This window comes from Engystomops pustulosus, chromosome 6 (assembly GCF_040894005.1).
Source record: "Engystomops pustulosus chromosome 6, aEngPut4.maternal, whole genome shotgun sequence".
In the NCBI taxonomy this organism is placed as follows: domain Eukaryota; kingdom Metazoa; phylum Chordata; class Amphibia; order Anura; family Leptodactylidae; genus Engystomops; species Engystomops pustulosus.
The window spans coordinates 94,841,086-94,985,264 of NC_092416.1; the positions used below are offsets into that span (position 1 = coordinate 94,841,086).

At 43.4% G+C, this 144,179-nt stretch overlaps 1 protein-coding gene and 1 long non-coding RNA gene across 4 annotated transcripts; both read left to right on the forward strand.

Annotated features, from left to right (window-relative positions):
• The first annotated feature begins 38,466 nt into the window (after positions 1 to 38,466).
• Positions 38,467 to 47,079, forward strand: LOC140065814 (uncharacterized). Its single transcript, XR_011848064.1, has 2 exons — positions 38,467 to 38,723; positions 46,639 to 47,079. It is a non-coding gene; the product is annotated as an uncharacterized lncRNA (long non-coding RNA).
• Positions 47,080 to 50,027: 2,948 nt separating this feature from the next.
• KCNJ14 (potassium inwardly rectifying channel subfamily J member 14) lies at positions 50,028 to 93,641 on the forward strand. 3 transcript variants are annotated; one of them, XM_072110426.1, is made up of 4 exons: positions 50,028 to 50,488; positions 56,489 to 56,523; positions 64,582 to 65,444; positions 87,350 to 93,641. In XM_072110426.1, exons 3-4 carry the CDS (start codon positions 64,674 to 64,676, stop codon positions 87,917 to 87,919), a joined length of 1,341 nt encoding a protein of 446 aa, XP_071966527.1. In that variant the 5' UTR covers positions 50,028 to 50,488; positions 56,489 to 56,523; positions 64,582 to 64,673; the 3' UTR covers positions 87,920 to 93,641. The 3 variants fall into 3 exon arrangements, with proteins under 3 accessions (XP_071966527.1, XP_071966526.1, XP_071966528.1); XM_072110425.1 differs by lacking the exon at positions 56,489 to 56,523 and having other exon boundaries at positions 50,030 to 50,488; XM_072110427.1 differs by lacking the exons at positions 50,028 to 50,488; positions 56,489 to 56,523 and adding an exon at positions 56,532 to 56,645.
• Positions 93,642 to 144,179: the final 50,538 nt, after the last annotated feature.

A 144,179-nucleotide genomic window follows, 5' to 3' on the forward strand; every position in this document is an offset into this window, starting at 1 on the left:
TTGACTAACCTCCATTTGTAATGTGTTTATATAGGCAGCCAGCCTGACTCAGCTTTCCCAAGGTCCTGAAGGTTTTTTCAGAAAAACCACTCAGCTCAGGGATTAACCAAGATGTGATCCTGCATCAGTGTAGCTACAGCATTTTCAAGGTATGTTTAGTTCATAATGCATCAAATCAAATGGTAGGTTTCCTTTAAGTCTGAATTTAGAAGTGTTACAAAGCAAGTCCACTAGATGTCACTAGAATCCTAACACTGCCCACTTACTGAAACACTATGCAGAAGGATGCTTGCTTCATTTTCTTTATATTAATTGTCTTCAATCTTTTCAGGAGTTTTCTATCAGTAAAGTTTAAAAGTAAAAAAATCCACTATATCTTTGTATTTAGAGAATTTTAAAGGGGTGGAATGCTTGAGGGTGCGGTCACACGTACCGCTAGAACTGCGTTTAAATTCTTGTGTTTTGCTGTAGGTGCAGTTTTAAAAAAAGAATATTACATAACAAGACAGTGAATAATAAGACAGTAAATGCCTGCCTTCCTGCAGTTACTCACCAGACATCAAGACCTATTACTTAAAAGGTGGATGGTGAAGCCCCATTCTGCCTTGCAGCTTTATATTCCACCATTATTGATGCATCCTAAAAGCTTGTACTTGTCATTAGTAATCACATAGTTCCAGGAGTGTTCTAAAAGTGTCAATAGTCAGCAGAACGGCTATATGATCACAGATGACAAATGGAGTTTACTAGGTCTTGCAATAAAAAGCAGAAATGTGTGGTGGACACTTCTCGGTACTTAGCAACCAAGGCTAAATATTTGGGGGTGATATAGAAGTTACATTTGGGTCCTGTTCTTTAATAGATCCTAAAGACTCCTAAGACAAAAGAATTTTGAAGATCAAGTGGAAGGTGGGAGGCAAGGCAAATTCTAGATGTTTTAAAACATCTACAACCTATTTAGAATATTCTGACAACAATAAAAACAATTGCTAAAATTCTCACACAGTGTCATAGCTCACTGACACTATACATGTGAAGAGCTGCCTCACTCATACAGTGGTGCACACTGGTGAGTCTGTACTGCACTGCACTGCCTGTCAATTACTTTGGTGTCTTAAAGACACATATGTCATTGATTTTTTTTGATAGTATGGACTTGACAGCATTTGGTAAGTCTGTACTACTAGCAATCTGCTTTTCCACTTAGGGGTCCAAAATTTGCCTCATTCTGCCTCATGGCAGATTTGGCACTAGTGGGAGACCATGTAAAATGAAATCCCAAGCAACAGGTGTAAGTATCCAATTTTAAATTACTAGCAAAAATCTATAACTTTTTTATTTTTCCTTGTACAGAGCTAAAGGAGGACTTATTTAATGTGTCGCAAATTGTAATTCCTAGCCTTTTATATTCCATGGCGAGCACGAGGAAGCTAAAAAAAGTCCAAATGTGGTAAAATGGTCAAAAACGTACTTGTGTCATTTTCTTTTGCGCTTCTTTTTACTGTGTGCTCTGAATGACACCTCTACTTTGTACTTTGGGTCAGTATAATCACAAAGATACAAAATTTATGTAGGTTTTATAAGGTTTTAATACAATTTTAAAAAATGTAAAATTGTAAAGAAAAAATATTCGTTTTGCCCCCTACTCTGACGCCAGTACCTTTTTCATACTCTGTACAGATCTCTGAAATGTGTCATTTTTTTGTGGGAGGAGCTGATGTCTTCATTGCTACTACGGTATTTTTGGGACTGTATGATGTTTGATCACTTTTAATTCAAATTATAATTAAAATATGTGTTGCGATATGGAAAAAAGTGTTGATTCAAACATTTGGGCGCTATTTTCTGTTATGGGGTTCAGCACTGAGAATAACCACTTTTATATTTTGATAGATCGAGCATTTTGGGATGTGGAGATACTTAAAGAGGACTTGTCACCCCCAAAAAGATTCCCACCAAACATGTCCCCCATAATCCTCTAACAAGCCCCTTTCTATATATACTAAATTTATTTACATTTATGTTGGGAAAGTTGTTCCTAAAAGATCTGACCTCTTACCAAATAAGAGGTTGGATCCACGTATCTCCTGCGCTGGCAGTCGGGTTTATTCATGAGGGGGGCGGCACTCCGCTTATACGGCGGACCGCAGTGTAAACAGCTGGCAGCGTGGTAGGGAAGACTAGGAAACGCTTCTAAGCCCATCCCATCCTATTCCACTTCAATACAAAGCAGGATTAGTCAGTGGCTAAATAAATAGGAAAATTAAAGTATAACGGCCACTCATAACAACCGATTAGGGTACAGAGTAGGCTGTATGTCATTGTAATGTCAGTGTATTAGCAACTACGGTGCAAAAAGGGGACTATTATTGACATTCAAGGAAGTGTTATACAACCTATCATTACAGTGATGTACATGTATGACAAGGGGGAACAAGAGTGATCGAGTAGTATAAATACAACACTCATGGGGGTATCCATATTGAATTATAAATTAAATCAGGGACAAGTGTTACAATAGAGCTGTTTCGGGGGACAGTACAGGCAAATACTGAATAAGTTAAGGATTAAAGCATGAATTGTGGTGCATGTGTAATTTGGAATCTTGTGAAGACAAGCTGGTCATTCAGACCATTAAAGGAGATGGCATCTAGTATATAAATCCATTTTGTGGTGCATATGTAATTTAAATGAATGGTGCAAAGACAAGTTGGTTATTCGGACCATTAGGGGAGATGGTATCTAGTGTATAGATCCATCTTGCCTCCTTCTGCAGGATCAGTATGTCCCAATTCCTACCACGTTCGGGGTATGGGACAAAGTCGATCTCCATAAACCACAGAACTGCAGCATTCCCTTTGTGAAACATGGATAGATGCTTGGGAAGGGGGTTGCCTCTTCCATGTGTTGTATCACCTAGATGGTCCCCCACCCCAGTGAGGACGGATTTGAGTTTTTAACCCTGGCCACTCCGGTCATGGCAACTTTTTACTACATAAGGGGTTGACACCTCTGAATACCAATAGTGTCAAGGGTTAAATCTATCTGTCAAAATGTAGGTATATACATTGATATAGTACTATGTCCGTTTGTCCTTTCATTACCATCTTATTTGAGGGACAACACAGATCTCCTTTGTTATATTGAAGATAAAAATACCCTTCTAGGAAGTATTGATGTAAAGACACTCTACTCCTCCATTCTCCATGATAAGGGTTTGGAGGTAGTGGAGTTCTTTTTATCAACTAGGGGGATACAGTTCCAGACACATATTGGGCTAATTCAAGACCTATTAGGCTTTTCTCTGACCGAGATTGCCTTCTTTATTTGATGGCCAGATCTACCACCAACTCATGAGCATGGCAATGAGGAGTACTTGCACTCCCTCATATGCCAATTTGCTCCTGGGATGGTAGGAGGCCACCTTTATTTTCGGAGATGACCCACCTCTGGGGATGAAACACATAGAACTCTTTTTGAGCTATATTGATGATATATTAATCCTGTGGAAGGGGGGACCGCGTGAGTATAGGGAGTTTGTTAATTCCCTATACCACAACCATATATGCTTACGCTTTACATTGGAAATTCATGAAAAAATCTCCCCTTCCTTGATCTCTTGATCACGAAGTCACAAAATTGCACACTTTATACATCAACGCAAACCAACAGCGACAAATAGTCATCATCCACCCCACTTGCGTAAAGGGATCTCCAAAGGACAATACTTGCAGGTACGGGGAACTGCAGTTTGGATAAGGAGTTTCAGCTGCAAGCCAAGGTCCTTAGGCAACGGTTCTTGGAATGTGGTTATCCGGATAAGATTCTTAAGCAGGCATATCAATACTGCTTACAGAAAAATCATACGGATCTCCTACATGGCTTACCTAATAAGTGTAGAGAACCAGATAACAAGCTTAGGGCCATAGCACATTGTAATGAATGAGGAGGAAAATCCCCACATACTGCCATACTGTAGTTATATTCAGGGCGCGTCTTACTTTCTGGGAAACAGGGTAATAATGATGCCCTCCAGAGTAACCAATATAGTAATGGTGCCTCCACAGTTGCTAACAGTGACAGGGCACAAGGCACCTGGAGTAGTCGATCACATTACGGTTGCATGTACAGGAAAAATACCTGTGCATACTGCCATAGTACTCAGCTATACTGGTGGCTTAATAAAATACCAGTGCAATTGATCAGGGGATTAATACTGAGACTCCGGGACCTGGGTCCAACTTTATGGCAAGACCCTGGTTGTACTTTCAAGGATCACCTGTTGATAACTTATCCTATGCTTAAGCCATTAAAAATGTAACCCCTAAAAGATTATTTGATTTCCTCTCCTAAGTATTACACAATAAAAAAATAAACAATGTAAGTACCATTACATACATTTAAATAAAAAACATTTACTAGTAAATATATATAACATTTATAAAATAAATACAGTTAATAACATAATGAAATCTCATCCCAGGCACCTGAAGCTAAGCTCTATTGACCCTGTTCTTTGTGCAAATTCCAGCATTGGACCCTAAAAATTCTGATTTTTATGACCTTTCTTTTGGATATGAATAAGCAGGAACCCCCTGTAACTGAAAACACTTATTTTTAATGCAGAAGGACCCTTAAATCAACCTATTTAGTAAAAGCATGACCTTATTACCTAAACCTTTATTGATTTAAATGTAAATAGTGTTTAAATCTTTGCTTGCCAGGATAGTACAGAGATATATGTTGCTGAGCAAAGGGGGCCCAAGCATATGGGGTATTGGGTGTGAATACGCTCTATGTACGTATTTGTGATGTGTAATGTATATGCTCTATGTCTGTGTATATGATGCATGGGTGTATATGGTACTGTATGTATGTGTGTATAAGCTGTATGTATACATGGTGTGTTTATACTGTATGTATATTTTTAAGGGGTAAGTTGGGTCCCATTAAGAAGTTCGCTATGGGGCCCTGCCACTCCTATGATTACGCCACTGCAATGGGGGAAAGTAGTAGTGCCTTTGCAGCTGTTATTTAGCAGGTTTTTTTCTTTGTACCTGCGTTGGCAAATATACTGACTGTTGGCACCGCAATAAATTTTCCCAAGCCTCAACCTTTTTCTTGCTACTTATATTGTCACGACTTTTGGATTCTGACATGTTCACTGCATTGATTTATATGACAGACCTATTACCATGTATACTCGAGTATAAGCCGACCCGAGTATAAGCCGAGGCCCCTAATTTTACCACCAAAAACTGGGAAAACCTATTGACTCGAGTATAAGCCGAGGGTGGGAAATGCATTGGTCACAGACCCCCCCAGTATACAGCCAACCAGCCCCCTATAGTATACAGCCTGCCCCCAGTAGTATACAGCCAGCCCAGCCTGACCCCAGTAGTATACAGCCAGCCCAGCCTGCCCCCAGTAGTATACAGCCAGCCCAGCTTGCCCCCAGTAGTATACAGCCAGCCCAGCTTGCCCCCAGTAGTATACAGCTAGCCCAGCTTGCCCCGAGTAGTATACAGTCAACCCAGCCTGCCCCCAGTAGTAAACAGCCAGCCCCATGTAGTATACAGCTAGCCCCATGTAGTATACAGCTTGCCCCCAGTAGTATACAGCTTGCCCCCGGTAGTATACAGCCTGCCCCCAGTAGTATACAGCCACCTCAGCCTGCCCCCAGTAGTATACAGCTTGCCCCCAGTAGTATACAGCTTGCCCCCAGTAGTATACAGCCTGCCCCGTGTAGTATACAGCCCAGCCCAACCTGCCCCCAGTAGTATACAGCCTGCCCCGTTTAGTATACAGCCACCTCAGCATAAAAAAAAAAAACTTATATACTCACCCTCCGGTGGCCCCGATGTGCAGCGCTGCTCCCCCGATTGTCTTTAGGCTTCTGCGCCCGTCTTCCTTCTTCTGCGGGGCGCTGCCATTGCTCTCTCCCGGGCCGGCGCCTAGTATGATGCGCCGCTGCTGACGTCATGCTAGGCGCCGCCCAGGGGAAAAACAATCGCGGTGCCCTGCAGAAGACAGAGGACGGGCGCGGATGCCTGAAGACGAGCGCGGATGCCTGAAGACGAGCCGCACGGACATCGGGGGAGCAGCGCTGCGCATCGGGGCCACCGGAGGGTGAGTATATAAGTTTATTTTTTTTTAAAGTAATTTTGACTGACTGACTGACTCGTGTATAAGCCGAGGGGACGTTTTTCAGCACATTTTTTTCTGCTGAAAAACTCGGCTTATACACGAGTATATACGGTAATTTCTGGTGCAGCTTCTTGATGCACACATTGACCTGCCAAAAGCAGATTTATAAACTCCTACACCTCTTCCTGGATGTGAACTTTTATTATCGTGGGCCAAAATAATTATGTCCATGTGAGTCATAATAAAAAATTACAATTAAAAACCACACTTAAGTCAGGTTCCAGAAAACAGAAGTTGCACCACAAATTGATACATTCCTCCAATGTAATATAGAAATGAAACCAGGTACATATAGGTTGCTGAGCAATGGAAGAAGTTAAGGTGTTATACTGATTAGAAACTAGAGCTGTCAAAACAATAAGTGTTTTCAGGAAAAATTCGATTCGCCACGAAGCCGAAGTTTATGCTGATTCGTGGGAACGAAGTTGGTTTTTTCCCCTCATGTTTCTGCTAAATGGGCACGAGAACAACGCGTTACATGGGGCAGAGAACTCTGGGAAGGAGAAAGGAACACCCCCGATGACATCTGCAGACCTGTAAGCCAATCAGCGTCTGGCAGGCTTATGTGATGTCACACAGCCCTATAAAACCAGCCATTTTCTATCTCAGCACTTCACACTTCATGTTGTAGCGTCCAGCTGCTGCTATTGTGCTGTGCGATTCTTGCTGCAATCCCTCGCTGTTCTCTAAGGGGGTTCTATATACCCCAAATAGCATTTCTATTTAGTGACAAAATCGAATAGGAAGAAATCTATTTGACTTTCATGCATCTGCAGTAGAGATTGGTGGACTAATCCCTGGTTGTTCTCTAAGGGGGATCTGTATACCCCAAATAGCAGTTCTAATTAGTGACAAAATCGAATAGGAAGAAATCTGTTTGACATTCATGTATCTGCAGTAGTGAGCTGTCAGTTGTGGGTTATCTGTATAACGCACATTGCCATACCTTTTAGGGGCTCTAGTTTACAGCCAGATTTACGTTTGAAATCCACATAGTTTATACAGTGATTTTCGCTGAAATTACACTGTCAGTTGTGGGGTATCTGTATAACGCACATTGCAATACCTTTTGGGGGCTCTAGTTTACAGCCAGATTTACGTGTGAAATCCACATAGTTTATAAACCACTATGTCAGACAGAAAGGTGGCAGGTGGAGCAGGCAGAGGTGGAAGCACAGTATGTCGCAGCAGGGGTGACTCTGTGAGGCCAGAACTGCCGTTGTCATCTAGTGGCAGTGTGTTGATCAACAACCCAAAGGTTGTTGAATGGTTGCCGAAGAGAGTGTTAGCTTGCGGAGCAGGCAGCAAGTTGCTACTGTGGCTGTTAGTCAGCAGGGTGGCAGCAGTGCGGGGACGGGCAGGGCCGGCGCAAGTGCCGGGGCCCCCAGCTGCTGGGAGGGCCCACTCATTGCCAAACCCCGTCCCAAGCAGCCTGGCCGTGCCGGGTGCTGGCGCCGTAAAGAGGCGCTCTGTGTGCTGCAGGACGCTGCGTCTCTGCATGGTTGCGGTCACAGGCTCCGCTAGCGTCGCGTTCATAACGCGACGCTAGCGCACAGGAGACAGCCCTCGGCCTGATCGCATATGTGATCGGGCCGAGGGCCGCCCCCTGTGCGCCAGCGTCGCATTATGAACGTGACGCTAGCGGAACCTGTGACCGCGGGCTGAAGCGCTGTGAGGCTGCCGGAAGGAGAAAGAAGACAGAGAGGAGGAAGCTCCGGACCTGAGCAGAAGGCTGAGGTAAGTATTATTCTTTTATTTTGAATGGTCATATTTACTAGTGTAGGGGCTGTTAGTAATGAATGGGACATGAGGAGAGGGCTGTATGTAATCCATGTGGGGAAGGGGGCTTGATTATAATGTGAAATCTGATGAGGGGGCTGCATATAATGTATTGGGGGTCAGGAGGGGGCTGCATATAATATATTGGGGGTCAGGATGGGGCTGCATATAATGTATTGGGGGTCATGAGGGGGCTGCATGTAATGAATTGGGGGCTGCATATAATGTATTGGGGGTCTGGAGGGGGCTGCATATAATGTACTGGGGGCAAGGAGGGGCCTGCATATAATGTATTGGGGGGTGCATATAATGTATTGGGGGGGAGGTGGGGGCAGCATATACTGTGTTGGGGGTCAGGATGGGGCTGCATATAATGTATTGGGGGCGAAGAGGGGGCTGCATATAATGTATTGGGGGCTGCATATAATGTATTGGGGGCGAGGAGGGGGCTGCATATAATGTATTGGGGGCGAGGAGGGGGGCTGGTCTGTATATAATAAATCCATGCCGTTATGCGAGTTGACTGCAAAGGGGCCCACTGTGGCTCTGTCGCCCAAGGGCCCACTGAAGCCTGGAGCCCGCCCTGAGGACGGGAGCCAAACGTCTGCGGGGTACAAATCCTGATTCACAGGCCCAAATAAGCAGTGGCAAAGGGGCTCACCGAGGCAGCGGCGGTAGTAGTCGCTCAGTGCAGAATGTTGGCGGTAAAATTACCACCTCAGCAGTGTGGCAGTTTTTTGTAAAGAGACCAGAGGAGCTGAGCGTGGGTATATGTCGTATCTGCGGGCAGAAAGTGAAGCGTGCCCAGGGAGCTAACCTTGGCACCACGGCCCTGCTTCAACACATGCAGCGTCACCATCCAATCGCCAGGGAGAAACGGGTATCAGATGCGGTCCATCCTGCAGGTGCAGCAACAGCAGCAGCACCTACTGACATACATGCTGTTTCAGCAAGTCAAGGCTCCAGTACCTCTGCCGAAGGGAGCTGTTTGTCTTTGACATCATCTCCCGGTCCAGATGCTCCTGCTCCTCGCTACGCATGGCGCCAGCAGTCGTTGAGCGAGGCAATTACAAAAAGAAAACTCTATGCGTCCAGCCATCCTAAGGTGCTGAAGCTGACCGTGCTCTTGTCGAAGTTGTTGGTTCTGCAGTCTCTCCATTTCCAAGTCGTGGACTCTGCACCCTTCAGAGAACTAATGGTTTGTGCCGAACCGAGATGGAGAGTTCCAAGCCGCAATTTTTTTTCCAAAAAGGCTGTGCCAGCCCTTCACCAATATGTACAACAGAAGGTGGGCCAGTCCTTGAGCTTATCAGTTTCTTCCAAGGTGCACGGCAGCGCAGACGTGTGGAGCTGTAATTATGGTCAGGGCCAGTATATGTCCTTTACGGCCCACTGGGTGAATGTGCTTCCCGCCCAGCCACACCAACAACTTCAACAAGAGATGGCGCTTTCTCCTCCACGTTGTCAAACTGCTGCTCCTGCGCCAGTGTCCGCCTCCTCCTTCTCCACCACCACCTCAGCCTCCACAAGTGCTGCTCCATCATTACACATGTGCAGGGCACAGCAGTGTCACACAGTTCTACACCTGGTTTGCTTGGGCGAGTGAAGTCACACAGGGGAGGAAGAGCTCCACGTCATGCAAGAAGAAATCAATGTGTGGCTTTCTCCTCGACAACTAAAAATCGGAACCATGGTGACAGGCAATGGGAGGAACATGGTGTCCGCGCTGCACCGAGGAGGGATGGTCCGTGCGCCATGCACGGTAGTCAACAAGTTCCTGAAGTCTTACACCCATCTGCAAGACATTCTAAAAATGGCCAGGACACTGTGCACGCACTTCAGCCACTCTTACAAAGCTAAGCACACCCTCCTCGGGTTGCAGCGCTAGAACGGCCTTCCCCAACATAGTCTGATATGCGATGTTTCCACCCGTTGGAATTCCAGCCTCCATATGTTAGACCACCTGTATGAGCAGAGAAAAGCCATTAATGACTTAACTTTGAAGACGAGGCAGATGACCCAGAAGCACCGTGGCAGTATACTGTGGATATGGAGACCGGGAGTCCCTCAGAGTCACTTGTGCAGATGGCCCGAAGCATGCTGCTTTGCCTAACTAGTGACAGTCAAATAGTCAACATCCGGCATAGGGATGACTTTTGGCTCTTCACCCTATTGGACCGTCGCTACCGGTCCAAAATGGGTGACTTTTTTTTCTGCGGCTGAGAGGAAGGAACAACAGGCATACTATAGAGAAATACTGAGCACACAGTTGGCCGCTGCCTATGTGCGCCATTGTCCGTCCTCAGGTCTGACCGGGAGATTCCTGGCAGTCATTTCTCACGTACTACTACCACGGCTGCTGTGGGTAGCTGGGGGGGTAGGAGCAGTAGCAGTTCCATCAACAGTCGCTTAAGTCTGGATTCCTTAATGAGCAATTTCCTTCACCCGCCTAGTGAGGAAGGTAGCCGCCACTGGCAGCAGCAGGACATGAAGCAGACCCTGCACCAGCAGGTGGTGGCCTACTTGGACAGCACTTTACCACCTGAGGTAGAGGATCCCATGGACTACTGGGCAGCCAAACTTGATGCGTGGCCGCAACTTTCGGAGTTTGCAGTAGAGAAGCTGTCCTGCCCGGCCAGAAGTGTGGCATCAGAGCGGGTGTTCAGTGCAGCGGGGGCCATCGTTACCCCCAGGAGAACCCGCTTGTCCACCCGTAATGTGGAGAGACTGACCTTTGTCAAGATGAATCAGGCTTGGATTGGCCAGGATTTCAACTCACCAATGCCTAATGCATCAGATTAGATCAGCCATGACGCCTACTCCAAACGTTGAGAAATGAGTCAGGGTTCTAACTACCTGCCTCAGCTACTGTTCTGATGCTGCCACCCGCCTGATGCCACACATCTGCTGCTAGTTGCACCATCTGCCTCCTACCATCTTTACCAGGGACTGGAATTGTCCGCCACCTCCACACTATATCATGGTGCCACTCTGCAGGCTCCTGCTGCTTCTGATGCCACCTTCACACTATATCATTGTGCCACTCTGCGGGCTCCTGCTGCTGCTGCTTCTGATGCCGCCTTCACACTATATCATTGTGCCACTCTGCGGGCTCCTGCTGCTGCTGCTTATGATGCCGCCTTCACACTATATCATTGTGCCATTTTGCGGGCTCCTGCTGCTGCTGCTTCTGATGCCGCCTTCACACTACATCATTGTGCCACTCTGTGGGCTCCTGCTGCTTCTGATGCCGCCTTCACACTATATCATTGTGCCACTTTGCGGGCTCCTGCTGCTGCTTCTGATGCCACCAACACACTATATCATTGTGCCACTCTGCCGCTCTTGCTGCTTTTGATGCCACCTTCACACTATATCATTGTGCCACTCTGCGGGCTCCTGCTGCTACTGATGCCACCTTCACACTATATCATTGTGCCACTCTGCGGGCTCCTGCTGCTGCTACTGATGCCACTAACGCACTATATCATTGTGCCACTCTGCCGCTCTTGCTGCTTCTGATGCCACCTTCACACTATATCATTGTGCCACTCAGTGTAAAAAGAGTGCATTCTTTGTTGTTATAGTGGGATCTTGGACTTCAGCTCAGTCCTTTTGAGCTGGCAAAGACGTTACCTTGTCAGGCTGCGTTCCTGCTTCGCTTATTTGGGGAAGTTGGCCTATGTAAGTGCACATGGAAGTGAAGAGTGAAGCAATTCTAAGAGCCGCGGCTGTCATGTGCGTGTCATACTAAAATACAGCATTGTTTGAAGACCAAACCATGCTCCCTATGCATATTTAAGCATGGCACAACATTCTACAACACCCTGCAGGCTCTCTGCAGCCAGGAAATGCCTGTTTTTGAACGTGATTCGTTTTGATTCGATTCGGGTCGAATCAAATTTTTTCGAAAAATTCGGGACGAATCGGGACGAAACGAATTTTAACAAATTCGCCCATCTTTAATCATAACCCTAATCTGCTGCTAATGTATTGATGTCAAATACTACACAATACATTCAGAGATCTTGTGAAGTGTGTGTTTCTACAAAGATATCTATGGAGAAGGACTTGGGGTATGCCATCACAAGAAGAGCCAGATAAGTGGGGAATTCTCTGAAGTAAATTCAGTTTTCCTTCCTCTGCATTAAAAGGACTGTTAAATCATATGCACATTTGTAATATGTTTATATGATTCTGTAATACCTCACATCAGGATGTAGTAATTCCTTGGACTATGGTTATAATAAAATGGAATGATTCTAACTCATTTCCATGACGTACAATAACGACCTGGCGATGGACAGATCGTGCTCCATGCCATAATAGAATGTGAAGAAGTGTCTGTGCCACTATTGCGTCGCACATGACGCTTTTGTGGCACAGCTGCGCTGGCTTCCATGCAACAGAAATTAGGGGGCATGCCGTCAGTCGGTCCGACTGATTTGGACCGTACGCAGTATTTAACTTGTAAATTGTGTCGCACGCAATTCCCATACTGTGACAAGTACCAAAGTAAAATAAAAGTTAAAAAAACCCAAAAAAACTAAGCAATTAATCGAAATACACTTAAAGCTCCATTACATATATAATCTGAAGGTTCACACATCCAAAGGAATATATCAAATTTTAAACAAAAGTGAATGTGTAAAAAAATGCATTTTATTTAATGCATGAAGTCACAGGGGCTCATTTACTAAGGGTCCGAACGCTGCACTTTTGTCGGGTTTCCAGAATATTTCCGTTTTGCGGCGAATTGCCCCGGGAGTTTGGCGCACGCGATCAGATTTTGGCAGACAGAAATCCAGGGGCATGGCCGTCAGACAACCCGACGGATTCGGCCAAACCGCTGAATTTAAAAAGGGTTTTGTGTCGCAAGATCAGCACTCACATGCACCGGGAGGAAGCACATGCAGGAATTTGGACGCACGACCTTAGTGAATTGGGACTATTGGTCTTAGTGAACGGGACTGGGTAAGTAAATCTGCCCCACAAAGTTAAAAACATCTAAAAACAAAAACAATTAAACAAATCCTTCTAAACAATCGGATAGCAGGGCACACTTTTTTTTTATATAATTGTGTTTTTATTATTATTTTTCAAAAATATTTAATAAACAAGTTATCATGTACAAATATCACATAAAAATTTTCCAATAATAAAATAATTAAAAGACAAAAGAGAAGGGATCTATTTCCCCGTGGGGTATCAACAGTGTAAATATCCTGTTTGCGTATCATAATGCAAAATCCAGCAGTAACATATGCCTACTATAATAAAACAAATACCAAAGATGGCATCATATCAATGCTTAACCATTCTGAAGTGGTTGGGAAAAAGGGTACGAACAAAGACAAAGTCATTCATACTCACTACGACAACAATTACCACTTGGGAAGACACTAAAAGGATGGCCCTGTCACTCTCCTCCTCTTGCTCGTTCCTCAATCCAGTAGCGGTCCCATCGATCCCAGGTTTTGTCAAACTGTGGAATACGATTGTTCAGGGAAGCGGTCAGATATTCCATACTGCGAGTTTCTCTAACCCTAGAGAGAAGATCCATTCGGGAGGGGGGGGGCTTGTCTCTTCCAAAACTGCGCTATCAGACATCTCGCAGCTGTGAGAATGTGTAGGCTCAGTTTTGTGGTCGCCTTGGCCATGGGGTGTGGAGAGACGTTCAGCAAGTGAAATAATGGGGAGAGTGGGATATCCACCTCTACGACCTCCCGAAGGAGAGTCTTTACTTCCTGCCAAAAAGGCTGCAACAATGGGCACGTCCAGAAGATGTGTTGAAGAGTACCTCCAACTGAGCCACATCGCCAGCAAGTATCTGGTGTGTCTGGGAATAATCTGTGCAGCAAGGATGGGGTATGGTACCACTGCATCAACAGTTTGTACTGGTTCTCCTTATGTGTAGCACACAGGGAGGTCTTAGCCGCCCTATGCCAAATCAGTCGCCAAGTGTCCTGAGATATCGGCCCCCCCACTATGCTCTCCCACTTGGCCATATACGGGTGTGCAATGAGCTCGTCTGGGCTGGGATGGAGTAGTATCATGTAGATATCTGATATGAGTCCAGATGTTTGAGTCGCAGTTTTGCAAATGTGTTCAAACGTAGTGGGTGCCGAGACTGTCTCAGCACTGTCCAGGGATTGTAAAAAGTGTCTAATTCGAATGTAGTGAAAATTGGCCGCCTGTGGGAGATGGAATTTATCCTGTAGGGCTGCAAAGGGCAAGATCTTCCTATCGCGGTAATCCACAATATCTGCAAATCTAAATAAACCCTTCTCATGCCAGGGTTTAATTTCCTGCCCAGCCCCAGCTTGTTGCATGAGGGGAGTGTGTAAAAAGGATTGCATAGGGGAGCACTTGGACACCAATGGGAACCTGGCCAAACAGGCCCTCCATAACTTAATCGTGAATGAGATAGGGCCTAGTTGGGAATCAGGCAGCGCAGGCGCCTCTTTGGGCCAAAGGTAGGAGTTAGGATGAAAGGGGGCCAGCCACAGTTTCTCTATCTCCATCCACTTAGAGAATGCCAGTAGGGTGGACCATGCAGGAATGCGTCTCAAGTGTGTTGCCCAGTAGTATTTGGTTATGTCCGGCACCGATAAGCCGCCCCTGGATTTGTGAGAGAGTAGAACAGACCTGGAAACTCTGTGTCTCTTTTTCGCCCAGATAAAGTGCAATATTGATGCCTGCAGGGACCTCAGAGCGCCCAACGGCACCGCCACTGGCAAGGTTTCAAAAAGGTACAGCAGCTTAGGCAGAATAGTCATTTTGACCGCTGCTATCCTGCCAAAAAGAGAGAGGGGGAGACTGTTCCAGTTATTAAGGAGAGTCCTTATTTCCTGAAAACTACCAGGAAAATTCTGCCCATACAGTGTATTGTAAGAGGGGGTCAGGAGTATCCCCAGGTACTTGATAGTGTCTGCTTTCCAGTTGTATCTGAATGTGCCCTTCAATTGGTCTACCAGCGGTTGGGTAAAATTAAGGGGCAATGCCTCCGTCTTTGAGGTGTTCACTTTATAGCCCGAGAGACGGCCATATTGTTGTATCCTCGCTTGTAGGTTGGGTAGGGAGATTAGGGGCTGAGTGATGGTGAGCAGGATATCATCTGCGAACAACGACAATTTAAATTCCTTGTCTCTAACCATAACGCCATGGATATTGGGGTCTAGACGGATAATGGAGGCCAAGGGTTCAATGCAAAGAATAAAGAGGAGGGGAGAGAGTGGGCAACCCTGACGTGTACCATTCTTGATCCGCAGAGGTGGGGAGGACGCGTGTGGGAGCTTAATTTCTGCTGTGGGATTTGAATATAACTCCCTCAGAGCCTGGAGAAAGGGACCCTTTATTCCTATGTGTTCCAGGACTTGAAACATAAAGGGCCAGCTGAGGCGATCAAACGCCTTCTCTGCGTCTAAACTGAGAATTAGGGCCTGATCTTTTTGCTTATTAATTACATCGATAAGATCAATTGTTCTCCTCATGTTGTCGCCACCTTGTCGTCCAGGTACAAAGCCCACCTGGTCCTTATGGATTACCTGAGGAATCCACTGAATCAGGCGATTGGCCAGTAGTTTTGTGAATATTTTTAGGTCTGCGTTTAGAAGTGCAATCGGCCTATAATTAGCACAATCGGTTGCATCTTTCCCAGGCTTGGGGATAAGGGTGATATAGGAATGGGTGAAAGTTGTAGGCATGGGTTCACCTTGTAAGAACGCGTTAAACACTTTTGTCATATGTGGCAGCACCACAGGGGAGAAGGTCTGATAGTAAAAATATGTGAGCCCATCTGGGCCCGGGGATTTCCCATTTGGCATTTCTTTGATCACCTCCTCTATCTCATCCGACGTTAACTCTGAGTTTAGCGTCTCGATGGCCTCTGAGGGGAGTCCCGGTAGGGAGCAGGAGCTCAAGAAGTCCGAGAGCAGCGTTTTTCTAAGGCCCTCATCCAGGGGTAGAGTATTTGGCAGGGAATAGAGTTTGGCATAAAATTCTTGGAAGCGAGAGGCAATCGCTCTCGGGTCATGTAATAAATTTCCCCGGGGATCCCGTATAACATGGGGAGTTTGGTGCTCTCTCTTCTCTCTCAATTGTCTCGCTAGGAGAGAATGGTGCTTATTGGCCTGTTCGTAATACCGTTGCCTAGTAAACACTAGTAATTTCTCTACCTCTTGAGTCTGAACCTCTCGCAACTGCTCCCTAACCTCAATTAACTGTTGGAGTCTCCTCCTAGTGGGTTTGGCTAAAAGGGCTGCCTCTTGCTTACCAATCTCCTTTCTCAATTCCTTTTCCAGATGGACCCTGTTTCTTTTCAATCTGGTTCCCTGTTCTATACAATGGCCTCTGAAGACCGCCTTGTGAGCTTCCCATATCATAGGGATAGAGGGGATTGAATCCTCATTAAGCTGAAAATATTCCCGTAGTGCTCCATTTAACTCCTCCTTGATCAGGGGTTTCTTAAGAAGGGATTCATTTAAACGCCAATGACATGCCCTCGTTGTGGTATGGCCCTCACTAAGCTGTAATAGGACTGGCGCATGGTCTGACCACGATATGTCTCCCACCTCTGCGGAATGCATCATTCGCAAGAATTGGATGTCTCCAAACCAGTAATCTATACGGGTATGGGTGCCATGTGGTGCAGAGTAGAAAGTAAATGAGCGGTCGCCCGGGTTGCCCACTCTCCACAAATCATATAAAGCAAACCTCCTGATGACTCTACGGAAAGCCGCTGAAATAGTGCTCTGTGATCTAGTGGCGGGATTGGGGTCGATAGCCAGCCGGTCCATATTTTCTGAGAAGATTACATTGAAGTCCCCTCCTATCAGTAGGGGTGCTGCTGGGAGTCTGGCTATTTTATTCAGGACCTTGGTAATGAAGCGGACCTGCGATGAATTAGGGGCGTAAATATTGCATAAAATCACAGGCGAGCCGAACATTTTGCCCTGAATAATGAGAAAGCGGCCCATGGGATCCGCAGTTACTGTCTCAGGCACTATGGGGCACGAGGTGGAGAACAGGATCGCCACTCCTGCTTTTTTGTTCTCTGTAGATGCCATATAAGATACCGGGTAAAGGTGCTTAGCAAAATTAAAGTTCCCCGTCGTATCATAGTGTGTCTCCTGCAAGAACACCACATCTGCTCTACTCCTCTTTAGCTCATTAAGCGTGAGACGTCGCTTGCGAGCTGAGTTGAGCCCCTTTACATTGAGTGTCAAAAGCTGAACCATGGTGAGTTAGCTAACCAATACTCTTGGGCAAGATACGCTGTCTCCCCTGAATAGGATGTAACTGGACAAGTTCTGTGTTAGGAGGGGGGGGAGGGAGGTAGGAGAGGCTAAGTGTGGCCTTTTCTCCCTAAAGCCCTAGAGTGGCTGTACTAAAGGGTGTCAGTGTACAGAAGCCTAGAGCGTCAGAGAAACCCGCAGAGGCAACAGGGGGGGGCGACAGGGGAAAGGACAAACCCCCCCGAGGGAGAAAAAAAAGGGGGGGGGGGTAATAAGAAAACAAGGATAAATTCCTTATACTATAACCAGGGAGAGGAGAATCTCCTGGCCCTAGTGCAGGTCTATTCAGCTGGTCTACCCCTAAGATGGGGGAGTATAGTCAGCTGAACCGGTTTCACCACCTCCTGTATCAACCCTATGCCAGGGTCAGAGGGCGGGATCCGGAGTAGACCCACTCGGTGGGGAAAAACGTGGCAATAGAACCTAATAGAGGAAAAAAGAAAAAAGCATCAAGTGTAGTTCTACACCAAAATAGAAACTGAGATATATCTCTAACTATCGAGACACTAACCCCGGTGCCCTTGTGCAAATTACATCTGAATTCACAAAGGAGGGGAAGGGTACCCAAATCAATGCAAATATGGGCAAACATAAGACCCCCTTCAAACAAGTATAATAACTATAAAGGATATATGTTCAGCAGATGTTCCTCTCTAATCATAAGAGTCCTGGGATGGAGCTCTGGTTCGCGGCCTTCGTCTCTTCTGTTGCAGCTGGGTCTTATTCTGCGTTTGTCGCATCTGGGGGGGAAGGTCCCCCAATCGTCCAGTCGTGGAGTCGGGATGTTCCAGATGTCGCAGAATTCCTGCAGCTCCTCCATTGTTGAGAGCGTCGCCGTTATTCCATCTTTAGTGGCCGACAGGGCAAAAGGAAAGTTCCAGCGATAGGAAATGTCATGTTGACGTAAAATGTCCAGCAACGGCCGTAAAATCCGTCTCTTCTGAAGGGTGATTCCAGAGAGATCCTGATAAAGCTGTATGGTATCCCCATTGAAAGCAAAATTCTTTTTCTTCCGCGCCGCAAACATGAGGCGCTCCTTTAATTCAAAGTCATGTACACAGCAGACCACGTCCCTCGGATTTCCTCCCATTACTTTAGGCCTCAATGCTCTATGAGCTCTGTCAAGCTTTACTTGCGTTTCCGGCTCCCCCAATAGTGTCGAGAAAAGCGCTTGAAGTGTGGCACGGACATCTTCTTTACCTTCCACCTCCGACAGGCCCCTCACCCTTATATTATTACGCCTTCCTCTATTGTCGAGGTCTTCCAGGTGTCTGGCCATGTCTTGTAGTGTGACAGAATGAGAGTGCAGGGTATGTTGCGTATGTGCAATCTGGCGCCTTGAGTCCGCCTGTCCAGCTTCTAGGTGGTCAATTTTCTGCGTCATGCCCTGTATGTCACGCCGTATCTCCGAAATTTCAGATCTGAAAGCCTCCTTCACTTCAGCAATTAAAGATTTAAAGTCCTCTTTGGTAGGGAGATTCTGAAGATGAGCGTGCCAGAGTGGTTCTGATACCGGTGGTCTCTTGACCGCCATTTCGTCTGTGCCGAAGTGCTCAGGCGATGACGCCCATTCTGGGGAAGGTGCAGCGTAGCGGGCAAGAGTAGGGGTTGCACTTAGCTCATCTTCCGTAGCTTGGGACCGGAGGATAAACGGGATTCCAGGAACAAATTCCCCAGGCTGTGGGAGTTGGGGGGATCTCAGTGGGATGTCCTCAAGATGCCGCCCCTGTCCTTCGCTTTCAAACTGACCCTCATCCATAGGGTCGTGTTCTTCTTCAGAGGTCTGCAGGTGTTGCAGGTTAGGCTTTTTTAGATGGAGGGGCGACCCCCCCTCAGTGTGGGGTGGGCTGCCTTTCTGGTCAGGATTCTGCGGAGGTGCCCCTTTAGTCTGGTGCTGCTGCGCTGCTGCGCCGCTTCATTCCGGCGCTGCTGCGCCTCTTCATTCTGGCGCTGCTGCGCCGCTTCATTCTGGCGCTGCTGCGCTGTTTCATTCTGGCGCTGCTGCGCCGCTTCATTCTGGCGCTGCTGCGCCGCTTTATTCTGGCGCTGCTGCACCTCAGGAGATCCGCGCTGTCTGTCTGGCTGCGTGCCAAGATGGCGGCTCGGCGCGGCCTGAGAGGCCCGGACTGGATCGCCGCGGGCCACGTGTGGAGGCGGCGCGGCGGTGGATACCGCGGATCCCCGCTTACCCGCTGCAGGCGTGGGTGCCATGGTGAGGGCGTCTGTCGGCTGTGGCTGGTTCCTCAGCAGGCCGTCGGTTCTCTGGGCAGCACGTGGTCCTGTGCTGGCTGCTTCAGAAGAGCGGAGGAAAAAGCGGGTGAGTGGTATTTCGCCCACCCGTTTCGCGTTCTGGGGTCTTGAGGTCTTTACTCCCCTTCTGGGGGTCTTTTTAGCTTTAGGGGCCAGGGTAGGTCCCCTCCTTTAGGGTAAAATAGGCACCGGGGCTGCAGAGCTGTCTCAATGTGCTGCCATCAGGCTCAGGGTCTAGCCACGCCCCCCAGCAGGGCACACTTAAATAAATAGCTGCATAAATATTTACAAATTGGAAAAAGCGAGCAGCACTCCAAAGGTAGAATTCAAAAGGTGGTGATCTTTATTGAGGCAAGTGGCAACGTTTCGGTGTTGGACACCTTTTTCAAGCAATTTGACAAGTGAACCACACAGGGTATATAAAGGAAACATGGTGTGCAATGCATAAAAGGGAGTGTGTCCTTAAAGTGCAAGTGCAGTTGAGATTGTGAACATACATTATTATTTCATCAAAAATTCATATACGATAAAGTGCATAAGTAATACAGATGTATATAAACATCCCCATATGTTATACATACAATAATAAAGTGCATCATAATTAGAACAAAGTGCAAGTATTGTGTTACTAAGTGTACACAAAAGGGATAAAAATACCCTGTATACTTGTGGGAGAGTTCACCAAGGGTGGAAGTGTTGATTTCACCTATGATTGGGTATCCACATCAAGATCACACTGCGCATGCGTCAAAAAAGTAGCGCATGTGCATAAGTGACTGTGCACGAGCCAAAAAGTGGCACATGCATGTTAATGTTCGGTGAGTGCTGAGTGGCAAACACAAAATGTTTACAATGTTTACAAATGTTTAAAACCGTGTTTGTTTTTTTTACAAAAACAAAAATGTAAGCAAAAAATGAACAAAAGAACATCTGTGACAATATTTTCAGGAGTAATTGTATTAAGAGTGACGTACCACGGTGTTGGTCCTCTGGCAGTCTGTACAACTGCTAGTGATATCGTCGCCTCCCCATCAACACGGAGTAAAGGTGGTCAATAGAAATGCATCCAAAAGGTGTCCGAAAAATATCTCAGCACCAAAATGCAGAATATATATACACTGGGTCTGAAATACATTGTGCATATAGCACTAGTGAAAGTAAATGTCAGGGGGACTCTATATAAGTATATCCCCTAATAGTGGCAGTGCTCACCCCATGAGTGATGGAGCACATATAATGACCACAGCACCCACAGAGGAGCACTAACGCCACGCTTCTTACAATAAGTATCAGAAATGGGCCCAGAAGAATATAAATTGGACGCTTAAAGTTATAATAGCCATATGATATGACATTCAAACACTTGTCACCGGATCTCTGTATAGGAGTAAAGAAATCATTACATATGGGCGGAAACATGGTGAGAAAAAAGGCTTCCACGCGGAGAAATGTCCTCCATTAAAAATTTTTTCAGAATGTTCACGGATACTGGGAATCCGCGTAAAATCTAAAATAATGAAAAATAATGAAAAACAGACACAAATTAGTACAATATCTTTGTACAATATCTTTGTCATAATCACTTTATCAAAAACAGTTAAGGATTGTCATAACAGGAACAGTCAACATGACTCAAACGCAAAGGCCTATTTCTCACATAATGCTACCCAGATTAAACTCAACATTGAAACCGTTTTGTTTTAACGTATTGAGGCAAAAAATCCATTCAAGTTCCTTTTTCCTTAAAATCTGTGCCCTATTACTACCTCCTCTGAGGGAGGGGGGGGGGGGGGTACATGATCGATAAATACACATTTAAATTGATTCTCAGTATGTCCCTTTTCTGAAAAATGTCTTGAGACAAGGTCGAGCTTGGTTAGCTCTAATTCAGTCCTTAATTGTGTGGCTGATGTTTTACATGATTCAAAGAATAATTTTTGATCATCAGCTGAGAGTGTCTCTTTGACAGATGATTCAATATTTAGAATTTTTTGTTGTAGTTTGGTGACTTCTTGTTGTAAATTGTCATTGTTCAGCAACAATAACTGAAGTCCATATTGATTGGATATATGAATAAATTTGGTGCAAAAATTGGGATCCTGTGAGAAAAGAGTGGGTTGTACATTTGATCTCATACCTCTTGGGATCCTTTGCATTTTGTAGCATTCACCTAATGTGATCATATGTAGTTTGAATGTGATCATCCTCTTTGAAAGTAACTCAAATTGTCGTTTAAGTTCAGTGTCTCCAGGTTTGCTGAGAAAAGTTGCATCGCCTTGTAGTCCATGCATGATCCTGTCACGGTCCTCATCTGTGTTGTGTAAATACGTTCAATAAGTCACCTGGATTGGATGCCATGTTGTGGTATTGTAGAAAAAACGTGCTGGAAATCTTGACGCCAACAAAATACAAGAAGTAAAGTTCAAGTCAGCACAGCTTTGTGGAACCCCTGCATAAATATTTAGATATATGGCAAAAAGATGGACACTAATAAATAAATGATGATAGCAGCAGAGACATAAATGATAATTTAACATATACATACACTCACCAGCCACTTTATTAGGTACAGCATGCTAGTAACGGGTTGGACCCCCTTTTGCCTTCAGAACTGCCTCAATTCTTCGTGGCATAGATTCAACAAGGTGCTGGAAGCATTCCTCAGAGATTTTGGTCCATATTGACATGATGGCATCACAAAGTTGCTGCAGATTTGTCGGCTGCACATCCATGATGCGAATCTCCCGTTCCACCACATCCCAAAGATGCTCTATTGGATTGAGATCTGGTGACTGTGGAGGCCATTTGAGTACAGTGAACTCATTGTCATGTTCAAGAAACCAGTCTGAGAGGATTCCAGCTTTATGACATGGCGCATTATCCTGCTGAAAGTAGCCATCAGATGTTGCGTACATTGTGGTCATAAAGGGATGGACATGGTCAGCAACAATACTCAGGTAGGCTGTGGCGTTGCAACGATGCTCAATTGGTACCAAGGGGCCCAAAGAGTGCCAAGAAAATATTCCCCACACCATGACACCACCACCACCAGCCTGAACCGTTGATACAAGGCAGGATGGATCCATGCTTTCAAGTTGTTGACTCCAAATTCTGACCCTACCATCCGAATGTCGCAGCAGAAATCGAGACTCGTCAGACTAGGCAACGTTTTTCCAATCTTCTACTGTCCAATTTCGATGAGCTTGTGCAAATTGCAGCCTCAGTTTCCTGTTCTTAGCTGAAAGGAGTGGCACCCAGTGTGGTTTTTCTGCTGCTGTAGCCCATCTGCCTCAAAGTTCGACGTACTGTGCGTTCAGAGATGCTCTTCTGCCTACCTTGGTTGTAACGGGTGGCGATTTGAGTCACTGTTGCCTTTCTATCAGCTCGAACCAGTCTGCCCATTCTCCTCTGACCTCTGGCATCAACAAGGCATTTCCGCCCACAGAACTGCCGCTCACTGGATGTTTTTTCTTTTTTGGACCATTCTCTGTAAACCCTAGAGATGGTTGTGCATGAAAATCCCAGTAGATCAGCAGTTTCTGAAATACTCAGACCAGCCCTTCTGGCACCTACAACCATGCCACGTTCAAAGGCACTCAAATCACCTTTCTTCCCCATACTGATGCTTGGTTTGAACTGCAGGAGATTGTCTTGACCATGTCTACATGCCTAAATGCACTGAGTTGCTGCCATGTGATTGGCTGATTAGAAATTAAGTGTTAACGAGCAGTTGGACAGGTGTACCTAATAAAGTGGCCGGTGAGTGTATATAGTAACACCAAATTGATCTCTGTCACGGGTGCCCCCGCGACCCATGTCACAGATCGTAGGCACACCCATGCCCCTCTCTGTGATGGCGCACCACCCCTTGCCCCTCACTTACCTTACCACAAGCCTGCTCCCATCCAGACTAGGCCGTGCACGCGTTCCCGCTCCCAAGGGTGTGCGTGGCGGCACTCGAAAATTTAAAGGGCCAGAGCACCGCTGATTGGCGCTGGCCACTTCCGGATTTCCATAAATTTCGGTGGCTCCTATCATTCCCCGCTGAATCTTCAAGCCATTCTTGTGAAGTGAAAACCCTCTGTGTTCCTGCATTCCTGTTCCTGCTGTATGTTCCAGTGTTCCTTCCTACGCTGTACTCCTGCTGTCACCCTGGGCTTGGATTGTGTCCTGCACTACTACCTTGACTGCCATTGTGGGCTAGTCGCACCTGTGGAATGACCTGGTGGCACTCCGCCGCAGCAAGACCATCCCACTTTGCGGCGGTCTCTGGTGAAGACCAGGTGCCACTTAGACTCTGGCTAGTACAATCTCCCATGGTGGTCCAGAGGGTCCACTGAACCAGAACACTGACAGTAAGATTCGGCTATGGACCCCGCCAAGGAGCCACGTCGGTTACTGGCTGATCTTTCCAGCGTTGTCGCCCAGCAGTCCCAACAGATGGCCTCTCACGGAGAAAAGCTTGGTCAAGTTGACTCCACTCTGCAACAGCTGCTTTCCTCCAAGCACCAGCATCAGGCTCCTGTGACTACTCCTGTGGCAGTTCTCGCGACTTCTTCTTTAGTCTTCCTGGCTTGTCCACCATCAGTAGAACCAAGGCTCAGACTTTCTATGTCACATAAGTATGATGCCGACCCCAAATTGTTCAGGGGCTTTATTACCCAGTGCTCGCTGCACATAGAACTGATGCCATCACAGTTTGTCACTGAACGCTCCAAGATGGCATTCATTGTCAGTTTATTTTCCGGGAAGACCCTGGCCTGGGCTACTCCTCTATGGGACAGAGGCCATCCATGTCACGGCCACCCATACTGCATTCCTGGCTGAATTCCGGTCCGTGTTTGAGGAACCTGCACGAGCGTCCTCAGCTGAAACTGCATCACGTTCTGCACCCTGGCTTCCGAGCTGTACTGGAACGACGCGGCCTTGTCAGCAACTTTTAAGAAAGGACTGTCTTCACAGGTCAAAGATGCATTGGCCGCCCATGACCTGACGTCTACTCATGTAGCATGTTGAAGAGTTGCGTCCACCACACAGTCCGGCTTCCACATATGCCTCCCTTGGCTCCGGTTTTCCAAAAGCCGCTTCAGCCTCCGGCTGCACATTCTGCATTGGAGCCAATGCAAGTTGACAGAGCCTGACTCACGGCTAAGGAACATTCCAGACCTTGTCAGGAAAACCTCTGCCTGTACTGTGGCAGTCTCAAGCACTTCATCAGGGCTTGTCGAGCCTGTCCCCAACATCCGGGAAATGCCAGCACCTAAGGCTTCTGGGAGAAGCGTCCTTACATGTGAATTCAGCTTCTCCATGCCTAACGGTTCCAGTGCTCCTCAGTGTCCGTACCAGTACTCCAGTGCAAGTCTCAGCATTCTTGGGCTCTGGTTTATGGATGCCGCTCTTGTCTCCCAGCATCACATTCCGGTGGTTCCCTTCAAGAAAACTCTTGTGTCTCCCAAGTCTCTGGAGGGTCTGCCAGCTTGTTACCAGGACTTTGCAGATGTTTTCTCCCAAAAACAAGCAAAGACTTTGCCAGCACACCGTCCCTATGATTGCCCTTTGGATCTCATGCCAGGTGCCTCTCCTCGTGTTTACCCTCTTTCTGTTCCTGAGACAGCTGCCATGTCCGAGTACATCAAGGAGAACCTGCAAAGAGTCTCATACACTGGTGCAGGGTTCTTCTTTGTCACCAAGAAGGACAGCTCCCTACATTCTTGCATTGACTATCGCGGGCTGTACAAGGTCACGGTTAAAAACTGCTTCCCCCTGCAGTTGCTTACTGAACTCTTTGATCACCTGTGCGGTTCCAGGGTGTTCTCCAAGCTGAATCTCCGTGGTTCTTATAATCTCATCTAGATCTGAGTGGTGACGAGTGGAAGACGGCGTTTAACACCTGTGATGGCCACTTTGAATATTTGGTCATGCCTTTTGGACTGTGTAGTGCTCCAGCTGTCTTTCAGGAGTTTGTGAATGACATTTTCCGAGACCTTCTCTATACTTGTGTTGTGGTCTACCTAGATGACATCTTGGTGTATTTTCCAGACTTTGAGTCCCATCAGGCACACATACGTCAAGTTCTTGGCTGCCTCCGTACCAACTGTCTCTATGCCATGCTGGAAAAATGTCAGTTTTACCAACACAGCCTTCCATTCCTCGCCTACAAAATTTCTGACGGAGGCATCCAGATGGATCCTGCAAAACTATCTGCAGTTCTACAGTGGCCAAGCCCAGAAGGTCTACGAGTCATACAGAGGTTCTTGGGTTTTGCGAACTATTATCAGCAGTTTATTCAGCATTGCCAATCCACATGCCTGGCCTCCTGTAGCTGAAGAGGCCTTCTCCAGGCTGAAGTCCGCTTTTGCCTCGACTCCTGTGCTCACTAGGCCTTACACAGACAAACCCTTTCATCTTGAGGTGGATGCATCCTCCGTAGGAGCTGGAGCGGTGCTTACCCAGAAAGGGCCGAACTTTTACATGCAGCTTTCTTTCAAAAACCTTTTCTCATGCAGAGAGAAATTATTTGATTTGTGACAGAGAACTGTTGTCCATTAAACTTGCTCTGGAAGAATGGCGGTGTATACTGGAGGGAGCCCTCCATCCCGTTTCTGTGTACACTGACCACAAGAACTTACTGTACCTCCAGACAGCCCAACGCTTGAATCCAAGGCAAGCCTGTTGGTCATTGTTTTTCTCTCCCTTCAACCTGCTGATTAATTTCCATCCTGCAGACAAGAATTTCAAGGCTGCTGCACTGTCCCGTGCTTAGGATGTTGTTGGAAAAGAGACAGTTCCTTGGCATATTATCTCTCCTGAACAGCTTGTTGTTGCAGCTCCAGTGGATCTCCGGCAGCTACCTCCTGGCAAGACGTATGTCAGACTTGCTCTCTGGAAGAGGATTCTGTCTTGGGGACATTCTTCACATGTGGCTTGGCACACAGGGGTGCAACGTTCCGTGGCCCTCATCTCCTGCTACTACTACTGGCCACAGCTGGTCAAAGATGTTCAGGATTTTGTGGGATCCTGCTTCTCCGGCAACAAAGCCTATCGTCTCAAACAGGCTGGACTGTTACTTCCATTGCCGATATTGGTCTCAGGGCCGATTCTGCTGCCTGAGGCGAAAATTTAAATTTAAATTTCTCAGCAGCCTACCCATCTAATCCATTTCTTACTGAAATTGCAGGGAAATCTTTAAAAATATCTACAAGGTGATCTGAATATGCTGACAGCATTAATAACAACGTATAACATACTCACATAGCGCCACCAGATAACTGACACTACACACGCTAATGCTGTTTCGCACACTAGTAGTCAATTAGTGGCACAGACATTAGTGACATCTAGTATCTTACATTTGACTGCCTATTCCATTAGGAAAAGGACTGCATTGAAATTTCTCCTCGCCATGGTTTAATTTCTTTAATTTAATTATACACAGCCCCCATAGATAGTATATACAACCAGAGTATATACAGCCAAACCCTCCTATACATAGTATATACAACCACTATCCTGCAGTAGATAGTATATACAATGACTACCCAGCCAGTACCCTCATTAGATAGTATATACAGCCAGTAACCCCCATTAGATAGTATATACAGCCAGTTCCCTGCAGTAGTTTATATAGCCAGTACCCCGCAGTAGATAGTATATACAGCCAGTACCCTGCAGTAGATAGTATATTCAGCCAGTAGCCCGCAGTAGATAGTATATCCAGCCAGTAACCCCCATTAGATAGTATATACAGCCAGTTCCCTGCAGTAGTTTATACAGCCGGTACCCCGCAGTAGATAGTATATACAGCCAGTACCCCACAGTAGATAGTAAATACAGCCAGTAACCCGCAGTAGATAGTATATACTGCCAGACCAGTAGAAGCAGGTAAGCAGTGAAGTCTTAGTGCTATAAGGGTTAACAAAGCAGAAGTGGCTATGTCTGCCCTTACTAAAGTTGCCTACTTTGTTAACCCTTAGAGCACCAGGGCTTCATTGCTCACTGGAGCCTGGGGCCCTCAGAAAAGTATACTGGGGTGTACATAGGTGGACTGTGCTGACTCACTCATTTCGCTCCTCTCTGCTCCGGTCCTCTTGTCTCCGCTCCTCTCAGGTCCTCTCTGCTCCGCTCCTTTCATCTCCGTTCATCTCCGCTCCTCTCTGCTTGTCTCCTCTCTGGGCCTCTCTGGTCCGCTCCTCTCTGCTCGTCTCTACTCCACTCGCCTCCGGCCCTCTTTGCTCCGCTCATCACTGCTCTCCACCTCTCATCTCTGCTCCGCTCTTTCCCATTTGTCTCTCTCCGCTCATCACCGCACTGCTTCTAAGTGCTTCACAACCCTTCCAGGTTTTCCGTCTTCTCCACGGCTTGCCAGTTTGTTATTCAAACATATCTTCCGGCTGCATGCTCTTCCGCTGCACATCGTGTCTGACCGAGGGGTCCAGTTTGTGTCCAAGTTCTGGTGTTCTTTGTGTTATCATCCAATAATAAGATTAGGTTGCACTCAAATTCCTCAGTAAGAGATGTCCAAACAGTCAAGGACCAATCCCAAATTCCACACAATTTAAACAGAAATAAAAATACACTGACCGGAGCTCTTTAGGTGTGTTCTTTGTCTTTGTATCTACAAATTTTTTTCTACTCCAATCATAAAAAGTCCTTCAAATGTGTTCCCACAATGAAAGATCCTCTGATGAGAATAGACCACTATTCAGACATAACCGCTGCATTTTCTCATCCTTCGATCCCACTACAATTTGTGGCAGGTGGAAACATAAGTTTAAAAATGTGCAACTTTGGGCTGCTACCTCCACCATTTTGTCTCAGCCCGTCAAGATAACTGCGCTGACCTGCTACCATGGGGTGAGTTCTCCTATAATTCCCTGGACTCTGGGTCTGCTGGCGCAGCTCCGTTCTTTGTGGTCTACGGACGAATCCCTCGTCCTACTCTCCCGCTGTCTACTCCCTCTGATATCCCTGCTGTAGAGGATCTGGTGCAGGACCTTAAATCTATTTGGGATCAGACGCGCCAGTCCCTTCTCCAAGCCACAGACCGCACCAAGACCCAAGATGAAAAGAAGAACCCGAGCTGCCCCTGGCCTCTCTCCGGGTGACAAAGTGTGGTTATCCTCCAGATACGTCCGGCTGAAGATACCCAGCCACAAGCTTGGTCCCCGATTCCTTGGTTCCTTTGAGGTAATCAACCCAGTGGCCTACAATCTCCGCCTTTCTCCATCAATGCACATCCCAAACTCCTTCCATGTCTCCCTCCTGAAGCCAGTCATCTTGAACCGCTTTTCTCAGCAATCTCCTCCTCCTGCTCCTGAGGCTGACTCCCCTGATGTCTTCCTTGTAGACTGGAAGGGGATCAGGCCTGAGAAAAGATCCTGGGAGCCTGAAGAGAATATTTTGGATCGGACTCCTCTCCAGAGTTTTCTTGGGACCAAGAAGAGGGGGAGACCAAGGGAGGAGTACTGACACAGGTGCCCCCGCGAAGCATTTCACGGATCGCAGGCACACCTGTGCCCTTCTCCGTGGTGGTGCGGAACCCCCGGGCCCTCACTTACCTTATCACGAGCTTGCTCCTGTCCGGACTAGGTAAAGGGTGGCGAAATTCGCCACTCTAAAGTGGGCGATTCGGGGCCCGTTAACGCCCGAATCGCCCACCAGCTAAATAAATCGCACCTGTCTCTTTAAGACACAGGCGCGATTTATATGCGGAGCAACGCAGCGCCTTTCTGGCAGCTGTGTCGCTCCGTTCTAATCAGCGACACAGGCTTCATGACGTCACGCCGCCTGTGTCACTGTCACAGGTGAGTAGGATTTTTATTATTTTTCCTGTACTGTCATTTATTTTATGTGGCTAATAAGGGGGAGTGGGGAGGTGTCATTATCGTGGGAGGGGGCGGGGGGTACTGTATATATTTTATGGGGCCAGAATTGTCTTATACTGGCGGGGGGTACTGTATATATTTTATGGGGCCAGAATTGTTTTATACTGGGGGGGGGGGGTACTGTATATATTTTATGGGGCCAGAATTTTTTATACTGGGGGGCGGGGGTACTGTATATATTTTATGGGGCCAGAATTGTTTTATCCTGGGGGGGGGGGGTACTGTATATATTTTATGGGGCCAGAATTGTTTTATACTGGGAGGGGGGGGGGGTGCTGTATATATTTTATGGGGCCAGAATTGTTTTATACTGGGGGGGGGGGGGGTACTGTATATATTTTATGGGGCCAGAATTGTTTTATACTGGGGGGGGGGGGTACTGTATATATTTTATGGGGCCAGAATTGTTTTATATTGGCAAGGTACTGTATATATTTTATGGGGCCAGAATTGTTTTATACTGGGGGGGGGGGGTACTGTATATATTTTATGGGGCCAGAATTGTTTTATACTGGGGGGGGGGCACTGTATATATTTTATGGGGCCAGAATTGTTTTATACTGGGGGGGGGGGGGTACTGTATATATTTTATGGGGCCAGAATTGTTTAATACTGGGGGGGATGCAGTATATATTATATGGGGCCAGATTCATTTATATTGGGGCGGGGGGTGCTCTATATATTATATGGGGCCAGAATAATTTTATACTGGGGGGCTGTATATATTATATGAGGCCAGATTCTTATTTTCCTTGGGGGTTATATATTTATATGGGGCTAGATTTCAGCTAGGGGGCTGTATATGGGATACAGAATATTACTAAGCTGGGGGGCTGTATATGGGATACAGTATATTATTAAGCTGGGGGGCTGTATATTAGGGGGTGCTATATATTCACATTGGTCAGAGCACTGTATGTAAAATCATGTAACATAATAACAGGGTGGGATATATTAGTTATAGAATACCATAGATTACTTTTCATCGTTGAAACCAAATGTTGGGGAGTCTGTATTAATAAATTAGGGGTGATGTATATTGATTGGTGTGCAGTACATGCTATAATTCCAGTACCAAAACCTGTAGTCAGTCACACAGTGTCAGGGAGCTGCCTGTGGCGATGTTAATTGTTAGTAAAGTTTTCAGCATTTCAGCATTGCCAATCCACATGCCTGGCCTCCTGTAGCTGAAGAGGCCTTCTCCAGGCTGAAGTCCGCTTTTGCCTCGACTCCTGTGCTCACTAGGCCTTACACAGACAAACCCTTTCATCTTGAGGTGGATGCATCCTCCGTAGGAGCTGGAGCGGTGCTTACCCAGAAAGGGCCGAACTTTTACATGCAGCTTTCTTTCAAAAACCTTTTCTCATGCAGAGAGAAATTATTTGATTTGTGACAGAGAACTGTTGTCCATTAAACTTGCTCTGGAAGAATGGCGGTGTATACTGGAGGGAGCCCTCCATCCCGTTTCTGTGTACACTGACCACAAGAACTTACTGTACCTCCAGACAGCCCAACGCTTGAATCCAAGGCAAGCCTGTTGGTCATTGTTTTTCTCTCCCTTCAACCTGCTGATTAATTTCCATCCTGCAGACAAGAATTTCAAGGCTGCTGCACTGTCCCGTGCTTAGGATGTTGTTGGAAAAGAGACAGTTCCTTGGCATATTATCTCTCCTGAACAGCTTGTTGTTGCAGCTCCAGTGGATCTCCGGCAGCTACCTCCTGGCAAGACGTATGTCAGACTTGCTCTCTGGAAGAGGATTCTGTCTTGGGGACATTCTTCACATGTGGCTTGGCACACAGGGGTGCAACGTTCCGTGGCCCTCATCTCCTGCTACTACTACTGGCCACAGCTGGTCAAAGATGTTCAGGATTTTGTGGGATCCTGCTTCTCCGGCAACAAAGCCTATCGTCTCAAACAGGCTGGACTGTTACTTCCATTGCCGATATTGGTCTCAGGGCCGATTCTGCTGCCTGAGGCGAAAATTTAAATTTAAATTTCTCAGCAGCCTACCCATCTAATCCATTTCTTACTGAAATTGCAGGGAAATCTTTAAAAATATCTACAAGGTGATCTGAATATGCTGACAGCATTAATAACAACGTATAACATACTCACATAGCGCCACCAGATAACTGACACTACACACGCTAATGCTGTTTCGCACACTAGTAGTCAATTAGTGGCACAGACATTAGTGACATCTAGTATCTTACATTTGACTGCCTATTCCATTAGGAAAAGGACTGCATTGAAATTTCTCCTCGCCATGGTTTAATTTCTTTAATTTAATTATACACAGCCCCCATAGATAGTATATACAACCAGAGTATATACAGCCAAACCCTCCTATACATAGTATATACAACCACTATCCTGCAGTAGATAGTATATACAATGACTACCCAGCCAGTACCCTCATTAGATAGTATATACAGCCAGTAACCCCCATTAGATAGTATATACAGCCAGTTCCCTGCAGTAGTTTATATAGCCAGTACCCCGCAGTAGATAGTATATACAGCCAGTACCCTGCAGTAGATAGTATATTCAGCCAGTAGCCCGCAGTAGATAGTATATCCAGCCAGTAACCCCCATTAGATAGTATATACAGCCAGTTCCCTGCAGTAGTTTATACAGCCGGTACCCCGCAGTAGATAGTATATACAGCCAGTACCCCACAGTAGATAGTAAATACAGCCAGTAACCCGCAGTAGATAGTATATACTGCCAGACCAGTAGAAGCAGGTAAGCAGTGAAGTCTTAGTGCTATAAGGGTTAACAAAGCAGAAGTGGCTATGTCTGCCCTTACTAAAGTTGCCTACTTTGTTAACCCTTAGAGCACCAGGGCTTCATTGCTCACTGGAGCCTGGGGCCCTCAGAAAAGTATACTGGGGTGTACATAGGTGGACTGTGCTGACTCACTCATTTCGCTCCTCTCTGCTCCGGTCCTCTTGTCTCCGCTCCTCTCAGGTCCTCTCTGCTCCGCTCCTTTCATCTCCGTTCATCTCCGCTCCTCTCTGCTTGTCTCCTCTCTGGGCCTCTCTGGTCCGCTCCTCTCTGCTCGTCTCTACTCCACTCGCCTCCGGCCCTCTTTGCTCCGCTCATCACTGCTCTCCACCTCTCATCTCTGCTCCGCTCTTTCCCATTTGTCTCTCTCCGCTCATCACCGCACTGCTTCTAAGTGCTTCACAACCTTCTGGTCCTCTCGTTATGGCTCCTTTTTGTACAGCTCCACTCCGCTCCCAAGTCACAGCACTTCCGCAGCTGATAGGAAGTGTGGATGGGAGTGGGTGATACCGCATAGGCGCGCACTCCAGGTGTGCATCAGTGAGTGTAGTGCCGCCATCAGGCCGGCAGCAGCACTTACAGCAGTGCAACAAGGTGAATATTAGATCACATTTTTGCCGCCTTCTTCAGGGTCAACATCTGCGGCCCTGCTTGGTCTCACGTGGCAATGGACTTTATTACTGATCTGCCTGTCTCCTCTGGCAATACTCTCATCTGGGTGGTGACGGACTGGTTTTCCAAGATCTCCCATCTTGATCCCCTTCCAGGTTTTCCGTCTTCTCCACGGCTTGCCAGTTTGTTATTCAAACATATCTTCCGGCTGCATGCTCTTCCGCTGCACATCGTGTCTGACCGAGGGGTCCAGTTTGTGTCCAAGTTCTGGTGTTCTTTGTGTTATCATCCAATAATAAGATTAGGTTGCACTCAAATTCCTCAGTAAGAGATGTCCAAACAGTCAAGGACCAATCCCAAATTCCACACAATTTAAACAGAAATAAAAATACACTGACCGGAGCTCTTTAGGTGTGTTCTTTGTCTTTGTATCTACAAATTTTTTTCTACTCCAATCATAAAAAGTCCTTCAAATGTGTTCCCACAATGAAAGATCCTCTGATGAGAATAGACCACTATTCAGACATAACCGCTGCATTTTCTCATCCTTCGATCCCACTACAATTTGTGGCAGGTGGAAACATAAGTTTAAAAATGTGCAACTTTGGGCTGCTACCTCCACCATTTTGTCTCAGCCCGTCAAGATAACTGCGCTGACCTGCTACCATGGGGTGAGTTCTCCTATAATTCCCTGGACTCTGGGTCTGCTGGCGCAGCTCCGTTCTTTGTGGTCTACGGACGAATCCCTCGTCCTACTCTCCCGCTGTCTACTCCCTCTGATATCCCTGCTGTAGAGGATCTGGTGCAGGACCTTAAATCTATTTGGGATCAGACGCGCCAGTCCCTTCTCCAAGCCACAGACCGCACCAAGACCCAAGATGAAAAGAAGAACCCGAGCTGCCCCTGGCCTCTCTCCGGGTGACAAAGTGTGGTTATCCTCCAGATACGTCCGGCTGAAGATACCCAGCCACAAGCTTGGTCCCCGATTCCTTGGTTCCTTTGAGGTAATCAACCCAGTGGCCTACAATCTCCGCCTTTCTCCATCAATGCACATCCCAAACTCCTTCCATGTCTCCCTCCTGAAGCCAGTCATCTTGAACCGCTTTTCTCAGCAATCTCCTCCTCCTGCTCCTGAGGCTGACTCCCCTGATGTCTTCCTTGTAGACTGGAAGGGGATCAGGCCTGAGAAAAGATCCTGGGAGCCTGAAGAGAATATTTTGGATCGGACTCCTCTCCAGAGTTTTCTTGGGACCAAGAAGAGGGGGAGACCAAGGGAGGAGTACTGACACAGGTGCCCCCGCGAAGCATTTCACGGATCGCAGGCACACCTGTGCCCTTCTCCGTGGTGGTGCGGAACCCCCGGGCCCTCACTTACCTTATCACGAGCTTGCTCCTGTCCGGACTAGGTAAAGGGTGGCGAAATTCGCCACTCTAAAGTGGGCGATTCGGGGCCCGTTAACGCCCGAATCGCCCACCAGCTAAATAAATCGCACCTGTCTCTTTAAGACACAGGCGCGATTTATATGCGGAGCAACGCAGCGCCTTTCTGGCAGCTGTGTCGCTCCGTTCTAATCAGCGACACAGGCTTCATGACGTCACGCCGCCTGTGTCACTGTCACAGGTGAGTAGGATTTTTATTATTTTTCCTGTACTGTCATTTATTTTATGTGGCTAATAAGGGGGAGTGGGGAGGTGTCATTATCGTGGGAGGGGGCGGGGGGTACTGTATATATTTTATGGGGCCAGAATTGTCTTATACTGGCGGGGGGTACTGTATATATTTTATGGGGCCAGAATTGTTTTATACTGGGGGGGGGGGGTACTGTATATATTTTATGGGGCCAGAATTTTTTATACTGGGGGGCGGGGGTACTGTATATATTTTATGGGGCCAGAATTGTTTTATCCTGGGGGGGGGGGGTACTGTATATATTTTATGGGGCCAGAATTGTTTTATACTGGGAGGGGGGGGGGGTGCTGTATATATTTTATGGGGCCAGAATTGTTTTATACTGGGGGGGGGGGGGTACTGTATATATTTTATGGGGCCAGAATTGTTTTATACTGGGGGGGGGGGTACTGTATATATTTTATGGGGCCAGAATTGTTTTATATTGGCAAGGTACTGTATATATTTTATGGGGCCAGAATTGTTTTATACTGGGGGGGGGGGGGTACTGTATATATTTTATGGGGCCAGAATTGTTTTATACTGGGGGGGGGGGCACTGTATATATTTTATGGGGCCAGAATTGTTTTATACTGGGGGGGGGGGGGGTACTGTATATATTTTATGGGGCCAGAATTGTTTAATACTGGGGGGGATGCAGTATATATTATATGGGGCCAGATTCATTTATATTGGGGCGGGGGGTGCTCTATATATTATATGGGGCCAGAATAATTTTATACTGGGGGGCTGTATATATTATATGAGGCCAGATTCTTATTTTCCTTGGGGGTTATATATTTATATGGGGCTAGATTTCAGCTAGGGGGCTGTATATGGGATACAGAATATTACTAAGCTGGGGGGCTGTATATGGGATACAGTATATTATTAAGCTGGGGGGCTGTATATTAGGGGGTGCTATATATTCACATTGGTCAGAGCACTGTATGTAAAATCATGTAACATAATAACAGGGTGGGATATATTAGTTATAGAATACCATAGATTACTTTTCATCGTTGAAACCAAATGTTGGGGAGTCTGTATTAATAAATTAGGGGTGATGTATATTGATTGGTGTGCAGTACATGCTATAATTCCAGTACCAAAACCTGTAGTCAGTCACACAGTGTCAGGGAGCTGCCTGTGGCGATGTTAATTGTTAGTAAAGTTTTCAGCATTTACTTAACAGGGGGGGGGGGCAGCATTTTAATATTCGCCTCAGGCAGCAAATATGCTAGAATCGGCCCTGACTAGGCCAGCAATTTATCAACATATAATTCATATATATTACAAAATAAAAGTGCTTAATCTAGATCACGAAGTGCATGTAGAATACCTTACACCACTATAGCTGCAAATCCCTGTCCCTCTACATGGCTGTAAAATTAAGCAATCAGATACTAAATATGCAAATGACCTGAGAGAGGTACAATGAGTCATTATCATATTCAGCTGTCCAGCGTATTCATGAATTTGTCATTCGTATTGCACAGTGAAAGTTGTAAAAACATATGCAGCTGAATAATTGGTGGGCATCTTTCCATAGTTCACCTTGAATAGCAGAAAGGCTAGGTTCACCTCTAGTTGAGGTCAGTGACTTTTCTCCAGTGCATACAACTGGTATAAGGCCATATGCAGGTAACCTACTGGTCAGAGATGCTTGTGATTGTTAGGTGGAACTCATCCCCAACCCTCCCCACCATTAAGCACTGAAATTGCTTTTGGTATGGTTTTGTCTATGACACGTACTGTTTCATTGAAATGCTGCTGGAACATTTTTTTCTTTCTGTATTATTATTAAAACCCTAATGTGAGGTTCGGAGGTGGTGGATCCACTGAACCAGCACAAGCGATTATGTAAGCTGACACTTGGGAGTGGAGTCTAAGTGTCACCCCGTATTTACCAGAGACCGTCGCAAAGCAGGATTGGCTTCCGGCCGCGGGATATCACGAGGTCGTTCCACAGGTGTGACTTGCTCACAGTAGTGGCCAAGGCGAGGTGCAGCAACGGCAGGCAGAATCAGAGTCGTAGGCAGGCAGGAATTCAGGACAGGTTGCAGAGGTCACAATGGATAGATCACAATAGTCTCAATATACGCTTTCTCTCAGGCAACAGGGCACAAAGATCCGTCCGGAAACAAAAAGAAGAGGCAGGCTATATATCAGAGCAGCCCCTGACCAGCGCCAATTAGTGGCACGCTGGCCATTTAAGTTTCACAAAGCTATTGCACACACACACTTGGGGGGTGGATGTGTGCGCTGGACCACAGGAACCATTGCTGTAGCGTGGAGAGGTGAGTGACCTGCAGCTGCCACAGTGAAGGATCTGGGGATACATGTGTGCACCTGTGACCCCAGACATTGGTTGCAGGAGCACCCTTAACAGCTTAAACCTTCCCTACCCTTTAAACGCTTACCCCTGCCACACAGTAACAAACATTTTTTTTTATAGAAAGTGATTTTTTACTATTAAATGAAAATACACATTTAGTCCAGGGTTGCAAAGTTTTGTATTGTTATGATTTTTAAGCACCTTTCTGCCTCAAAATGCATTTCTAAAATCCATTCCTGCATGTTTCTTACAGTAATTCAGCATTCAGATCATCCTAATATAATATAATGAGGGGCTTATTTATCTTTTATCGTTTCAGGATTTCCCCTGAAATCATAACAAAACAGGTCATGTTGCTTTTTCCAATAATACAGGCTTACAACCATTTACAGCAATACAAAAAAAATGGTTCTCAAATTAAAAATGCTTTTAAGCTGGTGGGATGCCAACCAGATCAGGATGTACAATCCATTAAACACACTTATAAAGTGGCTATAAGTTAACTCAGTGAAACTCATCACAAAATAAGAAGATGATTTTGTTTTCTTTACTCACAGCATTGGAGGTAATGACATCAGCAGCAGTCAATGAAGTATGATCTGTGAGTACATAGAAAACCACTCTGCTCTGTTCCCTAGTGGGGCTTTCACATATGTTACCATGTACATTATTGAACAGACTAGATCAGATTTCTCCTTGGTGAAGAGGGCCACACAGAGAAAGCAGAAAAATGAAGGAGCTATATTATTTATCAATGTTAGTGTGTGTCTGAGATCATTAGTAAAAGCAGACTCCTGATGGGAGGGAGCGGGAAAGAGGCCTTGGGGATTTTTCCATTCATTGATTTCTCTTCCTCTCAGACTTCATTATACAGTAAAGCAATATAGTGCTGAAACAAGGTATGGTACATTGGTGATAAATACAATGATCTCATAATTGTACTAGGCAAATTACTGTACATCTTCAACAATTCCCTGGTAAATGATGAGTATGCAAATATTTAAAGCAGGAATGTTGTAGTTCTAGAGCATGATTAGATTGTGAGCCCCATTGGGGACAGGGACTGATTTGTCAAGCTTTGTGCAGTGCTGCTCAATCTGTGTGTGTGCATCTACCAAATACCAGACAAAACATAAGTAAGTGTACAGTTCAATGACTTACACGAGGTGTCTTCTCTGACTCTAATTGTCCACATTATCTATTCTTCTACAATTGTCCCAGTGCTTCATTGGAACTTCTTCCAGCTTGTTTTTGCAACTTTTTCACAACAACAACAAATACTAAACCTATGTTATTATGTTGTGAAACAGGTTCCTCTTCCTACCTATAATATTAGTCATTCTTTATATAATAACTTTGCAATGGACCAATAAATACATCTAGAATTCTCTGCACTCTTCCGATCATGCTACTGTCAATATTACCGCACAATATTCACTCAGTTAATACTCCAAAACATATAAATAGTATATTTATATAGATTGCTCTGTGTACTATATTAACAGGGCCGCATCTGCCATGAGGCAAGATGAAAATCTTGCGTCAGGCGGCAGATGGCAGCTTCCTGTAGGGGGCGGCATTGCAGAGCCCAGTAACCTCAGGGACCCACAGCCTGCACTTCTGGAGCCAGTGCTGCCGCCTCACAAGAAGAAGAGTCCTTGCTGGAGAGTAGGGGAGCGTCACCACAGAGGTGACAATGCTAAGAAGATCAATCTCCTCCCTGCCAAACCCAGAGCAGTAGAAGGCGATACAGTATGTGGGAGTGTGAGTTCCGTGCAGGACAGTGAGAGATCATCCGTTCCTGCCTCACTACATTGTTTGCCTCCTCCCCCGAAGTCCTTACCCTCTTGCTGAACAAGCTGATGACTGGCCCTGGAGACATTATACTAGGTGCTGGAAGGTATGTGAGGACTAGAGGATTAAACTGTCCATAACATGCAGGTCCCCAGCATACATATATATCTCCCCCTCCCTGGTCTACTGGCAGACATGTTTTTTCACGGTTTTAAACAGACTGTCTGCCCTAATTCCATATGCACTACACACATGTACATGCTGAGATGTAGCAGTGCTGAAATTGTTATGTAGCTGCATTAATTCCATATGCACTATACACATGCTGAGATGTAGCAGTGCTGAAATTGTTATGTAGCTGCATTAATTCCATATGCACTATACACATGCTGAGATGTAGCAGTGCTGAAATTGTTGTTATTAAAAGAAATAAATAAAACCCTGCGGCACATTTACTAAGGGCTTTGCGCCAGTTTCCTGTCAGACTTTGAGCTTTCTTTTAGGTGGAAACTTCCTGCACAGGTGCTTAAGAAGTGTCTGCGCCACATTTCTGTTGCACGCAACTCTTTTGTGTCGCGGCTGCACTATTCTTCATGCAAAAAACACTTCGTCATTGAAAGGGGCGTTCCAGTGCTCATTCAGACCGTCACATTTATCATGCAAAGTCAGACAGAATTGTGTCGCACGCCTCATATTATAGGTGCACCAAAAAAAGTGGTGTCCTCTGTCAGAGCTGTGCAGGGAGCACCAGATTCATGAAGAACGTGCACCAGAAATCTTGCACTATAGACAGGTAACTGCACATAGTACACCCTGCACTGTTCTAAGTAAATGTACCGCAGTGTATCAGTGGTCAATATAAGCTTCTACACTATGGGACATAAATTATTGACCGTTTATATATACGGAGGAGCAGTGGTGTTTCTTTGAGCCAGAGATGCAGATATTCAGGGTTATAGTTTCATATGCAGTTCTCATTAACAACTATCACTTAAACAGTTAAAAATGTTGCTTCTATAGCACACGTCTCCATAACCTTTTCATGGGTTCATACACAGCTCTGGTTTTCATAGGCAGATTATGAGCAGACTGCCCGGGCCGTCTATTGTATTGTCATCTGCACTCATCACTTTTATGTGCCCCAAGTCCTGCGCACGTTCATGTGAAGGTCCCCGAAAGGTGTAAAAGGATGATCTTTGCCTTATTTTATCACATATTCACACCTGCCATCCAGAACTTGTCCAAACAGTTGCAAAGAACATGTAACATTCACATTAATGAGTAATTTCTTTTATTTTACCCCGTCCCTCCCCTATTTCTACCTATGTTATGGTGTTCTAACTCAAGTTCCTATGAACTATAGGAGGTTCAGTAATCATACTGCTAATATAAAGCACACATATTACACCCATCTAAACGTTACATTAGTTGTCTCATTAGTTATTCTTAGGGATATAAAGTTATTTATTTTGGTTAGGATTTCTTATGATTGTTGTAGGTGTTAGCGAGGGGGGGGGGGCAGCATTTTAATTCTCGCCTCAGGCAGCACAATTGCTAGAATCGGCCCTGTATATTAATATATACATTCTCTCTTTATCAGGTTCCCTAGGACCACATATAGGCAAATGTTAACATGTCTTAAGGTAAATAGTTTGCCCATTTATAATGTCTTCCCTGAGGACAGCAAAACCTAGTGAAAGACACTATGGGGGATTTATCACCAGGGGATTGTACAGCTTTTTGAGACTTTTTTTGTTGCAGTTAAACAGTGGTATAAAAAACAGACAACATGGTAATAAATCTACCTTCTGATTTCAGCATGTAACTTAAGTATTTTTAAGGTTTCGAGTGCTTTTAGTAATAAGAAATTCATTAGATGCAGAATCCATTTTCCCTCCAGCTGTTGTTTGACAGCCTTCTCTCTATTACTGTGCATAAGAAGAATACTGTATCAGAATCAGAAGCAGAAACCTAACAATGTGCAAAGGGAACTTGCATCTCATGGATAATTCAGACCTATGTCTTTACAACATTGTTCAATTAATATACTGTCTATTCTACAAAACTAAAACATCTTCTAACATTTGTGACGCAAAAATGAAATATGTGGGTCTGTCAGTACTTTATGCGACCCAATGAGAAGGCAGTATGAGCAGGCTAAAAATAATTCTGTATCCCGTTTTGAGATACATAGAACAGGAGGTTCTGACAAGTGTACAGCATATTGGGACAAGTAATAATAAACTAATATGAAAACAGTATCAACGTTGCTCAGAAACTGAACCTAGACTTTTAACAGTATCAGACCCCAGGCTTCTGCGTCTAATAAGCAGTTCATGAATTTCCCAATAATGTTACAGGATCACAGCTCATGAGATGCGTACTGAAACATTAGCCTGAGGGTTTACATTGGTGTTTATGGGTGAGGGAGGAAGAGATTACATAATTACGTAATTCTTGAAATAATGGTGCTACCCTAGCCCTTGAGGGAACTTTGATTCACTGCACAATCCATCATCAGGCCATTTCTATGAAACTTAAGTTATAGCTGTAAGGACTCTGATGAAGTGTTTGGCACAAGCGCGAAACGCGTTATTATGTTTTAAAACTTTTTATATGGAACTCGATTGTTTTATGGAAAAATAAAAATACGCTTTTTATCACGCCAACATGAGGAATCCAGCGCCATTTTTAGCTTTCTGAACCAGGGGAGAAAAACCGCACCCATTTATCGGATGCAAAAAAACGCAAAAACGACTTCTCCAACAAGAAAGGGGATACCAGTGGAACGCGGCAGCGGCACCGAGTTTACAGATAAGTTCTACAAGGAGTTGTGCCCTTCTTGTACAACTCCATCAGGTGAGTTGAATACTACACCATTCAAAATTAATATTTCTACTCAGGGTATTACACCATAGGAGCGCTTTTTTTCTTTTGTCTCCCCATCTATTCTCCATCTCCGGAATCTGACCTGACACACCAAAGAATGGAGAATGTGCACCTGTGGTTTAGTGTCCCAAATCAACCTGTCTTAGATCTCTACTTGGCCACAATGTAATTTATACTTGCCTAGATGCTAGTCCTATGAGGCACATTGGACTCACATCTTGTCAGGTTTGCGGGTAGTGGATCCTCCAGGAGAGAAGATGGGAGGAGATCTGCGTCTTTTATCTGCCTGAGTCTTAGTGCGGGCAGACGCCTGAAGCAAAGACCGTCGAGTCTGTTTCCAGATGGATTTAAGGTCCACTACCAACTCTTCTACAGCAGGAACATCAGCAGACACGGAGAGAGGTAGGGGTGGACGTGGAAGTCTCCCATACACAATAAAAAATGGGGCGGAGCCGGCAGACTCCGAATCCAGGGAATTATAGGAAAATTCTGCACATGGGAGCAGAGCGGACCAGTCGTCCTGTCGGGCGGAAACAAAATGGCGAAGATAGCAGCCCAGGGTTTGATTAACCCTCTCAACTTGTCCGTTGGACTGAGGATGGTAAGCAGACGAGAAGTCCAGTTTCACTTGTAGTTGATGGCACAGGGACCGCCAGAAACGGGAAACAAACTGGACCCCTCGGTCCGAGACTATGTGCAGAGGTAGTCCATGTAGACGGAAGATGTGCTGAAAGAACAGGCTGGCAAGACGTGGGGCTGACGGCAGGCCTGGCAGGGGAACAAAATGGGCCATCTTGGAGAAGCGGTCGGTCACCACCCAGATAACGGTATTACCCACAGAGCATGGAAGATCGGTAATAAAGTCCATTGCCACGTGAGTCCACGGGCAGCTGGGTATCGGCAACGGCAAGAGAAGACCAGCTGGTTTAAGACGAGATGGCTTGTTTCGAGCACAGGAGGTGCAGGCGCCCACAAAGTCTCGTACATCCTTGACCATATCTGGCCACCAGTAGTGTCGGGTAATGAAGGCGAGAGAGCGCTGCACCCCAGGATGCCCAGCCACACGGGAGCAATGTCCCCAAGTCAGTATCCTCCTCCGAAGGGCAGGTCGGACATATATCTTGCCTGGAGGAAGTTGCCGAAGATCCACAGGAGCAGCAAGAACCAAGCGTTCAGGAGGAACAATATGTCTCGGAGCAGGATCCTCCCCAATCACATCCGAGGCACGGGAGAGAGCATCGACCCTCACATTCTTCTCTGCAGGACGAAAATGTATGAGAAAATTGAAACGGGAGAAGAAGAGAGACCAACGAGCCTGTCTTGGATTGAGACGCTGGGCAGTCTGGAGGTACAGAAGGTTTTTATGATCGGTGTAGATATTAACTGGAAAACGAGCACCCTCCAGAAGATAACGCCATTCGTCCAAGGCCAGTTTTATTGCCAGAAGCTCACGATCACTAATAGAGTAATTCCGTTCTGCAGCTGAAAAGGTCTTGGAGAAGAACCCACAAGTGAGAGTTCTGCCCTTGGGGCCCTTCTGTGTGAGTACGGCTCCAGCACCAACAGATGAGGCGTCAACCTCAAGCAGGAACGGCTTCTCAGAGTGAAAAAGCAGATTTTAACTTAGAGAAGGCGCCTTCTGCTGCCGAAGACCAGTGTATAGGGTTGGCGTTCTTCTTCGTCAGGGCCACAATGGGAGACACCACGGAGGAAAAATGTGGGATGAACTGCCGGTAATAATTGGCAAATCCCAGGAATCTCTGGATAGCTCACAGCCCCACTGGACGTGGCCAGTGAAGTACTGCAGACACTTTAGCAGGGTCCATCTGAAGTCCCTTGTCCGAAACAATATATCCAAGGAACGGAAGACTCTTCTGATTAAATAGACACTTCTCCAGCTTAGCGTAGAGGCGATTGGTCCTTAGGCGCCTGAGAACCTGCCGTACGTGGGTCTGATGGGATGCAATGTCCGCAGAGAACACCAGAATGTCGTCCAAGTATACCATGACACAGGTATAGAGCAAGTCTCTGGAAATGTCATTGACAAAGTCCTGAAATACCGCTGGAGCATTACAGAAACCGAAAGGCATAACAAGGTACTCGAAGTGCCCATCTCGAGTATTGAAGGCGGTCTTCCACTCATCACCTTCACGTATGCGTATGAGATTATATGCCCCTCGCAGATCTAACTTGGTGAAGATCTTGGCACCCCGTAGACGGTCAAAAAGTTCGGTGATGAGAGGCAAAGGGTAACGGTTTTTCACCGTGACTTTGTTGAGTCCGCGGTAATCTATGCACGGACGAAGGGAACCATCCTTCTTGGCCACAAAGAAGAAGCCAGCACCGGCAGGTGAAGAAGACTTCCGGATGAATCCCTTCTGCAAATTTTCCTTAATATAGGCCAACATGGCCGCAGTTTCAGGCACGGACAGCGGGTAAACTCGACCTCGTGGCGGGGATGTTCCTGGCAGCAGTTCAATAGGACAATCGTACGGACGATGCGGTGGCAAGGTCTCCGCTTGCTTTTCAGAGAAGACATCAGCAAAGTCCAGGTAAGCAGCGGGAAGACCCTTCAAAGACTTGGGAGACAAGGTGGAAGGTATAGTAGAGGCTGGACGAAGAGCCCTGAGACAGCGGGACTGGCATCCAGGACCCCAGCGAAGAACCTCCCCAGTCTGCCAGTCAAGAACAGGTGCATGTCTCTGCAGCCACGGAAGTCCCAACAGAATGGAGGAAGTGGAACGGGGAAGTACGTAGAAAGACAGTCTCTCCATATGCAGGGCACCAACTTGCAGAAACAGAGGTTCAGTGCGATACTGGACTGGATCAGAGAGGATCTGACCACTGACCGAAGATATGACCAGGGGCTTGTCGAGGCGGCTCACTGGAATGTGATGCTGCGAGACCAGTGCAGCATTCACCAAATTCCCCGCGGATCTGGAGTCCAAGAAGGCACACACTTGGAACTGGCTGCTCGTACCAACGCTGAGGAGCACAGGAATGGTCAAACGTGGAGAAGCTTCGCACACACCTAGGGACGCTTCTCCCAAGAACCCTAGGTGGTGGCATTTCCCGAACGTTGAGGACGGACAGGACACTTCCTGATGAAATGTTCAGGACTCGCACAATAGAGGCAGAGGTCTCCCTGTCGTCTTCTGTTGCGTTCCTGGGAAGAGAGTCTGGCTCTGTCCACCTCCATAGGCTCTTCGGCAGGCGGTGACTGGAGCGGCCTCTGGAAGACAGGAGCCAGGCGAGAGAGACGTCTTGGACGAGCTTGCGGCTGCTCGAGAAGAGACTCTTCGGCACGCTCTCTAAATCGCACGTCTATCCGGGTGGCCAGAGAGATTAGACCACTCAGAGTGGACGGCAGATCACGAGCGTCCAGAGCGTCTTTAACATGGGAGGAGAGTCCTTTTTTGAAGGCTGCGGACAGGGCTGCGTCGTTCCAAGTGAGCTCCGAGGCCAGGGTACAAAACTGCACGGCGTACTCTCCAATTGATGAAACTCCCTGACACAGATTCAACAATGCAGTCTCAGCAGAGGAGGCCCGTGCTGTTTCTTCGAAAACAGACCGGAATTCTGCCAGAAATGCCGAAAGTGTAGCAGTGACCGGGTCGTCTCTGTCCCAAAGCGGAGTAGCCCAGGCCAGAGCTTTCCCGGAGAGGAGGCTGAGGATAAATGCCACCTTAGAACGCTCCGTGACGAACTGGGACGGCATGAGCTCTATGTGTAGAGAACACTGGGTGATGAAGCCCCTGCATAACTTGGGATCCCCGTCATACTTGCCGGGCATAGAAAGACGTAGCCTGGGTTCGGTAGCAGGAAGTACAGCCGGAGTTGCAGGAGTTGCAGGAACAGCTTCAGGGACCTGTTGCTGATGCTGGGTAGATAGCAACTGTTGCAGCATGGCGGTGACTTGCTCCAACTGCTCGCGCTGTGCAGCAATCTGCCGAGATTGATGCATCACAATCGTAGCAAGATCGGGCCGACTGGGAGACGGAACCTCAGCGGGATCCATGGCCGGATCTTACTGTCAGGTTTGCGGGTAGTGGATCCACTGGACCACTGCAGACGATGACTCAAGTCACTACCTGGGACCGGAGTCTAAGTGGTACCCGGTTTTCACCAGAGCCCGCCGCAAAGCGGGTTAGACAAGCTGCGGCGTGGTACCACCAGGTCGTTCCTCAGGCGTGACTTGTCTGCAGTGGCGGCTAAGGTTGAGGTACAAGAACGGCAGTCAATCTCGTGGTCAAAGTCCAGGCACAGAGTCAGGGCAGGCGGCAGAGATGCAACGTCAGGGTTCAATCCGGGGTCAGCAACAGGAGGTCCAAGCAGAGGGGTACGGGAACACAGAACAGCAGCACGGAGGAACACAGGAACACGGAAACACAGAGGAGCTCAGGTAACACAGGAACACGGAGGGACACAGGAGACGCAGGAACGCAGGATACACAGGAACGCAGGCAAATCGCAGTAAAGCTTTCTCTCAGGCTGTGAGGCACAAAGATCCGGTAAGAGATACAGGAAGAGGCAGGCTTAAGTAGATTTGGTGAAAATGGCCAGCGCCAATTAGTGGCGCACTGGCCCTTTAAATTTGCTAAAGGTGGCGCGCGCGCGTCCCCGCCTCCTAGGGCGCGCGCGCGCCACCTTTAGCAAATTTAAAGGGCCAGTGCGCCACTAATTGGCGCTGTGCTGCCGGAGTCGGCGTGGGAACGGGACGGGGTAAGTAAGATGCCGGGGGACTGGGGCAGCCACGGACCGCGGCACGGGTGCCCCTGCGACCCGGGAGGGGGGTCACAGAGGCACCCGTGACAAATCTGCAGCTGTGTTGCTCTGTGAAGCCAGGATTAGTCCCAGGCTTTATTGTGAAAGCTCTGTACCACATAGGAGGGCGATTTGGGGCACTAAACTATTGGTCCATAAGGACCTGTAGGTTGTTTAGTGTCCCAAATCAACCTGACAGGTTCTCTTCAATGTGGCCAAGTGAGGTTTCATTTTTTTGGGGATAAGATGCATTTTTCATTGATACTCTTTTAGTGTGGTGATGCATTAATGATAAAAATGTATTAACTTTTTGGTAGGGGAGCAAAAACACCAGTTCTGTAATAGTTTTTTCATGTTTTCTATTTTAGTGTTCGCTGTATAGCCTAAGTTACATGTTGGGGCACATTTACTTACCCGGTCCCTGCGAGATTCCCGAGGTGCGTTTTCCGACAAGAATGAAGTCTGCCACGATTCAACAAGATCGTGCTCCCGAGATCCTGCATGTGACGCTTCACAGCTCAGGTCCACCGGAGTTCACCTTCTTGTTCCAGATGTGCATGTCTTGCGACACAATTTGAATTTTAAATCCCGCACTTAGTCCGAATCAGTCAAGTTGTCCAATGGCCACACCCAGTGTCGCATGAAAGTCGGCGCCAAAATTCGATCGCGTGCGCCAAAAACCCCTGTTAAATGCAGAGCAAAATGGAAATAGTTGAAAACCCGATGGAAATACGGTCCGCGGACCCTTAGTAACTGTGCCCTGTTATTTTTAGTATAATAAAACCTAATGTGCGCGGCACATCCACTTACTTGTCCTTGCTCCTGCTTCCAGGTCTTTCAGAGTGTGCACACGTCCCCACGTCCTATGCCATATATACAGTATGTGTGTGTATATATGATGTATCTCTGTATATGGCACGGTATGTATGTGTGTATATGGTGTAAGGTGTGTATATACTATATGCGTGTATATGCTTGTATTTTAATACTGTATACATGTGTATGTATGGTGGTTATATACTGTATGTGTAATATGATGAACAGTATATATACTATATGTGTGTGCTGGGGCGTAACTTGAGGGGGTGCAGAGGTTGCGGTCGCACCCGGGCCCAAGAGGTTTAGGGGGGCCTTATTATGTCACTTTCCCATATGAGAAGACTATTACTATAAATCATACATTATAGTCGGGGGCCTGGCACAGACTTTGCACTGGGGCCCATCAGCTTCTAGTTACGCCATTGTGTGTGTGTATTTGATGCGTATATGTGATGTGTTTTCACTCTCATTCAGTATGATACATTTTTGCTAAAAGCAGATGTGAAAAGAATTCTGCACTGCTAAATGTGTAGAGGAAAGTTTGACATGTGATATGTTGAAAGCACAGATATATTATATAATTGTAAAACAATAAATCACAACATGTGGATATTGTGAATGCATTGAGTAGTCAGGTTTACAGTTTGAAAGCTCTAAATTGTGATACTAGATTCCAATCTTACAATGAAATCTGTTCTTGAGTACATTGCCCATTTTAGAATCCATTTGTACTGAAACAGATAAACGGATATTATAGTAATGGTGGAAAGTACTATAACAGTACTGGAGATTTGGGCATCTCAGATAGAAAGTGAATGTAGATCTATTTGAGGAAACAAAAATAGTAGTTATATTTGAAAATACTTAAAGGCAACCTGTAATCAGAAATAATACCTGTTTGTTGTAAAGCAGATTAACACAGTCCAGCTCATATTTCTTTCATGGCACAGAATGGTAGCATACCAGGTCCAATCTAGATTTTAGTAAATTTAGTGGAAAAGGACAAAAAGTTGTACATACATTTTTTTTAAAGTTTTTTTTTTATTTTACAATTTACATTTCCAAAAATCAAATTACTTAATCTTTTACTATTTTATATTAATTTGAGCTATTTTATACAGTCTTAATTAGTCCCACAGTAGTGTGGCGTACATTGTGAGTATTACTGCCAGGGCAAATGTTCAGCACGGACCCTATAGATAAATGGAGTGGCAGATTGCATATATGACCTACCATACTGAGATCACAGGGCTCCTAATGATTAGAGACACCTGTTCATATAAGGTCAAGACTTGTTGCAAGCCCTTTTAGTTATTATAGTCAAAACCAGACTAGAAGAGGAAGCAGTCTGTTGGTAGTAGGCTGTACAGGTGCATTTAAGTTAGGTGTGGAGAGTAAGGCCCCTTCCACACTAGCGTTTTTCAGCGCGAGTTCTGCGCATGCTTTTGACGCGCAGAACTTGCATTGCACTCTGTCCCATTGTTTCCAATGGGCCTTTCCTCATTTGCGTTGTTTTTCACGAGCGTGCTCTACTTTTGCGTTTCACGCACGTTTTTCCCGCCCCATTCAAGTCTATGGAGACGCATCAAAAATGCATTGCATTTGCAAGCATTGCAAGTGCAATGCGAGTGCAATCCGTTTTAATTGGATGGGTTGCTAGGTGACATGAATAATTCCCCTGCTCGAGATCGAGCATTTAATTAAAAAAACACAGTGAAGAACAGTGAATAATAGAATAAAAACAGTGAACACAGTGAACACAGGATCATTTAAGTGAAAAACACAGTAAAGAACACAGTGCAGAATAGATTACAGACGTTCGGCACATCTGCTTACTTGTCGGGAGATACGCGCGGAATGGTGCTAACAAAATAGCATGTGAAGAACAATATATATGTGTGAAGAAGACATTGCAGATGTATAGAAACATTTGCAATGTCTTCTTTACACACATATTTATATATATTGTTCTTCACATGCTATTTTGTTCGCACCGTTCCGCGCGTATCTCCCGACAAGTAAGCAGATGTGCCGAACATCTGTAATCTATTCTTCACTGTGTTCTGCACTGTGTTTTTCTCTTAAATGATCCTGTGTTCACTGTGTTCACTGTTTTTATTCTATTCTTCACTGTTCTTCACATCTGCTAACTTGTCGGGAGATAATATACGCACGGAACAGTTAAGAATAGATTGCAGATGTTTGCATACATCCGCTAACTTATCAGAAGACATTCTTTTTCAATTAAATAAAACATTTGAAAAATTCTCGAGTCTCCCATTGACTTAAAAAAAGGCGAGTGAAAAACGCACCGAAAACCCCAAAAAAACGCGAACAACACGCGCGTGAAAAACGCAAAAACGCTGATGACTCCAAGGAAAAATGGAACAAAAACACAGCCAAAAACGTCAGTTTTTCACACATTGCACCCTGACGTGAAATGCAACGCTAGTGTGGAAGGGGCCTAACTTATATATTCCCTCAATCTTTGAAATGGTAAAACAAAGAAAAAAATCCATTACAGAAGCAGAAACATGGAACAGTAATATTCAGTTGTGAACATTCGCTTCATAAAAGTCATTTTTTCCATGTTTACTACTATTTAATAATAAAATCTGTATTTGATACTGACTGCTTATTTCTAACATAAATAAAATTGAAGTTTTACATCGTGGACACGCTGTGCTGGAGGATCTTTTCCTTTCTTCATTACTACTATTTAATATATCCATTAGATAAGGGTTAAAAAGGAAGGATGGTCTTTAGTGTGCCTGTGCTAGCTGTTCAGATCAATATGCACATTGACCTTTCTGTTGAATAAAACAAGCTTTAGTCCATGCACCAACAAATTCATTAATGAGCCTTCAGTAATGCAAGCTAATGTCCGTCACCATTATTCAGACTAGTTCCTACATTGTTCAGTATTTATTTCAAATAGATGAGGACGACTGCAGCCCTGCACTTCAAGTTAGCCTATTAGTAGACAGTGGGAAGGACCTCCAGTCACTTCCAAGCCTGCTTAAGAAAGGCTGATCCTCATAGGGGACAGAGTTGGAAAGGTGATTGGCTGCAGGCCTAGGGCAGTGCACTGATTGGATCAAAGGATTGAGTCACCTCAGTGGTGATTTAATTTTATTCTCTGAAATTCCCACATGTGAAGCTGGAGAAGTGAAGCAAAGAGACTGACAGTCATCCAACTGCAGCCTGACAAGACAAGAACTACTTATAAAAAACAAGGGTGCTGTTTTTTTACATCCAATGTGGCCAAACAAGTGAGGAACTTTCCTAAGAATTTATCAAGCTGTGCATCAACATAGAACTAAAGAAATCATCTCAGTTCTCAAGTAAGACATTCTATCAGAAAGAAGTCAAAAATGTTAAGGTCCCCAGTAACCCCAGGTAAGCTCTGCTGTTTATCTAACACCAAGATTTTTTAAAATGCTGAATATTTATGGCTGGTGATAGTGATGATGATGATTTCACTGGGCTCAAACACTCACACAGAGGCAAGGTAAGGAGAACCCAGGACACAGGGATTAGAAGAATGAGAGACAGGCTTAAGAGAAACAGACAAAATCACTTGATCCTTATTGAAGAGGTGAGAATAAAAACACAACAGAGACAGGATGTGAAGTTAGAAATGGAATAACCTTTGGTAGACAGTGTGATCCCTTTAATAAACACCTCTGTGCTGTATGCTGTATTGGCTCAGTAGAATTCAGGGAGTGCACATGTACATTGTAAAAAGCTTCTTAGCTTATGCAAACTTGTTACCATCAGTCAATCCTTTATACTACTGCAGTTATACCACCTGCAAGCTATATTGTTATGCATGCTGTCCTGTTTTACAAAGGACTAATAATATTAACCTTAAATGTGCCAGGGTCTTGCTTACTGCCTAGAATTAGCAACCATATCTAATATGACTTAGTACTTACTTTAATTACTTTGCATAATCGGGCATCCACTAAATTAATATATATTGGGGCATTCACTAAATGAATATATATATATATATATATATATATATATATATATATATATATATATATATATATATATAACAGTATATATAACCACTGTGCAGACATATATAAGCATATAGAAGTTGACTACATCAATTTTTACTGCATAGTACTTTGCAAAAGAATAAAAAGATTAGGCTGTCACCTGAAGGTTGCAATGGTCATCCCTGACTGAAAAAGTGGTGAATATAGCTGTGGAAGCGAGACCATACTTCAGCTAATGACAGGAGACACACAATGAATAAATACGGTGACCTTTTTTCTTCTTCACTGCAGTGATGATGGGGTTATATATAATTTTTGGTATTAAATTATTTGGTAAAAAATGTTTTTTTCTGTGCACTTTGAAAGCCCAACATATGGTGCTTACATTGGAATCAAGAAATTTTGATGTGGACATTTAGGCATCAAAGTATCTTGGTCACAAAAGGTCAACCAGTATTTCACATAAATTCCCTTAAGGTTAGGTTTTATAATCCATTCCCCATTTAAAATATCTTCATAACACATTAACAGTTTCTATTAAGAAGCTTGCAATATGTGTATATCATGTTTGTGTGTCACAGTGAAAATAAAATAGAGAAAACTATGCAATGTATCAGATTTTACAGTAAATGGTTAACAAGCATGAAAATAATACTAAATTCTCTCAATGAATTCCTACAATGTTCCAGTTAATCTGTAATTCTCCCTTTGTAGCCAAAATGAAAACATATCAATGAATTAATATCAGTATTTGGGAACATCTAATTTGTAATTAGCATCAAATCCAGAAGCTAGACAGTCCAGATAAATCATTATTATGAAAATCAAAATAAGCAAATGTATAATATTAGTAATAAGATAACACCAACATATTTTGCTGTATGGTACAAAAACAATCATTTTTTTCACTCCATTTTGCACAGCCCATGATGTTGCATTCAACTTTGTAGTGTGTATTGTTGGTGTGTTATGATAAAATAATATAGCAATATAATAAAAGCAAAATAGAGAAACTTTGGAGTCAAATAAAAAATAGCAAATCAATTTTAGTTGATATACATAGAAATCACATTATAACACATTTTTTCTAAAATGTATGCAATAACTACACATTGGCACATTATTTTGGACTTGAGTGAGTTTTAATGGGATGGCAGATAAACCTACTACATTTTCTTAACATCTATATTTTGCCCAAAGGACCTATCTTAAGTTGTAATAATGAGCTTAGATAACTATGGAACATGGTTAAAAGTGCTCAAGGTCCTGTGACTGTATTATGGCCGTCAGGATAATGGCCCTATTCAGAAAATTACTATTATAGAGTCTAAAGAAGGTGAATGACAAACATAACGGCTACATATGTATTAACTCATTTTTAGCACTTTCCCTAAACTGTTCCCATACAGGGTAATGGAAGTACACAGATGGCATTTCTATAGACAGAGGGCCATCACGTCCAAAGTAAAATTCTACAGTGTTGATCTAGAAGAAGGCAAACCAAACACTCCAGTCAAAGATGATTCATTGCATTGTATCTTTTGCGGGGCAAAGGGAAGAACATGACTCTAAGTTCTAGCAAGGTTCTATGAATACAATGAAAATGAGTCCGGCTCCTCCCTTTGGGCCCTGCACCATGCATTAAAGGAAATCAACCAGTTAAAAAAAAAAAAAACTTACATATACTCACCTCCGCTCCTCTTCATCTTGATCCCGGAGCTGTTCTTTACTAATCTTGACATGCATCACCTAGAAAAGAAAGTTATAATTAGCAGCACAGAGAGCTGGGACAAGATGTCCGTCACTTCAGGATGCTCATTATGCACATTCTTGCCACCACCTCTCCCATGCTAGGAGCATGGTAAAGCGAGGTGATGTCATGCAAAAGCCGTGCATAATTAGCAGCCCGGAGCTGCTAATTATAACTTTCTTTTCCAAGTGATTCCGATGTGTCAAGACTAGCGACAGACAGCTCCAGGATTAAGATGAAGAGGAGCGGGGGCGATTATTTTGTTTATGTTATGTTTTTTTTTTAACTGGTTTTTAACTTTACATTTCCTTTAATGAATTAGCTTTGACTGGAGTGTTCCTTTAATAAACATCCCATTCCAAGTACTTACTCATTTAGCCCTAAGCACTGAGTCTGGACATGCCTCCATTAAGAGCTCATATATACTTGATAAGGCCTATAGACAATTTTTGTCTCTAGTTTTAGTGCATGCGCAGGCATGGGGCAAAAATGCCCTGCAAAGGTCCAATCTGCTGCCAGCCGTGTCCCCCCTTTACAACCATCCACACCTACCTGGTATAGAGATGGCTTGAAGTGGGAAATTGTTTTTATCAGGACTTCACCAAAAAAGTGGCCTGATAAATGTCTCGCAAAGTCTGTATGATCATATGAATGCTATAAATGATGTATACAGGAAATATAATAGGTATGTTATACTGACTTACAACACTATAGGATACACAACTAGAAACTTTTGAGAAATTATATTTTAATAAAGACAATAGCTGATCAATCTGCCATAAACTCTCTATGTACATTAATAAATTATTAGCTTTGTCTGAAGAGAAAACAAAAATGTAAAAGTGGAGGGTCAGATATGCAGTAAGGATAAATAATATGAATAATTGATAAGTAAGTTCCATGTATATGTCCCCCCTGTGTCACTATGGTATGGGTCTATACTCTTTAATGGATGTTAGGGAAATACAGGAAAGATCCTCCTAAGGGATATGGAAAATGTATACGTTGAAACAAAGCATCAATAATGTAGCTGTATCGGGAAATGCAGTGTGACCTTTTTCACTTAGTCCTATCAGGATGAATATATTCCTTGTTACAAAGAGTACTTCATCATCACTTTCTGGTGTGGCAATGTTAAGGCATCAGGTATCCACTGTGCACATATGCAATGGAAAAAATGTTCCAATAATAAACTTAGGTCATACTGATTAGAATTACACAGTCAATAGGAAAGATAGAATGTGTCAAATCCATACATATAAACTAAATATCATTAATTCCACTTTAATTGTGAAAGATCTAAAATAATTGCTCCATAAAAAGTCCTTGGGTGGTTTAATAAAATACATTGCAGGGGATTTATTACCTGTGTTGTAGGATATGAATATGGTGTTCCAGACTAGCTGCTTCTACACTTTAATAGAGTTCACAGAAAGTGCATTGTCCGTCGATAATGCACTGTGCCGCGATTCACTAAGATCATGCGCCCGTTATCCTGCATGAGTCCCTTCCCCGCTCTGGTCTGCCGGAGTTCACCATCTCCTTCCTGATGCATGTAAGTGCTTGATCTTACGACACAATTTGAAAGTTTGAAAGTTAAATCCCACTCTCAGTCTGAATCCGTCAGATTGCTGACGGATCCCCCCCCGTAATTCCTGTTGCATGAAAGCTGTAATAAAAATCGGATGGCATGCAACACAATCCACTGTTAAATATCTGTCACAGCCGCACAAAACCTAAAAATGTCATGAAGTCCGACGAAAGTGCGTCCGCGGACCCTTAGTAAATAAGCCAGAATATATTTGGCGCACAGCTGTATTAGAAATATAGGCAGACATTTATCAGGACTTGTAAGTCAGTTTTCTGGCCCTGAAATACTGACACACTACTCATAATTGTGATTATTTCCCTCTTTACGATACCCTTACTCCGAGGGGGCATGAAGATGGGCGCGGCCGGGAGTGGGGAGGGCCAGTGTAGGGTGTTCCTTGCTCACACCTGCACACTTGCTACATTTAACAAATTTTCATAAGGGAAATTTTGCTGGTTGCAGTGTAATTCTACCCTTCCTGGTGTAGAATGGTACACCGGCAGTGCCACTTTGCCAAATTCATCAAGAGGTCGGAGACTGATGATGTATCCATCAGAACCTGATGAATGGGGCATTCATGAAAAGATTTTAGTGGTGGGCCCACATATTCCATGTTTCTGAGGATAGTAGATCATTTTTAATTAATAGAAAATCCCTTAGTGGTGGGCTCTAGGCATTCTTATCCAACATTGTATATTTATGGTCTATCCTTAAAGGAAACCTACCACTTGTAGTGGCAGGTTTCCGATAGCAATACCGGGCACCAGCTCAGGGTGAGCGGTTTAAAACACTTCTTAAACGTTATAGCCGGCGCAGGCAGGTACGCGCTCGGCGCTTACCGTGCACGCGGCTCTCATTCACTTCCTATGTAGCCGCGTGCACGGTAAGCGCCGAGCGCGTACCTCCCTGCGCCGGCTATAACGTTTAAAAAGTGTTTTAAACCGCGATACCGCGGTTTAAAACACTAACTAAAATAAGCTCCGGCACCAGCTCACCCTGAGCTGGTGCCCGGTATTGCTATTGGAAACCTGCCACTACAAGTGGTAGGTTTCCTTTAAAGGAGGCCCACAATGTTTTCTTCTGGGAAATCGTGTAGAACTCATAATTCTACTAATAAGTATTAAACATATTTTAAAATTAAACACAAAACAAATAAAGATTATGCTAAGGGGTTTTCTAATAATTAAAAATTATCTACTATCCTTAGAAACATGGAATATGTGTCTTATCAGTGTGGTCTGACTGCTTTGACACTACAATTGGAGTAACTGTAAACAGAAGGTTATACAGTACAATACAACCAAAAACGGTAATAATACAATTTTCATTGCTATCTGCAGCGTCTTCTTGTGTCCAAAGGTACACAGTTGGTAAACTAAAAAATACCATGTAGGCAGATATGCTGTTCAGTTGTCAGTAAGAATAACATGTTTATTGGGCATGTATAACTGACTATGCGTTTCGGGAACACACCGCTCCCTTCATCATGTCCAAATAGCTGCACAGGAATGAACAGCTCTCCTAAATCCGGAGTTATGTAGGGTAGAAATTTATTGATAATGTGGGCCAGTTTAAAATGCTGCCAGCGGTCCGGTGAGAGGAGTTCACAGTGCTCATAAGGGGAGCTCCAGCAGCATTATCGATCAATCTCTACCCTGCATAACACCGGAGTGCTGTTCATTCCTGTGGAGCTATTTGAACTTGATGAATGAGTAGTCCGTTGTATGTACCCAATAAACATGTTATTCTGACTCAGAACTGAACACTGCACCTGACCTACCAGTTTTTTTTTATCTTTTATCCTACTATTGGACTGTTGGGTCTCACTTTCCCATTGCAACTTCTGTAAGTCCTATGTGATGGCCAGAGATAGCGCTTGGCTTCCTTTAGTAGTCTAATAGAGATAAACTGAGTGAAAACATGAATATTTGACCTGCTGCTCACGATTTTGATTGTTGGGGCCTATCATTCATAAAAATGGAAGAATATCCTAATGAATGTATGTCCACACAAATTCACTAAATTTTAACCTGTATCTATTGTTTCAGATTTCTTTTCAGGATTAGCTATACCATAGAGAAAGGTAGAGTCAGCTCACCTGAGGATCATTTAACAGTGTCTGGCATGGTTGGAGCACGGACAACCCAGTTCCACGACCACAATAGAAGAAAGTACGTTTAGTCCAGCTTCATACAACAATCCAGGGTAAGTAAAACGCAAAGATTTATTTCATACTTTTTATTAATGATGCCATGATGAAGGACTTTTCCGAAACGCCTAGGCAATAACGCTGTGCATGTCTGTGTTCTCATATGTGTTCATTTGCTATTATGAACTTTTAAAAGTATGAAATAAATCTTTGTGTTTTACTTTCCCTGGATTGTTGTATGAAGCTGGACTAAACGTACTTTCTAGCTATCACATATGTGTAATTTTTCAATAACAATGTTTCACATTTCACTTGTATTCTATATGTTCACCTGTTTTTCATGTATAGCCTCCATATCTACTTGACAAGTCTCACAGAGCTTGGCTCTTGGCTGTTGTTGGAAAATAACTGCACACAAAGGAAACAGTTAACAGTAGTTCCTGCTCCCATTTCTCACTTCCTTATCCTCAGAAGCAGCATGAAGTATACCATACATCAGTATTGTGAAGTGTGGCTGTGAATCCTGTTTTTTGTCAAGAATAGAATAATAAACACATGCAAGCAGTTGCATAATTAAAGTCCAATGGGCCCCAGGGCAAATTCCTAACAGGGCCCCCTTTGCCACGAACCATGCTCCTCACTACTGACCCCTCATGTTTAATGCTACATTTTTAGTAAGCACCCCCTTATTTTAGTAAAAGTTCTAATTTGTAGCCCCATTATAAGTGTCACTTTTTGTCACATTTTTAATAAGTGCCCCCTTACTGTCCCCCTTCTTAGTGAATGCCCCCTTTTTTGCCCTATTAAGTAATATTAATCACCATTAATTAATAGTAATCACCCTTACTTGCGAACATTATTAATAAATGCCCTCTTATGGTCCCCCTTCTTTTTGATCCCCGATCCTTCCATGCGCCCCTGCACTCCTGTATATAGTGGGAGAGAAGGGACTGTATTATGCCCTGCTCTGCCAATGCTTCATAGTGAGCCCAACAATCATTGGAGTTCCTGGGCAGGTGGCCATTTATTGAGTCCTGAGTCAGCCGTGGCCCTCCTGTCACCAAGCACGAGCCAGGTGTACACTATTCCTGTCTTGCCTCCAGGGACTACTGTTCAAAGCACTGTGACATCCATGGGCCCTGCTCTCCCAGCAGGCCCGGTCTAAGACGCAACCACGAAACCGTGATTACCCATAATACAAGAAACAACATCTGTGTGTTTATGTACCTCTTTCTCTCCATCTGCAGCTGCTTACTTTACCTCATCGTTCACAGACTATGGATGTCAGCTCTAATTTGGTTTCCCAGTGAAGGATAAGATCTGTCAGGCTATATAAAAATCCATTTTAGAAAATACAGTATGTGATCAAATGAAGAGGCAGTAAGAGATGAAGATGCATTTTTCTTGCATAAGGGAAATAACGGTCCTGGTCCCCAGTACAAAGCTTATCACCTACAGGAAACACAGCAATGAAATGCCTAGAGACAATGCCATCAGTGATAGATGCTTTTAGATAATTGTTTGGACATGCAAAATTCCAGGCCATTGGATCATTGGATAATTATATTATAAAAATAACTTTTAACTCAGTTATTCTATTCTAAAAATAACTTTTAACTCAGTGATTTAAAGGTATGGTAGACCAGTAGGTACTCCTGGATATTGCGTGCCATATTGTACAATATGCTGTACTACTCATCATGGTTGATGCGTAACATTTAGATCTCCTCAGATTCCTCAACTAACCTTTGGTGAGCTATTGTTACTGTCCAAATCCTGGTGCTTTCGTATAAGTCTTGCCATTGTTGTAAGTGGGCATCTGTAATGCTTTCATGTAATTATTAGAACTGTTGACTTTGCATGTGCATTGTGATCTTTCTAGTAATAGATTTGGAACATAACAGTTGTGGAAAGCTATTTAGTCGCGTGCAAGACAAAGTAAACTGCCCCCAAATCTGGGACTAAAGGATTTGGAACCTTTAACAATTACATGCTATATTTGCTATTAGTTTGTCTGCACGCTACTGTCTGGGTGATTGGGGATCACAAGATTGGTTTCCTCATTGCATTACCAGCAAAAACATTTGTGTTATTCCACAGCAGAAACTCAGATGACCTTTTCATGGAACATCTCTCGTTGACCCCATCACCATGAGTTATATATGGACATATATATATATATATATATATATATATATATATATATATATATTACACTGATTATGACACAGTGGATGCCCCTTTTCACAGACTTCTTTTAACACACTCTTGTAGGGGCTTTCACACTGGCAATGCCCATTTGTTAATTTATTGAGAAATATTCTAGAGGAAGAGTGAACAATTTTAAGAAAGTGATGGATAGATAAGGATAATACAAGTATTTACTAAGACAAACATGTTAGTATTGATAAGAGGTCTTCTTTAACCCCTTAAGGACCAGGCCCTTTTTCGTTTTTGCTTTTTTATTTTTCACTCCCCACCTTCAAAAATCTATAACTTTTTTATTTTTCCATGTACAGAGCTGTGTGATGTCTTATTTTCTGCGTAACAAATTGCACTTCGTAGTGATGGTATTAAATATTCCATGCCATGTACTGGGAAGCGGAAAAAAAATTCTAAATGCAGTGAAAATGATGAAAAAACACATTTGCGCCATTTCTTGTAGGCTTGGTTTGTACAGCTTTCACTGTGCGCCCCAAATGACATGTCTTCTTCATTCATTGGGTCAATACGATCACGGGGATACCAAATTTGTATAGGTTTTATAATGTTTTCATACATTTACAAAAATTAAAACCTCCTGTACAGAAAATTCTTCATTTTACAGTGTTCTTGCGCTAATAACTTTTTCATACTTTAGTGTACAGAGCTATGGGTGGTGTCATTTTTTGCGACTTCTGATGACATTTTCAACGCTTTTAATTTTAGGACTGTGCGACCTTTTGATCACTTTTTATAGAATTTTTTCTATTTTTCAAAATGGCAAAAAAATGCAATTTGCAACTTCGGGCGCTATTTTCCGCTACGGGGTAAAACGCAGTGAAAAACGGTTATTATATTTTGATAGATCGGGCATTTTCGGACGCGGCGATACCTAATGTGTTTAGGATTTTTACTGTTTATTCATATTTATATCAGTTCTAGGGGAAGGGGGGTGATTTGAATTTTTATGTTTTTTTAATATAATTTTTTTTTTTTTACTTTTTTTAATTTTTTTTTTTTACTATTTTTCAGACTCCCTAGGGTACTTTAACCCTAGGTTGTCTGATTGATCCTATCATATACTGCCATACTGCAGTATGGCAGTATATGGGGATTTTGCATACCATCTATTACAATGTGCAGATCACACATTGTAATAGATAGCCGAGATCATGATAGCCTCGGATCTTTATGTGATCCGAGGCTGTCATGACAACGGATCGTCACTCCCCGGTGACGTCACGGGGAGTGACGATCGGAGCCAAGATGGCGGCGCCCACGCGCCGCCGGCTCTTTAATGCCGCCGGCAGCTTTGCCGGCGGCAATCAAAGGGTTAACACCCGCGATCGGTGCAAGCACCGATCGCGGGTGTTAGCGACGGGCATTTGCTTCATCATGAAGCAAATGCCCGGTGAGTATGAAGAGGGCTCAGCCCGTGAGCCCTCTTCATACTCCCCCATGCGCAGCAAGACGTAAGGGTACGTCTTATTGCGCTATGGGGTTAAGGGGTGTATGGTGGTAGGTACACCCTACATAAGAAAACATAAAACAATGATTAAAAAAAATAACAATTGTTTTCAATTGTTTCTTTAACATTACCTGGCTCCCTGAAAGCAGTGTGTGTTGAGTCCCAGGGGAGGGGGGAAACAAAATTATGGCTCCTAGAATCCAAGACATATCTCATACATCCTTGGCCATAGAGGTGCCACTCTGTAAGGATAAATGAGAAACATCCTTGGCAGGGAAAGAGTTCAATGCCCCCATCATGGGCACTGCCATCTTGAGCTGGGACATCACCCACCAACTTATTGGTCTTATAATATGGAAAAATGAAAAGGGGATGTGTCATTTGGAGCACACAGTGAAATTGGTATAAACAGAACCTAAAAGAAAATGAAGCAAGTGTGTTTTTAATTTTAATACATTGACATTACACATTTATTATAACACATTTTGTTTTTTTTTTTCAGCTTCCAAGCGCATAGCATGGAATATTAAATACCATGATGGTTATTTAGTCACTGGAAGAAGTTTGTAATCTCTCAAATTAGGATGCTTTCTACTTCTTTAGCCTATGTTTAATGTCTTATGTCAGAGATCCAGGATAATAACAGCACTTAGATTTATTGATGTATTTCGCATAGCATGTTAATAATTTATATTTGTATTATGAATGGACTTTTATCACTTTATTTATGATTTTGATCAAAATCTATTGTATGCACTTGGCTCATGGAGTGAATATGTCATGTGATATTTCTTATGGGACCAATAAAGAAGTATCTTGCATTTACTAGACTTTGGAAGGCTCAACTCCTTTCTAAAATTGTGACTCACCAACTCTCTTAGAAGGGAATTGTGGCTTCTGACATCCAGATAAGTACTTTTATATTTGGCGTTCTTTGGGATTTTATCCTAAGGACAGTAACTCCACCAGGGGATGGCATAAATTAATAGCTCAGACGTTTTTATACCCACGTGGAAGCGGTTTCTTCGCTTCGGTTCGGTTTCTTCGCTTCACAACTGAAACTAAAACATAGCTAGGAATGTGAGCTGCAGATAAAATCCATTCCTGTCTTTATTTAACTGCATGAATCAAAGGTCCTGTAGCTCACAGGACAAGAAATATAAGATGATATTCTAATATTTAATGTGATACCAGGTATCATAGGGCCAATAATAAAGACATCTGAAGTGCGTCTCCCTCTAAAGCCTCTCAAAGTAACTCATTGCAACCAAATAGTATTTCTCTACCTAAGTGAGCTGGTAGTTTAGTGGTGAAAAGCTGACAGAAGGTTCCCTTTAATTATACCTTTAATCGGGATATAAAAATGAATCTAGCATATATACTCACCGGCCACTTCATTAGGTACACCATGCTAGTAACGGGTTGAACCCCCTTTTGCCTTCAGAACTGCCTCAATTCTTCGTGGCATAGATTCAACAAGGTGCTGGAAGCATTCCTCAGAGATTTTGGTCCGTATTGACATGATGGCATCACACAGTTGCCGCAGATTTGTCGGCTGCACATCCATGATGCGAATCTCCCGTTCCACCACATCCCAAAGATGCTCTATTGGATTGAGATCTGGTGACTGTGGAGGCCATTTGAGTACAGTGAACTCATTGTCATGTTCAAGAAACCAGTCTGAGATGATTCCAGCTTTATGACATGGTGCATTATCCTGCTGAAAGTAGCCATCAGATGTTGGGTACATTGTGGTCATAAAGGGATGGACATGGTCAGCAACAATATCTAGGTAGGCTGTTGCGTTGCAACGATGCTCAATTGGTACCAAGGGGTCCAAAGAGTTCCAAGAAAATATTCCCCACACCATGACACCACCACCACCAGCCTGAACCGTTGATACAAGGCAGGATGGATCCATGCTTTCATGTTGTTGATGCCAAATTCTGACCCTACCATCCGAATGTCGCAGCAGAAATCGAGACCCATCAGACCAGGAAACGTTTTTCCAATCTTCTACTGTCCAATTTCGATGAGCTTGTGCAAATTGTAGCCTCAGTTTCCTGTTCTTAGCAGAAAGGAGTGGCACCCGGTGTGGTCTTCTGCTGCTGTAGCCCATCTGCCTCAAAGTTTGACGTACTGTGCGTTCAGAGATGCTCTTCTGCCTACCTTGTTGTAACGGGTGGCGATTTGAGTCACTTTTGCCTTTCTATCAGCTCGAACCAGTCTGCCTATTCTCCTCTGACCTCTAGCATCAACAAGGCATTTCCGCCCACAGAACTGCCGCTCACTGGATATTTTTTCTTTTCCGGACCATTCTCTGTAAACCCTAGAGATGGTTGTGCGTGAAATACTCAGACCAGCCCTTCTGGCACCAACAACCATGCCACGTTCAATGGCACTCAAATCACCTTTCTTCCCCATACTGATGCTCGGTTTGAACTGCAGGAGATTGTCTTGACCATGTCTACATGCCTAAATGCACTGAGTTGCCGTCATGTGATTGGCTGATTAGAAATTAAGTGTTAACGAGCAGTTGTACAGGTGTACCTAATAAAGTGGCCGGTGAGTGTAGAAGTAATCTGATTCTTAATTGACAGGAGTGAAGCAAAAGTAAATTTAAGAGATGGATGGTATCTATTAAGGTATGGGTATTGCTGGACCAATTTAAACCTTCCCTTCGTTTAGGTTCTCAGCTTCCTGGTATTTATTATTCTTGGCAATATAAATATAAGTTAATGTAGTGTCAGCTTTGTCACCGTATTAAAAATTTAATTCACAGGATTCTCTGCCTCAATATGTCATCTCCAGAAATAAACAGAAAATAGTCTTGCCTCTCAAATGCTACCCTTGGGTTGCTTACTTCAAGGCAAGCATTGTACCCCATTTACTCTCAGAATTGTAGAGGTCCCAGAGATGAGAGACGGACCATCTTTGGGTTATGGCAGATTCTAGCAATATGTCATTACTATCTATTGTGGCAAAAAGCTTTTAATACTAAGTTAATAAAGAACATTTGAGTACAAGCAAGAATATTCACAATAGGGTCATTTGTATACGTGTTTATCAATAAGTCTGGGATAATTTCCAGAGATAATTGTAACAAGGAAAATCAGTATGTGTATTACATCAGCATCACCAAATGTGGCACGTAGATAGAGACTGCCAACAATTTTCATTGTTGTCAATATGGGAAGCACAGCATAGATTTTTTTCTTGCTGCATCATTGACCTTACATGCAAATTGGATACCTTGCCTGAGATTAGATATGACATTGTCATGAAATTCCGAGTCTGCTGCCACTAAGCTTCACATCTGCTTTATATGGAAACATAAGCAGCTCTTGTTCGGAGAGAGAGTACAAGTGAGTGTGTGAGGTGTCTAGCTGTCACAAGGGCCAGAGCCAAAAGAAGTACTTGACCCATATAGATCCGAGGACATATTTTTATGTAACAAATTGATTTTAGTGAATGATCATTTCATTTTTTTTTACAATGGGTTCATCTTCATTTTAATATTTCATTTAATATTTCCCTGTATTTTTATGTAAAAGCTGTACAAGCTCCATATGGTTTTGGAGTGTACCAGGGTGGTCCTAGAAGAACAGCAAATATGTTATTATACATATGTATATAGTAAAAAGTAAGTCAGTTTAGTGTGAGAGCATGATGCATGAAGGGACAAGGGTAAAGTCGTAAAATTTGCTAGGTACCTAGAGAAAGTCTGAACACACCCCTATTAAAGGCCCATATGCTTCTTTCAATATACAGTACAGTAAACATTATAGTTGTTCAATGTAAAAAAATTTATATACTATATATAAAATGTGTAATAAGGGTGGATTTCAGGATTTCATGTTGCCCATGGACTTGTTCACATTAATCTCCCCTTAAATGGAACCTGTCACCAGAAATGTAATTTTTAGCTGGTGACAGGTTCCAATAGCCTCTGCAATAATGAGTTCAAAAATGACTTTGTCGACATTCTGAAATGTTTCAGTACTTTATAAAAGTATATGAGACTTTACCAAAGGCGTTTTTGATTTCATCATTGCAGAGGCTATTGGAACCTTTCACCAGCAAAAAATGTCATTCCTGGTGATAGGTTCCATTTAAATAGGTTTCTACTTTATATAAAAGATATAACTTTGTTTGCAGTCTAGGCCCAATTTAATGATTCACATTAAAATAACTAAAAAAAATTGTGCTGAATGTGGATCATACATACACCATATACAATATTCAGATAAAATCTCTTTTTATGTATGTATACCTGTATATGTTCTAGCCGAGCATTTACTGTTTCTTTTTTTTTATTTTAGGATTGGTTAAAAGTCCATCATAATGAACATTTTGTGCCTTTAAAAATCTTGGGACCTGATTTAGAAACACCTTTACTTTCTCAACCGTAAGGATGGGTAGCACCACCATCCTCCCTCGTGGTGCCATAGCCATGGGCGTAGCACGTGCCATTCGTCGATTTAGCACAGAAATTCCTGACCCACTCCGTGAGGAAGAGGAATCAGAACTGACTCAGGGTATAAGGCCGACTGCCTACCGCAATGGAAAAGTACACACTCGGCCTGTCCGCCAACGTAGCCGCTTTGTACAGAAAGATGGCCATTGTAATGTAGAGTTTATCAATCTTAGTGAGAAGAGCCAACGTTACTTGACGGACCTTTTTACAACATGTGTGGACATTCGCTGGAGGTGGATGTTTCTAATTTTTTCCTTTACTTTTGTAGTTTCCTGGCTCATTTTTGGTTTCTCTTTCTGGCTTATTGCCTCAATGCATGGGGACTTGGCTCCACCACCTGAACCAGGTTCAGAAGAGACCCCACCCCCTCCATGCTTTTTACAAGTTACCAGCTTTATGGCAGCCTTCCTTTTTTCCTTAGAAACTCAAACTTCCATTGGCTATGGCTTTCGAAGTGTTACAGAGGAATGCCCGTTAGCAGTATTGACTGTGGTACTGCAGTGCATTGTGGGATGCATTATTGATGCCTTCATTATTGGAGCCATCATGGCAAAAATTGCTAAGCCTAAAAAGAGAAATGAGACTCTTGTGTTCACTGAAAATGCAGTTATTGCACTGAGAGATGGAAAATTGTGTCTCATGTGGAGAGTTGCAAATCTTCGGAAAAGCCATTTAGTAGAAGCACATGTACGAGCACAGCTACTACAGGTAAGCAGTATTGCCACAAATGGCTTCTTTTGACATCAATCAGCATTCTCACCACCTTCTCTCAGGTTAAAAATGGAAGATCTCCTAGGTTACTTGCTCCTCTCTCCGTTCCCCACCACTGGATCCGAATGTAATCCTTGTGTCACCTCTGTGTCCGTGGTACACTGCTAGTCCTACGTTGGGAATTACGAATAGATAGTGCAGATTGCCAAGCATTAAAAATGGCAAACATCTCGCCCGACCTAGGTTTTGCCTCTTCAGGCTTCTTCCGGGGCAAAAGAGGTAAAACCTCTCGGCCGGGCGAGGTGTTTTAATGCTTTTAATACACACGTTTTTACCATGTTCTTGTCAGTATACACTCAGTGTAAAATTGCCTACTTTGAGACACTGGTATTCTGTATATGAAGTGAGAATCCTAAAATCTATAGAAAAAAGGCCTGGCGGCTTTATGAAGCTGCCATGGAGGGCTAAGTCATAGAAGAAGAAGAAAGTAAGATTTAGAGCAAGTTCTGGTATTACCACTAAACTCACAATTTTGCAAGATCTTTCATGTGCTGTGACTCTCTGTTATTTCTCCTATGAAAATAAGACTTTTACTTAACCCCCTAACGACTTGCCTCTTTTTGGTTATTTTGGTTCAGTTTTTTGCTCTCCACTTTCAAAAATCTATAAATTCTTTATTTTTACGCGTAAAGAGCTCTGTGATGGCTTATTTTCTGCGTAACAAATTACACTTCATAGTGATGGTATTTAATATTCCATGCTGTGTACTGGGAAGTGGGGAAAAAAATTACAAATGCAGTGAAATTGGTGAAGAAATACATTTACACCTGTTTCTTGTAGGCTTGGATTTTACGGCCTTCATTGTGCCTAAATGTCTTCTAAAATTATTGGATCGGTATGATCAACGATACCAAATTTATATAGGTTTTATAATGTTTTCATACATTTACAAAAATTAACGCCTCCTGGTGCTAATAACTTTTTCATACTTCAGTGTACGGAGCTGTGGGTGTGATCACTTTTTATAGAATTTTTTATCTTTTGGAAAATGGCAAAAAAGAGGTATTTTTAACTTTGGCACTATTTTCAGTAACAGGGTTAAACTCTGGAAATAACTGTTATTATATATATGGGAATTTTGCACATCATTCATTACAATGTGCAAATTGCGTATTGTAATGAATTGGTTAAAACATGGCAACGAGCTTTGCTGGCGCCATTTAACTTGTTAACACCCATGACCACTGGTGTTACCGGAGGGTGTTTGCTGCAATATGCAGTAAACACCCACCTGGTACAGAGAGGGCTCACAGGCTTTCCTCCCGCTCCTGGCGTGTGCCATACTGTTACACAGTACAGAGCATTACATGGACTGACAGACAGGCATGTCGGGAGTGATGTCAGATCTGTATTGTTCTGTGACTATTGCCGCACAGTGCTTTATCCAGTGTGATAATACTCTGCAGAACCCCTTTGTAGACATAGAGGCTCATTTACTTAGCCGTCTGCTGGAGTTTACCAGCCCAATATCCTGCACGTGTTGCTTCCCCACTCAGGTCCGACAGAGTTTATCATCTTTTTTGTGGTACATCTAAGGCCCCTTCCACACTTGCGTTGCAGAGTTTGATCACGTCAGAGTTCGATCAGTGAAAAACGCACATTTTGCATCAGAGTGCAATCAGTTTTCAGTCAGTTTGTTCAGTGTCTCAGTTTTTCACGCGCGTCTCCAATGCAATTTCGATGCAATTTCAATGTGTTTTTCACGCGCAGAAAATGCACGTGAAATGGACTCAGGACCAAGCTCTATCTTTTCTATGGCAATGGATGCGTGAAAAACGCATTGCACTTGCATTGCACTTGCAAGTGTCTCAGAGTGCAATGCGTTTTTGATGCATCTCCATAGACTTGTATGGTGCGTTTTTCACGCGCGTGACTTGCAAAAGTAGAGCATGTCGAGATTTAAATGAGCATTAAAAAAAACGCGCGTGTGTGCGTGAAAAATAATGCAAGTCTGAAAAGACCCATTGATTACAATGGGTCAGAGTGTAATGCAAGTTCTGCGCGTTAAAAGTATGCACAGAAAACGTGCTTAAAAAACGCAAGTGTGAAAGGGGCCTAATTGCTTGTGCTTGCAACACAATTTGAATGTTAAATCTCGCACTCAATTCGAATCAGTTGGATCGTCCGATGGCAAGCCCCCAATTTGTGTCGCAGCGCCAAAAAAACAATCACGTGCGCCAAAATCCGAGCGCTGAAAAAGGTGCACAGTCCGACGAAAGTACGCTCTGTGACCCTTAGTAAATGAGCCCCATAGTCTTTGACTGTTATATAGTCATGGTTTGCTGCTGTGCACATCTTTTTTTTAAGCATCCTTTAGATTTTGTTCTTAGGTCTGATACATTTTAACAAGTTAGTGGATTTATAGCCACCTGTTCCCTACCTAGGGATCGTAGTACCGGTACGTCATAGGTGTTGTTCCAACTACGCTTTTTCTGTTTGTATGGAGCATATATTGGTGCTGTATTTCTGTGGATCTGTGCTCTTTCCCAGTGATCAGGTTTCCCCCCCATAAACTTACCCCAATGGAGAGGCTAGTTCGGAGATACACTACAGCACAAGGTGCACTGCAGCTAGTCAGCAAGTATCTGTGACCTCATAGCTACTTTCTGCTTCTAAGGCTGTGTTAACCCCTTAACTCCGCAGCCCTTTTTCGTTTTTGCGTTTTCATTTTTCACTCCCCACCTTCAAAAATCTGTAACTTTTTTATTTTTCCATGCACAGAGCTGAGTGACGGCTTATTTTCTGCGTAACAAATTACACTTCAAAATGTTGGTATTTAATATTCCATGCCATGTACTGTGAAGCGGGACAAAAATCCAAATGCAGTGAAATTGGTAAAAAACCGCTTTTGTGCCGTATTCTTGTGGGCTTGGATTTTACGGATTTCACTGTATGGCCCAAATGACATGTCTACTTTATTCTTTGGGTTGGTACGATTACGGGGATAACAAATTTATTAGGTTTTTTTATTATATTTTTTTTTTAAACTTTTTTACATTTTTATTTTTACTATATTTCAGACTCCCAAGGGTACATTAACCCTAGGTTGTCTGTAAGATCCTACCATATACTGTATTTTACTCCTCATACATTACAATGTTCTGATAGCACATTGTAATGAATGAGTTAAAACGAAGTATCCTCGGGTCTTCGTGAGACCCGAGGCTACCATGGCGACGGATCGCTGCTCCCCGATGATGTCACGTGGAGCGACGATCCTCAGAAAGATGGAGGCGCCATCTCTTTGAAGCCGCCGGCAGCTTTGTTGGCGGCGATCAGCCCAAAAACACCCACGATCGGTGCTGGCACCGATCGCGGGTGTTACCGGTAAGCCTTTGCTGCAATATGCAGCAAAGACTTACCGGATATGGAGAGGGCTCGGCCCGTGCACCGGGACCCGGCATGTGACGTAATACTACGTCACATGTCGGTAAGGGGTTAAAGGGGTATTCCCAAGACAAGTTTCTTAACCCCTACGGTACTATTTTGGCCTTTAGGATGCGGCCCCATTTTTTCAAATCTGCCCTGTGTCACTATAAGTGCTTATAGCTTTGGAACGCTATAAGATATCCAGAGGATTTTTAGATTGTTTTCTCGTGACACATGGTATTTAGCTTTTTAGTTTAAAAATTTGGATGAAATCTTTTGTGTTTAGATATGAAAAAAACTAAATTAGCCAAAAATTTTGAAAAATTCTTTATTTTCAAAGTTCTAAATTCTCTTCTTTTGATGCAGTAAACCACCGGAAGGGGTCTGACTGCTCAGGACATCGGGCAGCCCCGGGGCACTCGGCAGTCCCGGGGGACTTGGCAGACCTTGGGGCTGCCCAGAAGAGGATCGGATCCCCCGGTAAGCGGCACAGGGGATCCAATCCATAGGGGGAAGACCCTTACACACCGTGTTCATGCTTGATCGCGGCATGTAAGGGGTTAACACTCACCATTGGCTTCAATCGTGGGTGTTACAGCGCGGTGTCAGCTGTAATAGTCAGGTGACAGCCGCTGCTTCTGGTGCCAGCTCCGTTCGTGAGATGGTGCCAGACGTGGGATGTAATAGAACATCCCGGCGCGGGAAGTATATACCCGCAGGGACATACTATAATGTCCTGGTGTGTGCAGGGTTTAAATTTACTCAGGATAATAAAATAACACATTCTCTCAGTGTAACAACTTAGTGTTATTAACAAAAATACTGCATTTCACAAGTATAAGTTCAACCAGTCTCTATCAGTCCTAGTGTACACAATTTCAATTGCCCCAGGTTTCTGACCCTGGATCTTCTGACTTTAGGGTCAGCAGACATCTTGTCTGACTCTGTGGAGCTGAGATTCTCTATGCTCCCTGCCTCTAGCCTTGCATTCCAGGAGGAGCTTCCTGCCGGCAACCAACACATCACAGCCTGAGGAGACCTACAAGCTACAGGCAGATAAGTTCTTTATCCAGGGGAGGAAGGCACATCAGATCTGACAGTGTGTATGTAATTGTAGCAGTGTTGAAAATGTTATATACATCTTGTGAATCTCATCATCTCTGTTTCTATGTTACAGATTTTAGTACAATATTCAGAAGGTAAATGAAAGTGTATATAAAACTTGTACCATGACAATCTAACCACATTTTCAGCATACTGTATCCCACAGCACTACAGTCATGGCCATAAGTTTTGAGAATGACACAAATATTCTATTTTCACATGATCTGTTGCCCTCTGGTTTTTATGTGTGTTTGTCATATGATGTTTTTATCACATACAGAAATACAAGTGCAATCATATTATGAGTAACATAAGCTTTTATTGACAGGTAGAATGAGTTAATACAGCAAGTCAATATTTGCAGTGTTGACCCTTCTTACTCAGGACCTCTGCAATTCTCCCTGGCATGCTCTCAATCAACTTCTGGACCAAATCCTGACTGATAGCAGTCCATTTTTGCTTGCATTTTGTCACAATTTGTTGGTTTTTGTTTATCCGCCCGTCTCTTCATGATTGACCACAAGTTCTCAATGGGATTAAGATCTGTGGAGTTTCCAGGCCATGGATCCAAAATCTCTATGTTTTGTTCCCTGAGCCATTTAGTTATCACCTTTGCTTTATGGCAAGGTGCTCCATCATGCTGGAAAAGGCATTGTTGATCACCAAACTGCTCTTGGACGGTTGGGAGAAGCTGCTCTTGGAGGACATTCTGGTTCCATTCTTTATTCATGGATGTGTTTTTAGGCAAGACTGTGAGAGAGCCGATTACCTTGGCTGAAAAGCAACCCCACACATGAATGGTTGGAGGATGCTTTACATGAGACAAGACTGGTGGTATCGCTCACCTTGTCTTCTCCAAACAAGCTGTTTTCCAGATGTTCCAAACAATCGGAAAGGGGATTCATCAGAGAAAATGACTTTACCCAAGTCCTCAGCAGTCCACTCCCTGTATCTTTTGTAGGATATCAGTCTGTCCCTGATGTTTTTTTCTGGAGAGAAGTGGCTTCTTTGCTGCCCACCTTGACACCAGGCCTTGCTCCAAGATTCTCCGCCTCACAGTGCATACAGATGCACTTACACCTGCCTTCTGCCATTCCTGAGCAAGCTCTGCACTGCTGGTAGCCCGATCCCGAAGCTGAAACACTTTTAAGAGACAGTCCTGGCGCTTGCTGGTCCTTCTTGGGCGCCCTGGAGCCTTTTTGGCAACAATGGAACCTCTCTCCTTGAATTCCTTGATGATGCGATATATTGTTGACTGAGCTGCGATACTCTTCCCTGTTGGGCCCAGTTTTGTGCAGTGCAATAATGACTGCACGTGTTTCTTTAGAGATAACTATGGTAAACAGAAGAGAAACAATGATGCCAAGCACCAGCCTCCTTTTAAAGTGTCCAGTGGTGTGATTCTTACTTAATCAGGACAGATTGATCTCCAGCCCTGTCCTCATCAACACCCACACCTGTTTTAATGGAACAATCACTGAAACTATGTTAGATGCTCCTTTTAAGGCAGGCCTGCAATGAAGTTGAAATGTGTTTTGAGGGAAAAAGTTCATTTTCTAGGCAAATAGTGACTTTGGAATTAATTGCTATTATGCAAATTGCCATTCTAAAACCTGATGCAGTAGACTTTTTTTTAAAATTAACATTTCTCAAAACTTTTGGCCATGACTGCACAGGGATCATAATGTGTTTGTTTAGAGCTTTGATGATGAGGTGACACTCACCAGTAGTGAGGGGGCAGGAGGGGAACCCAACTGGACCAATAATGTGGACAAAGCGAGCTAGACACTTTCACCTCTGTTAGGGTCTGTTAATGGAAATCAGCTGCCATTTTAAATGATCATTTTTTATTAAAGGGGAGAATATGAACGCCTAAAACAAAAACTCATAATGCTATAAAAAATGAATACAACAAAACTCAATATGATAAATCACACAATTTTTGATTTTATGATATACAAAATTGTATGGGCTTTCTAAAGTAGGTGGAGTTATTTATAAGATGGCCACCACAGGATACTACAACTCCCATGAGCTCTCATCACTCAGTAACAGCTACTTCCTCTCATGTTCTGCTCTGAGTAATGATCTAACAGACTGTCCTGTCATCATAATAATGATGTGTGTGTAACTGCCATCCCTGCACTTTGCCCCACTGAGATGATGTCTCACCACAACACTGGACATACTGGATCTATCACATACTTTACTGGTATACCATGCACAAGTGATAAGGGAGAGATTATAATCTCCTCTTCTGTGCTCCTCTGTTGTGTGTTACAAATTAGTGAAGCAAGTGTGCACGTCGAAAGGAATGACTCAGGCAACTGTTGATTCAAGTCTTGCTCATGCTACAACCCTGGGTAAATCAGCACTCTGCAAGTTTATTTGGTTTACCAGTCTATATAGAAAAGTAGAAAAAAGTAGAAAAGGAGGAGTGTACAAAGCATAACATATCAGTGTAGTCTCTTGATTGGAGAGTTTCCTGCTGATTAACGCTCACGTCACCAAAGGGTTGTACATGGAATTCCTGAAATTCTTCAGCCTAGAGGTTTTAGGATGCTGGCGCCATCTTAAGTTAATTTTCTATTACAGTACTTTTTAGGAAAATAAGACAAGTAGAAATGACAGGATTTCTATGACCTGCCATGTTCTGACCCATGAATCAGCATGACCTGCTATGTTCTGATTGCCTCCATGTACATAATCACCCAGTCTCATCCATGTAAAAACCATCTCTCCTGTACAACATACACTCTCATGTAAAAATAACACACTCTCCTCCCTTTAAAGGTTCTGTCTGGCATGTCTGCTTTCTTCCACAAACAGCACCACACCTGCATACAGTTTGTGTCGAAAACTCAAGGTAGCTGAGCTGCAATACCATGTATTACCTGTTTATGTAAGGAAGCAGACATGTTTTTCAACTCCTTCATGTCCACCAACAAGCAAAGTTAAAATGAAATCACCTGCCCAACAATGTTAAATATAAGGCATTCCCTGAATCCTTCCAACATAGTTCCATATAAATAGATCCTCCTTTCCCACCTTTCCAGGCTTGTAACATGTAGTGTAAATGCATCCCTCTAGCTTGATAACTGCATGTAACCATATCCCTCCAGCCCCTAACATGCAGCCATTAACATTTAAATACAACCCTATGGTTCCTTAAGTTCCAATAAATGATATCACTATTGCCCATCCCCCCTGCCTATCCAGTACTTCCTGTCTCACATCCCTTCACTTTTACCCGCCATGAACTGACCCCTCAGCAAAGGTATCCGAGGCTTCTATGCTATTTGATGATGGCTGTGTCCCCTAATCATAATAGGCCATGTCGCCTATTGATATGTGATATGAAACCCACTGCAAGCAACTAACTGCAGCTAAACATAGTGAAGATCACATGACCTCCCAAGGCAGGTGCAGGAACTGTAATGTGGACATGTGGCCAGCAGCCATCTTCCATACTGTGTCTGGTCCACTAGTAGAAAATCAATGGACCAGTAGCATTTACATTTTTCATTGTAACAACTATTTACATATTAGCATATATTTTAATGACCCATTTGAATATTAATAATGCTTATTCCTGGAATACGACCCCTTTAAGTTGTATAGGTAGATGACAGCTCCTATCCGTTTTTTCTCCTCAAATTAGAACAACTGATAGGAAAACTGATGCAAGTAAAACTTTATTTTAGGATAAAAAAACAAGATGTGAACTGACATATGTGCACAGACCGCAAGAAAGCTTAATTTATTATAACTAGCGATGGTGGAAATTCCAGTTTGAGGTTTCGTCCAAATTGTGCGACAAAATGCAAGCCGAACTTTGACCTGAACGAGTATCCTATTTCTGTCAAATGACCCTGATTTTAACACCATTAAATGGCTGTAATAAGGCTAGTATGGGATTAGAGGGCTAAAACATGTTGGCAATAACAGTGCCCTGACGGAAATGTATTATAGAAATTTCTAACACACGCGCCAGATACATCAAGAAGTTTAGGCCTCTTGATGTATCCAGCAGGTGCTGCGGCTTCCAGCCAAAACTAGTTTTGCGTAAAAACCTGGTTGCTGGTTCTTCAAAAGAACGCAAGCACGGTGAGGGAACTTTCCATGCCTGCCCACACCACTGGCCACCGCACTCCACCATGTGTGGAGGTGATATAGTCGTTATTGTAACCACAAATTGAGGACAGATGAAGATAAAGAATTGCAGAGAGTACCTAGAGTTCCATTGAATTGTCTTTAACCGGCTCCACCTCTTTTGTGCAAAGCCCTCCATCTCATCCCTGTTCAAAACAGCAAGAAGGTCATGGAGCAGTCACTAATGCTCTAAAATTACTTCCTAGCTTGGATGCCGTGGGCCTCCCACCTGGCCATTCCCAGTTACAGACATAGGCCCATATTTGCTAAAAACCGTACAGTGTATTATACAGGGTGCGCCAGATTCAGGATTTCTAGAACATGTTATTTATGAACCTGGCACTGCACTGCACTGCTCTGCACTGCTGCGAAAGAGTACACCAACTTTTTTTTGGTGCATCTTTAACATAGGGCGCGCAACACAATTCTGTTGGACTTTGCATGATAAATGTGGCGCACGGTCTGACAAATGTGGTGCAGACACTTCTTAAATACTTGTGCAAGCAGTTTGCACTGAAAAGAATGTGCAGTGTACGTCAGAAAACTGGCGCAAGGACCTTAGTAAATGTGGGCCACAGATTTCACAGATGCCCAACAACTTGTCTTGGAGGATGAGGGAAAGGAAACATTACAGGACATCTGCCATAGTGATGATGAAACATTGCTTTATGCAACGGAGAGAAGAAGGGTAGCGGTGAAGGCTTTGTGATCTGAGGGGTGATGATGGTGTCTAGGATGCACCACCTCTCCCTAAAGCAAGCAACAATCATACATGTGTATGACCACGTCCCAGCAAAAAAACATGAGCTGCAGTCTATTACACCAAGAAATATAACATGAAAGCACATGTGGCTCACTCTGCTGATGTAGTTGCAAATTTTTGGACTTTGATAAAGATACCATCCCAGGCAACTTTAAAAATGTTATGGAAGAGGCTGACCCACAACATGTTATTCCCAGCTATCACTACTTTTTTAGGCAGGTCAAGAACCAACAGGTTGAGAAGTAACTCCCTGGATCAACTAAAACTTTTTGAAAATGAAAATTGAAAAACATAGTATCCACAAGCCAGACTGAGTGGTGCCAGACTGTCAAAGCTCATTCTAAGGTGAATGTGACTCATATGGTAGATGAGTATCTGATGACATGTCTCCTAGTAATTGATGTCCTTCCCATTCAATTTCTAGGTTGGTACACTGGACACATGGCCAAAGCTTGCCCTCTATGACTTAGAGGTCATGGTCGACCCCGCAGCAAGTGCCTTACATTTATTAAGATGGATCTCACGGGACTTGGATGTGCCAGCCCCTGATTGAATCATTAAACTGTTGGCTATCTCATCCTCTACCTCTTATACCTAGACATCCACATCTACCTCCAACTCCTCCTACACCTGGACCTCTAACGCTTATAATTATTTTATTTTTTTGTTTTTAATTTTTCTTATTTCTTTATTTTTTTTCATATAAATTATTATTTTAATTACTTTACCGTACCCATTTTTTACAGGGCTGTTTTGGAGTAATGAGTGGACCAAATATCTGTGTGGATACCCATTGAATCTCTTATGGCAATGAGGGGGAAGGCCATGTTTTTCACATTGCCTTTTTTATGTCAGTGAGAGGAAGGGCCTGTTTTTTCCCATTGCGTCTTATGGTATTGTTAGATAGGGCCTGTTTTTTCCATTATATCTTTTATGGCAGGGAGAGGAAAAGTCCGGCTTTTCCACTAGCCACCAGTGGCAATTAATGGATGGCCCCCTTGCTGGATCAGCGCTATAAAGATAAAATAATATCCTTGATTCCCGCACTGGATGTTATGATAGAAAAATGAGAGAATGCACCAGTAGTAAAGTTCCCATCTGAAATTGAGGGTTCAGTGGTGGTTACAGATGACTACAGTCCCTTACTGGAGATCACATTCATTACAGTTTCCCTGAAAATGTTGGTGTTTTAAGTCTTCACATGTTTTCTTTGAAGTATATTGAAAGTAGAAATGATGTAGGATGACCACTATTCAATGGCGAAATCTGTTTTACTAATCGGGGAGAAACATGCAAGCTGCGTCATTGATTTACTGAAATGCTCTTGCCCCGAACTCATCGCTCTAGCTCAGGGGTTGTTGCAGGCCCTGGAAAGCAAGAAGCAAGAGGAGCTTCTTAAAACCTTTGGATACTGAAATCGAAACATTAATGTTTGTCCTCATCAGCATCATATAAACCCTTCATAATGGAGTACCTGCGACATCAGAGAGGAATCAGTGTCTAATGCTTCTCCCTTTCTGTATTTTGAATGCATCTTGATTGTTATGCCGTATACTAACCATTAACAATCCATATGATAAACTTACTACAGAACTCGTTGAATATTATTGGTCACCGATTAATAATATTCTGGCACAAAAAATGCAATGCAATAAATGAATTCAAGAGTACATTCTTCATCGACAGACTTGGGTTTAGTTGCTATGCTAAAGGAAAGCTCTATGTGGCAGATATGGAGCTCTACAATTATAATAGACAAATCAGAATGCATAATCAAGGGCGGAGAAGATGTGGTTTGTGATATACAGGCAGTCCCCGGGTTACATACAAGATAGGTTCTGTAGGTTTGTTCTTAAGTTGAATTTTTATGTAAATCAGAACTGTATATTTTAGAATTGTAACCCCAGTCAAATTGTTTTGGGTCTCTGTGACAATTGGATTTTAAAACATATTTTTATTATTATGGTACAGTGAACCGCCTACAAAAAAAAAACTAGAAAACCATATATAAGAATGAATCATTTTCTTATCCCCACCAAAGAAGAGTTAATAAAATCTCATTAATTACCTATTGAACCCCCCTAAATGATGTACATGAAAAGTGGATGTCATCTCGGAAATAATAAGCCGCCGTTTGTCCACATTACATAAAATATAAAGATTTTATACCCTGTAATATGTGACAATGCAACTCTGCTCTGCATTGCGCTCCTTCCCTTCCATGCCCGGCTGTGTGCCTATAGAGCAGTTTATCAACATATATAAGGTATTGGCATATTTGGGAGAAATTGGGTATGAAACTTTGTGAAGTGTTTTGTCATTTAATCCATTTTGAATTTTACATTTTTGGGCCAAAATGAATGTATTGTCCAAAAATATTACAAATTGTAAATTCCACCTCCATTTTGCTTTTACCCTTGTAAAACACCTAAAGAGATAACAAACTTCTTAAAGTTGGTTTCTTATACATGGAGGGGTGTAGTTTCTATAATGGGGTAATTTATGTGGTTTTACTATTATTAGGCCTCTCAAAGTCTTTTGAAAACTGAGCAGGTGCCTGTAAATATAGGTTTAAAAACTGCACCCACAATTCTAAGCCCCAGAACAATCTAAAAAACTGAGATGATGCATAAAAAACCATGCCAACATAAAGCAGACATTCAGGAAATGTGAGTTATGAAGTTATTTGAGTTCTATGTCTATCTGCGGAAAAACAAAGAATGTAGAACTTTTAAAATTGAGGATTTTCTGCAAAAGTTTTGACAAATTTCAATTTTTTCCATAATTAAATGCAAAAGATATTATCCAAATATTTTCATGAATTTGAAGTACAATGTGTGACAAGAAAACAACTTCAAAATTACCTGAATATGTTAAAGCATGTAAAGGTTTGGTTACTTGTTCGGGGGACAAACACAAAAAGTTCACATGTAAATCGACACATGTGGTGTATCATAGTATCATAGTATATAAGGCTGGAAGGAGACGCAAGTCCATTAAGTCCAACCTTTAAGAATTAAATAAATGTTTTATCCCCATAACCCGTGATATTTTTTCTCTCCAGAAAGTCATCCAGGCCTCTCTTGAACATGTACATAGAGTCCGCCATAACAACCTCCTGCGGCAGAGAGTTCCACAGTCTCACTGCTCTTACAGTAAAGAACCTTTGTCTATGGTGATGGTAAAATCGCCTCTCCTCTAGGCGTAGAGGATGCCCCCTTGTCCTGGTCACAGTCTTCTGCCCATGTAGGTTTTTCTACATTGGGAAGACTATACACAGATTATACGTCAGCTTTAGAGAGCATCAGAGATCCATTACTACTAGCAACGGATGCCCACGATTAATTGAACATGTGAGAGCATGTCATGAAGGTAATCCCGATGTTTTGACTAGAAAGCAAATATATCATTACATTTGATGCCATAGCAGCGCTAGGCATGAATGATAGGAACGATCTTAGTGTCTTCCAGTGAGGCCTTAGTTATTTTTGTCTCTTCCTACCCTCTCATGTGGTGCCACTACAGTTTATATGTAACATAAAAAGAATACATGTATATGTTGATATCTAATAGTATGCTCATGAAAATATTTGTATCATGTCCCTTGGTATAGCTAAGATCTTATACACTCTGCATTTGTTTTTAACTTATAAAACACTGTTTTTAAAGCACTGGTAACTTACATGGTTACCATAATTTTTTCTGTGTACACTGTTTCACTGACGACATTCGCCGGCTGCGACACGTATATTGTGCACGTATATTAAATGCAAAAGATATCATTTGAGATGGGCGAATCGATTCAAACAAAGTGGAAATCATTACGAATTTTACGGAAAATTCGCTTCGTCGCGAATCCGAAGTTTACGGTGATTTGTGGGAATTAAGCTTTTTTTTCCCTGCTTTTTTAGCTAAATGGCAACGAGCACAACGCGTTACATGGAGCAGAGAACTCTGGGAAGGAGAAAGGAACACTCTCGATGATATCTGCAGACCTGTAAGGCAATCAGCGTTCGGCAGGCTTATGTGATGTCACACAGCCCTATAAATACTGTCAGCTGACAGTACTGTCTAGCTGCTTTTACTGTACTGTGCTGTAGCGATTTCTGCTCCAATCCCAGGGTGTGCATTTTGGGGGATCTGTATACCCCAAATAGCAGTTTTTTTTGTTACTGAAGCCACGAGGAAGAAACCTGTTTCATATCCACACAGCTGCTGTAGTGATTTCTGCCCTTCTCCCACGGGTGGGCGTTTAGGGGGATCTGTATACCCCAAATATCAGTTCTTTTTTGTTACTGAAGCCACTAGGAAGAAATCTGTTTCATATCCACTGGGATTTCTGCTCCTCTCCCAGGGTTTCCATTGTGGGGTATCTGTATAACGCAAATTCCCATACTTTTTGTGTTGCTAAAGTTGAGAGCAAGAAATATGTGTCAAATCCACGTAGTTGATTAACCACTATGTCAGACAGAAAGGTGGCAGGTGGAGTAGGCAGAGGTCACAGCACAGTAAGGGCATGTCCAGCAGGGGTGACTCTGAGTCCAGAGCTGCCGTTGTCATCCAGCGCCAGTGTGTTGATCAACAACCCGAAGGTTGTTGATTGGTTGACTAGGTCACCCAATTCGTCAAATATAACATATAAAATCACCACCACGGCGGTGTGGCAGTTTTTTGTTAAGACACCAGAGGAGCCGACCGTGTGTATATGTAGAATCTGCAGGCAGAAAGTGAAGTGTGGCCAGGGAGCTAACGTTGGCACCACGGCCCTGCATAAACACATGCAGAGTCACCATCCAAAGGCTTGGGAGAAATGTGGAACAGATGTGGAGGTCTATCCTGCTGCCGCAGCAATAGCATCAACAACACCTATTGGCACACATGGCATTTCAGTCAAGGCTCCAGTACCTCTGCCGAAGGGAGCTGTTTGTCTTTGACATCATCTCCCGGTCCAGATGCTCCTGCTCTTCGCTACGCATGGTGGAAGCAGTCGTTGAAAGAGGCGATTACAAAGAGAACAGTGTATGCATCCAGCTATCCTAAGGTGCAGAAGCTGACCATGCTCTTGTCCCAGTTGCTGGTACTGCAGTCCCTCCCTTTCCAAGTTGTGGACTTTGCACCCATCAGAGAACTTATGGCTTGTGCCGAACCGAGGTAGAGAGTCCTAGGCCACAATTTTTTTTTCCAAAAAGGCAATGCCAGCCCTCCACAAATATGCAGAACAGAGGGTGGGCCAATCCTCGAGCATGTTTCTTCCAAGGTGCATGGGTCGGATGTGTGGAGCTGTAACTACATGTCCTTTACGGCCCACTGGGTGAATGTGCTTCCCGCCCAGACAAACCAACAACTTGAAAAAGAGACGTTGCTTTCTCCTCCACGTTGTCAAACTGCTGCTCCTGCGCCAGTGTCTGCCTCCACCACCACCTCAGCCTCCGCAAGTCTAAGTGCTGCTCCACCATACCACATGTGCAGGGCACAGTGGTGTCATGCAGTTCTACACCTGGTTTGCCTGGGCAAATGAAGTCACACAGGGGAGGAACTGCTCCACGTCAAGCAACAAGAAATCAATCTGTGGCTTTCTCCGTGACAACTGAAAATGGTGACAGACAATAGGGAGAACGTAGTGTCCACACTGCACCGAGGAGGAATGGGCCATGCGCCCTGCATGGCGCACGTGTTTAAACTGGTTGTCAACAGGTTCCTCAAGTCTTCAACCCATCTGGTAGACATTCTAACAATGGCCTGGAAACTGTGCATGCACTTCAGCCATTCTTACAAAACCAAGCATACCCTCCTCAAGTTGCAGCGTCAGAACAGCCTCCCCCAACATACTCTGATATGCAAAGTTTCCACCCATTGGAATTCCAGCCTCCATATGGTAGACTGCCTGTATGAACAGAGAAAAGCCAATAATGATTTTTTGATGATACAAGCGGACCGGTGTACACCCCTGTGCAACTTTGATGACAACCACTGGCAGCTCATGCGTGACACCTGCCATTTGCTCAGGCCCTTTTAAGAGGCCACGTTATTTGTCACTCGCCAGGACTGTGGGATGAATAACGTCATTCCACTGCTTCATGTCCTGGAACTCTGTTCAGGGCACTAGAGAAGTGGAGACTACATCTCATGGCCACATGAGTCTGGTGGGAGCTGGACTGGAGGAGGAGGAGGACATTGGAGCACAAGCAGAGTCTGGTGAATTTTCCACTCAGGTGACAAGAGAGGAGGAGCAGGATCATCCAGAAGAGGTAGAAGATGAGGCAGATGACCCAGAAGCACCGTGGCAGTATACAGTGGAGATGGAGGCCGGGAGTCCCTCAGAGTCACTTGCACAGATGGCCCGCAGCATGCTGCTTTGCCTATCTAGTGACAGCCAAATAGTCAACATCCATCATAGAGATCAGTTTTGGCTGTCCACCCTCTTGGACTTACGCTACAGGTCAAAAATGGGTGACTTTTTTCCAGCTGCCGAGAGGGAGGAACCCCTGGGGTACTATAGAGAACTACTGAAAAGACAGTTGCCCGCTGCCTGTGTTTGCCATTGCCCATCCTCTGTCAGGTCTGACTGAGGGATTCCTGGCATTGATTGCCCACGTACTACTGCCACGGCTGCTGTGGGGTGATGGGGGGTAGAAGCAGGAGCACCTCCATCAGCAGCAGCAGCTTAAGTTTGGAGTCCTTAAAGAGCAACTTCCTTCACCAGCCTAGTGAGGAGAGTAGCCGCTTCCAGCACTAGCAGGACATGGAGCAGACCCTGCACCAGCAGGTGGTGGTCTACTTGGACAGCACTTTACCACCCCAGGTAGAGGATCCCCTGGACTATTGGGCATCAAACTTGATGTGTGGCCGCTACTTGTGGAGTTTGCAGTAGAGAAGCTGTGCTGCCCGGCCAGTAGTGTGGCATCAGAGCGGGTGTTCAGTGCGGCAGGGGCCATCGTTACCCCAAGGAGAACCCACTTGTCCACCAATAATGTGGAGAGACTGACCTTTGTCAAGATGAATCAGGCTTGAATCGGCCCAGATTTCAACTCACCAATGCCTTATGCATCAGATTCGATCAGCCATGATGCCTCCCCCAACGTTGAGAAATGAGTCTGGATTCTAACTACCTGCCTCAGCCAATATTCTGATGCTGCCACCGGCCTGATGCCAGTTGCTCCATCTGCCTCTTGCCATCTTTACCAGGGACTGGAATTGTCCAACCCCTACACAATCTATCATTATGCCTACCAGGTTGCTGCCACCCCACTCAGTGGGCTCCTGCTGCTGCTGCCACTGCCACCTCCATGCTCTATCATTGTACCACTCTATGGCTTTTCATGTTGCTGCCACCTCCACACTGTCATTCTGCCACTCTGCAGCCTACTCGTTCTGCTGCCAACTGACCGCTGTCTCCCTGGAATACCCTGTGATTTCCATAATGCTGTTTTCACCCTCCACCGCTCTATGACGTTGCCACTATGTTTAGCTTTCCCCTTCATTTCATCTGTCAGAAGGAATGAAAAGCCTTAGGATTGATAGTCAAAAGCAGGTGTGGATACAAAACACAGAGGACATGCAAATATCCCATTTACTGGTCATCTCTGTTTTGGATCCATTCCTGCTTGTTTTTGGCTTTAGAAATACTGATGATGGATTATTGACCATATATATCATTGAAATCGGACACGGATGGATGAAATGAAGGGGCAAAATGATCAGAGACATCAATGCAGAATTACTGACGACATCCTCTGCACTCTTTTAGGGGGTTTCTACATGTGCAGAAATCAATTATGGGTGGTGCACAATTCGCCCACATGGAGCTACTCACAGTACAAGACTGGTCCACAACATCTTATGCTGTTAAGTTTCCATCAAACAATGTACGGCACTAGATAGGCAGATCCTTCTGATAAAAGCATGTCCCTGTTCAGACCGATACCACCACGTTATTCACCAAACTTCCTCTATCATCCTTATAGAAAAATGTTGCTGGAAGGAATAAATAGGCACATGGTGTAGTATATTCAAAAAAGTTTACAATTTATTGTAATCATCATACTCACAAAAATACTTTAAAAATGCGCATATCTCAATCAATTGTGGGATGCCAGCTCACAGATTCGGGCGAATCTACATGTATCCGCATTTAACAGAACAGGTTCTGTCGTAATCCATGGAATCATCTGATGTCAGTGTAAAAAGAGTGCACTCTTTGATATTGTAGTGGGATTTTGGTCCTCAGCTCAGTGCTTTCTAGTTGGCACAGACGTTACCTTGTCAGGCTGCATTCCCGCTTCGCTTATTTGGTGAAGTTGGCCTCTGTAAGTGCACATGGAAGTGAAGAGTGAAGCAATTCTAAGAGTGGCGTCTGTCTTATGCAAGTCATACTAAAACACAGCATTGTTTGAAGACCAAACCTTGCTCCCTATGCATATTTAAGCATGGCACAACGTTCTACGACACCCTACAGGCTCTCTGCAGCCAGGAAATACCTGTTTAATGTGATTCATCATGATTCGATTCGGGTCAAATCGAGTTGCTTCCACCCCCAGGGATAACACATAGAAGAACATTACCACAGTGTCTGTACCAAAATAAGTGTCCCTGGTTGATTATGATGGATTTTGATGGTATATTACAGTATTAGAGATCAGTGAAGTTTTTGTGGATCAGATCATTTTATGGTGTATTCCAGTGATGGCGAACCTATGACACGCGTGTCAGTGCTGACACGCGTAGCCATTTTCAGTGACACGCGGCCGTCCGAGAGTTAAGTTTCATCCTCAGGTGCAGTAGCCGGGAGGCTGAGAGATTGTCAGCACTGAGCTCCCAGCTCAGCTCCCAGTTCAAATGCGATTTGCACATTATAATAAATAGATGATGTGGAAAATCCCCATATACTGCCATACTGTAGTATGGCAGTACATGGTAGGATCAATCAGACAACCTAGGGTTAAAGTACCCTAGAAGTTAAATAATTATGCATATTTGTTATTTAAACATAAATATCACAAAATTATGTTTTTTTTATCAAGGTGACACACCACCCGAGTTATGCTCGTTTTTTTGGCGAATTTTGACACACCAAGCTCAAAAGGTTGCCCATCACTGGTGTATTCCAATAATAAGCAATGAACAGTTTGAGTTATCATAAAGAAATGTTATTTATGCTTTGACTGTAAAAAGATTCTATTTATAGCAGTGATGAGGGAAGAGTTTTTCGACTCTTCAAGTTCATTTTAGCAGAAACAACGGAAAAAAATGTGTGGGGGATACGGAGTTACAAGATTCAATTTTTTTCTGCCTAATCATAATCCCGAGATTAATCCGATTTTGAGTTTAGGTTGTATTTTAGGGGGATACCCTAAAAAAGCACCTAAGAAGAAAACAGAACAATGGCCATCCCAACCTTATTCTTCATCTTCTGTCTCATACCCACACAACTCTTTTTTTCCGACTGGACAGGCTCCACAGACACAGACCTGGGCTATGCAAACATTGAATCCAAATATGACAGGGTTACATTCTGTGAATTATCCGGGTGTAAATCAGTTCAACCCCACGCCAAGAGATTCCAACATGTGTGGGAATACACAACCCCCGGTGTCAAAGGACACAGCGGGAGTGCCAAGTGTGAATACAGCAGCACACAATGTAATCGGACCGAATCAAGGGACTGCAATAAACCCCTCCACAAATACGATATCCAAGACCTCTTTTTTAGGGACACCAATCCCCAATATGCAACTACGAGATCGGGAAAAATGGGGGTTCAACGGGAAATGAATTCTCACCAAGAAGTCGATATTAGAACATTAAATGAACTAGACAAACTAGTGATTAATATTTCCTCCTATACCCTAGATGAGGATGAGCTGAGACTCCTACGAAAAGGATTATCCTTTACACCAACACCATCTTTTGATGCCTTTAATTGGATCAAGGATATAAACCTGTTTGCACGGAAATTGGCGTTGCACAAGCAACATTTGAAATGGGATGATGACACCCATGAGAGATGTAGAGATGAAAGAACATTACAGATCCTCCTTGATCTAGAAGAGGAGAATATAAACCGCCCAACAGGCATTAATCCACCTCTGACACCCTTGAAACCTAGGTCCAGAAATACACCACCTTTCTCACAATTTCCAATAATAGAGACATTTGTACAACTAGTCACTAAGGACATCAAGCGAATGAAGACTTCCAAAAACATAACTAATTCTAACCTTAGTAAACATGAACAACAGGCTCTCCAAAGACTAAAAGATAATGACCAAATAATCCTGAAACCATCAGATAAAGGTGGAAACACCGTAGTAATGGACCGTCAACAGTATGTAGATATGGTGAAAAAAATCTTGGAGGATAAAGATACATATGAGGTATTAACACAGGATCCGACCAAACAATATCTCAACGACCTAAGAGAGATTTTGGATGATGGTTATAGAAAAAATCTTATCACCCTGGACGAATACAAGTATATCTTTAACAGTAAACCCACCATATCAACTATGTATGCCCTCCCAAAGATACATAAACAGACCTCTCCGATACCAGGTCGCCCTATAGTATCTGGCACGAATAATCTGACACAGGGCATTAGTGAATACGTGAATAACATCTTACATCCTTTCGTATCTACACTACCATCATATCTAAAAGATACGAAAGATGTGATAAATAAGATACAAGATATAAGGGTACCTCCAGGGACGTTCTTAGCCAGCCTGGATGTAGAAGGCCTCTACTCGAACATTATACACCATCTAGGCATTACTGCAGTAAAAAGTTTTTTGGACACAAAAGGGACACAATTTTCTGACCATAACTACTTCACGTTAACACTTCTTGATTTCTTACTTTCACACAATTACTTTTTGTTTGGCGGTACCTTTTACCATCAGGTGAAAGGTACCGCCATGGGCACTATTTGTACTGGGGAGGCAGGGGCTGCTGGCTATATACTGGGTGGCAGGGACTGATGGCTATATACTAGGGGCAGGAGCTGCAGGCTATATACTGGATGGGCAGGAGCTACAGGCTATATACTGGGGGGGGGGGCAGGGAAAGCAAGCTATATATCAGGGGGCAGAAGCTGATAACTATATACTAGGGGAAGGAGAAGCAGGCTATATACATGGGGGGAGGGGCTTCTGGCTATATACTGGAGGCAGAGTCTGATGGCTATATACTAGGGCCAGAGGCTGCAGGTTATATAATGGGTGGGCAGGGACTGCAGGCTATATACTGGAGGGGGCAGGGAAAGCAGGCTATATACTGGTGGGGCAGGGTCTGATGGCTATACACTAGGGGCAGGGGCTACAGGCTATATACTGGGGGGACAGGGGCTGCAGGCTATATACTGGGGGGCAGAGAAAGCAGGCTATATACTGTGGGACAGGGGTTACTGGACATATATTTGGGGAAAGGTGCTTCTGACTATATACTGGGGCATGAGCTGCCAGGCTATATACTGGGGAGGCTGTGACCAATGTATTTCCCACCTTGTCTTATACTTGAGTCAATAGTTTTTCACAGTTTTTTGTTTTAAAATTAGGGGCCTCGGCAATATACGGTAATATGTAAGTTGCCTAAAGTTGCAGGTCCAATAAGTCAAGCCTTTGTATTCAGTGCGTTCAGTTAATGTTTTTTTCCCAAACTAAATAATCATATATTTGATAACATGTCCTTATATTTTAATCAGGGCTGTTTCTAGGTAATTTACCCAACATAGTAAAGTGAGCCCTAAAAAATTTCCTTTCAAAATTAAGCAAAAAACTTTAGTACCTCCCTTGTAAATGATAAACACTCTGTATAGAAATACTGCACCAGTACATAGTTCCCTACAGAAATACAATACTAAATTCGAGCTCTATACTGAAATACAGCACCATATTCAAACTCCTTATAGAAAAACAGTAAAGTAACCTAGATCCATAAAGAAATAAAGAGCTCAGAACATAAAAACAGCACCAGAACCAAGATCAGTACATAGATACACCACCAGAAACATGGTCTCTGCATATATACTTACGTTTTCCCAAATGTTTTATTTATGTCAGTTGTGTTTGTTCTGCTTCATAGTCTATAACAGTTTAAAACTATTTCTACCAAAACAATAAATTTTTATGTCATCTCTATTTAATATCAGTAGTTTAAAATGTTTAACAGCGAACCAGCCAGGATTATAATTTATGCATCAGGTTCTAATTTCTCTTCATCTGATTCAGCAATCATTTATACCATTATTTATTGTATTTCATGATCTGTACACCTCAACAAGTTTGGTCCAAACCGAAGACCAAATGTCTCAGTTTCCACCAGCAGTCAGTTTGTATTTTAGTACCAAATTTCTAAATGTCACTTACAAAAGTACACAATAGTCTTAACCCAAAAGTAGTTATATGTAACAGCAGGAGCATCTGCATTTATTCTGATTCTTCCCTTTATGTTTTCACAGCCTAGAGTCACCCCTGAAGGAGAATACCTTCCACTGGATCATACAGATATCAATGTTGGATTTGACAATGGTACCGACAGAATATTCTTGGTATCTCCAGTTACCATTGTTCACGAGATTGATGAAGAAAGTCCTTTGTATGAGTTTGGCAAAGCAGATCTGGAAACAGCAAACTTTGAGTTGGTAGTAATCCTGGAAGGCATGGTGGAGGCTACAGCAATGACTACACAATGCCGTAGTTCTTATCTTCCCTCTGAGATCCTATGGGGTCACAGGTTTGAACCAGTCTTATTTGAGAAGCGTAATCATTATGAGGTAGACTATTTACATTTCCATCGCACATATGAAGTTCCAAACACACCTATATACAGCGCCAAAGAGCTTTCTGAAAGGAAGTATTCAATGGTGGCTCGTAGTTCATTCTGCTATGAGAACGAAGTGGCCCTTAACTGCATCTGTGATGAGGAAGCATCTGCCCTAATGGACACTATGCCATTGAATCCAGAGGTATCACTTGAGTTAGACATGCTTAGGGTTGTGGATCCATTAGATGAAATATTACTAACATGATCTTCACAGTGGTCCTACCTGACTATTAATGGGTAAGAATAGAGAGTGAAAACAGAGACTCAGAGGCACAGTCTATGCAGAAAAAGACATTTTTTACTCTTGCATCTTATTGCATGCCCTTTTTGGTAAGGGGTAAGGTAATTTTCTGGAGAAAGTGATATGACTTCTAAACAAAGCTACCATTGGTACTTCTTTACCACCAAGCTTTGTAAAAGTGGTCACCACTATGATAACAGGTCAATCGGGTAATTTATTTTATGATACTAGATTGCTTTACTTCATTTCCTTCTTTCCAGAAAATGCTGCTTAATCTGTGTTTGGTGATCCTGAGTAGCAAAGCATTTATTACTCACGTGTAATACAAGTTATAATTAAGGGACAGGGCAAGGTATCAGCAAAGTAAGCTTATTATGAAATACTCATACACACAACTAGTTGTCCTGACTAGGACACCTTATTGACTTCTGTGAAGTGTAGAAACACAATTCGCTGTGAATACCATGGAAATATTTGCAACATTGAAACCAAACTTTTTATATTACCTATGGATGGTGGAGAAGAATTTGCTCTGAGTATTAACTTTTGTAGAAAACATCCATGTGTAAACCAAAAATTATTTGCTGGAGCGGCTTGTGGCGACATTTTGTTTCAAAAGAATTCCTGGTCCTAAAGAATTGCTAAGATGGCTTCTGATAAATATTATTTAACTCATAAAATAGCTTGTCCTAATATTATCTGTTGTGATGATTTCATCACGCATTATATTTGCTCAAAATGTAAAAAAATATAAACCAATCATGCAGCTTTAACATACATTTTACAAAGATATGTCCATTATATGTATCATTTACATATATTAAAGGTCTGGTATTAGCAGCATATATTAGCACATCTTAAAATGTCTCTTTTTTACATTTTGAAATATTTCTTTTTATGTAAAGAGATATTAAAATATTTGTTAAACAAAGTGAGTATAATTTAGAAATTAGTAAACGATGAAGTTGTGGTTCATTGAATGATAGAAAATTGACCTGTTTGGTGCCTAAATTGGTACATTTTATCCAATTAAGTTAGCGCATAACAATGTGCATGCTGGGGTGAATACTCCCTTTAAAGTACTTTATCAGTTAATTTATTTAGTTAAGTATATACTTGAACTCAATTTAACTAAATCCGACAATTTTTTTTTTTTAGAGCTGTAAAAATTGTCCATCAAACAAACAGCAAACATTTTAATGGATCAATTCACATGGCAGTTTTTTTTTACAATCATGATGTTTTCTTCCTAAAGTAGAAGAGTGTGTCCTAATCATTCATAAGCTAAAGGATCGGTTTATAAAAAGATGCCATGCCTGAAATTGTTCCCGTTATTTCAAATGTATGCTGTTCTTTTTTAAGTTGAGAAATAGTTGTCAGTTTATTCACCTCTCCTCATTTTCCACCAGTTTTCAGTGCACAAAAGGCTCACCTTCCCCAAATGCTACGTCACTCTTGACACCTATTTGGTTGACAGCTATCTCATCATTTAGCCACATACACATGCATTCTCAGTTTTGTCTGTCGTTTCAATGGATTATGGGGAAGAAGCGGCTGCAAGACTCCTCTGGAAGGGTGTAATTATTTAGAACCTAAGTATAAACCCTTTTGACATGCTTAATCCCACTTTCTGTATGCATTTTTCATTAATATTATGTGAGCTTTGTTGAAGGGTTCTCATGAATTGGAATTTTCAGCCACAACGATATTAGTTGATTACATTTGGTAAATTGTCACATGCACGGGACATGCTGGTGATTGGCTACAGATGTCATAGGACGTATAGATAAAAGGACAACTGCCACATCACTAGAACATATGCTGGTGAAATTATTAATCTTTATAATATATCATACCTTCATCACCCGCCTATCGTTTTTTATGGGAATTGCTCACTGCAGATAACAACTAGAAATTTCCATTCTACATAAATGCCACCTACATGCTGTGAAAAAAACCTGGAGTGGAAAGTTAATTGTTCCTTTAGATTATCCAATGATTGAGCTTCACTTCCATGCTGCAGCATGATCGCAAACAAAAATGAAAGAGATAAAACACTGGGATTTGCTGCAGTCATTATCGGCACAATTTTTTAATTGCATCACAACTGCACTGTCTATTTGCACCCTGAAAAGGATATCTGGAAGGGGGCAAATACTTTTTCAAATCACTGTTCAATGGCGATTCTTTAGCAGAGTTCACCTGTACTCATTGGGAAGATATATTTATCAAAAGCTAGTGCAGAGTCAAGTCCATTGCTGACAATCGAGATTGCTTCAACAAACACTTTGCACTAGTGGGATTTATCAGACAGAACACAGAATCACTGAACTCAGCATGTCAATTCTGTTCAGTAATTCTAGGTTCGGTTCTGGTAAATTCTGCATGCCACAGAGAGAATTTCTATGGAAACAAAAACCTACTGAAGGGCAATATGCTTTAGGCTTGTTTCACATCTGTGTTGTACTTTCAGTTCTGTTCTTCCACATCAATTTCCACATTTACTTCAATGTTAAAACATTAACTGTTCCTTTCCACATACATCAGACCTTAATTTTTTGAGCAAAGGAATATGTAGTGTCTGCAGGATTTTTTCTTCTGTAAAAAAGCTTAAGCCTGACATTGCACGACTTTTATTTAGGGTTTTTTCACACTGGCGTTGTTTTTCAAGTCCATAATTCAGTGGTTTTCATGGGTGTGCAAACAGGTGTAGTCCAGCTTCAATCTAGATGAAACTTGGCTTATTTGTTAAAACTTTTTCATTTTATTAAGAAAAAATTAAAAAGTGGACATACATCGGAGGATAATCCAACGCATTTCAGACGCTGCCGCGTCCTTAGTCATGGATAATACAGGGTATTGTGACAAGCAATTTATATAAAAAAGAAAGGCACATGACCAGCTGAAACACGCCCCTAGTAAAGAGGTCTGTAGTCAAAATGACATGCTGTTTGATGTTGCTGTGGTAACCGGGTCACGTGAAGAAATAAAGAAAACGCGAGTACACGCCTGATATATCAGACTGACGTATAATAGAAGTTTTTTTATATATAAATAATTTGAAGAACCCGATCACCGGAGCAGCAGGTATGCAGCCTAACAATGAATATACACATTGGTTGAAACACAATAGTTAAAAACAAAACAATAGCAACGTGCAAGTTGGACATGGGATGTTCAAATGGACAAAGTTTTGGCAGAAAAGAGGAAGAAAAGCCCATTCTGAGAAAGGGGAGGAGGACTGAGAAAGAAAAGAAAAAGAGACAGAATGCAATGGCGGGGGGAGACACATAAAAAAAGTTGAATGAATGTTAATGATGATGTAACATCAATTCATTCCTGACATTCATACCCATTGGTGTCATGGTATTTAAAGACATAATCCAGAATGCCTCCCTATCTAGTAGGAGTCTCCTTACATCACCTCCCCTTTTAGGTGTGTTGACTTTTTCTATAACAAATGCAGTTAGATTGATAATTTGTTTGTTATGTGCATCCCAGAAATGTGCAGATGCACCACTGATGTTTCGTGTACCATTGCTGGTAATATCATTGATATGTTCTAATATCATTGATATGTTCAAGCAGTCTGACTTAAAATTTTCTAGTGGTGCAACCCACATAAAACAGGTTGCATTCAGTGCATTGAATGACATACACTACATTTTGGCTATTGCAAGTCACATGCTGTTTGATTTGATAAACTTTGTTGCAAGAAGTATTAAAATATTGTTTGGTGGGGGTAATGAAGCTGCATGTACGGCATTGCCACGAGTCACATCTAAAAAACCTTGGCTATGTAGCCATGTTTTTTGTGGCTTCTGATCCGTTACCATGGAAGGTGAGAGGATACTGCCAAGGGTGCGACCCCTACATGCTACCACCTTACAGCCGTTCTTCATTATGTGCTCCAATTTATCATCATCAAAGAGTAAAGGGAGATATTTTAAGACAATATTTTTTATGTCATGAAACTGAGAACTAAATTGCAAAGAAAGTACTGGTATGTTCTGATTCACACTGGTATTGGGATTATGCGTTTTGTGTTTCTTTGGTTTTTTTTGGAGTAGTTTGCTACAATCCTTTTGTGCAGCAATGTGACTGGCTCTTAACAGAGACCATTTAGGGTAACCCCTATGTGTGAGTCTAGTTGAGATTTCTGAAGTTTCTTTCTGGAAATCAACATCCAGGCTGCAATTTCTTCTGCTTCTTATCATTTCACCTACAGGTATGGACTTATGTACATGTTTTGGATGTTGGCTGTTGTGATGTAAAATTGTATTCCCAGCCGTGGGTTTTCTAAAGGTACTGGTGACAATGTTTTTTCCCGTTTCACCTCGTATTTTTCATGGGTGCCTTATTGAGCCATTGTTTTCTATGAGTGATGACGGGTTTGTTTTTTCACTGCAGAAGTTGGGGAACCAGGTTTTATGTTTTCTAACCGATGTGGAAACCATCACAGAGGAATTGAGGACAAAACAATTAACCGGTTGTTAATGTACACGCAAAGTACACCCCATTGTGAAGGAGCCCTTAGGCTTAGTGGTTGTGATGATGTCTGAAGCACTTGAAAAATGCAAAGGCATTTTAGCTTTTTGGAGCAAATTAAGACTTTGCAGCTATCTGTACTAACACTTGTCAATAGATTTACATAACTTCAGATAGACAGTGACTGAGTTGGTCACAGATGAGCTAAACACCTACTCTTACGCATTACCAAAGTCACATATGCAGATTTCTGATTATAGCCTAAATGTGCAACTGATTTCGTTGCCCATAACTGAGCATTTTTTTATTCTTAAAGCACTATAAGAAATCAGATCTGCAGTGATATTGGTAGCTATGCTCCACAATGGCAGTTTTATAACTCTGTCCCCTAGTTTTAATAGGTGGCCATCAACTGCTGACAGGGAAAGAAGTCTCTTTGTGCTTGTTTTATACAGTACTATAGGTATGTCTTATAGAAACTGGCAAATTGTGACAAAATCAAATTGTGCAGTTTCAGAAGTTGCCCCTACCAAAAATAAAACTTTGCACCTTACATATACTGTCAGCAAATGTATGCACTATCTATGCCTTTATGTCATGCAGTTAAAATCCCGCAATCCTCCCTATCCAGAATCATCATTCCAGAATTTTCTTAATGTTTAAGATAAGGAGAAACAAGGTGTGAAATGTGTAACAATAAATGGAAGGTTAGATTGCTGGACAAGCTTCCTTTTAAATCTTTATAAGGCTATTCATCTGTTCAAGTAGTACCATACAATAAATTGTAATGGTCTAGTGGCTTACAATCATTAACTGTATGTATTAATGAAAACATGAAATAGTGCCAACTGTAAACATTTTAAGGAAAATCAGATTCATGATCCACTGTCAAGTCTATCACAGTACGACATGGAAACTTCAAAGTATGAAAAAACTGAAAGGGCCTAAACCGATGTGTAGTACAGTACACAAAAGTAGTATTTTGGGCATGCACATTGATCTAGTTATAGATTATTGCAGAGGTATAGGTAATAAAAAAGACAAGACATCAAATATATCAATAAGGTGTTGCCAAAATAACATTAAAATGTTCAACTGGAAGTGAATACCAGTAATGTTGACCACTGTACTTTGTTACCTTTGTTCAAGGTGCGAAATGTTGCAGGTTTGTTGCAAATAAAGAATACTTTGGATTTCACTGGAGTAGTTTTGTTCTATTTGGATCTTCTCTATATAGCTCCATATTACTCCACAGAATTGAAATTGAGACAGCTTAAAGCTTAAAATTGTCTCAGAAAGCAACATTCACTGTTATTGTTGGTCCTGCATCCAAGGACATCATTAACCAGATCTCCTGAAGTCCGGCGCATGATGTTAATCACACGGGAGGTGTTCGGAGGTGAGGAGAGCTTGACTTCCGGGTTAAATTCTTCGCCTCCATGACTTTATACAACCAGTTAACACCTAAGTTCAAAGTTGATTTTTTGATAATGCCACCACCCTGGGCAATGAAAGAAACATGATCAAAAAGCTGAACAACATACTGTTAATAGTTTAGTAAGCCAATTTATGATGACTAGTTCCCTTGCTACCTCTTCTGCCAAGTAAAATCTCTGACAACAGGTTGTTATCACTCAGGACTGTGTTTCTACCAAGTCACACACTATTTAGTTAGTGCTGCCAGTATCAGATTATACAAAAATGTACTCCTTTGATGAAAGGAATGGAAACACAGAGAAAAAAAATCAACATATTTACTCGGGGTGATATTCACCCATTCTCTTGACACTGCTATATGCAAGTCTCCCTGAATTTAAAGGGCATGTAGCATCAGTTTAGGGATGGTAGACGTGTCCTAGTAAGAAGTTCTGATGTTCCTCAGGACTTCTTTAACTGGTTCACGGAGTATTCACGGTGGCGGTCAGGTCCTCTCCATAGCCGGTAAGTCATTGCTGCATAGTGCTAGCACCGATCGCGGGTGTTATCACAGCGATTGCTGCTGGCAAAGCTGCCGGCAGCCTCAAAAAGAGGATCGTCGCTCCCTGTGACATTGTAATGAATGAGGAGGAAAATCCCCATATACTGCCATACTGCAGTATGGCAGTACATGATAGGATCAATCAGACAATCTAGGATTAAAGTACCCTAAAGAGTCTGAAAAATAGTAAAAAGAAAAACAAAAAAAAGAAAAAAAAAATATTATAATTAAAAAACCTAAAAATTCAAATCACCCCCCTTTCCCTAGAACTGACATAAATATAAATAAACAGTAAAAATATCGACGTGTCTGAAAATGCCCGATATATCAAAATATATTAACGATTTTTCAATGCGTTTAACCTCGTAACGGAAAATAGTGCCCAAAATCGAAAATGGCTTTTTTTGCCATTTTTAAAAATATTTAAAAAATCTATAAAAACTGATCAAAAGGTCCTCAAGTCCTAAAAAAGATATCATCATGTTGCAAAAAATGACACCACCCACAGCTCCATAGAACAAAGTATAAAAAAGTTATTAGCGCCAGAAGATGACAAAATCAAAAAAAAATGTACAGGAGGTTTTAATTTTTGTAAATGTATGAAAGCATTATAAAACCTATAAAAATTTGGTATCCCCATAATCATACCAACCCAAAGAGACATGTCATTTGGGGCGCTCAGTGAAAGCGGTAATATCCAAGCCCACAAGAAAATGGCGCAAATGCGTTTTTTCACCATTTGCACTGCATTTGGAATTTTTTTCCTGCTTCCCAGTACATGGCATGGAATATTCAATACCATCACTATGAAGTGCAATTTGTTACACAGAAAACAAGCCGTTACACAGCTCTTTACGTGTAAAAATAAAAAAGATTTTTGAAGGTGGGGAGTGAAAAATGGAAATGAAAAAACAGGAAACGGCCCAGTCCTTAACCGGTTAATTAAAACTCTGTATTGCAATTGCGGACATATAGAGTTATAAAAGTTATGCAAATTAGCCTGGGGCACTCAGGCTACATCACCTGAGAGCCTTAGAGAGCCTAATATTTTAATGTATGCACATGTAGCTCTAGTGGCCCCACCCGTCACATATCTATGCACTTGGGGGGAGGAAGGTCCTGGTACTACAGGCGGTGTGCATACATTAAAATACTAGGCTTCGTAAGGCGCCCTGGTGACATAGCCTGAGTGGCCGGGCTTATTTGCATAACTTTTATAACTCTTTTTTTCGGTATATAGAGGTATAATAAAAGAAGTCCAATTGTTCCTCAGGAACAATTGAATCAGACCATCTAGGGCCAATGTACCATAATAAATAGTTCAAAAAAAGTTCAAAAAAGTTATAAAAATAAGAAATAATTGAAAAAAACTAAAAATTCAAATCACCCCCCCCCCTTTCCCTAGAACTGATATAAAACGTAATAAACAGTAAAAATCACAAACAGGTTAGATATTGCCACGTCTCTAAATGCCCAATCTATCAAAATATAAAAACGTTTATTGCCGGTGGTGATCCTTATAAGTGAAAATAGCACCCAAATATCCGAAAACGCTACTTTTACATCATATAAAAAAGTAATAAAAAGTGATCAAGAGGTCCCACACGCCTCAAAATGGTAGAAATGAAAACGACAGCTCATTTTGCAAAAAAAATGACACCTCACACAGCTCCGTACACCATATGTATGCACTGATATACATTTATACACCTATACATACAGTATACAGCATATGCAAACTCAGTATATACACAGAGTGACCCACATTTAATAAAGTGTTCGGGCCAGTGGCGTGTGGCCACAGGTAAGGCAGCTACCTCACGTTCGGAGGGCGAGCGGCAACAGATTGGCCATGGATAAAGAAGCCTGGATGGTCGGAGGGCGACTATAGATGGAGTGGGCCAGTGGCAGCAAGTGTGGAGGGAGGGCTGGCAGACACGGATGAAGACGGGCTGGTGACATCGCGTACAGAGGGAGGGCTGCCGGCCACGGATGAAGGTGGGTCGGTGGCAGCACGTGCAAAAAGATGACCGCTGGCCATGAATGAAGGTGGGCTGGCAACAGTACATGCAGAGGGGCAGAAAGTGGGCAGCCACCGATAAAGGCACAACTGCAGATGAGGTGGAAAAGAGCTCAGGAAGGCTGGTGGCCACATATGAGGTTGGCAGGTATACTGGTTTTTCTGAAACATACTAGGGACTTGTGTTGCTGGAGTGGGGAAGAGAGGGTGGGCACCACTCCATCCAGACAGTCCAGGTTTTGGGCTGTCTGTGTTATCAGCCTACAGCTGTGTCAGGCTCATATAAGCTTAGCAGTGCTGACCCACTCTGCACTGGGGAATACAACCGTGAGTTTGCTGCTGTGTGTTGTTTGACACAGTCTCTGATAGGAAGTAGAACCTATGTTCAGTTAGTGGCCAGACAGCCTAGGACAGTGATGGCAAACCTTTTAGAGACCGAGTGCCCAAACTACAATATAAATCCACTTATTTACCATGAAGTGCCAACATGGCATTTTAAGCAGTAAGGTATTGCTACCTTCCACATCTTTCAATCGTATCAGCCCCCTGAGGCCACCAATACAGTTGAAAGAAAAAGTACAAATTCAGACTTTCATTGTAGCTTCTCTCCAGGGTCTCACTGTAGAGGAAGAATGAAGGGTCCAGGAGGGGAACCTCAAAAAGATAATGCAGCCCTGTCCACACCTTCTCACTTTTCCCGCAGTTCCAAACAGCCAATGTAGTATTGCTTAAAAATAGAGCTGAGCAGCATTTCTTAAGTTGCCTGGGACTGCAGGAAGATTTGTTCCTGTCTGGTGAACTCTGTCCTGGGGTGATAACCTGAGTGCCCACAGAAATGGCTCTGAGTGCCACCTCTGGCACCCGTGCCATAGGTTCGCCACCACTGGCCTAGGACTTTATTTTGTTTATACTTTGTTTTGCTGCCTTTAAAGGGAACCTGTCACCAGGGACCTCATTTTTCACTAAAGACAGATTGTAAAAGCCCATGACACCTGTCACGGGTGCTCCCGCGATCCCTGTCACGGATCGCGGGCGCATCCGTGCTCCTTCACGTGCCCCCGCTGCTGCCCGGTGTCTCTTACCTCTCCCGGCTCCTGCTCTCCCTCGGACTGCCGTGCGCGCGCGTCCCCGCCCCCTAGGGCGCGCGCGCGGCTCCGGACGAAAATTTAAAGGGCCAGCGCACCGCTAATTGGTGCACTGGTTGAACACCTCACCTTTAAGAATCTGCCTCTTCCTGTGTTCCTTGCCGGATCTTTGTGCCTCATAGCCTTAGAGAAAGCTTCCAAGCGAGTATTCCTGCGTTCCTGTGTATTCCTGCGTTCCTGTGTATTCCTGCGTTCCTGTGTATCCCTGCGTTCCTGTGTATTCCTGTGTGTTCCCGCTCCTGAGTCCTGTGTCACCTGAGTTCCTCCGTGTTGCTGTGTTCCGTGTGCCTGTGTTCCCGTTCCCACCTGCCTGGACCTCCCGTTGCTGACCCCGGACTTGGACCTGACGTTGCATCTCTGCCGCCTGCCCTGACCCTGTGCCTGGACCCGACTACGAGTTGTCATCCGCTAAGGTACCTCGACCTCGGCTGCCACCGTGGGCTAGTCACACCTGGGAACGACCTAGTGGTATCCTGCCGCAGCAAGTCCAACCCGCTTTGCGGCGGGCTCTGGTGAAAACCAGGTGCCGCTAGGCTCCGGTTCCGGGTGTTGGCTAGTTACATCTCCCGCGGTGGTCCAGAGGATCCACTGATCCTAACAGTAAGATCCGGCCATGGATCCCGCCGAGGTTCCGCTTCCCACTCGACCAAACTTTGCCGCCATAGTGGTCCAGCAATCCCGGGAGATTGCCGCTCAACGCGAACAGCTGGATCAAGTTACCACCATGCTGCAACAACTACTAGCCGCCCAGCAACAGCAACAGGTTCCCGTGTCTGCTCCCGTGGCTCCTGCAACCCCGGTCTGCCTTCCTGTTGCTGAACCACGACTACGGCTGTCTATGCCCAGCAAATTTGACGGAGACCCCAAACAGTGCAGGGGTTTTATTACTCAATGCTCCCTACAAATAGAACTTATGCCTTCGCAATTTGTCACGGAGCGTTCCAAGGTGGCATTTTTCGTCAGTCTTCTCTCTGGGAAGGCCCTGGCCTGGGCCACTCCTCTTTGGGACAGAGGCGACCCGGTCACGACTACTCTTGCAGCTTTTCTGGCGGAGTTCCGGGCCGTTTTTGAGGAACCAGCACGGGCTTCTTCTGCCGAGACTGCGTTGTTGAATCTGCGCCAAGGCAACTCATCTGTGGGAGAGTATGCTGTTCAGTTCCGCACCCTGGCCTCTGAACTTGCCTGGAACGATGCAGCTCTCATCGCCACCTTTAAGAAAGGACTCTCGCCGCAGGTCAAGGATGCGCTGGCAGCTCGGGATCTACCGTCAACTCTGGGTGGTCTCATCACACTGGCCACTCGGATAGATGTCCGGTTTAAGGAACGCGCCGAGGAACTTCGCTCTGAGCATCCTCAAGCTCAGGTAAGGCGTTTTCCTCGCCTCGCACCTGCCTTCCAAAGACCGCTCCAGCCTCCGCCTGTGTCGTCTGCTGAGGAACCCATGCAGGTGGACAGAATCCGGCTCTCTCTGCAAGAGCGTTCCAGAAGACGACAGGAGAACCTTTGTCTGTATTGTGCCAGTCCAGGGCACTTCATCGGGACTTGTCCTGTTCGTCCCCCACGTCCGGGAAACGCCAGCACCTAGGGCTCTTGGGAGAAGCGTCCCTAGGTGTGTGCAAAGCTTCTCCACGTCTGATTATTCCTGTGCTCCTCAGCGTAGACACCGGCACCCAGATCCAAGTTTCTGCTTTCCTGGATTCAGGCTCTACAGCGAACTTTTTGGACGCAGCCCTGGTTTCCCGGCATCACTTCCCAGTGGTTCGTCTTGAGAAACCATTGTCCATTGCCTCAGTCAGTGGCCAGATTCTTTCCGTGCCCATCCGGTTTCGCACGGAACCCCTGCTTCTGCAAGTTGGAGCCTTGCATAAAGAAAGACTTTCTTTTTTTGTGCTGCCACAGTGCACTTCCACTCTCCTGCTGGGTCTCCCCTGGTTGCAGCATCATGCCCCTGTTCTGGACTGGTCTTCTGGGGAGATTCTCCGTTGGGGTCCAGATTGCCCCTCACGCTGCATGACGGTTCCACATCCGCTTCCTGTCAGGACTGCTACCTTGTCTCCCAAGCCTCTGGAGGGACTTCCAGCTCCGTACCGGGACTTTGCAGACGTGTTTTCTAAAAAACAAGCCGAGATCCTTCCTCCACATCGTCCCTATGATTGCCCCATTGATCTGTTGCCTGGATCTTCACCACCACGGGGTCGGGTGTATCCGCTTTCTGTTCCTGAGACTGCCGCTATGTCGGAATATGTTAAGGAAAATCTGCAAAGAGGTTTCATCCGCAAATCCTCCTCTCCAGCTGGCGCTGGTTTCTTTTTTGTCACTAAAAAGGATGGCTCTCTCCGCCCCTGTATAGACTATCGCGGTCTTAACAAGGTCACCGTTAAGAACCGCTATCCTCTGCCGCTTATCACGGAGCTATTTGATCGTCTGCGGGGTGCAAGAATTTTTTCCAAATTGGATCTTCGAGGGGCCTACAACCTCATCCGCATCAGGAAGGGTGACGAGTGGAAGACCGCCTTTAACACCCGTGATGGGCATTTTGAATATCTAGTTATGCCCTTCGGACTTTGTAATGCGCCAGCCGTTTTCCAGGAGTTTGTAAATGATATTTTTCGGGACTTATTGTACAGTTGTGTCGTGGTGTACCTGGACGACATCCTTGTGTATTCTGCCAATCTGGAGTCCCACCAGTCTCATGTACGGGAGGTTCTCAGCCGCCTCAGGACAAACTACCTCTATGCCAAGCTGGAGAAGTGCCACTTTCATCAGAGGAGCCTTCCATTCCTCGGCTACATAATTTCTGATAGGGGTTTGCAGATGGATCCTGCCAAGTTATCTGCGGTCCTTCAGTGGCCACGCCCAGTGGGACTGAGAGCTATACAAAGATTTCTGGGCTTTGCTAATTATTATAGGCAATTCATCCCACACTTCTCATCTTTGGTCGCGCCGATGGTGGCGCTTACGAAAAAGGGTGCTAATCCCCGTGTCTGGCCACCAGCAGCAGAAGAGGCCTTCACGAAATTAAAAACTGCTTTTTCCTCCGCTTCAGTCCTTACCCGACCGGATACTGAAAAGCCGTTCCTGGTGGAGGTTGATGCCTCCTCCGTGGGTGCTGGGGCAGTCCTTACCCAGAAGGGTCCCAGGGGACGAACACTCACTTGTGGTTTCTTCTCCAAAACCTTCTCCTCCGCAGAGAGAAATTATTCCATTGGAGATCGGGAGCTTCTGGCCATCAAGCTGGCTTTGGAAGAGTGGCGTCATCTGCTGGAGGGAGCCCGATTTCCAGTCAGCATTTTCACGGACCACAAAAACCTTCAGTACCTTCAGACGGCTCAACGTTTGAATCCACGTCAAGCCCGGTGGTCCCTCTTCTTTTCTCGCTTTGACTTCCGAATCCATTTTCGCCCTGCAGAGAAAAACATCAAGGCTGACGCCTTGTCCCGTGCTTCTGATGTTATGGGGGAGGACTCTGCTCCGAGGCATGTTGTTCCTCCAGAGAGACTTGTGCTTGCCGCGCCGGTGGACCTCCGGCAGCTGCCTCCCGGCAAGACTTATGTGCGACCTGGTCTCCGAAAGAGGATTCTGACCTGGGGACATTCTTCTCGTGTGGCTGGGCACCCTGGGGTGCAGCGCTCTGTGGCCTTAATTTCCCGATTCTACTGGTGGCTTGATTTGGTCAAGGACGTCCGGGATTTTGTGGGTTCCTGTGCCTCTTGTGCCCGCAACAAGCCTTCACGACTTAAGCCTGCTGGTCTTCTGTTGCCGTTACCCGTGCCTACCAGCCCATGGTCTCATGTGGCTATGGACTTTGTTACGGATTTACCGCCATCTTCTGGCAACACCGTTATCTGGGTGGTGACTGACCGCTTTTCGAAGATGTCTCACTTTGTCCCTCTACCAGGTTTGCCTTCTGCTCCACGTCTCGCCAGCCTCTTCTTCCAGCATATTTTCCGGCTTCATGGTCTCCCTCAGCACATCGTCTCGGATCGAGGAGTTCAGTTTGTGTCCAAATTCTGGAGATCTTTGTGCAACCAGTTGCAGGTGAACTTGGACTTCTCTTCTGCCTATCACCCACAGACTAACGGCCAAGTGGAGAGGGTGAATCAGACTTTAGGTTGCTACCTCCGCCATTTTGTCTCTGCCCGTCAGGACGACTGGGCATCTCTTCTACCATGGGCGGAGTTCTCTTACAATTCCCTGGACTCCACTTCTGCCGGTTCTGCTCCCTTTTTTATTAACTATGGACTGCATCCTCGGCCTCCTCTTCCGTTACCTACGTCTGCAGATGTTCCTGCTGTGGAGGACCTGGTACGTGATCTGAAAGCCATCTGGGAGCAAGTCCACTCCTCATTGCTCCGAGCTACAGCCCAGACCAAGCGTCAAGCAGACAAAAGACGCCGACCATTCCCTGTTTTAGCTCCTGGTGACAAGGTTTGGCTGTCCGCCAAGTATGTTCGGCTGAAGATCCCGAGCTATAAATTGGGACCTCGGTTCTTGGGCCCATTCGAAATTCTCGGCCGCATCAACCCGGTGGCTTACAAGTTGCGTCTGCCTCCCAGCATGCGCATTCCTAATTCTTTCCATGTTTCTCTCCTTAAGCCAGTCATCTTCAACCGCTTCAACCGACAAATTACTCCTCCTCCGGTACCACAAGCTGATTCCACCGATGTCTTCGAGGTGAAAGAGATCCTGGATACTAAGACTGTGAGAGGTAGACGGTTGTTTCTGGTAGACTGGAAAGGATTTGGTCCTGAGGAGAGATCCTGGGAGCCAGAGGATAACATCCTGGACAAGAGCCTGCTCCAACGTTTCCTCAGGCCCAAGAAGAGAGGGAGGCCGAAGGGGGGGGGTACTGTCACGGGTGCTCCCGCGATCCCTGTCACGGATCGCGGGCGCATCCGTGCTCCTTCACGTGCCCCCGCTGCTGCCCGGTGTCTCTTACCTCTCCCGGCTCCTGCTCTCCCTCGGACTGCCGTGCGCGCGCGTCCCCGCCCCCTAGGGCGCGCGCGCGGCTCCGGACGAAAATTTAAAGGGCCAGCGCACCGCTAATTGGTGCACTGGTTGAACACCTCACCTTTAAGAATCTGCCTCTTCCTGTGTTCCTTGCCGGATCTTTGTGCCTCATAGCCTTAGAGAAAGCTTCCAAGCGAGTATTCCTGCGTTCCTGTGTATTCCTGCGTTCCTGTGTATTCCTGCGTTCCTGTGTATCCCTGCGTTCCTGTGTATTCCTGTGTGTTCCCGCTCCTGAGTCCTGTGTCACCTGAGTTCCTCCGTGTTGCTGTGTTCCGTGTGCCTGTGTTCCCGTTCCCACCTGCCTGGACCTCCCGTTGCTGACCCCGGACTTGGACCTGACGTTGCATCTCTGCCGCCTGCCCTGACCCTGTGCCTGGACCCGACTACGAGTTGTCATCCGCTAAGGTACCTCGACCTCGGCTGCCACCGTGGGCTAGTCACACCTGGGAACGACCTAGTGGTATCCTGCCGCAGCAAGTCCAACCCGCTTTGCGGCGGGCTCTGGTGAAAACCAGGTGCCGCTAGGCTCCGGTTCCGGGTGTTGGCTAGTTACATCTCCCGCGGTGGTCCAGAGGATCCACTGATCCTAACAACACCTGCAGTGCAAATCTGCCTTTCCTCTTTTTCTAAGCATTTGCATTACACTATAATTGTGTATTATAACTTTCTGAGCTGCAGGCTGTCTCCATGATTGTGCTCCTGTACAGCTTGTCCCTCCCCCACTGATGTCAGGCTGACCAGGTGGGGGCCAAGCTCTGAGGAGTGGGTAACACAGACAAGCCACATGTTGTTTTTTGAAATGCATCCAAACCAAAGTCCAGCCCCTGTGACTACCCCAGGATTTTGTCAGGGAGCAAGGTAAGTTATAACACACAATTATAGTGTAATGCAAATGCTTAGAAAAGGCAGAAAGGCATATTTGCACTGCTGGTGTGAAGGGCTTCTGCAACCTGTCTTTAGTGAAAATGAGGTCCCTGGTGACAGGTTCCCTTTAAGTTTTTATTGAAAATAAAACTGGATGCCGCCAGTTGAATCAAATGAACTGTGTCATTGCTGTGTCTGGCAAAAGTGCCAGACTACCCAGCTACCTAATTCCGCACCTTGACCCTTCCCACACCTTGACATAATTCTACATCATAGGATGGTGGTCGCCTGGGAAACTATAGAGTAAGCAATAGCCGGTATCCCGCAGTAACAGCCGGGATTGTGCCTATCACGATCCTGCCTGTTTAACCCTATAGATGCCTATAGTGCATTGCAAGACCCCAGGGCTACCTTCAGTGGAAGCCTGCTAAATTGTGGTGAATGCATCTACCATAACAGTGCTAATGTCAACCTATGCTCCATGTAACATGTATATGTAATATGACTATGTAATAAGCTCCGATAAATTAGCATTGCAGTATATTACAATGAACACGTTATCAAATGATGTCCCACCATGGGACAAAATAAAATAGTAAAAAAAAGTTTAAAGAAAGTGCAATTAAAAATATTATTATAAAAAGAATAAAAGTCATCTGTAGTCCCATCCCATATAATAATCAAATACAACATAATAAAGTGAAACTCACCAAAAAAAAGCTAAATATTGGGTACAAATTGTCACTAAACCCATACAGTGAATGCTGTAAGAAAAAATACACAAAAAAAACACAAAAATTATGAAAATTTCTCATCTGACCTCATAAGAGCAGCATAAAAAGTGATAAAAAGGTAGCATTCACCCCGTCATGATGCCAAGAAAAAGCAAAGCTTGTGCCACAAAAAATAAGCTTTAAAACAGCTCTGCAAACAAAAAATATATAATATAAAAAATATAAGATATTATGCCCATTAATACATGGTGATGCAAAAAGAAGCAAATTTCTCAGAAAATGGGGCTTATTTACTAAAGGTCTTGGATCGCACTTTCGTCAGACTGTTCATGGTTTCCGGTATTTGCGCCGCTGGGACAAGTATTTAGCAGGGGATTGTGTCTCATGCAATCGGAATGTGGCGCAGCTGCACTGGCCTTCATGTGACTGAAATCGGGGGGGCATGCCGAGGGCGGGATTTAACTTTCAATTTGTGTCGCAAGACAATGCACTTACATACACCAGGAAGAAGAAGGTGAACTCCGTCGGACCTGAGCAAGGGAGCGATACATGCAGGATATCGGGCACACGATCTTAGTGAATTGCGGCAAAGTGCATGATTGTCGGACGATGCACTTTGGATGAATTTCCGCGGCCGGGTAAGTAAATATGCCCCAATGAGTTCTTTATTACGCAAAACAAGTTAACCATAAAAAAGTGATGTAAATGGGATATCACCGTAATTGTGAATAGAATAGAAGATAACACACTATTTTAATGGTATGGTGAATGGCCGGGGAAAAAAAATGATAAAAACCACATACTGTACAAGAATTAATTATTTTTTTAACCACCACCACCAAGAAAGAGTTAATAAAATTTGATTATTAGCTATTGAACCCCCCATAAATGATGTTCCTGAAAAGTAAATCTCATCCGCAAAAAAAGTAATCCCAATATGTCCAAATTACAAAAACCAAAACATTTTATAGCGTGTAAAATGTGACAAGGCAAATCTGCTCTGAATGGCGCTCCTTCCCTTCTATGCCCCGCTGTGTGCCTGTACAGCAGTTTACCAACACATTTGGGGGATCCTTAGCCTTTGGAGAAAATGGGTATCAAGTTTGTGGAGTTTTAATCATTTCATACTTTGTTATGGTCTAATTTGTCAAAAAAAAATAAATTACAACTTTTAAATTACACATCCATTTTGTTTTAACCCCTGTGAACGATCTAAACACTTTTTAAAGTTGATTTTTCACATAATTTCTAAAATGGCAGATTTTATGGGGTTTTACTGTTAACTAGGCCTCTCAAAGTCACTTAAAGCTGAGCAGGTAGCTCTAAATCAAGGTTTTGGTGATTTTCATAAAAATTAGAAAATTTGCACCCACAATTCTGAACCTCCAACAACCAAGGGAGAGGATGCATAAAAAGCCATGCCGATATAATGCAGACATTTAGGAAATGTTAGTTATGAAGTTACTTGGATGGTATGGCTGACAGTAACATCCGGCCATGGACACCGGATAGGTACCACCTCCAAAACTGGCTGATTTTACCACCGTTGTGGTCCAACAGTCCCTGCAGATTGCTTCGCAAGGAGAACAGCTAGGACAAGTCACCGCCATGCTGCAACAGCTGTTTATCACCCAGTGTCAGACACTTGCGACTACTCCTGCAACTTCTTCTGTTACTATCTTCCTGCTGCTGAACCTAGGCTAAGACTGTCCATGCCATGCTTACCTTTTGGAATTCCCGGCTGTGTTTTAAGACCCTGCACGAGCTTCCTCAGCTGAAATTAAATCTACGTGAAGGGGACTTGTCTGTGGGAGAGTATGCTATCCAGCTCCATACTCTGGCCTCGAAACTCTCCTGGAACGATGCGGCCCTGTCAATCGGATCGACATGCGGTTTATGGAGCGTGCCAAGGACTTACGTCACAAGCATTCCCATGTCCGTCCTCGACATCTACCTCGCCTGGCTCCTGCTTTCCAAAGGCCACTCTAGACTCCGGCTGCACCATCTGCAGAGGTGCCTATGCAGGTGGGCAGAGTCAGACTCTCCTCTCAGGAACACACTATACGATGTCAGGAGGATCTATGCCTGTACTGTGCCAGTCCTAAGCATTTCATTTCATTTGGGAAATGCCAGCACCCAGGGTTATTGGGAGAAGCGTCTCTAGGTGTGAACAAAGCTTCTCCACGCCTGAGTATTCCTGTGCTCCTCCACTCCAGCGCCCGACCTCCGATTCAAGTTTCTGCTTTCTTGGACTCAGGTTCTGCTTCATGTGGCTATGGACTTTGTCACTCTTCTGGAAATACCAACATCTGGGTGGGGACTGACCGGTTTTCCAAGATGTCCCATTTTGTTCCCCTTCCAGGTCTTCCATCTGCTACAAGGCTTGCCAGTTTGTTCTTCCAGCATATGTTCTGACTGCATGGACTTCTGCAATACATCGTGTCTGACCGAGGGGTCCAGTTTGTCTCCAAGTTCTGGTGTTCCTTGTCTAACCAGCTGCAAGTAAAACTGGACTTTTCTTCGGACTACCACCCACAGTCAAATGGTCAAGTAGAAAGGGCGAATTTTGGGCGATTTTGGGCTGTTACCTCTGCCACTTCGTTTTTGCCCGTCAAGATAACTGGTCCAAACTGCTACCATGGGCGGAGTTTTCCTATAATTCCCTCGACTTTGGGTCCGCTGGTGCAGCTCCTTTCTTTGTGGTTTATGGATGTATCCCTCATCCTCCGCTTCCCATGTCCACTCCTTTGGATGTCCCTCCGGTTGAGGAGCTGATACAGGATGTCAAGTCCATCTGGCTGATAAGAAGTGTAGGACCTCTCATGTCTTCTCTCCAGGCGACAAGGTGTGGTTATCCACCAGATAAAATCGTCTGAAGATACCTAGCTACAAGCTTGGTTCCCGCTTCTTTGGTCCTTTTGAGGTAATCCAGCGCATTAATCCACTGGCCTACAAACTCTGACTTCCTCCTTCTATGCACATCCCAAACTCCTTCCATGTCTGTCATCTTGAAGCCTGTCATCTTGAACCACTTCTCTCGGCAATATCCTCGGCCGCAGGAGGTTGTTATGGCGGACTCTATGTACATGTTCAAGAGAGGCCTGGATGACTTTCTGGAGAGAAAAAATATCACGGGTTATGGGGATAAAACATTTATTTAATTCTTAAAGGTTGAACTTGATGGACTTGCATCTCCTTCCAGCCTTATATATATATACTATGATCCTCCTCCTGCTCCTGAGGGTGATCCACTGATGTCTACAAGGTTATGGAGGTGTTGGACATGAAAACCGTGAGAGGTAAGCAGTTCTTTCTTGTTGACTGGAAGGGGCTCGGACCTGAGGAGAGATCCTGGGAGCCTAAAGAGAATATCCTGGACCGATGTCTCCTCAAAAGATTTCTTCAGGCCAAGAAGCAGGGGAGGCCGAAGGCTGGGTATTGTGATGGGTGTCCCTGTGATCCTAGACTGCTAGCTGAGTTTGTACTACGACATTGGCTGCCACTGCAAGCTAGTCGCACCTGTGGAACGACCTAGTGGCACAACGCCACGGCAAGAGCATCCTGCTATGCAGAAGGCTATGGTGAAGACCAGGGGCCACTTAGATTCTGGTCCCAGGTGTCGGCTAGTGTCTCCCGCGGTGGTCCAGGGGGTTCACTAACCCCGAGCCCTTACACCTCCTATAATGACTCGGCAAATTTTTAAAAAATCAGGCTTGGTCCCAAAGCCCTAAAATGGCTTAGATCTGAATAGGTTAAAGGGGTTGTCCGACTCTTTTGAAAATTGTACAGGCGGGTTGGGGAGGTAAATTTAAAAAGAAAGTTGTACTCCTCCTCAGTCGCTCCCGGTGTCCCGCGCTGGTCGTGCCCCTGTTTGCTTGGACTTCTGTCCAGCCGCGGGGGAAGGGCATGCCTACACAGTACTATCTTCTTGCACTGATGAATATTCTGTTGACCATCCAGATTTTTCTGACGTCATTATAGTTTCTATCAAAAGGCATAGATGTCACTCTTTTCTTTTTACTTTTGTCATCTTTTCTCCCTATGCTAGATTCTGTGTTGATGGTATCATTGTGTGTCTAATTATTTGCATAATTATCCCTGCTCCTTAATTATCTTCTCTCTTCAGCCTATGTATAGACTCTGTTCTTTTTATATTCCATAGAGAACAACTGTAAAGTATAAAAACGTTTGCCTAACTCTGGCCTAAGCTGAAATAAGCAATTCTCAAATTTACACTTATTAGCTCTCTGCAGCCATTTTTCTACAAGCAGGGGTTTGACCTTGTCCCCCTGGCTGCTCTCCCTGCTTTTGTTTATCTTGGTTGCCATGTGAATCAATTTCTTTATCAGGAGAAGAGTAAAGGGTGGGGGATCTTGTTGGGAGGGGCACCAGCAGAAGTACATGCTCCCAGGCTATAGCTGCTGGGTGCACAAAAATATGAGTCCTGATCATTGCTGGCATCATAAAAAAAAATTCCAGAACCTTGAGTGATGTCACATGCTTCAGGTGATCTTACAAGTACTTAGTCTTTGTACATTGCCTCATGAATGGTATGTAGCAGGCTGGGTGTGTTTGAGAGTTTGAATGTAGCAGAAATGTGTATGTATGAAAGCTTGAATGCACAAATAAAGACACAGCTCAGGCTCCCCATCAATTCTCATGAATGGCATCAGATCCGGCACACACAGCACAGTATATCTACAGTGCAACCTCTTTGCACAGGAAAGGGGTGGTCTGCAGATAGGGGGCAGCTTCCATAGAGTATAATGGCAAAAAAAAAAATATATATATATATATATATATATATATATATATATATATATATATATATATAGTCAACAGAAAATAAGCAGCACTCCGAGACGTGAATAGTCAAAGCGAAAAAGTGAAGGTCTTTATTCCATGTTTTTTAAGAGTACAAAAGATTTGTACAAAAGCAACGTTTCGGCTCCTAAGAGCCTTTGTCAAGCCTGGTGACATGGGTGAGTGGCCATCATATATAGCAAACAGATGTGGTCACATGATCAAGGTGATCCCACCCCCTTGAATTAACATATTACATAATATCGTAAATGTGACAATAAAAAGTGGAATTATAATCACATATATATATACAGATAAAGTGCAAGTGTCATATAATATGTTTACACATTATTATTCAAAAGATACCAATTAGAATTTAAAGTGGCCAGTGCTTGTAGTGTTGGAAGTGTCCATAATACAATGTATTAGATTAAAAACAACATGACTGTGGTCTCACCATCCTGATCCACCGATCCTGCATAGAAACGCACATGTAGGAGATAGACGCTGACCGGTGCGGGAGCTGGCCCACAGGTGGAACGCAAGCGAGGAAGGAATGTACTGCGCATGTCCAGGGAGGAGCCAGGTATCCACGGCAACCATCGCGTCCTGGACGCGAAGACTACGCTGCCGGGATTAGTTGCAGGCTCCTGTTGAATGGACTCCGCATAGCGATCGTGATGCACAGAGGTAAGTATACAGCTGTAGAAGTAACTAATTATGCACGATCACTGGCACAGAGGAGGGTTTGAAAGAAGCCAGCCAGGAGGTTGGCACTAAGTGCTTCATATACGCTGGAAGACCCTGGGAGGATAAATGTGTATTAACCCCTGCGGCTCAGGGGAAATGTGGAATAAGCATATTCATATCCCTATGACCAGAACGGTCACTACAGGATTGGCAGAGAAAAACAAAGTAATACCTCGGGTCTCCAACAATAACGCATTTGTATGGCTATAACCACTCCCATGGCGCATAATGTGGTCGTGCAATGTACTCTAGTGGACACTAGAGTGAAGGCTGAAAGAGAGGCAAAGACAATTTTTTTCGTAAACAGGAGCGTCGGTGTATAGGATGGCTGAACAAGATGGTGAGGACAGTCCAAATTCGGCTTCGGATGTAATAAGAAATCTGCGGAGCAGAGAAAATATTGGTGTAAGAATATGTTAAGCAAAAAAATATATCACCATATCTCTATGCTTCTGAATGAGGAAGAGAGAATCGACAGTATCTTGGAAAATCGAAAAAACATTTCAGACATTGTGTAATTTAAAATCCACATTAAGCCCATTGGGTCTTAAAGTGTTTAAGGTGTATATCCACCACAACTCCCTTTTCTTGAGGATACGCTCCCTGTCACCCCCTCTGCGTAATGGGGGCACATGGTCAATTAGTTGGAACCGTAGGTCCCTTTCTTGATGACCAGCTTCCAAAAAATGTTTTGGCACAGGCAGGTCACGTCTGCCACTCCGGATGGTATACCGATGTTGGTTAAATCTAACCTTAAATTCCAAAGTGGTTTCACCAATGTATAGAAGCCCGCAGGGACAGGTGAGCATATAAACCACGAAACGACTGTCACAGTTTAAGTAATGTTTTACTTGGTAATCAACATTATTGTGTGAGAAAGAGGAACCTCTGTTCATTTGTCTGCAATTAATGCAGTTGCGGCAGGGATATGATCCCTTGTTGAGTTGTCCATAGAGTGCAGTTTGACGGTTCTTGCGTTGTGTGCCTATATCAGATTTAACCAGGCGGTCCCTAACCGTTTGGGATTTGCGGTAAGAAAAAAGAGGGGGGTTTTGAAATTCAAGTACAGGATATGGACTACCAGATAATTTGTTCCAATGCTTTCGAATAATACTAGCAATCGAGTTGCTGTGTGAATTGTATGTGGATACAAATGGAATCCTGTTAGTATTGGAATGTCTCGCTGTAGGGGATAAAAGAGTGGCTCTGTCTATCTGGTCCGCTTTCTTAAGGTTATTGCTGATGATCCTGTGGGGGTATCCACGTTGGGAAAATTTGTGGGCCATAGTGCTCAAGTTAATGTTTGTTTTGTGGGGATCACTGGTGATTCTCTTAACCCTCAGGAGTTGGCTATAGGGGAGTGTTTTAATCATGGCTCTGGGATGATGACTCTCAAACCTTAGCAGAGTGTTTCTGTCCGTGGGTTTTACGTATAGATCAGTGGTAATCGTGCCTGTATCAAGAATCACCTGTGTGTCGAGAAATTGGATGTTATCTCTGGAATGTACCAAGGTGAACTTGATGGATGTGTCTATGGTATTGAGGTATAAGTGAAAATCAGAAAGTTCTGTTTCAGTGCCGGTCCAGAGGAGGAAGATGTCGTCTATGTAACGCCACCACCGCAGGCAATGCCTGAAGTGGCTGGAGACATAGACGGCATCCTCCTCCAATGTCCTCATGACAATGTTAGCGTATGTGGGCGCCATGTTGGCGCCCATTGCTACGCCCATCAGTTGTAAATAAAAGTCGTCCCCAAATAAAAAATAGTTGTTCTTAAGTACTAACTCTAGAAGATCTACAATAAACTGTTGTGTTTTGGGAGTGTACTGTGTCTTAGTTAATTTGCGCTTGACAGCCCCGATCCCCCGCTGGTGATCAATCGACGTATACGTTGATCACCAGCGGGGGATCGGGGCTGTCAAGCGCAAATTAACTACGACACAGTACACTCCCAAAACACAACAGTTTATTGTAGATCTTCTAGAGTTAGTACTTAAGAACAACTATTTTTTATTTGGGGACGACTTTTATTTACAACTGATGGGCGTAGCAATGGGCGCCAACATGGCGCCCACATACGCTAACATTGTCATGAGGACATTGGAGGAGGATGCCGTCTATGTCTCCAGCCACTTCAGGCATTGCCTGCGGTGGTGGCGTTACATAGACGACATCTTCCTCCTCTGGACCGGCACTGAAACAGAACTTTCTGATTTTCACTTATACCTCAATACCATAGACACATCCATCAAGTTCACCTTGGTACATTCCAGAGATAACATCCAATTTCTCGACACACAGGTGATTCTTGATACAGGCACGATTACCACTGATCTATACGTAAAACCCACGGACAGAAACACTCTGCTAAGGTTTGAGAGTCATCATCCCAGAGCCATGATTAAAACACTCCCCTATAGCCAACTCCTGAGGGTTAAGAGAATCACCAGTGATCCCCACAAAACAAACATTAACTTGAGCACTATGGCCCACAAATTTTCCCAACGTGGATACCCCCACAGGATCATCAGCAATAACCTTAAGAAAGCGGACCAGATAGACAGAGCCACTCTTTTATCCCCTACAGCGAGACATTCCAATACTAACAGGATTCCATTTGTATCCACATACAATTCACACAGCAACTCGATTGCTAGTATTATTCGAAAGCATTGGAACAAATTATCTGGTAGTCCATATCCTGTACTTGAATTTCAAAACCCCCCTCTTTTTTCTTACCGCAAATCCCAAACGGTTAGGGACCGCCTGGTTAAATCTGATATAGGCACACAACGCAAGAACCGTCAAACTGCACTCTATGGACAACTCAACAAGGGATCATATCCCTGCCGCAACTGCATTAATTGCAGACAAATGAACAGAGGTTCCTCTTTCTCACACAATAATGTTGATTACCAAGTAAAACATTACTTAAACTGTGACAGTCGTTTCGTGGTTTATATGCTCACCTGTCCCTGCGGGCTTCTATACATTGGTGAAACCACTTTGGAATTTAAGGTTAGATTTAACCAACATCGGTATACCATCCGGAGTGGCAGACGTGACCTGCCTGTGCCAAAACATTTTTTGGAAGCTGGTCATCAAGAAAGGGACCTACGGTTCCAACTAATTGACCATGTGCCCCCATTACGCAGAGGGGGTGACAGGGAGCGTATCCTCAAGAAAAGGGAGTTGTGGTGGATATACACCTTAAACACTTTAAGACCCAATGGGCTTAATGTGGATTTTAAATTACACAATGTCTGAAATGTTTTTTCGATTTTCCAAGATACTGTCGATTCTCTCTTCCTCATTCAGAAGCATAGAGATATGGTGATATATTTTTTTGCTTAACATATTCTTACACCAATATTTTCTCTGCTCCGCAGATTTCTTATTACATCCGAAGCCGAATTTGGACTGTCCTCACCATCTTGTTCAGCCATCCTATACACCGACGCTCCTGTTTACGAAAAAAATTGTCTTTGCCTCTCTTTCAGCCTTCACTCTAGTGTCCACTAGAGTACATTGCACGACCACATTATGCGCCATGGGAGTGGTTATAGCCATACAAATGCGTTATTGTTGGAGACCCGAGGTATTACTTTGTTTTTCTCTGCCAATCCTGTAGTGACCGTTCTGGTCATAGGGATATGAATATGCTTATTCCACATTTCCCCTGAGCCGCAGGGGTTAATACACATTTATCCTCCCAGGGTCTTCCAGCGTATATGAAGCACTTAGTGCCAACCTCCTGGCTGGCTTCTTTCAAACCCTCCTCTGTGCCAGTGATCGTGCATAATTAGTTACTTCTACAGCTGTATACTTACCTCTGTGCATCACGATCGCTATGCGGAGTCCATTCAACAGGAGCCTGCAACTAATCCCGGCAGCGTAGTCTTCGCGTCCAGGACGCGATGGTTGCCGTGGATACCTGGCTCCTCCCTGGACATGCGCAGTACATTCCTTCCTCGCTTGCGTTCCACCTGTGGGCCAGCTCCCGCACCGGTCAGCGTCTATCTCCTACATGTGCGTTTCTATGCAGGATCGGTGGATCAGGATGGTGAGACCACAGTCATGTTGTTTTTAATCTAATACATTGTATTATGGACACTTCCAACACTACAAGCACTGGCCACTTTAAATTCTAATTGGTATCTTTTGAATAATAATGTGTAAACATATTATATGACACTTGCACTTTATCTGTATATATATATGTGATTATAATTCCACTTTTTATTGTCACATTTACGATATTATGTAATATGTTAATTCAAGGGGGTGGGATCACCTTGATCATGTGACCACATCTGTTTGCTATATATGATGGCCACTCACCCATGTCACCAGGCTTGACAAAGGCTCTTAGGAGCCGAAACGTTGCTTTTGTACAAATCTTTTGTACTCTTAAAAAACATGGAATAAAGACCTTCACTTTTTCGCTTTGACTATTCACGTCTCGGAGTGCTGCTTATTTTCTGTTGACTACTTGGAGGATCTGGAGCCTGATCTGACGGAGCTTGCACCCATACTCGCTTACTACTAGAACAACGTGTGCTGCTTGAATTTTCTAAAAGTATATATATATATATATATCTGTTATTGGCTATAAATTCAGTCTTTTAGGGAGGGGGACCTTTCTGAGGTGGCCTTCTGGAGAGGTTTCACTGTGTGTGTGTGTGTACTGTGATGCTGCCATGTGTTTATCTTTTTTTTCCTATGTAGGTGTTTTATGGTGTAGGTGCACGTTTTAATATATCTTTTTCTTTGTGGTGTAGCAGATTACTGTATGATCATTTCTTACTATGATGCAGAACTCCAGTGCTCTGTGCTGTCAACTCTGTTTCTTTCTTGGTCGCTCTGCACTAGATCTCTGTGCAAGAATTAACAATGATTCTGGGTCCTAAATGGCTGAGGTGTTTTTGCATATTCACGCGAATGTGCTCTGGCCTCAGTGCCCTTAGCTGATGCCTCAACCAGGAAGTTCCGCACACTTCAGGAAAAGCTGAGAGGATTCTCTGGTTTCTTCTTACACTCCAAAAACATACTGTTGGGTTGTTTAGATTGTGAGCCTCCATGGGACAGAGACTGATTTGGCAAGTTCTGTGTAGCGCTGCATAATATGCAGGAATTATTATTTTTACAGATAGCCTCATCTATGACAATGTGAGATTTGCACATTGTAATAGAGGATGTGGGAAATCCCCATTTACTGCCATATACTTTAGTATGGCAGTGTATGGAAGGATCATTTAACCTAGGGTTAAATTACCCTATTGGGTCTGAAATTTGTTAAAAATAAATAAATTAAAATAAAAAAACCATCTCCTGCCTTACCTAGAACTGATATAAATAAACAGTAAAAATCATAAACTTGTTAGGTATCACCACGTCCCAAAATCTACCCAAAATTGACTCGATCTATCAAAATGTAATAACGGTTATTCCAGGCATTTAGCCCCATGAATGAAATAGCACCCAAAGTAAAAAATGCCACTTTTTTGCCATTTTGCAACAATAAAACTCTAATACCCCCCCATTCAGTTTATCTATTGAGGTCTTAAATTCAGCATGAACTTAATTGTATTCTTCTTGAGTCTTGTTGCCTGTTACACGGCAAGCCACTTTTGTTGGTACATCATATCATCTTTTAGTAGCATAGGACGCAATATGCACCTCATATTTTTGGTATCCGTTGGATTTTAATGTATTCTGTCAACGTTGAAGCATGCAAGGATAGACTAACTGTCACACGCTGGGGTGCGGGAAAAGTCTCTGGGGCTAAAGTCTGTGGACTCCCTGGACCACCGCGGGGGATAATGATACCTGCCACAACTTGGGAACGGAGTCTAAGTGGACTCCTTGACTTCGCGAGAGCCCGCTGCAAAGCGGGGTGGTCTTGCTGCAGCGGGGAGCCACCAGGTCACGGGCACGCGGAGGCAGCCAAGGTAGGGACCCGGGAAGGCAGGACCTCTGCAAGGCAGGACCTCTGCAAGGCAGGACCTCGGCAAGGCAGGACCTCGGCAGGGCAGGACCTCGGCAAGGCAGGACCTCGGGATGGCAGGACCTCAGGATGGCTGGCTGGCATGACCACTGGGATACTGGACAATCACAGGATAACCGGACCTCCACAGGATTACGGGACCTCCACAGGATTATGGGACCACCACAGGAACATGGGAACACCTCAGGAATCACAAAGGCATCTGGAAACGCTCAGGAAACTTTTTCTTCAGCAGAATGACCGGAAGACCTGGTCAGGGCGCAGACCTGCGGCCTGAACGGGACCGCTACAGAGCCATTAGGAGCCGGGAGAGCTAAGTACCGACCTGGGGGAGCGGGGACAGCGGCAGCGACAAAGTGCAAAAATGTTCTAAAATAATGGAGAAAAAGGACAGGATAGCCTTTGTGTCTCAATATGATCATCATGCTAAGTTATTCAAACAAACAGACTATCCTTATAAATTGGGGTATCTTGCAAAATGTCCCCAAATATAGAGTTTTATTCACAGAACAACTAGTGTTTGTGTATAAAAAAAAGGGGCAAATCGATTGCTAATGTATTAGGTAAATAGGATATGCAGTTAAAAAGAAGTGTATATAACAATGTTTGGGTACACAAAAACAGGGTCTGTCGTGTCCACATTGTTCGGCTATAATCAAGGGTAAAAGTTTGAATCATCCTTGTAAGGGTTATCAGCCTTATATGTTATAAGTTTGGTGCTGTATTTATCTGCACCTGTACAGCTCGTGTGCTTGTCTGAAGAAGAAGGCTGAGCCTCCAATAGGTTGCTAAGGATGATGGTATCTCAGTGAGCGGCCCCAAAGTGTGTTACCGGGTGAAACACCAAATTACTTGACTTATGCCTTGAATGGATGACAGTGACGGATTAAGTGTCCCATTGGCCCCTGGGCTGTTCACACAACTAGGGCCCCCCAGCGTCCAAATCAACATGTGCCCGGATGTTAGGACTTAAGTACTACTCTGTATTCTCTTATTCTATATATCCTCCATATACTTTATATCCTTGTACTGTTAATAAAAGTAAATTAATGATGAACTTCAAACCTGTTCTTATAGCCCATCTATTAGGGAAGTGGACTGGCTTTCCTTAACTTTGTGTAACCCTTCAACCCAACTACCATCCACACAAGATTTAGGAGATGTGGATGCTACCCCTGGCGGCCAAGCCTTCTGCGCTCTGCAGCTAAACTCCCCCTCATACTGTAATTACTTGCGTATAACCCGAGGATCCTAATTTTACCACAAGAAAAAACGTCCAGCAGCAGCCACACCTCATTAATGAAATGTCCACAGCAAATGCTCCCTTTACAGAAATGTCCACAGCAAATGCTCCCTTTACAGAAATGTCCACAGCAGATGCCCACCTTCAATGAAATGTCCACAGAAGGGTCCCCTTTACATAAATTCCCAACCCATCATTAATAAAATGTCCATAACTAAGTCCCCCTTAACTGAAATGTACACAGCAGATACCCCCTTTAATGAAATGTCCACCCAGATACCCCCTTTTAATGAAATGTCCACCCAGATACCCCCTTTTAATGAAATGTTCACAGCAGGGACCCCCTTTACATTAATTCACCCCATTAAGGAAATGTCCCGTGCGATGCATACACCATGATGTCACGTGGCTGCATCACCACCGAGCTACAGTGTGTGCGTCCGGACCAGAATAGGATAAGATGGAGCCACGGGGCCTGGGAGAAGAAGCCGGAAGTTTTTTTTGTTTTATTTAAAGACTGATAGTGGATCTTCATATTGGGCCAGGGTATGGGCGGGTGTGGGCCCATTGCAAGCCAAAGGCCCCAGGCGCCCCATACCGCCGATATATAAAAATCTGCCATTAATGTACGTAAATGAAATATATATTTTTATTCTGTATATATGGACGAAGTTGATGCTATTTATGCTCTGCAAGGCAGGACCTCTGCAAGGCAGGACCTCGGCAAGGCAGGACCTCGGCAGGGCAGGACCTCGGCAAGGCAGGACCTCGGGATGGCAGGACCTCGGGATGGCAGGCTGGCATGACCACTGGGATACTGGACAATCACAGGATAACCGGACCTCCACAGGATTACGGGACCTCCACAGGATTATGGGACCACCACAGGAACATGGGAACACCTCAGGAATCACAAAGGCATCTGGAAACGCTCAGGAAACTTTTTCTTCAGCAGAATGACCGGAAGACCTGGTCAGGGCGCAGACCTGCGGCCTGAACGGGACCGCTACAGAGCCATTAGGAGCCGGGAGAGCTAAGTACCGACCTGGGGGAGCGGGGACAGCGGCAGCGACAAAGTGCAAAAATGTTCTAAAATAATGGAGAAAAAGGACAGGATAGCCTTTGTGTCTCAATATGATCATCATGCTAAGTTATTCAAACAAACAGACTATCCTTATAAATTGGGGTATCTTGCAAAATGTCCCCAAATATAGAGTTTTATTCACAGAACAACTAGTGTTTGTGTATAAAAAAAGGGGCAAATCGATTGCTAATGTATTAGGTAAATAGGATATGCAGTTAAAAAGAAGTGTATATAACAATGTTTGGGTACACAAAAACAGGGTCTGTCGTGTCCACATTGTTCGGCTATAATCAAGGGTAAAAGTTTGAATCATCCTTGTAAGGGTTATCAGCCTTATATGTTATAAGTTTGGTGCTGTATTTATCTGCACCTGTACAGCTCGTGTGCTTGTCTGAAGAAGAAGGCTGAGCCTCCAATAGATTGCTAAGGATGATGGTATCTCAGTGAGCGGCCCCAAAGTGTGTTACCGCGTGAAACACCAAATTACTTGACTTATGCCTTGAATGGATGACAGTGACGGATTAAGTGTCCCATTGGCCCCTGGGCTGTTCACACAACTAGGGCCCCCCAGCGTCCAAATCAACATGTGCCCGGATGTTAGGACTTAAGTACTACTCTGTATTCTCTTATTCTATATATCCTCCATATACTTTATATCCTTGTACTGTTAATAAAAGTAAATTAATGATGAACTTCAAACCTGTTCTTATAGCCCATCTATTAGGGAAGTGGACTGGCTTTCCTTAACTTTGTGTAACCCTTCAACCCAACTACCATCCACACAAGATTTCCCAAACAGTGTAGGAGATGTGGATGCTACCCCTGGCGGCCAAGCCTTCTGCGCTCTGCAGCTAAACTCCCCCTCATACTGTAATTACTTGCGTATAACCCGAGGATCCTAATTTTACCACAAGAAAAAACGTCCAGCAGCAGCCACACCTCATTAATGAAATGTCCACAGCAAATGCTCCCTTTACAGAAATGTCCACAGCAAATGCTCCCTTTACAGAAATGTCCACAGCAGATGCCCACCTTCAATGAAATGTCCACAGAAGGGTCCCCTTTACATAAATTCCCAACCCATCATTAATAAAATGTCCATAACTAAGTCCCCCTTAACTGAAATGTACACAGCAAATACCCCCTTTAATGAAATGTCCACCCAGATACCCCCTTTTAATGAAATGTCCACCCAGATACCCCCTTTTAATGAAATGTTCACAGCAGGGACCCCCTTTACATTAATTCACCCCATTAAGGAAATGTCCCGTGCGATGCATACACCATGATGTCACGTGGCTGCATCACCACCGAGCTACAGTGTGTGCGTCCGGACCAGAATAGGATAAGATGGAGCCACGGGGCCTGGGAGAAGAAGCCGGGAAGTTTTTTTTGTTTTATTTAAAGACTGATAGTGGATCTTCATATTGGGCCACGGTATGGGCGGGTGTGGGCCCATTGCAAGCCAAAGGCCCCAGGCGCCCCATACCGCCGATATATAAAAATCTGCCATTGATGTACGTAAATGAAATATATATTTTTATTCTGTATATATGGACAAAGTTGATGCTATTGAAATGAAATTGTTTATTAAAGGATTGGATATGAAATAAGATATTTCAGTATCAAGTGGCATAATGGGGCAGATTTATCAAGCTATCTGAAAGTCAGAATATTTCTAGTTGCCCATGGCAACTAATCACAGCTCCGCTTTAAACTATTCATGCAGGGGCGTAACTAGGAGAGGCTGGGCCCCATAGCAGATTTCTACATGGGGCCCCCTGTTCCCCCCAAAAATATATACATATTTAGGCAGCATTCACATAAACGTGTGCCCGCCAGGCTTTAGCGTGGCAGGCACATGTCTGGCACGCTGGAGAGGAGGAGAGGTGATCGCGGCTCACCCCTCCCCTCTCCATAGAGAATAGAGCCGCATGGTCATTCTTACAGCCATAGATACGCTCTCTTCCTTTTGCAGCCACGGATCGAAACAGTGAGTACTCATTGTACTCACCGTACCGAGCCCAGGCGCTATAGACGCCTATGAGGGAAGTATATCCGGCAGCAAATTTGCAGCCAGATATACGTCCCTCACACGTTCTTGTGAATGTACTCTTATACAGACATGTTTATACAATTACACACATTTATACACTCATATATACATACATTTGTATACTTATATACAAACACAAAAATTCTACACTCATACTTGCACCTATATACATACAAGTATACATTTATACAAGCACATTTATGCACTCTGTTACACTGTATATACAAACTCATAAAATATATACACACATACTGTATATAAACATCACACATACTGCTTACACATTATATACTATATATTCAACACACATACAGTATACACTGACTATATATACACATACATGTAGTATAAAAACGCCATATACACACATGCTGCATATACATATAGAATATACACACATACAGCACACACACATTCAGTATATACAGCATATACATACATACCATATACACAGCATATGCAAAAACACACATACATCATATATGCGCATATATATATTTTTTATATAAATATGTGCAGAAATACAGTCGATGCATATATACACAGTATATACTCCAGGAAAATACAAACAGCACACGCAATATAAAATCACGTATACAGACAGCACTCCAAGACGTCCAGCATTGGGTGAAAAAAATGTTCTTCTTTATTCCATGCTTGAAAAAGGCTCCTAACGAGCCGAAATGTGGCTGTACTTTGTTGTACTTTTTAAACATGGAATAAAGAAGAACATTTTATTCACCTAATGCTGGACGTCTTGGAGTGCTGTCTGTATAAGTGATTTTATACAGTATATACACATATATACAGTATATACATATATACACATATATACAGTATATACATATATACACATATACACAGTATATACATATATACACATATACACAGTATACACAGATATACATATATACACATATACACAGTATACACATATATACAGATACACAGTTTATACATATATACAGATACACAGTATATACATATATACACATATACACAGTATATACATATATACAGATACACAGTATATACATATATACTCATATACACAGTATATACATATATACTCATATACACAGTATATACATGTATACATATATACACAGTATATACATATATACAGATACACAGTATATACATGTATACACATATACACAGTATATACATATATACAGATACACAGTGTATACAGATACACAGTTTATACATATATACAGATACACAGTATATACATATATACTCATATACACAGTATATACATATATACTCATATACACAGTATATACATATATACTCATATACACAGTATATACATATATACACAGATACACAATATATAAACAGATATACATATATACACACACATATAAATACATATGTATATACTTACCTATGTTTTGGGGCTGTATGGGTGACCACCCGGCCGAGGCTTCAGTTGGTTGTTCTGGCGGGTAGGTTGGTGATCGGATGGGTGCTTGTTCGCCCACGGGAGGTGGGGTTGGGGGATTGGGATACACTCTGGTGTAGTCAGGCGGGTGCATGTTCTGCCGCGCGGGCGGCCTTTGCTTGCTGGGCCGCGGGGGGGGGGGGGAGGGGGCGGGCGGAGTCGGGCAGCAGCTTGTTCAGCCGCGCGGGGGGGGGGGGTGTTTCGGGCGGGCACTTGTTCAGGCACCGGGGTGGGGGGTTTGGTTAGTGGGACGACTGCATGTTTTGCCGCGGGGGTTGGTTGTATAGTGGGCTGTAGAGTGGGGAGGTGGGGCATCCGTCCGCTCTGTCAGCGGCCGGCTCCAGCATGCAGGGGGATGGGCAGGAGGTCGCCTCTGCCGGGGGGCGGTCAACTGTACCATGGGGCGGGTGTGCGGCTCACAGAGGGAGGGGGTGGGTTTACGAGTGGACACAGAGGTAGGGGCCCGGGGGCACAATATGGCATACAACGACACTACAGGGACACACGGAGTCCGTGCATCCCCGGGCCCCTTAACCTCACGGGCCCCGTAGCAACCGCTACGGCTGCTACGGTGGTTGTTACACCACTGTATTCATGAGCACTGGTAAAATGAAAGCTGAGCTGTAATTGGTTGCCATGGGCAACTAGAAATATTCCGCCTTTCAGATAGCTTGATAAATCTGCCGCATTATGTGGATATGGCATGATCTGGTGTAATTAGGCACAGTGGATATCAACTCAATATTCTGCATCCTGTAGGTCTCAATGAACAGCTCTGCTACACGTTTTTTGCAGATAGTAAGTTAGGGGCCAGAATAATTTTATACGTGTGGGAGGGGGCTGTATATAATATATGGGACCAGAATCGTTTTATACTTGGGGGGGGGGCTATATATATTATATGGGGGCAGAATAGTTTTATACTGGGGGGGGGGCTGTATATATTACATGGGGCCAGAATCGCTTTATTCCGGGGGGGGGGGGGGGCTGTATATATTATATGGGGCCAGAATCCTTTTATACTGGGAGGGGGCTGTATATATTATATGGGGCCAGATTCATTTTATACTGGGGGGAACTGTATATATTATATGGGGCCAGAATCCTTTTATAGTGGGTGCCTATATACATTAGATGGGGCCAGAATCGTTTTATACTGGGGGGGGGGCTGTATATATTATATGAAGCCAGAATCCTGTTATACTGAAGGGGGGGGGGCTGTATATATTATATGGGGCCAGATTCCAGCTGAGAGGGCTGTTTATGGGATAGAGTATATTACTAAGCTGGCAGGGATGTATATGGGATACAGTATATTACTAAGCTGGCAGGGATGTATATGGGATAGAGTATATTACAAAGCTGTCAGGGATGTATATGGGATAGAGTATATTACTAAGCTGGCAGGGATGTATAGGGGATACAGTTTATTACGAGGCTGGGAGGGGGCTGTATAAGGGAAACAGTATGTAACTAAGCTGGGGGGGGGGCTGTATATGGGATACAGTATATTACTCAGCTGCGGGGGGCTGTATATGGGATACAGTATATTAATGAGCTGGAGGGCTGTATATGGGATACAGTATATTACTAAGCTGAGAGCCCTGTATATGTGGGGCCAGAATTTATTTAAGCTGGAGGGTATCTGTATATGGGAGCTTTATATAATTTAATTGGAGGGTGAATAACGAGGCCTTTAAATATATGAGAGCAGGGTTTTATAAAAATAAATACATTCTTTTTAGTTATACATTAGGGGGTGCTATATATTTACATTGGGCAGGGTAGCACTGTATATAAAATCATATGTAACATAATAACAGGGTGGGATACATTTCTTATAGGATACAATAGATTACTCTGCATCATGTAAAACAAATATTGGGGGGTCTGTATTAATAAATTAGGGGTGTTGTATATTGATTGACGTGCAGTGCATGTTCTAATTCCAGTAGAATATACAGTATATAAATATAATGAAGGGTTGTTTTATATGGGGGGAGAGTGAGGGCAGTTGTGTTGTGAGGGGTATATATTATTTAGGAGCACAATGTTGTTATCCAGGGGACTTCATACTGTAGGTGACTGTGGTATTTTTAGGGACCCCGGGTGGAGATGTGCTCAGGGCTGATTCTAGCATATTTGCTGCCTGAGGCGAATATTAAAATGCTGCCCCCCCCCCCCCCCCCGCTCCCTGTTAAGTAAATCCTTAAACTTTACTAACAATTAACAACCCTACAGACAGCTCCCTGACACTGTGTGACTGACTACAGGATCTGAGAGGCATAAGTGGCATCAAGTACCTTATAGATGACAATCTCTTCCATCGGGAGGACTTTATTCCGGGTTCTCCAATCCATGACGTATCACTGCTGAGGTCACAGCCGGATATCTTCAGCTCCGTGCAGCATCTCCAACCGGGGTCCCTAAAAATACCACAGTCACTTACAGTATAAAGTCTCCTGGATAACAACATTGTGCTCCTAAATAATATATACCCCTCACAACACAACTGACCGCACGCTACCCCACATATAAAACATCCCTTCATTATCCCTGCTCTCATATATTTAAAGGCCTCGTTATTCACCACCCAATTAAATTATATACAGCTCCCATATACAGATCCCCTAAAGCTTAAATAAAATCTTGCCCCACATATACAGCCCCCAGCTTAGTAATATACTATATCCCATATACAGCCCCTGCAGCTAAGTAATAAACTGTACCCGATATACAGCCCCCCAGCTTAGTAATATACTGTATCCCATATACAGCCCTCCTAGCTTAGTAATATACTGTATCCCATATACAGCCCTCCCAGCTTAGTAATATACTGTATCCTATATACATCCCCCCAGCTTAGTAATGTACTGTATCCCATATACAGCCCCAGCTTAGTAATATACTGTATCCCATATACAGCCCCCCAGCTTAGTAATATACTGTACCCCATATACAGCCCTCCCAGCTTAGTAATATACTGTATCCCATATACAGCCCCCCAGCTTAGTAATGTACTGTATCCCATATACAGCCCCAGCTTAGTAATATACTGTATCCCATATACAGCCCCCCAGCTTAGTAATATACTGTACCCCATATACAGCCCTCCCAGCTTAGTAATATACTGTATCCCATATACAGCCCCCCAGCTTAGTAATATACTGTATCCCATATACAGCCCCCCAGCTTAGTAATATACTGTATCCCATATACAGCCCCTGCAGCTAAGTAATATACTGTACCCGATATACAGCCCCCCAGCTTAGTAATATACTGTATCCCATATACAGCCCTCCTAGCCTAGTAATATACTGTATCCCATATACAGCCCTCCCAGCTTAGTAATATACTGTATCCTATATACATCCCCCCAGCTTAGTAATGTACTGTATCCCATATACAGCCCCAGCTTAGTAATATACTGTATCCCATATACAGCCCCCCAGCTTAGTAATATACTGTACCCCATATACAGCCCTCCCAGCTTAGTAATATACTGTATCCCATATACAGCCCCCCAGCTTAGTAATATACTGTATCCCATATACAGCCCCCCAGCTTAGTAATATACTGTATCCCATATACAGCCCCAGCTTAGTAATATACTGTATCCCATATACAGCCCCAGCTTAGTAATATACTGTATTCCATATACAGCCCCCCAGCTTAGTAATATACTGTACCCCATATACAGCCCTCCCAGCTTAGTAATATACTGTATTCCATATACAGCCCCTCAGCTTAGTAATATACTGTACCCCATATACAGCCCTCCCAGCTTAGTAATTTACTGTATTCCATATACAGCCCCCCAGCTTAGTAATATACTGTACCCCATATACAGCCCTCCCAGCTTAGTAATATACTGTATCCCATATACAGCCTTCCCAGCTTAGTAATATACTGTATCCCATATACATCCCCCAGCTTAGTAATATACTGTACCCCATATACAGCCCTCCCAGCTTAGTAATATACTGTATCCCATATACAGCCCTCCCAGCTTAGTAATATACTGTACCCCATATACAGCCCTCCCAGCTTAGTAATATAGTGTATCCCATATACAGCCCCCCAGCTTAGTAATATACTGTATCCCATATACAGACCCCCGGCTTGGTAATATACTGTATCCCATATACATCCCCCAGCTTAGTAATATACTGTACCCCATATACAGCCCTCCCAGCTTAGTAATATACTGTATCCCATATACATCCCCCCAGCTTAGTAATATGCTGTATCCCATATACATCCCCCAGCTTAGTAATATACTGTATCCCATATACATCCCCCAGCTTAGTAATATACTGTATCCCATATACATCCCCCAGCTTAGTAATATACTGTATCCCATATACAGCCCCCCAGCTTAGTAATATACTGTATCCCATATACATCCCCCAGCTTATTAATATACTGTACCCCATATACAGCCCCCCAGCTTAGTAATATACTGTATCCCATATACATCCCCCCCAGCTTAGTAATATACTGTACCCCATATACATCCCCCCAGCTTACTAATATACTGTATCCCATATACATCCCCCAGCTTAGTAATATACTGTATCCCATATACAGCCCCCCAGCTTAGTAATATACTGTACCCCATATACAGCCCCCCCCAGCTTAGTAATATACTGTACCCCATATACATCCCCCCCGGTGTATTAATATACTATACCCCATATACAGCCCCCTCCCAGCTTAGTAATATACTGTACCCCATAGACAGCCCCCTCCCAGCTTAGTAATATACTGTATCCCATATACAATCTCCACAGCTTAGTAATATACTGTACCCCATATACAGCCCCCTAGCTTAGTAATATACTGTATCCCATATACATCCCCCAGCTTAGTAATATACTGTACCCCATATACAGCCCCCCAGCTTAGTAATATACTGTACCCCATATACAGCCCCCCAGCTTAGTAATATACTGTATCCCATATACAGCCCCCCAGCTTAGTAATATACTGTATCCCAAATACATCCCCCAGCTTAGTAATATACTGTATCCCATATACATCCCCCAGCTTAGTAATATACTGTATCCCATATACAGCCCCCCAGCTTAGTAATATACTGTATCCCATATACATCCCCCAGCTTATTAATATACTGTACCCCATATACAGCCCCCCAGCTTAGTAATATACTGTATCCCATATACATCCCCCCCAGCTTAGTAATATACTGTACCCCATATACATCCCCCCAGCTTACTAATATACTGTATCCCATATACATCCCCCAGCTTAGTAACATACTGTATCCCATATACAGCCCCCCAGCTTAGTAATATACTGTACCCCATATACAGCCCCCCCAGCTTAGTAATATACTGTACCCCATATACATCCCCCCAGCTTATTAATATACTATACCCCATATACAGCCCCCTCCCAGCTTAGTAATATACTGTACCCCATAGACAGCCACCTAGCTTAGTAATATACTGTATCCCATATACAATCTCCCCAGCTTAGTAATATACTGTACCCCATATACAGCCACCTAGCTTAGTAATATACTGTATCCAATATACATCCCCCAGCTTAGTAATATACTGTACCCCATATACAGCCCCCCAGCTTAGTAATATACTGTACCCCATATACAGCCCCCCAGCTTAGTAATATACTGTATCCCATATACAGCCCCCCAGCTTAGTAATATACTGTATCCCATATACATCCCCCAGCTTAGTAATATACTGTACCCCATATACAGCCTTCCCAGCTTAGTAATATACTGTATCCCATATACAGCCCCCCAGCTTAGTAATATACTGTATCCCATATACATCCCCCCAGCTTAGTAATATACTGTACCCCATATACAGCCCCCCCCAGCTTAGTAATATACTGTATCCCATATACAGCCCCCAGCTTAGTAATATACTGTACCCCATATACAGCCCCCCCCAGCTTAGTAATATACTGTATCCCATATACAGCCCCCAGCTTAGTGATATATAATATATAGCATCCCCCCCCCCCCAGTATAAAATAATTATGGCCCCATATAATATATATAGCATCCCCCCAGTATAAAATAATTATAGCCCCAAATCCCCAAATAAAATATAGCATCCCCCCCCCCTAGTATAAAATAATTATGGCCCCAAATAATACATATAGCATCCCCCCCCTAGTATAAAATAATTATGGCCCCAAATAATACATATAGCATCCCCCCCCCTAGTATAAAATAATTATGGCCCCGAATAATACATATAGCACCCCCCCCCTAGTATAAAATAATAATGGCCCCATATGATATCTATAGCGTCCCCCTCTCCCCCAGTATTAAACGTTTTCTAGCCCTATATAGTACCCCCCCTCCCAGTATAACATGAAACCTCCCCACATTTAATTAAAGTACATGAAAAATAATAAAATCATACTCACCTGCAGGCAGCTGCTCCCTCGGTGCGGCTCCGGTCTTCACGCGGCTGTGAGCTCCTGTGAGCCGCGGCTCCGCACAGTGACACAGGCGCATGACGTCATGACGCCTGTGTCACTGCTTAGGACGGAGCGCGCAGCTGCCGGAAAGGCGCTGCGTCGCTCCGCAAATAAATCGCGCCTGTGTCTTAAAGAGACAGGCGCGATTTATTTAGCTGGTTGGCGATTCGTGCGTTAATGGACGCCCGAATCGCCCACTTTAGAGCGGCAAATTTCACCGCCCTTTACAGGGACCCGCATTCTGCCGCCTGAGGCGAGATTTTCATCTCGCCTCATGGCAGATGCGGCCCTGGATGTGCTGTACGGAGCTGAAGATATGTCCGTGAATTCAGCAGTGATAGGTCATGGATTGGAGAACTCGGTATAAAGTCATCTTCCTGATGGAAAAGCTTGTCATCTATAAGGTACTAGATGCCACTAATGACTCTCAGAATCTGTAGTCAGTCACAGAGTGTCAGTGCGCTGTCTGTGGGGATGTTAATTGTCAGTAAAGTTTTCAGCATTTACTGAACAGGTAGCTGGCAATGGAACAGGAGTAGGGGGTGGAGAGGGGCAGCATTTTAATAATCACCTCAGGCAGCAAATACGCTACAATCTGCCCTGTCCAAGAGTATTTAAAAAAAAAACCTTGGGTGGCTGGGATAGGGCAGGTTAAAAAAAATAAATATGAACCTACATCTGCGGTCCCTCCTGGCAACCAGCGCTGCAATCTCTCTGGTCCCTGCCCCATGTAAATAAACAGGGGCATAGAAAATGCACTGCATTCAGCTTCTAGCTATACACATCCACCTGGAAAATAAATGCTGTGCAGCTTCCGCGGCCCTGTTTATTTACAAAAGGCACGGACCAGAGAGATCAAAGAACTGGATACCGGGAGGGACTGCGGAGGTAAGTACATGTTTATTTTCTTTAACCCACCCCATCCCAGCCACCCCAAAGATTTGTTTATACCCTTGGACAACCACTTTAATTAATTTCCCCTTGACGCAATGTGATAGTGTCCTGCTTCTCTTAGATACTTCCGGGAGGCGCCACCTTGCGAGTATGCTATCAGTGAAAGATGCTGGCCTGGGCTGTCCTAGCCAGTTAGGACCCTTCTCCCTTTACAAACATACTCAGTGTCTCTAGGCATGGTAGTGAACTCTAGGCAGGGTTATCATAGGAGTTTTTAAAGAGAACCTGTCATCAGGTTTTCACTATTAAACAGAATGGCAGTTTCGGACAGAAGTCACAATACTGTGCCCCATGCTTTGTATAACAATCCGTAGCTTACATCTTGCTAAAATCACTTTTTTAAAAGTTGCTGGCACCTTGCCAGAAGACTCACCAAGTCACAAGAGGTGTGTTTTCTCTCAGTCACTATGTAAGGTGAGGTGAGCTCCTTCATTCCCCCTTTCTCAGCAATGAAACAGAGGGGAATGAGGGAGTTGATTTATCTTGAACAACTAGAGAGCCAAGGTCTCTCTAAACCAGTGGTTCTCAACCTGTGGGTCGGGACCCCAGCGGGGGTCGCACGACCAAAACCGGGGGTCGCCTAAAGCCATCGGAGCCGAAATTTTACTGTGTTTTCACTGCGAGTTGCATGAGGAACTGTATTGCGGGGTCACAGCATTAGAAAGGTTGAGAACCACTGCTCTAAACTTTCTCATTCCTTAGGAAGGGGGAATGAGGGATCTGAGCTGAGTCACACAATGTAGAGAAATGTGTGACTCTCGAGTGAATCTCCTGGCAAGGTTTAGCTACATCTGAGTTATGGATTCTTAGACCAATAAGCATGCAGCACAGTATAAAGACTTTTGTGGGAACCTGTGATTATGTCATGGTTTAGTGGTGAAATCCTGATGACAGTCTCTCTTTAAACAAAACACCTGAGCTAGGCATAGATATAATCCTTCCACCTACCTTAAAATGTTTGCAGCCTTCTATTTCATACTATCCTGGTGTCCTGATGGAAAAAATGAAGCTATTTAACCCCATCAATGACACATATTTGGAATATACTTTTAGTAGTGGTGGACATGCACTGGGTGATGAGTCTGCCCTGGATTTAGCCAATTGTTATTAAAAGTTTTTTAAAATGTTTTATTGTTACAGAGAGTACAGTCTAAAAAAGACTTGCTCTCCATCAAGTTAAACCAAGGAAGGGAAGTGGAGGGATTGCGAAAAGGATAGAAGGTAACAATTCTACATTGTAATATAACCATCAATATTGATTTTGATTTAAAAAGGCATCTAGACCCCTTTTGAAACTCTCTGCTGTCCCTGCTGTGAACAGCTCCTGAGGCAGGCTATTCCAAATATTTACAGTAAAGAAACCAACAAGACAATTTCACTTGCACATTATATGAATATCCACAACCTATTTATTTTTCCGTATACAGCGCTTGTTTTTTGTATAATAAATTGCACTTTCATTTTCCATGCATTGTACTGGGATGCAAGAAAATCCAAATGCAATGAACTTGACAAAAAAACTTTTTAGGGTTTTCACTGTGGGTTTGAAATTACAACTTCCTTTTATTCTTTGGGTTGTTGAAATTATGGGGCTACCAAATTTAGGTTTTAATAGATTTTTAAAAACTATAACATTTTTGTGGGACTTAATGACGTTTACATTGATATCATTTGTTTGACTGTGCGGCATTGTCAGGGTTCAGGAGTAGTGGACCCACTGGAGCACCGCGGACTACGATGTAAGCCGACATCAGGGACTGGAATCTAAGTGGTACCCGGTTTTCACCAGAGCACGCCGCAAAGTGGGTTGGACTTGCTGCGGTGTGGTACCACCAGGTCGTTCCACACATGTGGCTTTGTCCGTGGTGGCAGCCAAGGCGAGGTACAGTGATGTTGAGCAGAATTGTAGTCGGGGACAGGCAGGAGGTCAGGACGAGCGGCACGGGATCAGAGTCAGGGATGTAGCAATAGGTCAAGGCATGCACACAGCCGAGGATGGGGAACAGGAGGTGGAACAGTTAAGAAGCACAGGTGCCTCGCCAGCGTGTACAGAGGGGCATGGGTGACCCTGCGACCCGAGATATCGCAGGACGGTCGCAGGAGCACCTGTGACAGTATCTCTCCCCCCCTTCGGCCTCCCCCTCTTCTTAGGCTAGAGAAATCTCTGCAGGAAATCCTGGTCCAAGATATTGTCCTCAGGCTCCCAGGGCCTCTCCTCTGGACCGAACCCCTTGCAGTCGACGAGAAAGAACCACTTTCTTCTGACCAACTTCATATCCAGGACCTCCTTAATCTCACAGACATCAGTTGCATCAGCCTCAGGAGCGGGAGGAGGTACCTGTCAGGAGAAGCGGTTCAAGATGTGCATGGTGGCAGGAAGGCACATCTTGTATTTAATTGGATGTTATTAAAAAAAATGTTCCTGTGTGAAGATAATTTTTCATAAATGTAGTCCTGTTGTCCCTTAGAAACGAGATGGCTTCCTCAGATACCACCTCACATTTTGGCAGCAGTGGCCAGACATGGGCTATTGAGTCCTGCCTGGATTCAGCATTCATTACCACAGGACAGCTGTAGTATATACAGTAACTCTTGGACATGTCATTTACAAGAACCTTTTGTGTTTTTGTGCAATCACTCCAGCAGAGGTGGCCGTAACCAAGGAGTCAGTCTGGTTTCTAAGGGACCATATGACTACATTTATGAGAAATTATCTTCACACAGGAACATTTTTTTTTAATAACATCTAATTGAAGAAATGATTATATATGACAGATTAATGAAACTAAATGTGAATGCCCAGACGAGAATATCCCTTTAAGGTCTTCTACCAACTCTTCCATGGCAGGACCATCTGCAGATGTGGAGATGGGAAGAGGTGAGCGTGAATGTCGTCCTTAAACAACAAAGAAAGGAGTGGCATTGGCAGACTCCAGAGAGTTGTAGGAGAATTCAGCCCATGACAGCAGAGTGGCGCAGTCATCCTGTTGGGCAGAGACAAAATGGCAGAGATAGCAGCCCAGGGTCTGATTAACCCTCTCAACTTGTCCATTGGACTGGGGATGGTACGCAGATGAGAAGCCCTGTTTCACTTGAAGTTGACCGCACAGGGATCACCAGAAACAGGAAATGAACTGGACCCCACAGTCTGAGACAATGTGCAGGGGAAGTGAAGCCGGAAGATGTGCAGGAAGATCAGACTGGCAAGGCCTGGAGCTGACGGCAGACCTGGCTGATGAACAGCTTGAAAAACTGACCAGTTACCACCCAGATGACTGTATTACCGGAAGAAGATGGGAGATCAGTAATAAAGTCCATGGGTATGCGAGTCCACGGGCAAGTGGGTATTGACAACAGCAGGAGCAAACCTGCAGGCTTGAGACGTGACGACTTGTTACGGGCACAGGAAGTGCAGGAACTCACAAAATCTTGAACGTCCTTGACCAGATCTGGCCACCAGTAATATAGAGATATGAGACTAACAGATCTCTTCACCCCAGGTTCCCCATTCCACACAAGATCAATGTCCCCAAGTCAGTATCGTTTTCCAAAGAGCTGGTAAAACATAGGTCTTGCTAGGAGGAAGCTTCCACAAAAGCAGCAGCAACTAGTCATTCCGGGGGAACGAAATGACGAGGAGCTGGTTCTTCCCCAACAACCTCAGAGGCACGCGAGAGGGCATCCGCCTTGACGTTCTTCTTGGCTGGACAGAAGTAAATCAAGAAGTTGAACCAAGAAAAGAAGAGGGACCAGTGAGCCTGGATTGAGGATTGAGACACTGAGCAGTCTGGAGATATAGGAGATTCTTGTGGCCGGTATAGATATAGACCGGATGACGAGCTCATTCCAGAAGATAGTGCCATTCTTCCAAAGCAAGTTTTATGGCCAATAGCTCGGTCCCCTATAGAGTAATTCTTCTTAGAGAAGAACTCACAAGTGGGAGTATGGCACTTTGGCCCTTTCAGGGTGAGCACTGCTCCAGCTCCTACTGAGAAGGCGTCAACTTCCAGCTGGAAAGGCTTCTCTTTATCAGGCCTTGTGAGAACTGGGGCCGAGGCAATGGCTGACTTCAGACAAGAGAAGGCTTCTTCAGCCGCCTGGGGACAGAGTCTGGGATTGCCGTTGTTTTTGGTCAGCACCACAATGGGAGACACAAGAGAGAAGAAGTGCAAAATAAACTGCCAGTAGTAATTGGTGAGCCCAGGAATCTCTGTATTGCTTGCAGTCCTACAGGGCGAGGCAATTGAAGAAATTAGCAGGATCCATCTGAAGACCCTTGTCAGAGATGATATAGCCAAGCAAAAAGTGATTACACAGCTCCATAGGCCAAATTATTTATTAGTTTCAGAACATTATTAGTTATTAGTGTCAAAATTAAGACATTTTATACATTTTGAAAATCTATTAAAACATGATAAAAAAAGAGATGATGTCATTTGTAATGAAAAGTGAGGGGTGTAAATACAGAGCCCACAAGAAAATGAAGTAATTTCAACAAATTAGCAATTTTTTTCTGGCTTCCCAGTACATGGCATGGTATATTAAACACTGTCACTGGAAAGTACAATTTGTTACACAGCAAACAAGTGCTCACACAGCCCTGTAAACTGAAAAATAAAAAGTTGGAATAGTCATTGAAGAGTTAAATCGAAGCATATTAATGTATTAATGTGGCCCAAAGTCCAGACCTACAGTGGGTATGGAAAGCATTCAGACCCCTTTAAAATTTTCACTTTTAATTGCAGCCAATTGGTAAGATCAAAAAAGTTCTTTTTTTGCTCATTAATGTACACTCCGAACCCCATCTTAACAGAAAGAAACAGCAATGTAGATATTTTTGCTAATTTATTAATAAAGAAAAACTTAAATATCACATGGTCATAATTGAGTGGAATCACCTTTTGAGCAAGTACAGACATGGGTCTTCATTGGAATGATGCAGCAGTTTATCACACCTGGATTTGGGGATCCTCTGCCATTCTTCCTTACAGATCATCTTTATTTCCCTCAGCTTGGATGCAGAACGTGGAACGTGGTGGATAGGCATTTTCAAGTCTTGTCAGGAATGTTCAACTGGGCTTAGGTTGGCTTTGGTCTAGCTGGGTCACTCAAGAAGCCACTGCTTTATTATTCTAAATTTCCACAATGTTAAAGTTCATCCACAGCTTTTGTCAACGGAAAATAGCGTCCAAAGTCAAAAATGAAATTTTTTTGCCATTTTGGAAAATATAAAAAAATTAATAAAAAGTGATCAAAAGGTCGCACAGTCCTAAAAATGATACCAATGAAAACGCCATCAAACGTCGCAAAAAATGACACCACTCACAGCTCCGTACACCAAAGTATGAAAAAGTTATTGCCGCCAGAAGACAGCAAAATCAAAAAAAAATTTTTGTACAGGAGGTTTTAATTTTTTTAAATGTATGAAAACATTATAAAACCTATACAAATTTGGAATCCACATAATCGTAGCAACCCAAAGAATAAAGTAGACATGTCATTTGGGGCACACAGTGAAAGCTGTAAAATCCAAGCCCACAAGAAAACGTCGCAAATGTGTTTTTTCACCATTTTCACTGCATTTGGAATTTTTTTCCTGCTTCCCAGTACGCACCATGGAATATTAAATACCGTCACTACGAAGTGCAATTTGTTACGCAGAAAATAAGCCATAACACAGCTCTTTATGTGGAAAAATAAAAAAGTTATAGATTTTTGAAGGTGGGGAGTGAAAAATGGAAGTGAAAAAACTAAAAAAGGCCAAGTCGTTAAGGGGTTAAGGGTTGCACACCTGGGGCATCGTTAGACCCATTAGAATCTGGAGCAGTGATCACACGTCTGTCTCCACTCCAGCAATTAGAGTCCTGTACCAGGTCTTCCAAGAGATCAACACATGGAAAACAGCTCCAGAGTGACCTAATTCACATTCTGGTCGCTGTATTACACATAAATGCCGATTTTCTTTCTAATTCAATAGTGACCTTGTCACAATATGTTGAAATGTACATGCTGCTAAACCTACATTGGACAGACAATGAGGAGTATTAAAGTTAGATTTAATGAGCACTGGTCATCTGATAGGTAATTTTTATCTTTGAAATAGAAGATGAGAAAAGTGACATGGTGAAACATGAGACTGGCGTCGCTACACACTTTAGAGATAGAGCTCATAGAGAGTTTGATTTACGATGGTTAATACTTGAACAGGCTGTTAATAATAATAATAATAATAATTCTTTATTTATATAGTGCACACAGATTATGCAGTGCTGCACAAGCATATCAAATTGGTCCCTGTCCCAAAGGGGGTTCACAATCTAAACAACCTAACAGTATGTTTTGAAGTGTGGGAGGAAACCGGAGGACCCAGAGGAAACCCACACAAATACGGAGAGAACAAACTCTTTGCTGATGGTGACCTGGGTGGGATTCAAACCCAGGACCCCAGTGCTGCAAGGCAGAAGTGCTACTCACTCAGGTGTTGGGAATGATAGGGTTAATATGAGAAAGAGACTCCTTCAGAGGAAGGTCTTTTGGATCATTGAGCTTGGAACCCTCTACCCTTATGGATTAAATGAACATAAAATTGATTTATGTTTGTATTGTATTGTATATAGCAGTAGTATAGACTGTTAAGTAAGTAAAGTAAGTAAAATTGGTTGAATTATTGTATTGTATTATTGAAGTGCTGTATGATAGGGATTGTGGGATGGTTGTATCCCTATTTAAACTTACTGGAGTCAGTCCTGCACACCCCTGAAGAAGGAGGCGGAGTTTCCAAAACGTCAAATGCACTTGTTCAGCTCGTGAAGCCCTCTATAAACATGTTCTGGACGCTTTGAAATATATTTCTATGGAGAAAGAAAAGATATGATATTTTCCGATGTGTGGGGACTGTGAAAGTGTTATAATAAAACAACCTTTATTAAAGAATCATACAATTGTGGAAGGTTTAAGGTGAAAAGAATTTTCACTATTTTCCTTCTAACTGAACACCAAAAAACATTTTGGACGGGAGAGAAACAAAAATCAAGTTCAAAAATCAAATCAAAATTCTCCTGTCATTTAGAATACTAAAAATTGAATAGGGACACAGAACCACAGTGTTATTCTATCAATGGGGTTTTGGAGCTGCCATGATGGCAGTGCCCATCTTGCTTAATAAAGTGTTACTTGTCTAGCCCGCTTCTCACCCCTGTAAACACACTGACCATTATTTCACTTTGTGTCTCTATTACACTATCCTTTCCTTATTGCATAACTGCCATGTCATTGCTAGCTCTCCTATGTGTTTCATGTGTTTTATTTTTTACCATTACTTCATTACGTCATCAGAAACCGGCCAATTGGCACTAGGGATGGATCTGGTATTTTTCAAACCCCAGCTGGAAGTTAAGTCTTGGCCCTCAGCGATGTGGGCGAAAGTAATCTTTTGTAACCAAAGGGACCTAGCAACGCGTCCCTGGTAAGTCTAGGTGTGTATCCATCAAGCTATCCTGTTATCTCGATATCTCCTAATCCCTACCCAGCTATTGAAAAACGGATGTATAGTTTTTATAGATAATTCAGATATTAAAGGAAAGGTAATGATTATTTCATTGAGATCGAGCCATAATCATCTCAACATCCATCCCTCCCCAATATAAATTGGCATACCCCTAAGTCAAGTAATGATTGCAAAGGGAGGTACAACTTGCAGACAATAAATGAGAACTAGATGACTGGTGAAAAGAATATCTTTTTTATTTTTTTTAGTATAAGATGGATAATCCTTGTTCCTCAGGGGATTTATCGGTCCAATAGGATCACCACATGATGTATATAGTTTATGCTTGCTAAGATTGTGTATGCCTTTGTCACCAGGACAGTGTAAATCCCTTGACCCGCTTCAAAACATTGGAAACATGCATAACTCATTATTTCATTTAAACCCCCTGGAGCCAAAATCTTCAGTCTGTAAAACCAACAACATTCTGCTTGTAGGGTTATTTTCTCTTAATTGCCCCCTCTACACGGAGGGGGTACCAATTGTGTACCCACAAACTGCATCACATCTGAATTCCCATCAGATGTTGTGCATGCTTAGTAATGGTTGTATCTTTATTGATTTTTATGTAATTGTAGTGTTCACAGTCTCAACGCTGAACTCCTGGGTGGTTTTTCCAACGTAGTGGTTTGTCCGTGACCATATCTACAAATTCCCTGGTGACCCAAATCTGATCTCAGGCCACACATGAACCACAGCGTTACGTCCCATGTGGTCTGTTGGGTAACCATGTAGGTGCAGAAGGAGGTCTCATATAATGATTTCTGACAAGTCGATCTTTGAGACTCCCACCTTTCCTTTGGGTCTGAGTCCCAAAAGTTCCTTAAGATCCCCATCTTCAATGAGGATGTCCCAGTGACATGTCAAAATTCTCCTGATTTCCCCATGTGCTTCATCAAAGGTACCAATGACCCTTCGTTGAACTTAGCCACCATTTTTGTGGTGTTGTTGCTTATTGTGTTCATATGTGAAGTTCAGATTCAGATTGTTACTATTTAAAACAGACAGAAATTGCCCTAGTGAATCCTAATCCCCTTTCCATAGGGAAAAAATATTGTTGAGGAATCTGAACCAGAGGCTGAAGTTATCTTGCGACTGGTCCATATCCTCCGAGACCACAGTGACCTCTCACCAGCCCAGGAGCAAATTTGCGTACGAGGGAGCGCATGTGCTCCCCATCGCCATGCCCCTGTGCTGGTGTTAGAAACGGCCATCAAAGACAACATTTTTTTTTGTTAAAGTAAATTTAAGTACCATATATACTCGAGTATAAGCCGGCCCAAGTATAAGCCGAGGCCCTTAATTTTACCACAAAAACCTGGTTAAACCTATATTTTTTTTACTCGAGTATAAGCCGAGTTTGGGTTTTCAGCACATTTTTTGTGCTGAAAAACTAGGCTCATACTCGAGGATATATGGTAGTTCCAAAACAAATTTGCTGTGTGTATGTAAGCCAGTATCACATGTACTGAGAAAATGAATAACTACCTTCAGACAACAAATCATGTCTAATGGAATTTTACAGTGCCTCAACATCAATTGAGGCCAGTAAAGTTCCCTCATCCACTCGTATCCCTTCCAGTTTTGTCAGGAGGTCTGACGTATCCCTTATGTAGGAGGGTAGTGCCTCCACAAAGGGTCTTAATATTATGTTGATGTAAGTTCCTAGATTTTGATTCAAACTGTTCACTCCTGACCCTATAGGTCATCCATTAAGGGGGTCTAGCCTTGAATTTTTGGCAACACATTATTTGGGGAACATGACATCTTGTTACTCTTTACTGATAAGGCTCTGCTCAAGGGTCCCTTCTAAAATGACATATAATTGATCTTTGAAAATGTCAGTAGGGTTAATGCAAAAAGTCCAAACGAAGGATTTTATGTTTTTAATTATCCATGATCACAAGGTTCCCCGCTTCTCTGAGGATTTAATCACTATTTCCTTGTTACCTTCCAAGGATTCTAAGGCTGATGTTTCTAAACTAGAATTATGAGATTTCCATTTCTCCTTTGCCAATTTCTCCAAATCATTCATTATCAAATGTTCAGACATCTCAAGAAAAGGATTATCCACCTTCGGAGGCATGCTGGAGTTCTTTGGTCTCAACTTAGTTCGATCCCTTTAATTCACATCAAGTGGTTCCACAAAATCTCTTTCAGTATCTAGTTCATCGGGATCCAGACCCGGTTCTGTACATAACATAACCCTTTCTTTAGCAGTCCAATTTCAGAGATCATGAGAGTCTTTTTTGATAAATTAATCATCTTTAGACTGTCTGCTGGGGGGAGTTGTGTATTTGTTTTTGTACTATTGTCATTACTTTTCATTGAGTCATTGTATTATTGTCTGTATTCATTTAGGCTGTTTGGAGTACTGTAGCCCTGCTTTGTACGCTCAGTAGCACAGTGTATTATTTAACATATTGGTTACATTTATCTATTGCATGTTGTGTATGTGTATATTTAACCCCTACGGGACTCAGCCTCTTTTGGCCTTTAGGACGCGGTCCCATTTTTCAAATCTACCCTGTGTCAATATAAGTGCTTATAGCTTTGGAACAATATAAGATATCCAGGGGATTTTGAGATTGTTTTCTCGTGACACATTGTACTTCAAATTAGTTTAAAAATTTGGATGATATCTTTTGTGTTTAGTTATTAAAAACAACTGGCAAAAATTTGGAAAAATTCTTTATTTTCAAAGTTCTAAATTCCCTACTTTTGATGTAGATAGTCATAGCACCCAAATAAATTCATAAGTTACATTTCCCAAATGTCTGCTTTATGTTGCCATGGTTTTTTAAGATTCCACATATTTTACTAGAATGTTATGAGGCTGAGAATTTGGGTGCCATTTTTAAAATTTTTCAAATCACCAAAACTAATATTTAGATGGACCTGCTCAACTTTTAATTGACTGTGAGAGGTCTAAATAATAGCTAGAAATGTTAATGACCCCATTATGGAAACAACACCCCTCAATGTATGAAAAACCACTTTAAGAAGTTTGTTAACCCTTTAGATGTTTTATAGGGGTTAAAACAAAATGGAGGTGTGGTCTACCAATTGTAAAATTTTTGAGAATACATTCATTTTGGGTGGAAAATTAAACATGGATTAAATGAAAAAAGGCTCCACAAAGTTTGATACCCAATTTCTCTTGAGTACACTGATGCCCCATATGTGGTGGTATTCTGCTGTAGGGGCACACGACCGGGCATAGCAGGGAAGGAGGCGCCATGCAGATCAGATTTGCCATGTCACATTGTGCAGGCTATAATTTTTTTGTTTTTTTATTGTGGACCTATAGGGGCTTATTTTTTTTACCACATGAGATCAACTTTTCTGGTACATAATTTTGGGGCATCTATAGCTAATTGGTGAGATTTTAATTCTTTGTTGGTGGAGGAAATGAAAATCATCAAATTTTAGGAACATTCTTTGTGTGTGTTTTTTTTACCGTAAAAATAGTATATTATTTTTATTCTAAGGGTCTCCACGATTACGAAAAGACCTAATTTATATAGTTTTTTAAAAAAATTTCCCATTTTTACTGGATAAAAAGTAATTTGGCAAAAATGTTAATTTTCATATGCATAATTTATTTATTTTTTCGGCCTACAAATCTGGTTAAGGGCTTATTTTTTGCGAGAAGGATTGTTCTTTTTAGTGGTCTCATTTTAGATTGTGTAACATTTCTTAATCACTTTTTAGAGCATTTTTTAAAGGGCATTAATTAAAAATCATCTTTTTTTAGAGAGTTTTTGAGGTTGTTTTCTACGGGGTTCACTTTGCAGGTCCAATAATGATTCTGTTTTATTATGCAGATTGTTACGGACGTAGCAATACCAAATATGGTATATATTATTCAATTTTACTGAATAAAAACTAATTTGGAGAAAATTTTGTTCATTTTAGCATCACCATCTTTTCATATGCAGAACTTTCTTATTTTTCAGCTGACAAATCTGGTTAGGGGCTTATTTTTTAGTGGTCTCTTTTTTGAGTGATTTTTTAAATCACTTTTTAGAGCATTTTTTAAAGGTATTAATTAAAAATTATCTATTTCGAAAAAATTTTACCGTGCGGGTCCAGTAACGATTCTGTTTTATAATACAGATTTAGGAAGAAAGCGGAAAGGGAACACAACAGCGCTCATAGGGTAATATTGTCTGGTTCAAGGTATCGGATGTGGATAGACAGTCGCTTACCTGGGTTAGTTGTGCTTACATATAAGGCACAACTCTCGTAATGGCATATATGGTTTGGGTCGGGGTGCAGCCGGCGTCTTAGGGTAATCCAGGCACGAGATGCTAAGTCGGCTGGAGTCAAAGTATCGGTACAGTGGAATAAAGAGCAGATGGCGCACAGCAAGACCGGGTATTGGTTTCCAAAGTTATTTTGCTTTATAATTTCGATATTAAAATGTACACGGAAAAGACACAACGCGTTTCGGGGATCTGAGGTCCCCTTTTTCAAGTGGATGAGTAATCTGTTAATTGACCAGGACAAAGGTACACGAAATATAATATGAATGCAGAAAAGATTAAAGAAGGTGGATATAAATATGTATAGAGGAAGTGGGACTGTACAGGTGAATTACTATGGAGTAAAATGATATAAAATGAACTAGGACGATACGGTCGACCAATCATCCACCTCCCATTTGCTCCTCTCTACATACATCCCCATACATCCAATTATTCACTCAAAACAAAGCATTAATCATTTATCCAATCACTCAAATATGCAGTGACCCAATTGTCATCATTCTTATTATCATCATAATTACTTCGTTCAGCAATTTTTTATATATTACTATTTCTCTTATTCTTCCTATTTTATATTTATATATTTTTACATTTGTCATTATTTGTTATTTAATTATTTAATTATTTATGTGTTTATTTATATGTTTATATATTTATATATCTATATATTTAAATTTTTATATAATCTCCCATATATTCCTTTATTCAATTATCCAATTACTGTCTGTTTGAATATCTCCCCATTTGTATGCCATTTTTTGTCTTTCATCTCTGATCAAATATCCTAACCTCAATCGATCTTTACACCACCTAACCAAACCCTTTGATATACTCCCCAAACACTTTTAAATACAGTCCTGACCACCGATCCAATACAGGCACTCAAATCACTGACCCAGCGATTGGTGCTGCATATCTGGTATGCCTTTTGACGCCTCACGGCCAGACGCCATCTTTTCGGCCCCCTCAACACTAGTACGCATGCGCACATCTCGCGCCACACTAATGCGCGTGCGCACATTTAGGGCACACGTGCCAGCGTCGGAGGTTTTGCGGCTTTTTAACTCCCTTCTAAAATGACATATAATTGATCTTTGAAAATGTCAGTAGGGTTAAAGGGAACCCGTCACCACTATTTTCATAAATACAGCTAGTGACAGGTTCCTATAGAGCTCTAATAACTATTTGACACCCTGCTTGTAGCTAAGAATTATGCCCCTGAGATTCCCATATATTCAACTTTATAGTTTTATCTGGTAACTAAGCATGGCTACATGTAGTCCAGGTGGGCGTGGCCTCCTCGGGCTGAATCCAGCAGCTCCTCCCCATCCCTATCTCTGTATGCTGCTATAATGTCATGTGACCAGGGTGACATCATCGCAGGTCCTATAGCTTTTGTAGCATTAGGAACTGTACACTATGAAATCACAGCATATTTTATCAAATGAAATCACAGCAGCCTGCATGGAGAGGAGTAGAAGTCCATGGAGGCTGCTGTGATGGTTTTATGTGGTCATATATGTACATAGGGGTATAGTTTTCATATTAAGTAGCTCAAGGACCTTTGATGATGTCACCCTGGTCACATGACATTAGGCCACGCCCCCGTGGACTCGCTCCAAAGCTGCATAGATACCAGGAAAGATTATAACTCTGATTTTATGGGGATCTGAGGGGAACAATTTTTAGCTAAAAGCAGCGTGTCAGATAGTTACTAGAGCTCTATAGGAACCTGCCACTACCTGTATTTGTGAAAATAGTGGTGACGGGTTCCCTTTAATGCAAAAAGTCCAAACGAAGGATTTTATGTTTTTAATTATCCATGATCACAAGGTTCCCCGCTTCTCTGAGGATTTAATCACTATTTCCTTGTTACCTTCCAAGGATTCTAAGGCTGATGTTTCTAAACTAGAATTATGAGATTTCCATTTCTCCTTTGCCAATTTCTCCAAATCATTCATTATCAAATGTTCAGACATCTCAAGAAAAGGATTATCCACCTTCGGAGGCATGCTGGAGTTCTTTGGTCTCAACTTAGTTCGATCCCTTTAATTCACATCAAGTGGTTCCACAAAATCTCTTTCAGTATCTAAATCATCGGGATCCAGACCCGGTTCTGTACATAACATAACCCTTTCTTTAGCAGTCCAATTTCAGAGATCATGAGAGTCTTTTTTGATAAATTAATCATCTTTAGACTGTCTGCTGGGGGGAGTTGTGTATTTGTTTTTGTACTATTGTCATTACTTTTCATTGAGTCATTGTATTATTGTCTGTATTCATTTAGGCTGTTTGGAGTACTGTAGCCCTGCTTTGTACGCTCAGTAGCACAGTGTATTATTTAACATATTGGTTACATTTATCTATTGCATGTTGTGTATGTGTATATTTAACCCCTACGGGACTCAGCCTCTTTTGGCCTTTAGGACGCGGTCCCATTTTTCAAATCTACCCTGTGTCAATATAAGTGCTTATAGCTTTGGAACAATATAAGATATCCAGGGGATTTTGAGATTGTTTTCTCGTGACACATTGTACTTCAAATTAGTTTAAAAATTTGGATGATATCTTTTGTGTTTAGTTATTAAAAACAACTGGCAAAAATTTGGAAAAATTCTTTATTTTCAAAGTTCTAAATTCCCTACTTTTGATGTAGATAGTCATAGCACCCAAATAAATTCATAAGTTACATTTCCCAAATGTCTGCTTTATGTTGCCATGGTTTTTTAAGATTCCACATATTTTACTAGAATGTTACGAGGCTGAGAATTTGGGTGCCATTTTTAAAATTTTTCAAATCACCAAAACTAATATTTAGATGGACCTGCTCAACTTTTAATTGACTGTGAGAGGTCTAAATAATAGCTAGAAATGTTAATGACCCCATTATGGAAACAACACCCCTCAATGTATGAAAAACCACTTTAAGAAGTTTGTTAACCCTTTAGATGTTTTATAGGGGTTAAAACAAAATGGAGGTGTGGTCTACCAATTGTAAAATTTTTGAGAATACATTCATTTTGGGTGGAAAATTAAACATGGATTAAATGAAAAAAGGCTCCACAAAGTTTGATACCCAATTTCTCTTGAGTACACTGATGCCCCATATGTGGTGGTATTCTGCTGTAGGGGCACACGACCGGGCATAGCAGGGAAGGAGGCGCCATGCAGATCAGATTTGCCATGTCACATTGTGCAGGCTATAATTTTTTTGTTTTTTTATTGTGGACCTATAGGGGCTTATTTTTTTACCACATGAGATCAACTTTTCTGGTACATAATTTTGGGGCATCTATAGCTAATTGGTGAGATTTTAATTCTTTGTTGGTGGAGGAAATGAA

Coding starts and splice junctions, on each gene's coding strand:
- KCNJ14 (XM_072110426.1), top strand. CDS start 64,674: ATGGGTAGCACCACCATCCTCCCTCGTGGTGCCATAGCCATGGGCGTA. Junction 65,445..87,349: donor TACGAGCACAGCTACTACAG/GTAAGCAGTATT, acceptor ATGTTTTCACAG/CCTAGAGTCACCCCTGAAGG.